Source organism: Salmo salar, chromosome ssa10 (assembly GCF_905237065.1).
Source record: "Salmo salar chromosome ssa10, Ssal_v3.1, whole genome shotgun sequence".
NCBI lineage: Eukaryota > Metazoa > Chordata > Actinopteri > Salmoniformes > Salmonidae > Salmo > Salmo salar.
The window spans coordinates 52,790,514-52,919,989 of NC_059451.1; the positions used below are offsets into that span (position 1 = coordinate 52,790,514).

At 43.2% G+C, this 129,476-nt stretch overlaps 4 protein-coding genes and 1 pseudogene across 10 annotated transcripts in view; 1 reads left to right on the plus strand and 4 right to left on the minus strand.

The window, feature by feature from the left end:
- lmx1a (LIM homeobox transcription factor 1, alpha) overlaps window positions 1–11,238 on the plus strand; it is a 28,357-nt gene extending 17,119 nt beyond the window's left edge. Inside the window, exons 3-8 of the mRNA XM_045688706.1 lie at window positions 2,207–2,424; window positions 2,642–2,841; window positions 5,218–5,295; window positions 7,993–8,065; window positions 8,365–8,562; window positions 10,863–11,238. Coding sequence (XP_045544662.1) covers window positions 2,207–2,424; window positions 2,642–2,841; window positions 5,218–5,295; window positions 7,993–8,065; window positions 8,365–8,562; window positions 10,863–11,002 — 907 coding nt within the window. The 3' untranslated portion in view covers window positions 11,003–11,238. The remainder of the gene's footprint in view (window positions 1–2,206; window positions 2,425–2,641; window positions 2,842–5,217; window positions 5,296–7,992; window positions 8,066–8,364; window positions 8,563–10,862) is intronic.
- A 9,539-nt stretch (window positions 11,239–20,777) lies between these two features.
- selp (selectin P) lies at window positions 20,778–45,818 on the minus strand. 4 transcript variants are annotated; one of them, XM_045687940.1, is made up of 19 exons: window positions 45,648–45,818; window positions 45,440–45,518; window positions 44,929–45,128; window positions 44,510–44,702; window positions 44,279–44,386; window positions 43,903–44,088; window positions 43,256–43,444; window positions 36,636–36,821; window positions 35,405–35,590; window positions 34,748–34,933; window positions 30,803–30,988; window positions 29,663–29,848; window positions 29,006–29,191; window positions 26,559–26,744; window positions 25,128–25,313; window positions 23,324–23,509; window positions 22,979–23,230; window positions 21,769–21,876; window positions 20,778–20,934 (listed from the first exon to the last, which is right to left on the minus strand). In XM_045687940.1, exons 2-19 carry the CDS (start codon window positions 45,516–45,518, stop codon window positions 20,870–20,872), a joined length of 3,054 nt encoding a protein of 1,017 aa, XP_045543896.1. In that variant the 5' UTR covers window positions 45,648–45,818; the 3' UTR covers window positions 20,778–20,869. The 4 variants fall into 4 exon arrangements, with proteins under 4 accessions (XP_045543896.1, XP_045543897.1, XP_045543898.1 ...); XM_045687941.1 differs by lacking the exon at window positions 36,636–36,821; XM_045687942.1 differs by lacking the exon at window positions 34,748–34,933.
- Window positions 45,819–46,305: 487 nt separating this feature from the next.
- Window positions 46,306–50,693, minus strand: LOC106560653 (L-selectin). Its single transcript, XM_014123739.2, has 7 exons — window positions 50,597–50,693; window positions 50,002–50,464; window positions 49,783–49,890; window positions 49,363–49,584; window positions 48,792–48,878; window positions 46,812–46,833; window positions 46,306–46,541 (listed from the first exon to the last, which is right to left on the minus strand). Exons 1-7 carry the CDS (start codon window positions 50,597–50,599, stop codon window positions 46,493–46,495), a joined length of 954 nt encoding a protein of 317 aa, XP_013979214.1. The 5' UTR covers window positions 50,600–50,693; the 3' UTR covers window positions 46,306–46,492.
- Window positions 50,694–55,683: 4,990 nt separating this feature from the next.
- Window positions 55,684–95,770, minus strand: LOC106598003 (uncharacterized; annotated as a pseudogene). Its single transcript, XR_006757133.1, has 21 exons — window positions 95,483–95,770; window positions 95,289–95,358; window positions 94,689–95,180; window positions 94,378–94,563; window positions 93,935–94,126; window positions 93,553–93,729; window positions 92,044–92,235; window positions 91,662–91,838; window positions 89,896–90,075; window positions 89,482–89,595; window positions 89,232–89,312; window positions 76,335–76,403; window positions 75,742–76,227; window positions 69,940–70,131; window positions 69,497–69,688; window positions 59,111–59,326; window positions 58,668–58,859; window positions 58,286–58,462; window positions 56,731–56,909; window positions 56,346–56,459; window positions 55,684–56,245 (listed from the first exon to the last, which is right to left on the minus strand). The product of XR_006757133.1 is annotated as an uncharacterized protein (transcript).
- Window positions 95,771–107,620: 11,850 nt separating this feature from the next.
- Window positions 107,621–114,749, minus strand: sele (selectin E). 3 transcript variants are annotated; one of them, XM_045687945.1, is made up of 11 exons: window positions 114,443–114,748; window positions 114,249–114,318; window positions 113,648–114,139; window positions 113,337–113,522; window positions 112,894–113,085; window positions 112,512–112,688; window positions 111,005–111,196; window positions 110,623–110,799; window positions 108,852–109,031; window positions 108,437–108,550; window positions 107,621–108,267 (listed from the first exon to the last, which is right to left on the minus strand). In XM_045687945.1, the coding sequence occupies exons 1-11, from the start codon at window positions 114,443–114,445 to the stop codon at window positions 108,185–108,187; spliced, it is 1,866 nt and encodes a 621-aa protein (XP_045543901.1). In that variant the 5' UTR covers window positions 114,446–114,748; the 3' UTR covers window positions 107,621–108,184. The 3 variants fall into 3 exon arrangements, with proteins under 3 accessions (XP_045543901.1, XP_045543903.1, XP_045543902.1); XM_045687947.1 differs by lacking the exons at window positions 112,512–112,688; window positions 112,894–113,085 and having other exon boundaries at window positions 114,443–114,749; XM_045687946.1 differs by lacking the exons at window positions 110,623–110,799; window positions 111,005–111,196.
- Window positions 114,750–129,476: the final 14,727 nt, after the last annotated feature.

Below are 129,476 nucleotides of genomic sequence, written 5' to 3' on the forward strand. Positions count from 1 at the left end.
TTCTGAGGCGGGTAACTTTAATGAACTTATACTCTGCAGCAGAGGTAATTCTGGGTCTTCCTTTCCTGTGGTGGTCCTCATGAGAGCCAGTTTCATCATAGCGCTTGATGGTTTTTGCAACTGCACTTGAAGAAACTTTCAAAGTTCTTGACATTTTCCAGATTGACTGACCTTCATGTCTTAAAGTAAGGATGGACTGTTGTTTCTCTTTGCTTATTTGAGCTGTTCTTGCCATAATACGGACTTGGTCTTTTACCAAATAGGGCTATCTTCAGTATACCACCCCTACCTTGTCACAACACAACTGATTGGTTCAAACGCATTAAGAAGGAAAGAAATTCCACCAATTAACTCTTAACAAGGCACACCTGTTAATTGAAATGCATTCCAGGTGACTACCTCATGAAGCTGGTTGAGAGAATGCCAAGAGTGTGCAAAGGTGTCATCAAGGCAAAGGGTGACTACTTTGAAGAATCTCAAATGTAAAATATATTTTGATTTGTTTAACACTTTTTTGGTTACTACATGATTCCATATGTGTTATTTCATAGTTTTTATGTCTTCACTATTATTCTACAATGTAGAAAATAGTCTAAATAAAGAAAAGCCCTGTAATGAGTAGGTGTGTCCAAACTTTTGACTGGTACTGTACTTGTTATTTTGGTCATAGTTTTTTTGGGGCCAAATTTCAACTGTATATACATTCACTTATGTCTACATGTCAATGAAGAAAGCGTTATATCACATTCAATATTGTGAAATCCACTTAAAATAAGAAAATGGAGCTAACTGAAGATATTCACATGCACTTGTTAGTTTGTTCATCTATTTCTGGTTCAGATTTGGTCCGTACGCCTTGTCCTTGATTTCAACATCCACAGATGTTGTTTTTTGGTCCGGTTCGGAATGGTCTTATTTATGGTACTGAATAGTCGGTAACATAACCCTATCATTATATAAATCTATGACAAAAGTATTGACCTTTCTTTAGGCCTAACATTGATTTTCAGATCATTCCTTTTTTATGAACGATGCATACATAGCATCCACTTCCCTAGCAAAGAGACAAAGACACAGCATCCACTTCCCTAGCAAAGAGACAAAAACACAGCATCCACTTCCCTAGCAAAGAGACAAAAACATAGCATCCACTGCCCTAGCAAAGAGACAAAAACATAGCATCCACTTCCCTAGCAAAGAGACAAAAACATAGCATCCACTTCCCTAGCAAAGAGACAAAAACACAGCATCCACTTCCCTAGCAAAGAGACAAAAACACAGCATCCACTTCCCTAGCAAAGAGACAAAAACATAGCATCCACTTCCCTAGCAAAGAGACAAAAACATAGCATCCACTTCCCTAGCAAAGAGACAAAAAACGAGTCATCCTCTCAAGTTTCCATGGAGACGCCACTGGTGTGACCCTTGGTTCTATCAAGTCAGAAAACAACCCCCAGATCCAAACTGATGACGCACCATCCTGGTTGACAGACCCAAACTGCTGTGGCTGCCAGAAAGCGGAATAATACGTCTGCTGATTCGGGTCTGGCTCTTCTTTAGTTCCTCTCAGGTTAAGCAGATTTAGGGATAATTCCGCAGATAATTCCCGGGACCGGCAGTCCCAGCCTCTCACTTCGGGATTCCTGATTCCCCCCCCCCGGCTGGAGCCATGGCATGTGGAGCGCCTTTCTACCGCTTCCCGGGAGCGCGGCCTCGGACACGGCAGCCAGAGCCGTAACAGTAACAGTCTCCGAGGCTGAGCCCCCAGTGCTGGTTGCCAGGCGCTAAGATGGACACTCGCCACTCTGGGGGTATTTGTCTGAGTGTCTGAGGGAGAGCAGAGGGAGAGGGGGAGAAGGAGGGGGTATGAAAGCTGGCAGTCTTGATTGACTGAACGACTCAGCAACATTCCAGTAACCTCTGAGAGCTCGTCTAGAGAAGTTGTGTCTGGGAAGCGTGGTGTGTTGAACTATTATTTGGGGTGGAGGAGCTGTCACTCAAGCAGTGCACCAGAGCAGTAGAGACGTAAAAAGTGCTCAATACAAAAGTCATTAGTAGCAATGCTCGTTGAAAGTCAAACCTAGATTATGTTTAAACCTAGAAACCTAGATTGTTTAAACTTGTTTAGGTTTAAACGCTCCTCTCTCTCTCTCTCTCTCTCTCTCTCTCTCTCTCTCTCTCTCTCTCTCTCTCTCTCTCTCCCCAGTCTGTTTGCAGTGAGGTGTGGTGGCTGTGCAGAGGCCATCTCCCCTGCAGAGCTGGTGATGCATGCTGGAGCTGCAGTGTTCCACCTGGCCTGTTTTAACTGCAGTCTCTGTTCCTGTCTTCTGCGGACTGGAGACTGCTGTGTCCTCAGGGAAGGACGGTTGCTCTGTGCTAGAGACTACAACCAGGAAGTGGACAGACCCACCTCATCAGACTCAGGTACACGTTCTGTGTGTGTTTGTGTTTGTGTGTGTATGTGTGTGTGTGTGTGTGTGTGTGTGTGTGTGTGTGTGTGTGTGTGTGTGTGTGTGTGTGTGTGTGTGTGTGTGTGTGTGTGTGTGTGTGTGTGTGTGTGTGTGTGTGTGTGTGTGTGTATGTGTCTATAAACCTCAGAATGGTTATATATGGATTTTTTCCCTTTGTCCTGTCTTGGCAGGTGAAAGTGATGATGAGGAGGAGGAGGAGGAGGAGGAGGAGAAAGGGGATGAGGGCAGTGTGAAGGCTTCAGGCAGACGTGGCGGCGGAGCAGACGACCCTGAACACAAACGACCCAAACGTCCACGCACCATTCTGACCACCCACCAGAGACGGGCCTTCAAAGCATCCTTCGAAGTCTCCTCCAAGCCCTGCCGGAAGGTAGGGCCTAGGTGTACACCACACCATGAAGGGCTCCTAAAAAGAATGTAGAAAAGCTGGGGTTGTAGTTTGCACTTTGAAGGGTCCTCACTCAGAATACTCTCCAACAGCGGATTATTGTCTTCATCACAAGGGTCTGAGGTTTGATAGCTATAGTTAATACGCTGTACTGATATGAGTCATCATGGAAGTGTCCTTATATTAGGGTATGTAGATTACAAGGGTCATATCACGTTTACTTCCTCTCTCTCCTTCCTTCTGTCCTTCCCTTTCTCTGTCCCTCCCCTCTTCTCTCCCTCTGTCCCTCTCCTCTTCTTTCCCTATGTCCCTCTTCTCTCCCTCTGTCCCTCTCCTCTTCTCTCCCTCTGTCCCTCTTCTCTCCCTCTGTCCCTCTCCTCTTCTCTCCCTCTGTCCCTCTTCTCTCCCTCTGTCCCTCTCCTCTTCTTTCCCTATGTCCCTCTTCTCTCCCTCTGTCCCTCTCCTCTTCTCTCCCTCTGTCCCTCTTCTCTCCCTCTGTCCCTCTCCTCTTCTCTCCCTCTGTCCCTCTTCTCTCCCTCTGTCCCTCTCCTCTTCTCTCCCTCTGTCCCTCTTCTCTCCCTCTGTCCCTCTCCTCTTCTCTCCCTCTGTCCCTCTTCTCTCCCTCTGTCCCTCTTCTCTCCCTCTGTCCCTCTTCTCTCCCTCTGTCCCTCTTCTCTCCCTCTGTCCCTCTCCTCTTCTCTCCCTCTGTCCCTCTTCTCTCCCTCTGTCCCTCTCCTCTCCCTCTGTCCCTCTTCTCTCCCTCTGTCCCTCTCCTCTTCTCTCCCTCTGTCCCTCTCCTCTCCCTCTGTCCCTCTTCTCTCCCTCTGTCCCTCTCCTCTTCTCTCCCTCTGTCCCTCTCCTCTTCTCTCCCTCTGTCCCTCTTCTCTCCCTCTGTCCCTCTCCTCTTCTCTCCCTCTGTCCCTCTTCTCTCCCTCTGTCCCTCTTCTCTCCCTCTGTCCCTCTTCTCTCCCTCTGTCCCTCTCCTCTTCTCTCCCTCTGTCCCTCTTCTCTCCCTCTGTCCCTCTCCTCTCCCTCTGTCCCTCTTCTCTCCCTCTGTCCCTCTCCTCTTCTCTCCCTCTGTCCCTCTCCTCTCCCTCTGTCCCTCTTCTCTCCCTCTGTCCCTCTCCTCTTCTCTCCCTCTGTCCCTCTCCTCTTCTCTCCCTCTGTCCCTCTTCTCTCCCTCTGTCCCTCTCCTCTCCTCTCCCTCTGTCCCTCTTCTCTCCCTCTGTCCCTCTCCTCTTCTCTCCCTCTGTCCCTCTTCTCTCCCTCTGTCCCTCTCCTCTTCTCTCCCTCTGTCCCTCTCCTCTTCTCTCCCTCTGTCCCGCTCCTCTTCTCTCCCTCTGTCCCTCTCCTCTTCTCTCCCTCTGTCACCCCCCTCTTCTCTCCCTCTGTCCCTCTCCTCTTCTCTCCTTCTCTCCTTCTCTCCCTCTGTCCCTCTCCTCTTCTCTCCTTCTCTCCTTCTCTCCCTCTGTCCCTATCCTCTTCTCTCGCTCTGTCTCTCCCTTCTTCTCTCTGTCCCTATTCTCTCCCTCTGTCCCTCTCCTCTTCTCTCCCTCTGTCCCTCTCCTCTTCTCTCACTCTGTCCCTCTCCTCTTCTATCCCTCTGTCCCTCTCCTCTTCTCTCACTCTGTCCCTCTCCTCTTCTATCCTTCTGTCCCTCTCCTCTTCTCTCACTCTGCCCCCCCCTCTTCTCTCCCTCTGTCCCCCCTCTTCACCTCTTCTTCTCTCGCACTGTCCCTCCCTTCTTTTCTCTGTCCCTCGCCTCTCCCTCTGTCCCTCTTCTCTCTCTCTGTCCCTCTCCTCTCATCTCCCTCTGTCCCTCTTCTCTCATCTCCCTCTGTCCTTCTCCTCTTCTCTCCTTCTGTCCCTCTTCTCTCCCTCTGTCCCTCTCATCTTCTCTCCCTCTGTCCCTCTCATCTTCTCTCCCTCTGTCCCTCTTCTCTCCCTCTGTCCCTCTTCTCTCTCTCTGCCCCTCTACTCTTCTCTCCCTCTGTCCCTCTCATCTTCTCTCCCTCTGTCCCTCTCATCTTCTCTCCCTCTGTCCCTCTTCTCTCCCTCTGTCCCTCTTCTCTCCCTCTGTCCCTCTTCTCTCCCTCTGTCCCTCTTCTCTCCCTCTGTCCCTCTTCTCTCTCTCTGCCCCTCTACTCTTCTCTCCCTCTGTCCCTCTCATCTTCTCTCCCTCTGTCCCTCTTCTCTCCCTCTTCTCTCTCTCTGCCCCTCTACTCTTCTCTCCCTCTGTCCCTCTCATCTTCTCTCCCTCTGTCCCTCTGTCCCTCTCTTCTCTCCCTCTGTCCCTCTCATATTCTCTCTCTCTGTCCCTACCCCTCCCTTCCCTCTGTCCTTCCCTTCCTCTCCAAGGTAAGAGAGACCTTGGCAGCGGAGACCGGTCTGAGCGTGAGAGTCGTGCAGGTCTGGTTCCAAAACCAAAGAGCCAAGGTACAGTAATGTGATGCTGCCTGCACCCCCACCCCTCAACACTCTTTCTACCTCCCAGATACTTTCATGTGTACCATTAATAACGGAACTCTTTCGGCAGTGTGCTGTGCTGCCAACCTGGAAATCACTCCTGTTATCTCTCTATTCAGGAAACTGATGACATCTCACTCATAGATCCTTCCAGATAAGGGCTGTATTTCCTTCCAGCGGGCAGCGTGTGTGGTTTTCTCTCCATGAAATATGCTATTTTCTTTCCCTCCACTATTAATACGTTTCAACTGAGTGAACATGTTCCTATGAAGACCAGGTTTGAGAGAGAGGCTGTGGAGTGAGATGTAACTGTAGATGTAATGAAATGATATCTGTTTATATTGTAGATGTAACTGTAGTTGTAATTAAATTATATCTGTTTATATTGTAGATGTAACTGTAGATGTAATGAAATGATATCTGTTTATATTGTAGATGTAACTGTAGTTGTAATTAAATTATATCTGTTTATATTGTAGATGTAACTGTAGATGTAATGAAATGATATCTGTTTATATTGTAAATGTAACTGTATATGTAATTAAATTATATTTCTGTTTATATTGTAGATGTAACTGTATATGTAATTAAATTATATTTCTGTTGATATTGTAAATGTAACTGTAGATGTAATGAAATTATATCTGTTTATATTGTAGATGTAACTGTATATGTAATTAAATTATATTTCTGTTGATATTGTAAATGTAACTGTATATGTAATTAAATTATATTTCTGTTTATATTGTAGATGTAACCGTAGATGTAATGAAATTATATATCTGTTTATATTGTAAATGTAACTGTAGATGTAATGAAATTATATCTGTTTATATTGTAAATGTAACTGTATATGTAATTAAATTATATTTCTGTTGATATTGTAAATGTAACTGTATATGTAATTAAATTATATCTGTTTATATTGTAGATTTAACTGTAAATATGTAATTAAATTATATTTATGTTTATATTGTGGATTTAACTGTAAATATGTAATTAAATTATATTTATGTTTATATTGTGGATTTAACTGTAAATATGTAATTAAATTATATTTATGTTTATATTGTAGATTTAACTGTAAATATGTAATTAAATTATATTTATGTTTATATTGTAAATATAACTGTATATGTAATTAAATTATATATCTGTTTATATTGTAAATGTAACTGTATATGTAATTAAATTATATTTCTGTTGATATTGTAGATGGAACTGTATATGTAATGAAATTATATTTATGTTTATATTGTAGATTTAACTGTAAATATGTAATGAAATTATATTTATGTTTATATTGTGGATTTAACTGTAAATATGTAATTAAATTATATCGATGTTTATATTGTGGATTTAACTGTAAATATGTAATTAAATTATATTTATGTTTATATTGTGGATTTAACTGTAAATATGTAATTAAATTATATTTCTGTTTATATTGTGGATTTAACTGTAAATATGTAATTAAATTATATTTCTGTTTATATTGTAGATGTAACTGTAAATATGTAATTAAATTATATTTCTGTTGATATTGTAGATGTAACTGTATATGTAATTAAATTATATTTATGTTTATATTGTGGATTTAACTGTAAATATGTAATTAAATTATATATCTGTTTATATTGTAGATGTAACTGTATATGTAATTAAATTATATTTCTGTTGATATTGTAAATGTAACTGTATATGTAATTAAATTATATTTATGTTTATATTGTAGATGTAACTGTATATGTAATTAAATTATATATCTGTTTATATTGTAGATGTAACTGTATATGTAATTACATTTTATTTTTGTTTATATTGTAGATGTAACTGTATATGTAATTAAATTATATTTCTGTTTATATTGTAACTGTATATGTAATTAAATTATATATCTGTTTATATTGTAGATGTAACTGTATATGTAATTCAATTATATTTCTGTTGATTTTGTAGATGTAACTGAATATGTAATTAAATTATATTTATGTTTATATTGTAGATGTAACTGTATATGTAATTCAATTATATTTCTGTTTATATTGTAACTGTATATGTAATTAAATTATATATCTGTTGATATTGTAGATGTAACTGTATATGTAATTAAATTATATCTGTTTATATTGTAGAAGTAACTGTATATGTAATTAAATTATATTTCTGTTTATATTGTAACTGTATATGTAATTCAATTATATATCTGTTGATATTGTAGATGTAACTGTAGATGTAATTAAATTATATCTGTTTATATTGTAGAAGTAACTGTATATGTAATTAAATTATATTTCTGTTTATATTGTGGATTTAACTGTATATGTAATTAAATTATATTTCTGTTTATATTGTAGATGTAACTGTATATGTAATTAAATTATATCTGTTTATATTGTAGAAGTAACTGTATATGTAATTAAATTATATTTCTGTTTATATTGTGGATTTAACTGTATATGTAATTAAATTATATCTGTTTATATTGTAGATGTAACTGTATATGTAATTAAATTATATCTGTTTATATTGTAGATGTAACTGTATATGTAATTAAATTATATCTGTTTATATTGTAGATGTAACTGTATATGTAATTAAATTCTATCTGTTTATATTGTAGATGTAACTGTATATGTAATTAAATTCTATCTGTTTATATTGTAGATGAAGAAACTGGCAAGAAGGCAGCAACAGCAGCAGCAACAAGAGCAGCATGAACAGCCAGCACATCACACTGGTAGGCTACTGTACTGTACCACCCACTAGGCACAGACCTCAATTCAACTTCTGTTCCACGTTGGTTCCACGTAATAGGGTCATGTTACACACACACACACACACACACACACACACACACACACACACACACACACACACACACACACACACACACACACACACACACACACACACACACACACACACCAACACACACAGGGTAAGCTTATCTAGTATGCGTAATTGTTATATTGTTGATTTGTTGAGATTGACCTATCCTGTGATTCCTGTGATTCCTGTGATTCATGTGCTCCACAGCGCCCTCCTGTGGTAGTCTGACCTCTGACCTGAACCCTCTGAGTTTGTACCACCACCCCCAGCACCACCACCCCAGCCTCCAGCAGATGCAGGCCCTGGCCCAGGCCACCTCCTTGGGGGTGCAGGAATATGACATGGAACCCTTTAGACAGGGACTCACCCCTCCACAGATGCCCGGGGACCACATGCACCCCTACGGTAAATACAAGCAATACTCCTCTACTATAGTACAGTGAAAACTGTAGAACTTACATGTCAAAACAACACACACTATGATGGCCCCTCCATTCTCTCTATACTCTCTCTCTCTCTCTCTCTCTCTCTCTCTCTCTCTCTCTCTCTCTCTCTCTCTCTCTCTATATATATATATATATATATATATATATATATACCCCTCTCTCTCTCTCTCTCTCTCTCTCTATACCCCTCCTCTCTCTCTCTCTCTCAATAAAAATTAACAGTAAACATTACACTCACAAAAATTCCAAAATAATAAAGACATTTCAAATGTCATATTATGTGCAAATAGTTAAAGTACAAAAGGGCAGATAAATAAACATAAACATGGGTTGTATTTACAATGGTGTTTGTTCTTCACTGGTTGCCCTTTTCTTGTGTCAGCAGGGCACAAATCTTGCTGCTGTGATGGCACACTGTGGTATTTCACCAAATAGATAAGGGAGTTGATCAAAATGTGGTTTGTTTTTAATTATTTGTGGTTGTGTGTAATCTGAGGGAAATATGTCTCTAATATGGTCATACATTTGGCAGGAGGTTAGGAAGTGCAGTTCAGCTTCTACCTCATTATGTGGGCAGTGTGCACATAGCCTGTCTTCTCTTGAGAGCCAGGTCTGCCTACGGCGGCCTTTCTCAATAGCAAGGCTATGCTCACTGAGTCTGTACATAGTCAAAGCTTTCCTTAAGTTTGGGTCAGTCAGTGTACTCTCTGTTTAGAGCCAAATAGCATTCTAGTTTGCTCTGTTTTTTGGGAGTTTATTCTTTCCAATGTGTCAAGTAATTATCTTTTTGTTTTCTCATGATTTGGTTGGGTCTAATTGTGTTGCTGTCCTGGGGCTCTGTGGGGTCTGTTTGTGTTTGTGATCTGAGACCCCCAGGACCAGCTTGTTTAGGGGACTCTTCTCCAGGTTCATCTCTCTGTAGGTGATGACTCTGTGGGGTGTGTTTGTGATCTGAGCCCTAGGACCAGCTTGTTTAGGGGACTCTTCTCCAGGTTCATCTCTCAAGGGAATCGCTTCCTTTTAGGTGGTTGTTGAATGTAACGGCTCTTTTCTGTATTTTGATAATTAGCGGGTTTCGGCCTGATTCTGCTCTGCATGCATTATTTGGTGTTTTACGTTGTACACAGAGGATATTTTTGCAGAATACTGCCTGCAGTCTCAATTTGGTGTTTGTCCAGTTTTGTGAATTCTTGGTTGGTGAGTGGACCCCAGACCTCACAAACATAAAGGGCAATGGGTTCTATAACTGATTCAAGTATTTTTTGCCAGATCCTTATTGGTATGTCGAATTTCTCTCTCTCTCTATACCCCTGTTCTCTCTCTCTCTCAATTCAATTCAATTCAAGGGCTTTATTGGCATGGGAAACATATGTTAACATTGCCAAAGCAAGTGAAGTAGATAATTAACAAAAGTATCTTTCTCCCCCCTCTCTCTCTCCCCCCTCTCTCCCGCTCTCTATACCCCCTCTCTCTATCGCTATACCCGCTATCTCTTTCTCCTCCCCCCTCTCTCTCACCCTCTCTCTCTCACCCTCTCTCTCCCACTCTCTCCCCTCTCTCTCTCAATCTTTCTATACCCCCCTCTCTATATCGCTGTACCCTCTCTCTCTCTCTCTCTCTCTCTCTCTCTCTCTCTCTCTCTCTCTCCCCCTTTCTCTCAATCTCTCTCTCTCTATATCCTCTCTCTCAATCTCTCTCACTATCCCCTCTCTATACCCCTCTCTCTCTTTCTATACCCCCTCTCTCCCCTCTCTCTCCCCCTTCTCTCTCTATACCCCCTCTCCCCTGTCTCTCTCTCTCCCCTCTATACCTCTCTCTCTTTCTCTATCGTCCTCTCTCTATACCCACCCTCTCTCTTTCTCTCTCTCGCTCTTGCTCTCTCTCTCTATACCCCTTCTCTCCCTCTCTCTCTCGCTCTCCCCATTCTGTATACCCCCTCTCTCTCTTCCTTCTCTCTCTCTCTCTCTCCCCCCTTTCTTGCTTCCTCTCTCTCTCCCCCTTCTCTCTCTATCCCCCTCTCTCTCTTTCCCCCACTCTCTCTCCCCTTTCCCCAATCTTTCCCTCTCTCTCTCCCCTTACTGTCTCTCTCTCTCTCTCTCTCTCTCTGTCTCTTCCCCTTCACTCTATCTCCCCTCTATCCCCTTTTTCTCTGTCTCATCCCCTTCACTCTATCTCCCCTCTCTATCCACTTTTCTTTCTCCCTCTCCCCCCCTCTCTCTCCCACCCCCTTCTCCACTCTCCCCTACTCCTCCCCCCCAGGCTGCAAGGACCTTTATGTGGAGATGGATGGGAACCCTCTCTGTAACCTAGGTGACGGAGACTGCCTGTCTTTGTGTGACTCATCCCTGGCCACGCCTATCGACCACCTTTACTCCATGCAAGATTCCTACTTCACCTGAGTCTGGAGGCTCAGATCCAGGAGAAGGGGGCTTCTCCCTCACACCCTCCGTCCAGACTCTCCCCTCCACGGGCACAGCGACCCCACACTGTACCACTGAGGACGGACTCAATTCCAAGTGGACCCTCTGTACAAGTGTGTGTTTTACGTGAAGTTCAGAAAATAATGTATTGTATAACTGTAAATAACTATCTTGGCTATTATTTGTATTTATTACATTTTGTGTGTGTGATCTACAGTATTTGTGCCCAAAACGAATAACCTTGGAATAAATGGATACAGTAATAACGTTTATTTCTCAGTTGTCATATAGGCCTACTATGACTGTATGAATACGCTGCTAACTGATCTATGGTGAAGAGAAGGTATAACAGACTGAGATATATAGCAGACTGAGTTATAGCAGACTGAGTTATAGCAGACTGAAGAATAGCAGACTGAGATATATAGCAGACTGAGTTATAGCAGACTGAGTTATAGCAGACTGAGGTATATAGCAGACTGAGGTATATAGCAGACTGAGTTATAGCAGACAGAGTTATAGCAGACTGAAGAATAGCAGACGGAGGTATATAGCAGACTGAGTTATAGCAGACTGAAGAATAGCAGACTGAGGTATATAGCAGACTGAGTTATAGCAGACTGAGTTATAGCAGACTGAGGTATATAGCAGACTGAGGTATATAGCAGACTGAGTTATAGCAGACTGAGTTATAGCAGACTGAAGTATATAGCGGACTGAGGTACATAGCAGACTGAGGTATATAGCAGACTGAGTTATAGCAGACTGAAGTATAGCAGACTGAATAATAGCAGACGGAGATATATAGCAGACTGAGTTATAGCAGACTGAGTTATAGCAGACTGAAGAATAGCAGACTGAGGTATATAGCATACAGGTAGGGCAGACTGAGTTATAGCAGACTTAGGTATAGCAGACTGAGGTATAACAGACTGAGTTATAGCAGACTGAGGTATAGCAGACTGAGGTATAGCAGACTGAGATATAGCAGACTGAGTTTTGGCAGACTGAGTTATAACAGACAGAGGTATAGCAGACTGAGTTATAACAGACAGAGGTATAGCAGACTGAGGTATAGCAGACTGAGGAATGGCAGACTGAAGTATAGCAGACTGAGGTATAGCAGACCGAGTTATAGCAGACTGAGTTATAGCAGACTGAGGTATAGCAGACTGAGGTATAGCAGACTGAGTTATAGCAGGCTGAGTTATAGCAAGCTGAGGTATAGCAGACTGAGTTATAGCAGACTGAGTTATAGCAGACTGAGTTATAGCAGACTGAGGTATATAGCAGACTGAGTTATAGCAGGCTGGGTTATAGCAGACTGGGGTATAGCAGACTGAAGTATAGCAGGTTGAGTTATAGCAGACTGAGGGATAGCAGACTGAGTTATAGCAGACTGAGTTATAGCAGACTGATTTATAGCAGACTGAGGGATAACAGACTGAGGTATAGCAGATTGAGGTATAGCAGACTGAAGTATAGCAGACTGAAGTATAGCAGACTGAGTTATAGCAGACTGAGGTATAGCTGACTGAGTTATAGCAGACTGAGTTATAGCAGACTGAGTTATAGCAGGCTGAGTTATAGCAGACTGAGTTATTGCAGGCTGAGTTATAGCAGACTGAGGTATAGCAGGCTGGGTTATAGCAGACTGAGGTATAGCAGGCTGAGGTATAGCAGACTGAAGTATAGCAGGTTGAGTTATAGCAGACTGAGGGATAGCAGACTGAGTTATAGCAGACTGAGTTATAGCAGACTGATTTATAGCAGACTGAGGGATAACAGACTGAGGTATAGCAGATTGAGGTATAGCAGACTGAAGTATAGCAGACTGAAGTATAGCAGACTGAGTTATAGCAGACTGAGGTATAGCTGACTGAGGTATAGCAGACTGAGTTATAGCAGGCTGAGTTATAGCAGACTGAGTTATTGTAGGCTGAGTTATTGCAGACTGAGTTATAGCAGACTGAGGTATAGCAGACTGAGATATAGCAAACGAAGGGTGAGTCCTGGGCCAGTCTGTCCACAGTGCTCATCTGTCCCATCTCTGTGAGCAGGCCACTGAGGCCATCTCCCTTCCTCTTTCTCCCACTGTCCCTCCTTCTGTCTCCCCCTGTCTACCTCTGTCTACCCATGTCTACCCCTATCTACCCATGTCTACCCCTGTCTACCCCAGTCTCCCCTATCTATCTCTGTCTACCCATGTCTACCCCTATCTACCTCTGTCTCCCCCTATCTACCCCTGTCTACCTCTGTCTACCTCTGTCTACCCATGTCTACCCCTATCTACCCCTGTCTACCTCTGTCTACCTCTGTCTACCCATGTCTACCCCAGTCTCCCCCTATCTACCTCTGTCTCCCCCTATCTACCCATGTCTACCTCTGTCTCCCCCTATCTATCCATGTCTACCCATGTCTATCCCTGTCTACCCCAGTCTCCCCCTATCTACCCATGTCTACCTCTGTCTCCCCCTATCTATCCCTGTCTACCCATGTCTACCCCTGTCTACCCATGTCTCCCCCTGTCTACCCCAGTCTCCCCCTATCTACCCATGTCTACCCCAGTCTCCCCCTATCTACCTCTGTCTACCCATGTCTACCCCTATCTATCCCTGTCTACCCATGTCTATCCCTGTCTACCCATGTTTACCCCTGTCTACCCATGTCTCCCCCTGTCTACCCATGTCTACCCCTGTCTACCCATGTCTCCCCCTGTCTACCCATGTCTATCCCTGTCTACCCATGTTTACCCCTGTCTACCCCAGTCTCCCCCTATCTACCTCTGTCTACCTCTGTCTACTCATGTCTACCTCTGTCTACCCATGTCTCCCCCTGTCTACCCGTCTCCCGTCTCCCATCTCCCTCCCTCTATCTGCCATCTCCCTCTCTCCGTCTCCCTCTGTCTCCCTCTGTCTACCTGTCTCTCTCTGTCTCCCGTCTCCCTTCCATCTCCCTCCCTCTATCTGCCATCTCCCTCTGTCTCCCTCTGTCTCCCCTGTCTACCTCTGTCTCCCATCTCCCTCCCTCTATCTGCCATCTCCCTCTGTCTCCCTCTGTCTCCCCTGTCTACCTCTGTCTCCCGTCTCCCTCCCTCTATCTGCCATCTCCCTCTGTCTCCACGTCTCCATCTGTCTCCCTCTGTCTACCTGTCTCTCTCTGTCTCCCGTCTCCCTTCCAACTCCCTCCCTCTATCTGCCATCTCCCTCTGTCTCCCTCTGTCTCCCCTGTCTACCTCTGTCTCCCATCTCCCTCCCTCTATCTGCCATCTCCCTCTGTCTCCCTCTGTCTCCCTCTGTCTCCCCTGTCTACCTCTGTCTCCCGTCTCCCTCCCTCTATCTGCCATCTCCCTCTGTCTCCCTCTGTCTCCCCTGTCTACCTCTGTCTCCCATCTCCCTCCCTCTATCTGCCATCTCCCTCTGTCTCCCTCTGTCTCCCTCTGTCTCCCCTGTCTACCTCTGTCTCCCATCTCCCTCCCTCTATCTGCCATCTCCCTCTGTCTCCCTCTGTCTCCCCTGTCTACCTCTGTCTCCCGTCTCCCTCCCTCTATCTGCCATCTCCCTCTGTCTCCCCGTCTCCATCTGTCTCCCTCTGTCTACCTGTCTCTCTCTGTCTCCCGTCTCCCTTCCAACTCCCTCCCTCTATCTGCCATCTCCCTCTGTCTCCCTCTGTCTCCCCTGTCTACCTCTGTCTCCCGTCTCCCTCCCTCTATCTGCCATCTCCCTCTGTCTCCCCGTCTCCCTCTGTCTCCCTCTGTCTACCTGTCTCTCTCTGTCTCCCGTCTCCCTCCCATCTCCCTCCCTCTATCTGCCATCTCCCTCTCTCTGTCTCCCTCCCTCTCCCCATCTCCCTCTGTCTCCCCAGTCTACCTCCCATCTCCCTCCATCTGTCTCCCATCTCCCTCTCTCTGTCTCCCTCTGTCTCCCCCGTCTACCTCTGTCTCCCATCTCCCTCTGTCTACCTGTCTCTCTCTGTCTCCCGTCTCTCTCCCTCTTTCTACCTCGGTCTCCCATCTCTCTCCCTCTGTTTCCCTGTCAGGTGGAAGATGAAGGGGGATGGATAATCAGACTGGGTTATGACAGCAGAATGAGTCAGATGCAGGTAAAGAATCACATCCTCCACCGCCTGTCTCACATTGGGCTCCCCTCTGTCAAATGGCCCTACCTGCATTTTTCTGCCTTCCTTCCTCCAGCAGGCCTAAAGGGAGACCACCCAGGTTCTGTGCCCAGCTGGAATGCACCGTTCCTGGGTAGGGGAGGCTATGTACCAGGGAGACGACAGAGGGGTTGAAAGCTGTGTCAGGGGAGAATGTGTGGTGTGCCACACAGATATGATGCATATTGTGTCTCCTTTACCCCGCCGTGAACCCTCTCTACACACCGTCCAGTCTCATGTTCTCCTGAAATCAGACCTCAGGCAGCAGAGAGTGCAAGTCAGGGCCGGTTCCAGGCATAAGCGGTCGCTAGGGGGCCCCGACCCCCCCCCATTGAGGGCCTGTCCTCCAGAGGGCCCTCAATGATTTTGTTAGTCACTCTCACTCAGATATCATTAATATGGCATAAGTCATGGCAAAATGTGTAAAATTGCAGGAAATGAGCTTTAAAACTGCAAAGAAAAGCAATCTGTGCTCCATGGCAACATAAGTAGAATTGCATCAAATTTGTTATAAAATTCTACCAAAAAAATGGCAAAATGTGAACTGTAGAAAACTTGCTTTAAAACTGCAACATTTTCTCTACGTCCCATGACAAAATGTGTAGAATTGCAGGAAATTAACTTTAAAATGTACATCCACAAAAAAAAAGTGTGGTTTGGGCCTCAAAAAGTCGAGCAGGCCCTGGTGCAAGTCAATGGTCAGGAACAATCTAACGGTCTGTCACCAGTGGTATTCAACTGCCAACCAGTCCAGACCATACAGTAGAACAGGAGTGAGAACCTCCTGGTAGCTCTTCAGGAAATGGGGTTGGAGAACCCTGGAGTAGAACATGTGATCGAATGTGTGTGTGCGTTCGTGCTGCGCACTGGCTCGGTTGCCAGCAACATCCCGTGAGATGAGGAAAAATAATCAAATGGATATCATACGGTCACAGCGGGTAGCAATAACCTCATTATTATTCTGACGGTAGCCAAACGGCTTCCTGTCAGCGAATCGGTTATTTATTGCACCTCCCGTGCCAACCGTGGGGCACAAACCCTCTGTCTTTTAACCACTATAATTGGCTTCAAGCTGTTTCAGCGCGGAGACAGATGCGCTCGCTTTGTAGAAGAATCTCGAACTAACCATTTCTTAGTTCACCTTCAGCTAGAAGCAGACCATATGATATGGCCATTGTGGACCAAGTATACAATATGATGTCCAACAAAAGATGTATGTAGACACAACATTGGATCCAGTTTTGGGGAAGCTACTCTGAAAATATACTATACTTTACCGAGCACAGGAGGTTGGTGACACCTTAATTGGGGAGAACGGGCTTGTGGTAATAACTGAACCGGAATCAGTGGAATGGTATAAAACACATCAAACACATGGTTTATGGTAATAACTGAACCGGAATCAGTGGAATGGTATAAAACACATCAAACACATGGTTTATGGTAATAACTGAACCGGAATCAGTGGAATGGTATAAAACACATCAAACACATGGTTTATGGTAATAACTGAACCGGAATCAGTGGAATGGTATAAAACACATCAAACACATGGTTTATGGTAATAACTGAACCGGAATCAGTGGAATGGTATGAAACACATCAAACACATGGTTTATGGTAATAACTGAACCGGAATCAGTGGAATGGTATAAAACACATCAAACACATGGTTTTCATTTGCTCCGTTCCAGCCGTTATCATGAGCCGTTCTCCGCTCAGCAGCCTCCACTGTTACCAAGCTACCAATTACTTCACATTGGAAGAATTTAAGCTACGCTAAAGCTACCATTATGGAAAATATAGTTTACTGAACGTTACTTACTTTGAAAAATGATGATAATTTCTAGATCTGAAATGTCAACCTGGTCTCAGAGCATTTCGTATAACTTGTTATATACACTCCATTTAGTATGATATGTTACGTTTTTGTATGGTATGTATTCATTTGGGGATGTCCATCACACATTTCGCATGATATGTTACGAATTACAATCCGTACTTTACATTACAAATGAGCAAAACGTACAATATATTATGAACATGCAAACGTATGATATGTTACGAATTCCAATTTGTCGTGGTTAATGTAAGCTAAGTGGCTAATGCTAACATCAGCTAGCTGGCTAATGTTAGCTTGGCTAGAGGTTAGGGTTAAGTTTAAGGTTAGGAGTTAGGTTAAAGATGTAATGTTAGGGTTAGCTACCATGCTAAGTATCTAAAAAATAGTTGAAAAGTTGCGAATTAGTTAAAGTTGTCCGTGATGAGATTCGAACACGCCTTTGGGTTGCCAGACATTTGCGTTATACACCCATCCATCCACCCCGACCAATCGCCTTTCTTTTGTTTTTACCTTAAGTAACCACCTGTCTCATGGAACCATACCAAACCTAACATATACTCATTTTGAGTGTCCCGGATTTACTTTACTTGTTACGTTTAATCTATGAGACCAGGCTGGGAATGTCATAGACTACAAATTGCAAGGATAGATCACTCTGGTGTCAGAATGTGTAATTTAGCCTATTAAACACAAAAGCTGTGTTTCAATTGAGAATTAGGCAGGTCTAATGCAAAAAAAAAGGAAATTATTGCCTACTTCACCCATATTTTATTTTTGTTGGGTGCCCAAATGTAGTGTGTAGTTCCAGCAGTTAGCTACACCACTACATGCCCAAAAAAATCATCAACAACTGAAAACACTACCAACGTTTAAATTTAGTTCAACTGCCAACAAGCTAATGTAGTTAAATTACTAGTTGAACTACATGTAGTTTACTGCCCCCCAACACTGATTAAAACTCATATTGTGATCAGGGGTGTCTCATGTCAAGGCTATCCAAAGGCCCAAACAATGCCATAGTCTCTATAAATACTACAGATAATGGCTGTATTGCTCCTAGCTTGCTAATATCCCCAAATCACCTAACACAGTCATAATTAAGGGTTATGTTGGCTTGTTCATGAGAGCACTCCGTTTCAGTCCACATTATGACATAGATGGAGTTGGAAGGGAGTTGACTCCAACCCTGACAATACTATCGATGTTTAGATGATGGATCACCTGTCAGACAGGCAGGACACTACATGCCAGGTTGACACTTTGTGGTCACCTGGCAACCCTCCAGCCTCCAGAGAGAGTGGGGTTAGAAAGGGGTGAGATGGGCAAGGGGGGGTACGGGGGGGTGAAGGGGTGGGGTGGGCATTGAGGTGGGGGGAGCGAAGGGGTGGGGTGGACATTGAGGTGGGGGAGTGAAGAGGTGGGGTGGGCATTGAGGTGGGGGAGTGAAGAGGTGGGGTGGGCATTGAGGTGGGGGAGTGAAGGGGTGGGGTGGGCATTGAGGTGGGGGAGCGAAGGGGTGGGGTGGGCATTGAGGTGGGGGAGCGAAGGGGTGGGGTGGGCATTGAGGTGGGGGAGTGAAGGGGTGGGGTGGGCATTGAGGTGGGGGAGCGAAGGGGTGGGGTGGGCATTAAGGTGGGGGAGTGAAGGGGTGGGGTGGGCATTGAGGTGGGGGAGTGAAGGGGTGGGGTGGGCATTGAGGTGGGGGGAGCGAAGGGGTGGGGTGGTCAGTGATGCAGAGGGTGAGAGGGGGCTGAGGTGGACAGGGAGGCAGGGTGAGAGGGGGTGAGGTGGACAGGGAGGCAGGGTGAGAGGGGGGTGAGGTGGACAGTGAGGCAGGGTGAGAGGGGGGTGAGGTGGACAGGGAGGCAGGGTGAGAGGGGGTGAGGTGGACAGGGAGGCAGGGGTGAGAGGGGGGTGAGGTGGACAGGGAGGCAGGGTGAGAGGGGGTGAGGTGGACAGCGAGGCAGGGTGAGAGGGGGTGAGGTGGACAGTGAGGCAGGGTGAGAGGGGGGTGAGGTGGTCAGCGAGGCAGGGTGAGAGGGGGGTGAGGTGGACAGGGAGGCAGGGTGAGAGGGGGTGAGGTGGACAGTGAGGCAGGGTGAGAGGGGGGTGAGGTGGACAGTGAGACAGGGTGAGAGGGGGGTGAGGTGGTCAGCGAGGCAATGTAAGAGGGGGTGAGGTGGGCATAAATGTCTCTACTTTTGCAAATTTTTTATACTGAATGTTATCAGATCTTCAACCAAAACCTAATATTAGATGAAGGGAACCTGAGTGAACAAATAACACAATAATTGCAAAATTCCTTCACATCGACGTGAGAGACTGTCACGTCCTGACCAGTAAAAGGGGTTATTTATCATTGTAGTTTGGTCAGGGCGTGGCAGGGGGTGTTTGTTTTGTGTGGTTCGGTGTTTTTGGTTTATGTTCTATATTTTCTATTTCTATGTGTATATCTAGTTTTCTATTTCTATGTTGGGTTTTGGCAATGACCTCCAATTAGAGGCAGCTGGTTGTCGTTGTCTCTAATTGGAGGCCATATTTAGTTGGGTTGGTTTTCACTTGTGTTTTGTGGGTAGTTGTTTCCAGTATAGTCTGTGCACCTTACTGGACTGTTTTTGTCATCAGTTTATTTTGTTTAAGTGTTTTCTTTAATAAAGAAAGAAGATGTCCAATCCTTACGACGCCCATGACAGAGACTGATCAACAACTACAGGAAGTGTTTGGTTGGAGTCATTGCAGCTAAAGGGGGCACAACCAGTTATTGAGTGTACAGGGGGAAATTACTTTTCACACAGGGGAATTGGGTGTGGCATAATTTTGTTAATTAAATAAATAAAATAAGTATATATATATTTTTGTTATTCGTAAACTCAGTTTCCCTTTCTCTAATATTAGATTTTGGTTGAAGAGCTGATAACATTTAATACAAAAGAAATGGGGAAAATACTTTTTTACAGCACTGCACATTCTATTGATCTCAGTATATTGAATTCAACATTTGTCCAAGTGAACATGATGAGAAACATAGAAAGCCATGAGTTTGACTGCAAGCTACATACAGATATGGGATCTTCATTTGATCAATATGTTGTCGCTGACAATTTTTCTGCGCTGCAGGATTTACATAAATTCACTGAAAACCACTAACACACGATTATATTAACATTATTGCACTGTAATGTAGCCCAATTTTGGCCAGCTAATAGCCTAACCACTGATCAAGCAACATTACATCATGAAAAAGTGTGAATGGACTAAATGTTGAAATCCTGTTGATGCAAGATTATTTTGCTGCGACAATACTGGTCAAATTAAAATCCTACATATCTAACATCCATTAAAGGTGAAATATGCAGAAATCACTCCGCCATTTCCTAGTTGCTAAAATTCGAATAGTTTTCTTAATTTACACAAAACACAAAAAAGTGTAGAGAATCATTGTACCATCTAAATCGCTGTGAAATATATTTTCAATAGCCCAAAAATATAGCATTTTCAGCTGTTTTAAGCTGGTGTACAAAAACCCGAAAGTAAAAGATGCAAAAACGAAACATAAGATTGGGAAACATAGAAATAGTATACATAGAACAGATCTACCGCTTCTTAGACTTATTTTCAATAATTACATATCTATAACTCACATTTCTATGTGAATCTGGTCGGGTCACCCAAAAGTTACACATTTTAACTTTAACAGCCCATACACAAAAATAAGTATAGAAAAAATTGTATAAAAGGAACAGTGATGGCTTTAAATACATTGAAAACAATTAACTTGTTTAATTCAATATCCAACTCGTTATGCAAAATGTTGTTTTACAGTACAATGTCATTAAGCACATTCTTTTTTAAGAAATTTCAAAAGCAGGGTTCTCTCTTTCCTCCCATAACGAGTTTGCAAAGTTGAAGTCACCTGTGACGGACCAGAAACAGGGATTATTATTATGGAACAGGCTTTATCTATACTATAAGTATACTTACATACTACTACAACAGTACTATACTTATATACTAATACTACTATAGTACTATAGTACCACTGCTTCTAACACAGTAAGACATTATAGATGAAAGAAAGATGGCCCGTTGTCACGAGAATTTTCAATCCCAATGATGATAACGATCACTATAGCTTTGACCAATTCTCCAGAGGTTGTAAGGCCCTGGTTAATAGAAGAATTAGACAAAGTCCCAGAATTCTGCAAAAAGGTTAGTTCTTTATTCAGAGAGCTCTGAAAATTATACAATGCACATAGCCTTTTATACCTCACATTTGGTCATATAAATGCCCCTCCTCTTCTCTAACACTGTCAATGCTGTTTACAAGTTTTCTCCAACACATACCTTGCTTATCATATCCTGCAACATGTTACATAATCTACTGCAAGCCTAACGGTTTCTCCCCTCCCTGGGTGGGGAGACCTCTTTCCTGTTATCAGTTTCACAGTGGTCACAAGTTGTCTGTTAACAGTTACTCTTTTCCTTAAATGTCTCACTTACATTGCTAAATAGTAAAGTCTTAACTTGTCCTATGCACACACATTAGAGAATTACAGTCGTATAATCACTCAGTTATACGTTTCAGGGTGGAATCTTTTAGTCATTACCATAAACATATAATTACCTTATCACCCGTTTGAAATAGTGTCGCAAACAAGACATTTCCTCCCCAAGCTCTGGTGCAATAGCCTGGTGACGAGGTTACACATACAGTATGAAATACATGTCTTTAATCCATTACTCTTACCTTTCTTGCTGAGCTTCTTTGCGACCACCATGCCCAGTCCCAGCAGTAGTAACAGCCCAGCAGCAGAGGCAGCTCCCACCACTGCATAGACCAGCATCCTAGAGGACTCTTTATAACACAACAACCACAGTCACTATCCTTGACTCTATAGATCAACCAGTCACTATCCCTGACTCTATAGATCAAACAGTCACTATCCCTGACTCTATAGATCAACCACAGTCACTATCTCTGACTCTGTAGAACAACCACAGTCACTATCTCTGACTCTGTAGAACAACCACAGTCACTATCTCTGACTCTGTAGAACAACCACAGTCACTATCTCTAACTCTGTAGAACAACCACAGTCACTATCTTTGACTATGTTGAACAACCACAGTCACTATCTCTGACTCTGTAGAACAACCAGTCACTATCCCTGACTCTATAGAAAAACCAGTCACTATCTCTGACTCTGTAGAACAACCACAGTCACTATCACTGACTCTGTAGAACAACCACAGTCACTATCTCTGACTCTGTAGAACAACCAGTCACTATCTCTGACTCTGTAGAACAACCACAGTCACTATCTCTGACTGTGTAGAACAACCACAGTCACTATCTCTGACTCTGTAGAACAACCAGTCACTATCTCTGACTCTGTAGAACAACCACAGTCACTATCTCTGACTCTGTAGAACAACCACAGTCACTATCTCTGACTCTGTAGAACAACCAGTCACTATCTCTGACTCTGTAGAACAACCACAGTCACTATCTCTGACTCTGTAGAACAACCACAGTCACTATCTCTGACTCTGTAGAACAACCAGTCACTATCTCTGACTCTGTAGAACAACCACAGTCACTATCTCTGACTCTGTAGAACAACCCCAGTCACTATCTCTGACTCTGTAGAACAACCACAGTCACTATCTCTGACTCTGTAGAACAACCACAGTCACTATCTCTGACTCTGTAGAACAACCACAGTCACTATCTCTGACTCTGTAGAACAACCACAGTCCCCACAGGGCCAGAACAGAGCACATAAACCAAGAGGTCACCCTGTAAGGATGAATGCTATGCTGTAGTCACATGAGATGAAAAAAATCAGGGGAAATTATGATTTGATTTAAATGTACTACTATTCAATTGAATTCAGTGTAGAAAATGTAAACGATATTGTATATCATATTTGATGTAAACAAATAGTCAGTACAACCTTGGACAGAGGTGATGTTTCTTTGGCAAGAGGGCACAAGGTCACTCCATTGTCCCTCTGAGGTGCAGGACAGCTCTTCTGTTCCATTCAGATAGTAACCTTTGCTGCAGGTGAAGAGGCACAGAGAGCTGAAGCTAAACTCCCCTAGGGAGTGTGAGCAGTTCATGGAGGGTCCCAGGGTTGGTGGTGGGGTTGAGGATGGAGTGGGTAGGGGAGATGGCAGTCTGTGCAATAGGTTCTCACACTGGACCACTGTAGGGGTTTAATCAATCAATCAATCAATAAATCAATCAATCAATAAATAAATAAATAAATAAATAATATTTTTATATATTCCTCAGTCACCTTGACAGGACGGCAAGTCTTGGCTCCAGACTCCCAATGCGTTGCAATGCATTGTGGGAGCTCCAGTTAGCAGGAATCCCTCATTGCATTGGAGGAGGCAGTGGGAGCTGTAACTGAAGGGTGAATGGGGGTGGGTGCAGTTCATCCAGCCTCTCCATGGCTCCACCAGCAGGGGGCAGTGACGTACTGAGGAGCAGAACAAAAACGACATCAGCGGAAGGCAACCGTGATACTGGTGTGCAGCGGGAACTTCCTGTTTATGTTTTAACTGACCTGGAAGACCAGGTGTGTTGAATTTAGGCAATCACTGAACTGATCGATTAGCTCTGTTGGTCTGGTGTGGTGCCGTGCGTAATTGGGAAAAGAATCCTGCAGAACCACTCCAGGAACAGGGATGCCCACCCCTACACTACATTCACATCCTTATCCATAGAAAGCTAAATGGGCAGAAATTGTGTAAGTCACGTACCTCTGTAACAATAGATATTTTGACTAAATGTGCATTATGAGAATAATCTGTTGAAAAACTAGATGATTAAAATATGTTTGACAAAAAATACATTAAAACACCTTTCTGTTTTCTCAATGACATTCAATTCAGCATTGAAAAAAGGCACAAGTTTAAGTTTGTTTGTTCTTCCTGAGCGAGTCTGACCACAAGTCAGAGACCTCTATGATGGCACACCAAATGATGACCACCAATCAGAGACCTCTATGATGACACACCAAATGATGACCACCAATCAGAGACCTCTATGATGACACACCAAATGATGACCACCAATCAGAGACCACTATGATGACACACCAAATGATGGACACCAATCAGAGACCTCTATGATGACACACCTAATAATAACCACCAATCAGAGACCTCTATGATGACACACCTAATAATAACCACCAATCAGAGACCTCTGTGATGACACACTAAATAATGACCACCAATCAGAGGCCTCTATGATGACACACCTAATGATAACCACCAATCAGAGACCTCTATGATGACACACCAAATGATGACCACCAATCAGAGGCCTCTATGATGACACACCAAATGATGACCACCAATCAGAGACCTCTATGATGGCACACCTAATGATAACCACCAATCAGAGACCTCTATGATGACACACCAAATGATGACCACCAATCAGAGGCCTCTATGATGACACACCAAATGATGATCGCCAATCAGAGGCCTCTATGATGACACACCAAATGATGACCACCAATCAGAGACCTCTATGATGACACACCAAATGATGATCGCCAATCAGAGGCCTCTATGATGACACACCAAATGATGACCACCAATCAGAGGCCTCTATGATGACACACCAAATGATGATCGCCAATCAGAGGCCTCTATGATGACACACCAAATGTGTTTGATGGATCCTTTTTCACCTCTTATAATGCCTCTTAAGGGGAAAGTCATCCAGAAGTAACCAAAATAAATCTGATTATGTTACTGAGGTTGGGTAATCAATACGTTACTGATTACAATTTTGTCCAGGTAACTAGTAACTAACAGATTACATTTACAAAGTAACCTACAAGACCCTGGTAGTAGGATACAGATAAGAGAAGATGCAGAGAAACACACTACATTCACATCCTGATCCATAGAAAGCTAAATGAATAGTAATGCTGTAAGTCACGCACCTCTGTAACAATAGATATTTTGACTAAATGTGCATTATGAGAATAATCTGTCCCTATTATTTATTTCAAAAGCTTAATTCTCGGCCCAGTAGATGGGGGTATGTATCCAGCATGGTTTGAAGATGTGGTGAGTTACCCAGACAGAGGGGGGCTCTCCTGCTCCATGTGCCCAGGGAGGTGCACTCTGTATCAGCCAACCCGTTCAGCAGGAACCCCTCCTCACAGGAGAACAGACACTGGGACCCGTAGTGGAACTGACCATGGAGGTCAGAGCAGTTCATGGAGCCATGCGGGGGAGAGGTTAAGAGGTCGCACTGCAGAGCTGGAGGGATATAAAGAGGATACAGGTTGTGACACACAGGCCCAAGATAATCCTATTATAATTACACATTTATATATATCTATTCCTATTAAAATTACACATTTATATTTATCTATTCCTATTATAATTACACATTTATATTTATCTATTCCTATTATAATTACACATTTATATTGATCTATTCCTATTTTAATTATACATTTATATTGATCTATTCCTATTATAATTACACATTTATATTTATCTATTCCTATTATAATTACACATTTATATTTATCTATTCCTATTATAATTACACATTTATATTTATCTATTCCTTTTTTAATTACACATTTATATTTATCTATTCGTATTATAATTACACATTTATATTTATCTATTCCTATTATAATTACACATTTATATTTATCTATTCCTTTTTTAATTACACATTTATATTTATCTATTCGTATTATAATTACACATTTATATTTATCTATTCCTATTATAATTACACATTTATATTTATCTATTCCTTTTTTAATTACACATTTATATTTATCTATTCCTATTATAATTACACATTTATATTTATCTATTCCTATTATACTCTGATATTTTATTTTATTTACCTTTATTTAACTAGGAAAGTCAGTTAAAAACAGTTTATTTTATTTACAATGATGGTCTACTCCGGCCAAAACCTAACCCGGACGATGCTGGGCCAATTGAGCGCCGCCCTATGGGACTCCCAATCACGGCCGGTTGTGATACAGCCTGGAATCAAACCAGGGTCTGTAGTGACACCTCTAGCACTGAGATGCAGTGCCTTAGACCGCTGCGCCACTCGGGAGCTCCCCCATGCCAGATATACTGTTCCTAATCCTTCAGCTTACCACAATAGTTTAGGTTCTCCGTTCTAACCCTTTGGATTTATTCAGTGAGGTGGAACAATTCAGAATGTTCCAGATAGAAGTGAAGTGAATAGATCTGACACAGTTCCAAATCATACATGACAATCACGTGTTCTACACCACACATTTCTACCTGAACACCCCTGGTCTTACCCTGACAGACAGGAAGGGCGTGGCTCCAGTAACCCAGTGAGGGGTAATGGGTGGAGTTTGTTCCTACCAGAACAAAACCCTTCTCACACTCCAGGGTACAGGTGGAGCCATAGCTGAACTCATTCATAATGTATTCTTTTTAATAAATAATGGTCCTTATCGCATTGAAACTCTCTCTAGTTGTCTTGGTATAGCTCACGTTCACATGCAGGTGTGTGGTTCGTCCATTGTCCAGTAGATAAACAGGTGAGGTTGGTGTCTCCTCTCAGCAGGTAGCCCTCCTCACAGGAGAACCCACAGGAGGAGGTGAAGGAGGAGGCCCCCAGGGGGTCCACACAGGACATGTTCCCCATGGCAGGAGGGGACAAGGGGCCACACCTCACCACTGTAGTAGGCAGGGTTGGGGAGTAAGAAATGACATGTAATCGGATTATAAAAAAACAAACGACTCAGTTACATTACCAGCAAAAATATTATAATCAGATTACAGACACTGTACTTTTGAAAAACTAGATGATTAAAATATGTTTGCCAAAAAATACATTAAAACACCTTTCTGTTTTCTCAAGGACATTCAATTCAGCATTGAAAAAAGGCACAAGTTTAAGTTTGTTTGTTCTTCCTGAGCGAGTCTGACCACAAGTCAGAGACCTCTATGATGGCACACCAAATGATGACCACCAATCAGAGACCTCTATGATGACACACCAAATGATGACCACCAATCAGAGACCTCTATGATGACACACCAAATGATAACCACTAATCACCTCTATGATGATACACCAAATGTGTTTGATGGATCCTTTTTGACCTCTTCTAATGCCTCTTAGCCTGTTTGGGATAGGGGGCAGTATTTTCACGTTCGGATGAAAAGCGTGCCCAGAGTAAACTGCCTGCTACTCAGGCCCAGAGTCAAATATTTGCATATTATTAGTAGATGTGGATAGGAAACACTCTGAAGTTTCTAAAACTGTTTGAATGATGTCTATGAGTATAACAGAACTCATATGGCAGGCAAAAACCTGAGAAAAATCCAATCAGTAAGTGGGAAATCTGAGGTTTGTAGTTTTTCAAGTGATTGCCTATCTAAACTACAGGGTCTGTGGGGTCATTTTGCACTTCCTAAGGCTTCCACTAGATGTCAACAGTCTTTAAAACCTTGTTTCGTGCTTCTACTGTTGCTGGGGAGAGAATAAGAGCTGACTCAACAAGTGGACTGCCTGAGACCAATGAGTTGTTTACTGCGCAGGCAGGCAGGAGCGCAGTTCCTTCTTTTTCCTCTGTAATGAATACGCTATTGTCCGGTTGGAATATTATCGAATATTTATGATAAAAGACCCTAAGGATTGATTGTAAACATTGTTTGACATGTTTCTATGAACGGTAATGGAACTTTTTGTTTTGCGCTCGCGCATTTTACCTTTGGATAGTGATCTGAACGCGCGAACAAAAGGAGGTATTTGGACATAAATATGGAGTTTATGGAACAAAACAAACATTTCTTGTGGAAGTGGGAGTCCTGGGAGTGCATTCCGATGAAGATCAGCAAAGGTAAGTGAAGATTTATAATACTATTTCTGAGTTTTGTTGACTCCAGAACTTGGCGGGTATCTGTATAGCTTGCTTTGATGGCTGAGCTCTGTACTCAGAATATTGAACAATGTGCTTTCACCGTAAAGCTATTTTGAAATCTGACACAGCGGTTGCACTAAGGAGAAGTGTATCTATAATTCTTTCAATAACTGTTGTAAATTTTATCAACGTTTATGATGAGTTTTTTTGTAAATTGATGTGCTCATTCACCGGCAGTTTTGGAGGCAATACATTTTCTGAACATCACGCCCCAATGTAAAATGGTGTTTCTGGATATAAATATGAACTTTATCGAACAAAACATACATGTATTGTGTAACATTGTGTCCTGGGAGTGTCATCTGATGAAGATCGTCAAAGGTTAGTGAATAATTTTAGCTGTATTTCTGGTTTTTGTGATGCCTCTCCTTGCTTGGAAAATGGCTGTGTGGTTTTTCTTGTCAAGGTGATGTCCTAACATAATCTAATGTTTTGCTTTCGCCGTAAAGCCTTTTTGAAATCGGACAATGTGGTTGGATTAACGAGAAGTTTATCTTTAAAATGGTGTAAAGTGGTTGATTGTTTGAGAAATTTGAATTATGAGATTTTTGTTATTTTGTATTTCGCGCCCTGCTATTCCATTGGCTGTTGGTGAGGGGTCCCGCTGGCGGAACGTCTGTCCTCAACAGGTTTTAAGGGGATTGTCATCCAAAAGTAACCAAAATAAATCTGATTATGTTACTGAGGTTGGGTAATCAATACGTTACTGATTACAATTTTGCCCAGGTAACTAGTAACTAACAGATTACATTTACAAAGTAACCTACAAGACCCTGGTAGTAGGATACAGATAAGAGAAGATGCAGAGAAACACACTACATTCACATCCTGATCCATAGAAAGCTAAATGAATAGTAATGCTGTAAGTCACGCACCTCTGTAACAATAGATATTTTGACTAAATGTGCATTATGAGAATAATCTGTCCCTATTATTTATTTCAAAAGCTTCATTCTCGACCCAATAGATGGGGGTATGTATCCAGCATGGTTTGAAGATGTGGTGAGTTACCCAGACAGAGGGGGGCTCTCCTGCTCCATGTGCCCAGGGAGGTGCACTCTGTATCAGCCAACCCGTTCAGCAGGAACCCCTCCTCACAGGAGAACAGACACTGGGACCCGTAGTGGAACTGACCATAGAGGTCAGAGCAGTTCATGGAGCCATGCGGGGGAGAGGTTAAGACGTCGCACTGCTGAGCTGGAGGGGCACAGAGAGAAGTCAGATATGAGTGACACCAGACACATTCTGTGAATCCTTTACTTAACCAATAGCACATTGACTAACCACAAGTCATTTTAGACTTCTACGTTGGAACCCTTGGGGTTCAGAGAGAAATGTAAATGAATATGTCTGATCTGACACAATTTCCGAAAATAGATGACAGACAGACTATGGTTCTACGTTGAAAATAACAAAGGTTTTCCTAAATGACAGAGAGACAATGGTTCTAGGTTGAAGATAAAAGGTTAAGACAAGGATTCTAATATCCCAGAACTCTTTGCATAAATGAGGAAGAATTCAAACTAAGGGATCAGCGATGCTGCTCAGCAACGGCGCTGGTCCCATGACTCTGTTTATTTTCTAAAGCTTCCACATGGAGTCATTACATTGGCCTAACCTGGGTATCTTCAACCTGGCTATGGTTTGAACTAAGATGTGGTGAGTTACCCAGACAGAGGGGGGCTCTCCTGCTCCATGTGCCCAGGGAGGTGCACTCTGTATCAGCCAACCCGTTCAGCAGGAACCCCTCCTCACAGGAGAACAGACACTGGGACCCGTAGTGGAACTGACCATGGAGGTCAGAGCAGTTCATGGAGCCATGCGGGGGAGAGGTTAAGACGTCGCACTGCAGAGCTGGAGGGATATAAAGAGGATACAGGTTGTGACACACAGGCCCAAGATAATCCTATTTAATTACACATTTATATTTATCTATTCCTATTATAATTACACATTTATATTTATCTATTCCTATTATAATTACACATTTATCTTTATCTATTCCTATTATAATTACACATTTATATTTATCTATTCCTATTATAATCACACATTTATATTTATCTATTCCTTTTTAATTACACATTTATATTTATCTATTTCTATTATAATTACACATTTATATTTATCTATTCCTATTATACTCTGATATTTTATTTTATTTACCTTTATTTAAATAGGAAAGTCAGTTAAAAACAGTTTTTTTTATTTACAATGACGGTCTACTCCGGCCAAAACCTAACCCGGACGATGCTGGGCCAATTGAGCGCCGCCCTATGGGACTCCCAATCACGGCCGGTTGTGATACAGCCTGGAATCAAACCAGGGTCTGTAGTGACACCTCTAGCACTGAGATGCAGTGCCTTAGACCGCTGCGCCACTCGGGAGCTCCCCCATGCCAGATATACTGTTCCTAATCCTTCAGCTAACCACAATAGTTTAGGTTCTCCGTTCTAACCCTTTGGATTTATTCAGTTCTAACCCTTTGGAACAATTCAGAATGTTCCAGATAGAAATGAAGTTAATAGATCTGACACAGTTCCAAATCATACATGACAATCACATGTGTTCTACACCACACATTTCTACCTGAACACCCCTGGTCTTACCCTGACAGACAGGAAGGGCGTGGCTCCAGTAACCCAGTGAGGGGTAATGGGTGGAGTTTGTTCCTACCAGAACAAAACCCTTCTCACACTCCAGGGTACAGGTGGAGCCATAGCTGAACTCATTCATAATGTATTCTTTTTAATAAATAATGGTCCTTATCGCATTGAAACTCTCTCTAGTTGTCTTGGTATAGCTCACGTTCACATGCAGGTGTGTGGTTCGTCCATTGTCCAGTAGATAAACAGGTGAGGTTGGTGTCTCCTCTCAGCAGGTAGCCCTCCTCACAGGAGAACCCACAGGAGGAGGTGAAGGAGGAGGCCCCCAGGGGGTCCACACAGGACATGTTCCCCATGGCAGGAGGGGACAAGGGGCCACACCTCACCACTGTAGTAGGCAGGGTTGGGGAGTAAGAAATGACATGTAATCGGATTATAAAAAAACAAACGACTCAGTTACATTACCAGCAAAAATATTATATTCAGATTACAGACACTGTACTTTTGAAAAACTAGATGATTAAAATATGTTTGCCAAAAAATACATTAAAACACCTTTCTGTTTTCTCAAGGACATTCAATTCAGCATTGAAAAAAGGCACAAGTTTAACCTGTTAGGGCTAGGGGGCAGTATTGACACGGCTGGATGAAAAAACGTACCCGATTTAATCTGGTTACTACTCCTGCCCAGTAACTAGAATATGCATATAATTATTGGCTTTGGATAGAAAACACCCTAAAGTTTCTAAAACTGTTTGAATGGTGTCTGTGAGTATAACAGAACTCCTATGGCAGGCCAAAACCTGAGAAGATTTCAAGCAGGAGCCTGTCTGAGAAGTAGTGTTTCATCTTGGCTCTTTTTATTGAAGACTCAGGATCTGTGCAATAACGTGACACTTCCTACGTCTTCCATAGGGTCTCAGAGCCCGGGAAAAAGTTGAACGATAGCGAGGCAGGCTCTGGCTGAAACACTTTATCGCTTTTGGCAAGTGGCCACTCAGAGTACTATGTGCTTAGGCGCGTGCCCGCTTCGACCGAATGCTTTCCTTTCCTTTGTCTGTTTATCTAAACGCAGATTCCCAGTCAGAATATTATCGCTTTTTTATGAGAAAAATGGCATAAAAATTGATTTTAAATAGCGGTTGACATGCTTCGAAGTACGGTAATGGAATATTTAGAATTCTTTTGTCACGAATTGCGACATGCTCGTCACCCTTATTTACCCTTTAGGATAGTGTCTAGAACGCACGAACAAAACGCCGCTGTTTGGATATAACGATGGATTATTTTGGACCAAACCAACATTTGTTATTGAAGTAGAAGTCCTGGGAGTGCATTCTGACGAAGACAACAAAGGTAATAACATTTTACTTATAGTAAATCTGACTTTGATGAGTGCTAAACCTGCTGGGTGTCTAAATAGCTAGCCCTGTGATGCCGGGCTATCTACTGAGAATATTGCAAAATGTGCTTTCACCGAAAAGCTATTTTAAAATCGGACATATCGAGTGCATAGAGGAGTTCTGTATCTATAATTCTTAAAATAATTGTTATGCTTTTTGTGAACGTTTATCATGAGTAATTTAGTAAATTCACCGGCAGTGTTCGGTGGGAATGCTAGTCACATGCTAGTCACATGCTAATGTAAAAAGCTGGTTTTTGATATAAATATGAACTTGATTGAACAAAACATGCATGTATTGTATAACATAATGTCCTAGGGTTGTCATCTGATGAAGATCATCAAAGGTTAGTGCTACATTTAGCTGTAGTTTGGGTTTATGTGACATTATATGCTAGCTTGAAAAATGGGTATCTGATTATTTCCGGCTCGGTACTCTGCTGACATAATCTAATGTTTTGCTTTCGTTGTAAAGCCTTTTTGAAATCGGACAGTGTGGTTAGATTAACGAGAGTCTTATCTTTAAAATGGTGTAAAATAGTCATATTTTTGAAAAATTGAAGTAATATCATATCTAAGGTATTTGAATAACGCGCCACAGGATTCAACTGGCTGTTGAGTAGGTGGGACGCAAGCGTCCCACCTAGCCCATAGAGGTTAAGTTTGTTTGTTCTTCCTGAGCGAGTCTGACCACAAGTCAGAGACCTCTATGATGGCACACCAAATGATGACCACCAATCAGAGACCTCTATGATGGCACACCAAATGATGACCACCAATCAGAGACCTCTATGATGACACACCAAATGATAACCACCAATCAGAGACCTCTATGATGACACACCAAATGATAACCACCAATCAGAGACCTCTATGATGACACACCAAATGTGTTTGATGGATCCTTTTTGACCTCTTCTAATGCCTCTTAGCCTGTTTGGGATAGGGGGCAGTACTTTCACGTTCGGATGAAAAGCGTGCCCAGAATAAACTGCCTGCTACTCAGGCCCAGAGTCAAATATTTGCATATTATTAGTAGATTTGGATAGAAAACACTCTGAAGTTTCTAAAACTGTTTGAATGATGTCTATGAGTATAACAGAACTCATATGGCAGGCAAAAACCTGAGAAAAATCCAATCAGTAAGTGGGAAATCTGAGGTTTGTAGTTTTTCAAGTGATTGCCTATCTAAACTACAGTGTCTGTGGGGTCATTTTGCACTTCCTAAGGCTTCCACTAGATGTCAACAGTCTTTAAAACCTTGTTTCATGCTTCTACTGTTACTGGGGAGAGAATAAGAGCTGACTCAACAAGTGGACTGCCTGAGACCAATGAGTTGTTTACTGCGCAGGCAGGCAGGAGCGCAGTTCCTTCTTTTTCCTCTGTAATGAATACGCTATTGTCCGGTTGGAATATTATCGAATATTTATGATAAAAGACCCTAAGGATTGATTGTAAACATTGTTTGACATGTTTCTACGAACGGTAATGGAACTTTTTGTTTTGCACTCACGCATTTTACCTTTGGATATTGATCTGAACGCGCGAACAAAAGGAGGTATTTGGACATAAATATGGAGTTTATCGAACAAAACAAACATTTCTTGTGGAAGTGGGAGTCCTGGGAGTGCATTCCGACAAAGATCAGCAAAGGTAAGTGAAGATTTATAATACTATTTCTGAGTTTTGTTGACTCCAGAACTTGGCGGGTAACTGTATAGCTTGCTTTGATGGCTGAGCTCTGTACTCAGAATATTGAACAATGTGCTTTCGCCGTAAAGCTATTTTGAAATCTGACACAGCGGTTGCACTAAGGAGAAGTGTATCTATAATTCTTTCAATAACTGTTGTAAATTTTATCAACGTTTATGATGAGTTTTTTTGTAAATTGATGTGCTCATTCACCGGCAGTTTTGGAGGCAATACATTTTCTGAACATCACGCCCCAATGTAAAATGGTGTTTCTGGATATAAATATGAACTTTATTGAACAAAATATACATGTATTGTGTAACATTGAGTCCTGGGAGTGTCATCTGATGAAGATCGTCAAAGGTTAGTGAATAATTTTAGCTGTATTTCTGGTTTTTGTGATGCCTCTCCTTGCTTGGAAAATGGCTGTGTGGTTTTTCTTGTCAAGGTGATGTCCTAACATAATCTAATATTTTGCTTTCGCCGTAAAGCTTTTTTGAAATCGGACAATGTGGTTGGATTAACGAGAAGTTTATCTTTAAAATGGTGTAAAGTGGTTGATTGTTTGAGAAATTTGAATTATGAGATTTTTGTTATTTTGTATTTTGCGCCCTGCTATTCCATTGGCTGTTGGTGAGGGGTCCCGCTGGCGGAACGTCTGTCCTCAACAGGTTTTAAGGGGATAGTCATCCAGAAGTAACCAAAATAAATCTGATTATGTTACTGAGGTTGGGTAATCAATACGTTACTGATTACAATTTTGTCCAGGTAACTAGTAACTAACAGATTACATTTACAAAGTAACCTACAAGACCCTAGTAGTAGGAAACAGATAAGAGAAGATGCAGAGAAACACACTACATTCACATCCTGATCCATAGAAAGCTAAATGAATAGTAATGCTGTAAGTCACGCACCTCTGTAACAATAGATATTTTGACTAAATGTGCATTATGAGAATAATCTGTCCCTATTATTTATTTCAAAAGCTTCATTCTCGACCCAATAGATGGGGGTATGTATCCAGCATGGTTTGAAGATGTGGTGAGTTACCCAGACAGAGGGGGGCTCTCCTGCTCCATGTGCCCAGGGAGGTGCACTCTGTATCAGCCAACCCGTTCAGCAGGAACCCCTCCTCACAGGAGAACAGACACTGCGACCCGTAGTGGAACTGACCATAGAGGTCAGAGCAGTTCATGGAGCCATGCGGGGGAGAGGTTAAGACGTCGCACTGCTGAGCTGGAGGGGCACAGAGAGAAGTCAGATATGAGTGACACCAGACACATTCTGTGAATCCTTTACTTAACCAATAGCACATTGACTAACCACAAGTCATTTTAGACTTCTACGTTGGAACCCTTGGGGTTCAGAGAGAAATGTAAATGAATATGTCTGATCTGACACAATTTCCGAAAATAGATGACAGACAGACTATGGTTCTACGTTGAAAATAACAAAGGTTTTCCTAAATGACAGAGAGACAATGGTTCTAGGTTGAAGATAAAAGGTTAAGACAAGGATTCTAATATCCCAGAACTCTTTGCATAAATGAGGAAGAATTCAAACTAAGGGATCAGCGATGCTGCTCAGCAACGGTGCTGGTCCCATGACTCTGTTTATTTTCTAAAGCTTCCACATGGAGTCATTACATTGGCCTAACCTGGGTATCTTCAACCTGGCTATGGTTTGAACTAAGATGTGGTGAGTTACCCAGACAGAGGGGGGCTCTCCTGCTCCATGTGCCCAGGGAGGTGCACTCTGTATCAGCCAACCCGTTCAGCAGGAACCCCTCCTCACAGGAGAACAGACACTGGGACCCGTAGTGGAACTGACCATGGAGGTCAGAGCAGTTCATGGAGCCATGCGGGGGAGAGGTTAAGACGTCGCACTGCAGAGCTGGAGGGATATAAAGAGGATACAGGTTGTGACACACAGGCCCAAGATAATCCTATTTAATTACACATTTATATTTATCTATTCCTATTAAAATTACACATTTATATTTATCTATTCCTATTATAATTACACATTTATCTTTATCTATTCCTAATATAATTACACATTTATATTTATCTATTCCTATTATAATTACACATTTATATTTATCTATTCCTTTTTAATTACACATTTATATTTATCTATTCCTATTATAATTACACATTTATATTTATCTATTCCTATTATAATTACACATTTATATTTATCTATTCCTTTTTTAATTACACATTTATATTTATCTATTCCTATTATAATTACACATTTATATTTATCTATTCCTATTATACTCTGATATTTTATTTTATTTACCTTTATTTAACTAGGAAAGTCAGTTAAAAACTGTTTATTTTATTTACAATGACGGTCTACTCCGGCCAAAACCTAACCCGGACGATGCTGGGCCAATTGAGCGCCGCCCTATGGGACTCCCAATCACGGCCGGTTGTGATACAGCCTGGAATCAAACCAGGGTCTGTAGTGACACCTCTAGCACTGAGATGCAGTGCCTTAGACCGCTGCGCCACTCGGGAGCTCCCCCATGCCAGATATACTGTTCCTAATCCTTCAGCTTACCACAATAGTTTAGGTTCTCCGTTCTAACCCTTTGGATTTATTCAGTGAGGTGGAACAATTCAGAATGTTCCAGATAGAAGTGAAGTGAATAGATCTGACACAGTTCCAAATCATACATGACAATCACGTGTTCTACACCACACATTTCTACCTGAACACCCCTGGTCTTACCCTGACAGACAGGAAGGGCGTGGCTCCAGTAACCCAGTGAGGGGTAATGGGTGGAGTTTGTTCCTACCAGAACAAAACCCTTCTCACACTCCAGGGTACAGGTGGAGCCATAGCTGAACTCATTCATAATGTATTCTTTTTAATAAATAATGGTCCTTATCGCATTGAAACTCTCTCTAGTTGTCTTGGTATAGCTCACGTTCACATGCAGGTGTGTGGTTCGTCCATTGTCCAGTAGATAAACAGGTGAGGTTGATGTCTCCTCTCAGCAGGTAGCCCTCCTCACAGGAGAACCCACAGGAGGAGGTGAAGGAGGAGGCCCCCAGGGGGTCCACACAGGACATGTTCCCCATGGCAGGAGGGGACAAGGGGCCACACCTCACCACTGTTGTAGGATACAGGTAGGATAATAAAATATTATGGTTGTGTTCCCCTATTCAGACGTTGTTGACGCCAGATCTTACAACGTAACAGCTAACCCAGTGTTTCCCAAACTTTTTCACTCATGTCCCCCTTTCATCATTGGGGAACATCACGCGCCGCGGGGTGGAGAGAAAGATTCCACATTTTAAAGTTAATTTCCTTCACTTCTACGTATTATGCCATGTCTTCTGTGTGCTCATCCGATATTTCAGTGACTCAAACGTTACAACAAAATAAACAGGATTAAAAAACCTAGCTAAAAGCCTTAAGCTGCCATGGGCTTGTTGATCAACGGGACATTTCTGACAAGTTATAAATAGGTACCACTTAGCTTATCACATATGTTATAGCGATCTGGTGCCTGACGGCACAGTCGATGACGTGGCACACAACCATTGGTTGATGCATGTCTGAGCAGGGGAACACGACCAAGGTAAGATAAGATTTATGGTCTGTTTCCACAGAACATTCACAGAAGGCACTGAGTTTATCAAGGCCAGTAGTCTTCCATAAGCTGATAATGTACCATAGGTTGATACAAGCATTGATCAAAGTATGTCATAAGTATTCATAACCATAGATATACAGTGCCTTCAGAAAGTATTCACACCCCTTGACTTTTCCACATTTTGTTACGTTACAGTCTTATTCTAAAATTAAATTGTTTTTTTTTTCATTCATCAATCTACACACAATACCCCATAATGACAAAGCAAAAACAGGTTTAGAAATTTTTGCTGATTTATAAAAAATTTAAAAACTGAAATATGACATTTACATAAGTATTCAGACCGTTTACTCAGTACTTTGTTGAAGCACCTTTGGCAGCGATTACAGCCTCGAGTCTTCTTGGGTATGACGCTACAAGCTTGGCACACATGTATTTGGGGAGTTTCTCTCATTCTTTGCAGATCCTCTCAAGCTCTGTCAGGTTGGATGGGGAGTGTTGCTGCACAGCTATTATCAGGTCTCTCCAGAGATGTTCGATCGGGCTCAAGTCCAGGCTCTGGCTGGGCCACTCAAGGACATTCAGAGACTTGTCCCGAAGCCACTCCTGTGTTGTATTGGCTGTGTGCTTAGGGTCGTTCTCCTGTTGGAAGGTAAACCTCTCCCCAGGCTGAGGTCCTGAGTGCTCTGGAGCACGTTTTCATCAAGGATCTCTCTGTACTTTGCTCCGTTAATCTTTCCCTCGATCCAGACTAGTCTCCAAGTCCCTGCCGCTGAAAAACATCCCCACAGCATGATCCTGCCACCACCATGCTTCACCATAAGGATGGTGCCAAGTTTCCTCCAGACGTGACGCTTGGCATTCAGGCCAAATAGTTCAATCTTGGTTTCGTCAGACCAGATAATGTTTTTCTATTGGTTTGAGAGTCTTTAGGTGCCTTTTGGCAAACTCCAAGTGGGCTGTCATGTGCCTTTTACTGAGGAGTGGCTTCCGTCTGGCCACTCAACCATGAAGGTCTGATTGGTGGAGTGCTGCAGAGATGGTTGTCCTTCTGGAAATTTACCACAGGTGGACTCCAATTTATTTTATTCTTTACCTTTATTTAACCTTTATTTAAGCAATCAAAGTTGTAGAACATCTCAAGGATGATCAATGGAAACAGGATGCACCTGAGCTCAATTTCGAGTCTCATAGCAAAGGGTCTAAATACTGATGTAAATAAGGTATTTCAGTTTTTTTATACATTTGCTTAAAATGAAGAAAGAAAACTGTTTTCGCTTTGTCATAATGAGGTACTGTGTCATAATGGGGTATTGTGTCATAATGCGGTACTAATGGGGTATTGTGACATAATGGGGTATTGTGTCATTATGGGGTATGGTGTCATAAAGAGGTATTGTGTCATAATGGGGTATTGTGTCACAATGGGGTACTGTGTCGCAATGGGGTATTTTGTCATAATGGGGTATAATGTCACAATGGGGTATTGTTTCACACTGGGGTATTGTGTCACACCGGGGTATTGTGTCATAATGGGGTATTGTGTCACACTGGGGTATTGTGTCACACCGGGGTATTGTGTCATTATGGGGTATTGTGTCATAATGGGGTATGGTGTCACACTGGGGTATTGTGTCACATTGGGGTATTGTGTCATTATGGGGTATTGTGTCATAATGGGGTATTGTGTCATAATGGGGTATTGTGTCATAATGCTGTATTGTGTGTAGATTGCTGAGGATTCTTTCTAATTTAATGTGTCAAGTTGGCTGGTAGTGGATCTCTACTCCGAATAGCTCGTTCCAGCTCATACCACAGATGCTCAATTGGGTTGAGATCTGGTGACTAGGCAGGCCACTGCAGTAAGCGGAAGTCACTGTCATGTTTGTGGAACCATTCTTGGACAACCCTAGCCTTGTGGAATGGGCCACTATCCTGCTGAAAAATCTATTTGCAGATAGATGCACTGCTGACATGAAGGGATGCCCCTGATTGGCAATGATGTTCAGCTATCGTATGGCATTCAAACGTTGCTCCACTTTTATCAAGAGGCCCAATGTGTAACGTGAAAACTCATCCCACACCATCACACCGGCCTGCAATGTTGACACACGGCATGATGGATGCATGTACTCGTGGTTTCCTCCATACCCTAGTCCTCCCATCAGCGTGAAACAGCAGGAACCAGGATTAATCAGACCAGACAATGTTTTTACATTCTACTGTGTCTAATGTTTTCACCCTTAGCCCACTGCAACCACAGTTTCTTGTTCTTTGCTGAAAGAAGTGGAACTCTGTAAGGTCATCAGCTGCCATACCCCCTTCGTGCCAAGATACAAGGAGTTGTGTATTATTTTATGGGTCTTTGGGTGCCAATGTTGTTCTGAACTGTCAGTTGACTAACTGTAGCCCATGACATACTGTAGACTCACAATTCGTGTCAGCCTCCTTTGTCCTCTTTCATCAATGACCTGCTTTCGACCACTGTCCTGCCATTGGCTGGAGGTCCTTTGGGTGGTGGACCATTCTTGATACACACGGGAAACTGTTGAGCGTGAAAAACCCAACAGCGTTGCAGTTCTTGACACAAACCTGTGCGCCTGGCACCTACTACCATACCCTGTTGAAAAGCACTTAAATATTTTGTCTTGCCCATTCACCCTCTGAATGGCACTCATACACAAGCCATGTCTCAATTGGCTTGTGTATGAGGCTTAACAATCCTTCTTGTTCCTAATGTTTTGTGCACTCAGTTTACAGTATGAGTTACACACTGTGGGAACTACTTTAGAGTTACTATGTACGCTGTGAATACAGTCTATTTATGTTCAAAAGGAGACTGATATCTAAAGCAATGTAATCTAATAAGGCAAGGAAAACCATAGACCCACAAGCCACTGCAGCCCCACCCCCATTAAAGTTGCCCATCCCTGCTCTATAGAGATGAGGCAATGATGATGATGATTGTAGAAGCTGTAGATGAGGGTTGGTTCCTGGAGTGCTGCTGGTACTGCAAGATTTGGTCCCAAAAACGCACCACAATGAGCTACTTAGTTAATTCGTCAGTTCAGCGATTGCTTACGTTCAACACACGTGATCTGCTTGCGTTTTGTACACCAACTTCAAACGGATTAAAAGGTAATAAATGTGGTTATAGAAAATATATTTCACAGCGGTTTAGATGGTACAATGATTATTTACACTATACTTGTTCTTTTTGTCACATAAACTGAAATTAGGCAAACTATTAGAATTTTAGCAACCAGGAAATGGCAGAGAGATTTCTACATAGCACACCTTTAAGTAAAACAAAAGTTATAGGAGAAAGACTATAGTGAAAAGAAGGCGACAAGGGGAATGTCCTCGTAGGACAAGTTTTAATATTGTAGTGGACAAAGATGAGCAGAACATTAGCATGGCCAACTGAACTGTGTGCAACTTGCTATGCAGGTTTGATGCAATTTTCTACCTTTCATTTAATTTATTTTCATATTTATGATCAATTATTGTAAATCATTATTATTGTTGGCCTATTTAATAATCTAAACCAGTTCTTTATATAGCCTATGCAAAAAGTGTAACATTTTGTTGAGCCATTTTAGTTGGCTAAAGTCTTTAATTTTGTGCTTATTTAGTTTAAGTGTTATTTGTTGGGTAAGACAATCACCTTTGTTGGTAAGAGCTGCAATATAGGCCTAGCTTGTTCAAAACGTTTTTAAAGGTGGAATTTAGTTGAGACATTTTCGTTGGTCAAATTCAATATAATAGAATCACCAGTAGGTCCTAATACACTACTCACACTCAAACCATGAAAATGAAAAACCAGTGAGGGCAAGATGCTAAACTTCATTTAATATCGCAATAATAGCAACTTGTTCGTATTTTCCCTATAAACAATGACTTTAGTTACTTTTGATATTACCCTAAAAAAGTTAATCAGCTTTTGTGAAGGTTTGGTGTGGTAGATAATTTTCCCCTCTAACTCTCTAGCGGTTGGAGGATTAAATCACCTCGAGTTGATTCATCTGTAAAACAAATTGTGAGACATTATTTGGTTACGATGCTGAAGAAGACGTTGGTGAAGAACCATTTTTAAGAGTCTACAGGAGGGCGCCCCGGGCTACGCAATGAAAAGTTGACAGGCAAGTCATTTTGTTTTTTTACTGGAAGGCTAGCCAACTAGTAAACACTTCGGATACGAGGTTGGTGTCTCTTTTTTGAACAAAATTAAACAGATATATATAGTAATTCAACAAAATAGTAAGGTGGCCAATAACTAGGTACCGTATGCCGATAATACGGGATGTATTATTTTGCTAAACCCCTTTTCAAAAAGCTGATATTAGTCGTATTTCCACTGAAATGTCAAACATGCTAATGCATTTTTTTTAATGACACCAATAATCACAAAACTTTGTTGGGTTTGATAACACTATTGAATGGTAATATATTTCTTAAACGCTGTTGAACATGCCGGTAATACGGGGTGCTACGAGTATGTTTATTATTAGCTTTAGCTACAGCAGGCCAGTGAAGGCAGTTGAACTTGAGGTGAGGAGGAATGTTTTAGGCCTACTACACTTATATTCTGATAGAAAATGTAAGGCTTAGCCTCCTTCTGTACGCCTATATCGGTAGAGCAGTAGTAGCCTATCTGACAAGTATAAAAGAAATCCATGTTGATGGTGTTAGCATGTCTCTATCTTTCTCCAGGTCTCTCTAGGGCTAGCACTACGCTCGTCTGCCATAATATATATGTTTTTATAGGAATATCATGTGGACGCGTCTAGATTTATACACATACAATGCCCTGATGCAATTTAGTGCTCAACTCTCTGACAGCTGAACCATGAGGTAGACAATAAAACAATAGAATATAAGGTTTTGCGTATGCTAGTCTACACATCGAAACACAACAAATAGCCTAGGTTTTTGTTGTTGTAATTTGCTGGTCCAGTGTGGCTCAGTTGGTAGAGCATGGTGTTTGCAACACCAGCGTTGTGGGTTCGATTCCCACGGGGGACCAGTACGGGGAAAAAAATGTATGAAATGTATGTATTCACTACTGTAAGTCACTCTGGATAAGAGTGTCTGCTAAAATGTCTATAGGCAATTTTTAAGGATACATAACTGTGGATAATTTCGCCAATATCGCTGGCAGCGCCCTGTTGGTTGTTTCGTTCTCTCTCTCTTTCTATTCTCGGATCTGAATGGGTCTCTCGGGTTTCCGAACCAGCATGGGTCTGTTTTCCACGGTTCTTTTTGGAACGGGTCTCTGTTTTTAATTGTTTTATTTATGCATATCTGGTCATACCATTTCGGAATGGGTCCAACTTTTTGGACACATGAAGACCTCTACTTCACAGTTTGTTGGCACTCTCCAAAGGCAAGAGGGTAAAGAGTGAGATTGGAGCGACAGCAAAAGACATTCAGACTCTAGGAGCCGCCAACCAACTCCCAACCCATCCAATGTAATGTAAAGAAGTAAAGAAGTTAGGGACTGTCTTTCGTTTAACAAAAAAAACGTTAGGGACTGTCATAAATAGCATGGGCTACATACTGCGTGGTTGACAACATGGCTGACAACATGGTTCAGATAAAGTGGGGCTCAATCAGAGAAAAGGATTTTGGACAGCACCGTAACAGCCAGGGTTCAGTGTTCAGTGTTCTGTGTTCAGTGTTCAGTGTTCTGTGGCAGAACAGGATGTTACAGAAAAAGTGACAGTTTGAAAGTATTTCATCAGGTCACATTTCCCAAAGAACACAACTATTTCACAACAGTTCAACATTTTAAATAGTGGAGATTAACAGTGGGTGCGGTCCAGTGAAGGACTGGGAGGAGACATAGTACTTTTGTTGCAATTCTTGACATTTCTTTTCTCTCACTTTGACCTGCCATTCAACAGGTGTACTAGTAGCTACTATCCCATGGTGACAGTGATAAATACCTGTGCAGGTGGAGACGTTGCCTGTCCACTGTCCTGTGTGGTTACACTGAATCCTGTCTGGTCCTATTAGGTCAAACCCCAAATCACAGCTGAATGCACAGGTGGAGTTATAACTGTGCAGGGCGATGGGGTTACTGCAGTTCATAGTCCCTCTATGAGGACCATTGTCCAGCGATGAACACTGTTTGACTGAAGGGGGCAATAAGATACATTTTGTTTAATCTCAATAGGGCAAAAAATCTGTCTCAAGCCTAAAATGCTGGTTTATGAGCAGCCTCAACACAACGTTAAGTGAATTTGGATTAGTCAGGTAGCCCTCTGTTTAAATAAGGATGCGGGCCCCGATAGTGTTAGCTTTAGGAATGTCTTTAGTAAGATTAAACTGTATATAGTTGCAGAGCATTATGGGTACTGTAGTATTTTGTCCTTTATTTAACTAGGCAAGTCAGTTAAGAACAAATTCTTATTTACAATGACAGCCTAGGAACAGTGGGTTAACTGCCTTGTTCAGGGGCAGAACAACACATTTTTACCTTGTCAGCTCAGGGATTTGATCTAGGAACATTCCAGTCACTGGCCTAACGCGTTAACCACTAGGCTACCTGCCGCCCCACTACATCGTGCTATACCCTCCTGCTCTCCCATACCTTGGCACTGAGCGGCAGGGTGGTCCCAGAACCCTGTGGCCTGGCAGAGCAGTTGTGATGCCCCCAGCAGCTGGTATCCCTGGGCACAGTGGAACTGGCAAGAGGAGTTGAAGGCAAACAGCCCATGTGGATGGTCACAGTTCACTGAACCCTGGTCTGGGTCCGACACAGTGTCACACGCTACGGCTGACAGAGAGAGGCAGAGAGACTAGATTATCAATGACAACAAACAAACATACTGAATACTAACATGTCATTGAAGTTGAACTCAGTTAACTGTTTTTGGTTCACCTCTATACAGAAAACCATGGAATTATTCCCGTAGATGAATAAGAATGGTTAAGACCTTATGAATGTATTGTACAGGTTAACTCACCTTCCTGGCACCGGGGGCCCTTGAAGCCAGGGTCACACTGGCAAGTGTAGTTCCCTATGTTCTCTAAACACTCTGCATGGGTGCTGCAGCAATGCTCTGAGCAAGACGCTACACACACAGGGGAGTAGACAAATAGAGGACTTAAGAAAATACACACACACACACACACACACACACACACACACACACACACACACACACACACACACACACACACACTCACTCTTCTACCTGTGTAGCAGAGGGCTCCCTTCTTTTTTGTGCATCTCTCATCGTTCCACTTGGCTTCATCCTTTCCTCTTTTGATGTAGATCTCCACACAGTCCTGTCCATCCCCTACGTTGTTGGGCTCCCCGGTGGCCCAGTTCTCAGCCTCTTTGGTCAGGGTCTTGTTAGTCCCCATCCAGGTCCACATCTCATTCACCTGATTGATTGACATAATTTATTCAATAATACAATATAAAAATAAAAGATATGCAGCCACAATATAAATGAAATAGCGATGCATTTAAAAAATAATAGAGATTAGTACATTAATAAATAAGCGACACATTTTCTGCTAGATGAACCTCTTGTGGTAAGACAGACAGACTAATCTGTCAGTCTACAGTACACTCCTGTTAATAAAGTAACAGAGGACGGAAACCAACCTTGCGGAGGCCGATCCAGTAGTATTGTGAGTTCCTAGGGAGCATGGTGTTGAGATAGACGATCTCCTCCTGGTTCTGGATGGCCACCATGTCTGTGTAGTGCTGCCTGCACCACTGGCGGGCCGAATCCCAGTCCAGATTCTGGTTGACGCTGTAGTTGTATGTCCAGGCCTGTACACCTCCTGTCTCACCTGTTAAGTCTGAGGGCCAATGAAAACAGAGGCAATACTTTCCATTTTGAAGGGGCAATATACAGTTGCTACATTTATTTTGGTACTTTTAAATTACTGATATATACTCATTGATTCCTGAAGAATATAATTTTATGAACACCTCATGAGCTTAGTTCACTGTTTACGTTGCTCTTCTACCTGCATAGCAATGCTGGAATTAGTAACATTGCACTTTAGTAATTCTTTGATTTGATTTTAATGGTTTTGGTTATTAAAGGTAAGAGAACATTTCTGTCTGATAGTCAGGCAGTTGTAAACATCAGGTTGCTCTGTCTTACCATGGTAGATTGTCATCAATAGAATCACCAGCAACCTATTATATAGGCTCTGTCTGAGATAGTTGGACCACGGAAGCATCTGGAAAACGTAACCAATATATCAACACTAAACAATAATCAAACTGGATTGTACAATTTGACTGAATGTTACGATACAGTAATGTGTAATAATTTGCAATTGTACAGGAATAATCATAAAATAACCTACCTTTTCCTCAAGATTTGGGGAGGCTAATAAAATGTGCGGTTTTCCATGTCATCACACCCATCGAAATGGACTGTGCAATAGATGCAATTTCCTTTCAGAATGAGTCAACACCAGACTTTGCAATATGCTGCATTTACTAATGTGATCATCAAACTGTCTACTGTGAAAAAGTGGTCTTATCACGGTTGAGATGTTGTAAACCCTTTCCTGCAGTCGAATGACCAAAGCGCCCTCTAGTGGCCTCATGGGTGGAACATTATTCATATATTCTTCATCATTTCATAATTAATAAACAAAACAAAAGTTTTTGTTATATTTCAGTCTTCTGTGATGTATATAAAGTGTAATATTGGGATGCAAACTCAAAATGGAATACATTTAAACATGGTACAGGTGTCTTGTTTTGTTTAAGTCCATAACATACCCGTGTGTGAGGCGTTTACTTCTGTTTCAAAGTAGATTTGTTTAAGACTACCCTGAAACACTCTGTGTGACCCTGATTTAGCCCACTGCAGTAAAAGGTTAAGAAAATATATTTTTTATTGTGACTTCCTTATAGGAATGCATATATACTAACGCCCAGTGCTTAAAGTGTGAAGGAAAAGGATGTTGTTCCCATGCACAATGATTTACCCCATATACACTCTGAAGCCCAAAATCAAGTGAGCTAAAAAAGTTTTATTTATTTTTCTTACACAAAGCTGTTGAACTTGTAGAATTCACATAACATACAGTAACATAATTCTAACGATTTACAACATCCTATGTTTGATGTGGACTAATCCACACAGTATGTTGACATAATAGGTAGATTATGACATAATTAATGAAGTCTCAGCGGTCCATCAGTTGTCCCCTGTCTTGTTGGATGACGTCACACCCTCATCTGGTTCCCTTCAGGATAGGAGTAAAAGTCAAGATATCAATCAAAAACAACAACATACAATTACTGCACTTAGCCAGCACATGGTCTGGGTGAGAAGCCAGCACATGGTCTGGGTGAGAAGCCAGCACATGGTCTGGGTGAGAAGCCAGCACATGGTCTGGGTGAGATGCCAGCACATAACCTGGGTGAGAAGCCAGCACCTGGCCTGGGTGAGAAGCCAGCACCTGGCCTGGGTGAGAAGCAGCACATGGCCTGGGTGAGAAGCCAGCATCTCTTACCTTAGTTGGGCATGCTTCTTTCCTAAAAAAAGATTAAAAGATTTTAAAAAAATAATAATAATAATTGAATTGCTTGAAATGCTATCCCTTGACTTTGGCACCATGTAAAAACAGTTTTTTAAATATACTTTTACCCCTTTTTCTATCCAATTGTTAATTACAGTCTTGTCCCATCGCTGCAACTCCCCTACAAACTCGGGAGAGGCAAAGGTCGAGAGCCATGCCTCTTCCGAAACACAACCAAACCAAGCCGCACTGCTTCTTGACACACTGCTCACTTAACCCAGAATCCAGCTGCACCAATGTGTCGGTGGAAACACAGTCCAGCTTGCGACCGAAGTCAGCTTGCAGGCGCCCGGCCCACCACAGGGAGTTGCTACAGCACGATGGGACAAGGAAACCCCAGCCGGCCAAACCCTCCCCTAACCAAGACGACGCTGCCCCAATTGTGTGCCGCCTCATGGGTCTCCCGGTCACGGCGATGCTGTGCCTTAAACCGCTGCGCCACTCGGGAGACCCTACATAAAAACACTTTAAAATGACAAAAAAACATGACAAATAATAGTTTTATTTAAAAGTCAAACGTGTAGCTAAATCCTTTATACCGCAGCTCATCTATGTGAATGCAATGTAAAAACTACAGGGGGATAGCAAATTGGCTTGTCCCTCTGGTGATGTGTAGAGGTGTAGTGACATGTTCTGGGGGTTTAGATCTATGTCTATCTAATATATTTCATAGATCAATAAAAACAAAGAAGGCTATTTAAATATTATATATATATTTGAACTATTATTATGTGTGTCCCTCTGTTTTATGTCATTGGTGTTTCCGCCTTGAAAAATCACTGATTTAAAAAAATATATACAAGGACCCTGAGCATGCTGCTGGTATGCCAGCATACCACCTTGCATCTCACTGCTGGCTTGTTTTTGAAGCTAAGCAGGGTTGGTCCTGGTCAGTCCCTGGATGGGAGACCAGATGCTGCTGGAAGTGGTGTTGGAGGGCAGTGCCCTGTTTAGGGTGCTGTTTTTCGGATGGGATGTTAAACGGGTGTCCTGACTCTCTGAGGTCATTAAAGATCCCATGCCACTTATCATAAGAGTAGGGGTGTTAACCCTGGTGTCCTGGCTAAATTCCCAATCTGTCCCTCATACCATCATGGCCACCTAATCATCCCCAGCTTACAATTGACTCATTCATCCCTCTCCCTTGTAACTATTCCCCAGGTCGTTGCTGTAAATGAGAATGTGTTCTCAGTCAACTTACCTGGTAAAATAAATTCTCTCCAGTGGCAAACTGTTATCAGGGGGAAGGGGGTCTATATTAAACAACATTATTAACTAATCACACCCTTTTAAGTATGTCATCAATTTGAAAATTCCATTGATTCCGTGTGACACAGTTGGTTAGAGTATGGTGCTTGAAACACCAGGGTTGTGGGTTTGATTCCCAAGGGGGACCAGTATGAAAATATATGCATTGCACTACTGTGAGTCACTCTGGATACGAGTGTCTGCTGAATGACCAAAAAATGTAAGATGACAATTTGGTGTGTCTAAATCAAAGGTGTTAGTCAATTTAGATGAAGGGAAATAACATTGTGAACAAAATGATTAATCACATCACTTTAGTAAAGGTTTGATGGCCATTTCAGAAAATCCTCAATTTATCTAAAATGTCTCATTGGTGTTACCATCATTGGTGATATCATCATTGGTGGTGTTACTACTCCTAAATATATATAGTAATTAAGCTACCATTTAAATTGATTTATAATGGGAAGATGTACCCAAACAGTTTAATAAAAGGTCAAATAAATAAAAGCACATTTCAATAAAAAAATATCTAGAAAAATAACGTTTTTTTTTTTCTCACAATGCCATGCTCAAATGTCCCCGTAATTGAAGAATGACCCATTTTATATATTCCAAAATAGTTTCTTATCTTTTTTTTATTTTTTATAAACAACTGGAACTTACTTTTTCTGTGATTGAAACAACAGCAGATGCAACAGGACATTGTGAGCATCCATCCAGCAGTTGCAACCATAAGGACAGGCTGATAACCTGAGGAAACACATAGTCAACCAGCAGCTACAGTCCAACATGCTACCGCATGTGGAAATGACCCAGACACAACCCCTGTAAAGACCAGAGTCAGTCTCCAGTCTCCCACCAGACAGGAACAAGCGTCTGTGCTGATAGCATGGAGCGTACCATTGTGTTGCAGTGTTGATAGGTGATCCCCCCCCCCCGCCCTTTGCTACAGTATATATGCAGTATATACAGTAATATCAAACTCTAAACAGCCTGCCTTGACTTGTATTATTGAGTTACTTTATTTGGACAGGGTCCAATGTACAGAAAAAAAGTCTCAGTGTTCTGAGAAGTGATGAGTTGCACAAGATTTAGCTCATTCCCATCAGCAGCTTCACTTCTCTGAGACACCAGGGGTGTAGCTAGCCTAGCCTAGCCTAGCCTAGCCTAGCACCATAACTTTGTTCTGTAACCCGTAGTACATGATGAGAGATGGTATCAGGGATTTAATTACTTGCACAAACTGGCCTTTGTCCGCTCCAGACCCAGATCCTGCTCCAGATGTCATCGCCCCAGACCCCAGTCCAGACCCTGTCCGTGCTACAGCTGACTTCTGGGGATCCCAGCAGGAGGCTCCCCTTCTCACAGCTCAACCGGCAGGTAGAGTTGACAGCAAAGTTGACAGCAGAGCAGTTCACAAACCCATCAGGTAGACATAAGGGGTCACATCCCTTAGCTTTCGGGGCAAAGAAAGGTTTCAGCACAACAGCGGGGTACAGTAGGGACCTGTCATAATGCCTGATGCGTAAATGAAGTACTACTCAGGAAATTGAGGAAGCAGATGTTGTAGCCATAGCGATCCTCATTAGAAAAGGTCATATGTTAAAGGAGAGGTGTGACACGGTGGGAACAGCAGCTTCCAGATTCCCCTCACCTGTTTGGCAACCGTGTCCCTCAAACCCAGGTTCATACACGCAGGTAAAGTTGTTGATGGTCTCCAAGCATCTCCCTTGTCCCTTGCATGATGTTTGGTTGCATTGGTCTGTGATATAAATATACATCATGTAATATATGTCACAATCTCAACACGGCTTTCATCAAATGATTTACTGGTGGCCTTTAAAAAAACTAAAAGAATGGTTGAGTCCCTCACCTCTGTAGCATAGCGAGTATTTGAGATTTGAGCACTTATCATCGTTCCACTTCCCGTTATTCTCGCTGTTCCCTTTGTTGACGTACATCTCAACACACTCCTCACCCAGTTTGTTATTGGGTTCGTTGGGTGCCCAGGAATAATTCCCAACCCACGTTCCGTTAGTTCCGACCCATGTCCAGGTTCCATTGATCTTCTTGATTCCGATCCAGTAATACGGAGACCCAGTTTTATCAGGCAAGACGTTGCGGAGGTAATTATTCTCTTCCTGGTTTTGGATGACTACCATGTCTGTGTGGTTGTTAATCCAACACCACTCTCTTGCCATGGTCCAGTTCATGGTCTCTGTGGAGAAATGATATGTCCAGCCCATGGCACGTCCTCCACACATACCTAGGACTATGATCAGCATCCACATCATTGTTACTACCTGTGGCTGTCTGAAGAAGGGTCCATCAACTGCCTGTGTTTGTCCATAAACAGTAAAATCACACACTGTGGTTATCTAGACATAATTCTATCTACAATACAACAGTGAATGGTAAGGATGGCCGATATAAGACAGAGCAAGAGAGAGCTCCCATCTCATACTTACCATGTGTCGGTCTCCTTCTCTGGCACTCAGGCTGTGGTGTTGGGCTAACCTGGGTTTGGAATGGAGCTCAGTTTGGCTTTCATAACAATTTGGCAAAGCCTCCTATATGGATTCCTATCTGCAGTCAATGTACCACATGGAGTCCTTTTACCATTGATTCCCAAATTAACATAGAATACCCGGATGCTTTATCATTCACTAAATGTTTATTTTGCATTACAATGAATGGGGTATGATTCATGATTGACTGAATGACTGTTAGTAACAGTAAAAAGTTCTGGGAAGTGCAAGGGATTCCAGGTAGAGTTTTGTTTTACTTGCCCCAGTTTCAGGAAATGAAAGATGAGATCTGTTTCTGTCCCCTCACGATGCTGACAGAGAGGTTAGCTAAAGATGAGATCTGTTTCTAAACAATACATTAATTGCACTATAATGGTGACAGACGGTGTCCACAAACTGTTAGGGCCTACATAAAGCTGTCCCAACGGCAGTCCAAACACCTTACCACTGCTACACCTGGCTATCAGCGGAGCCTTGTCTGGCAGCGAAACAGTTCATTCTGCCTCATTTACTGCCTTTTAAAGAAACATAGATTTATGACCGACTTGCTTAAACAAATGTGGTTTCTAATGACAATTGAGATGTACAAACTATGGCAATAGGGGATGACGACAAGCGGATAAGAGGCAATCTCTTTAAGACATTAATGAGCGAGCTAGGACGGAAGTAGTCAATATAACTATTTGTTTAGCACTTTCGAAATGTACAGCGACAGAATTCAGAATATGGGCCATTCTTACAGTGTTCTCCATGTACACCAAGTCAGAGCAGTAGGATAAATAAAGGGGCATATAAGCAGACAATGAAAGCTCATACAATATTCAATGATTACATTTCTCTAAAACAGGTTATAGGCTACATGGGCACCACCAAGTCAGAACAGCAAATAGAGGGGTGAATAGACCAAATTATTAGGGTGAGGTACATGGGCTACTAACATCTTGCAGTACTACACAACATACACTTAGTATTTCTTTCTTAGCTACCGTACACATATCTCTCTGGCATATTACATAATTTATGCAGCAGCATACAATACATTTTTGGACTCACCTTGTTGTGCTGTGCTCACTTCAACAGGAAGGTGACGCGGCGGTCCTTCCTGGGCAAATTTTGTCATCAAAGTCTGGCATTCTCTGGATTTATGTTGCTTTCAAAACAACTGGGAACTTGGAAAAAAACAAGGTTGAGATATGATGACGTCATTGATCTTCAAGTCGTAGCTCTATAAAGAGGCTGGATTTACAATTCCGAGTCGGAAGAAAGCTCAAAACTTATTTTCCCAGTTCGAGCTCGTTTATTCCCGACTTCCCAGTTGTCTTGAACTCACTGAAGTCAAAGTTTTCGCTGTTCCGAGTTAACAGTTGTTTTGAGCGCGGCTCAAATCATGCTTCATTGACAGCATGGCCAATGTTGAATGTTTATCATTTTAATCTTGGAAAAGAGCCTCTTTATCCCAGACTCCAATGAATAGGAGGCTACCTTCCAAACCACTTATTGTTGAATTTGCGATTTCCAACTTGTTGTGCAATATCCAATGGCTGTTGAGCACCGATACGTTTTATCTATAATTTCTCTTCATTATTTCTCTTCATAAGACAAAGATTAAAAAGTGTTTGCGAGTAGATTGTCAACTTGATTCATAACACCATGTTTGAATGCAGCTTTATTAACTCAATGATATATATATATTTTTTTTACATTGTTTGCAAACTGATATGTGACACCTATTAATGCCAAAATAACATGCAAACAGGCAAGCCCTGTTTTGTTTTTGCTAAAAATGTGGGGGATCAATACGGATTGCCACATGCTGACAGAGAGGTTAGCAAAAGTTCAGGGAGGAACACAATGGTCCTGGTCTGCAGTGAAGTGGGGTTTCACAGTGGGGGATATGACCCCATCAAATACCTGCTGTCTAAAGGGGTTAGATAAGTTGTATTTGGAGAGGGACAAAAGTGGTGAGGGTCATTTCATATTTTCTTCTACACAGTACATTATGTTTACATTATTTAAAATAGAAAGAAGACTGGATGAGAGAAGAAAATAAATAAATGTTGAAATAATGAGCTGAGAAATAGAGTTACATAACTATTTATAACAAGAATATACATCATAACAAGAATATACAGCTTATATATATATATACATAAGGGCCTGAGGTCATGAGGTCATGGTACCGCATGTGGGAATGACCCAGACACGACCCCTCTAAAGACCAGAGTCAGTCTCCAGTCTCCCACCAGACAGGAACAAGCGTCTGTGCTGACAGCATGGAGCGTACCATTGTGTTGCAGTGTTGATAGGTGACCCCCTCCCTCTCGTATCCACAAAGTATCTCAGAGCAGGAGTGCTGATCTAGTATCCGGTCCCACCGGTCCATCTTACTCTGAGATGCTTTGTGAATACATCCAGGCTGCATCACATCCGGCCGGGATTGGGAGTCCCATAGGGTGGTGCACAATTGGCCCAGCGTCGCCCGGGTTTGGCCCGGGGCAGGCCGTCATCGTAAATAAGAATTTGTTCATAGCTGACATGCCTGGTTAAATAAAACATTTCAAGAAATAAAAAAAGGCGAGCCCTTGACAACCTGAAGCCACTGAGGCATAATAAGGACTGGAGAATGCATCCAAGATGTCCAACTGTTATTTTCAAGGTAATCTACTCATGTTCACATATGGTGATTCATGGACAGTCTATATCCGGGTTGCATCCGAATTATATGGACCAGTATCACATGCGCACCTGCACTCAGAGCGCACAGGGAGCAGCGCAAGCAACGACATCATCCAAAAACATGGCAGACATTGGATGAATATAACATTTTAATATCTTTGGCTGTGAGTGATGAAAAACAAATCGGTCTCAGCGACAATTATTTGAATAATTCATTGGATGTTTTGTGCATAAAGGTGATGACTAGTGTCTTATTAGCAATTTTAAAATCTGACTTCTCTGTGTGGCCGTCTATGGAAATTCTTTCTGGGCCGAGCGTCAGTTAAACTGCAGTACCGAAGCAAAACTTTAGGAGCAGTCTAAACTGTGCTTCTAGACCGGAACCCTTAGCCTTGTACGAACCATCCAGACCTCGTGAGCTTACATTTGGTTGTAAGTTCGCGAGATCAGGATGGTTTGTACGAAGCTACAGAACGCTGGCCCCTTGCCTGAAACGTTGCGGGTGCTAATTGGCCCTTCGCTAAGCCCCTCCCAAGAATTTTGGGTAACCAATTGCAGCACTCTAATGGATAAGAAATGTCATTGAGTCCAACACCTCAGACAAGTTGAGCTCAAGTTTAAATCCCATGAAAGCCAGTTAGGGCTATTTTTATTTAAAAAATCATGTTTAAATGGCTAAATAACTGAACAGTGCAGCAGGAGTACTTGATACTGTGATTCCTGAAACGCAGAGCCTGTTGATGGAGTATTTTTTTCAAATCCTAAATTATACTTTTGTTAATGCTAGCTAGCCAATTAATATAATATAACTTGTTCTCAAAATGTATGTTAGCTAGCTAAGTTAGCAATGTTATGAATACAACTCCCATCTGCTGTCAACATCAGGGTATGATTTGAGAGCACAAGTTAGCTCCAAAAGTGGTTATAGCACAGAGTTTCTAAACCCAGAGGCGCAACATCGCGAGACTTCCAGGAACGCTTGCGAAACAGACTAAGCGGACCAGACCGGAGTTTGAAAAGTCAATGAGAGACTTAAAAATAAGTAGATGACGATGTTATTACTCCAACCTTGTGAAAGTTACAAACTGACATGTTTTCATTTTCATCAAAAACAACTTTATATTGAAGAAGCGCCTTTGATTTGATGGCCTACACATGCTCAGTTCGATGCGAGAAGCAGTCGTGTAAAGTACTTAAGCAAAAATACTTTCAAGTACTTAAGTAGTTTTTTGTGGTATCTGTACTTTACTTTACTATTTATATTTTTGACAACTTTGACTTTTACTCCACTACATTCCTAAAGAAAATGTTGTACTTATTACTCCATTCACTTTTCCTGACACCCAAAAGTACTCGTTACATTTTGAAAGCTTAGCAGGACAGAAAACTTATCAAGAGAACAACCCTGGTCATCCCTACTGCCTCTGATCTGGCAGACTCACTAAGCACATGCTTCCTTTGTAAAGGATGTCTGAGTGTTGGATTGAGCCCCTGTAAATAAGAAAATGTGTTTGTCTGCTTTGCTTAATATAAGGAATTTTAAATGATTTATACTTGTACTTTTACTTTGATACAGTGTATTTTAGAAATTACATGTACTTTTGATACTTAAGTATATTTAAAACCAAATACTGTTAGACATTTACAAGTATTTTACTCGGTGACTTTCACTTTTACTTGAGTCATTTTCTATTAAGGTATGTTAACTTTTACTCAAGTATGACAAATACTTTTTCCACCACTGGCGCGAAGACCGTTAGACCCGATGATGTGTTTCTACGTATGAGCTTAGCTAGCCAACATTGCCATGACATCGCCTATGAGTGTTATCAGGGATTTCTATAGGATAAGCAGTTTCTGCCTATCTTCATACTGTGCTCTGTGTGGTTACAGCTTTGACTGCATGCTGAAGGTGAATTCAGAGCCATTTATTGGCTAGCTACACTACAAACATCATTTTACCAGGTTTCTGTGAAGCAATTGTAATGACAGTCTGACACAACATACCCAAGAGTTTCCTGATTTGCAAAGGTTAGTCTGTGTTATTTTATTGTTTATTAGAAAGACAGTTTGAGATCATTCTGAGGGGATTTTTCCATTGGTTGAATGGGGATTTGGGTTTCCTGGGAAAATGTCAGAGGTTGCTAAAGTAACAAAGGGGGGCGCGGGGCTTAGCGAAGTCCTCTTGGTATCGTTTCGTGCCACTCTATCTATTCTTATTCTACTGGTGTATTTGAAGTAATTTTGCTCTCTGTTGGTACATTTGAACTCAGAAAGCCATGGACTATTTATTTGCAGCTATTATAAAAAGCATCGGACAGAAAATAATGGAAAAAATAAGAACATTATTGACAATGTTTGAAACGTTTATTATATTTAAAAAGACACTTTTTCAACATCAAATGTAATTCTGTAACACACAGACTGTGGTTTAAAAATAAATATAACTTAAATACTGAAAGGCATTGATTTCACAGTTTTGTAAAATCATAAAAATATATTTATGATAATACAAATAATTATACAGGGGAATAAAATATACAACTTTCTGTAGTTTGTATAAAGTAGCTGTCAAAATCAGTATCATAAGAAATGTGTCCGCTTGTGGTCATATACCAGCCAATGGTGAACAATCTGTTCAATACAAAACTCCCTTAGGGAGAAAAAAGACATTTTCTGTAGGACCATCATGAGAACAGATGATTCTGTATACTCAACGTAGCACCTCTCTCTCAGTCAGACGATTCAAGGCTATCTAACCTACTACATTACAATACTGAGGAACTGTGATCCAGGTGTGACCAGCAGATCTTCTTTGAAAACAGAGCCAGCCTGTTCCTGTAGTTGTTCCTGCAGTTGTTCCTGCTGTTATTGTTATTGGTCTTTATATGAGGCTGTCGATGCTGTTCAAATCTGTGGTATGAAACAGGGATATTTTTGAATTTCTTACAACTTTCTTATTCCTAGCAAATGACTGTGAGTGGAGAAGATAAGGGACTTCTTCTGTGTTTACCTTTCTGTCTTATTCGTTTGAGGAGCCATGTGGCCAGAGACAGGACAGATAATGACACAGCGCCCCCTGCTGCCAGGCCTAGGATAGTGGGGTTCAATGGAGGCTCAGGTGTGGCTGGAGGAAACAAGAAACAACAGAGGAAAACAGTCAAACAATCTGAATCAACTGATCGGTCACATCACTGACTACAACCCTCTCAAAAATGTTCGTATTTTGGTAGCCCCCTTATGTAGGATACGCATTCATGATGCATTCATAAAGCCTTTATAACCGCTACATAAGACATACTTTGTCCTGATGAGCAGCGAATATCCAGTTTGGTTGTCTCACAGAATATTCTGTTTGATTGTGTCTCACAGAGAGAGTAACAGAGGTTATAACATACCTGTGCAGGTAGGTGTGTCAGCGCTCCACTTCCCTGACCGTGAACACTGCATGTTTGGGGCCCCCTGGTGATCATAGCCCTCATCACAGCTGAAGTTGCAGACAGCCCCAAGGATGTGAGGGTGCCTCACAGCTGACCTGACCCCCCCAGAGGAACCACAGGAGAGGGGCACTGGACAGCTGAGAGAATGTCACACAGTGGTTAGTAAATAAAAATACCACAAAAGGTAACAAACAGTTGTGAATGAAATCATGAAAATGATTGTCGTTGGAGAGCTCATGTGTGTGGCGGACATCCATAAGGAGATAAGACCTATAGGTAAAATGGATACCCGCATGACTGCAACTCGCTTTGGATAAAAGCATCTGCTAAATGGTATATAAATATATATATATATATATACACATATTGAGTTACCCCCCCAGGAGTTTCCCTAGGAACAGCCTCAATTCGTCGGACATGGACTCTACAAGGTGTTGAAAGCATTCCACAGGGATGCTGGCTCATGTTGACTCCAATGCTTCCCACAGTTGTGTCAAGTTGGCTGGATGTCCTTTGGGTGGTGGACCATTCTTGATACACGGGAAACTGTTGAGCGTGAAAAACCCAGCAGCATTGCAGTTCTTGACACATTCAAACAGGTGCGCCTGGCACCCACTACCATACCCCATTCAAAGGCACTTAAATATTTTGTCTTGCCCATTCACCCTCTGAATGGCACACAGACAGAATCCAGTTGTCTTAAGCCTTAAAAATCCTTATTTAATCTGTCTCCTCCCCCTTCATCTACACTGATTGAAGTTGATTTAACAAGTGACATCAATAAGTGATCATAGCTTTCACCTGGATTCACCTGGTCAGTCTATGTCATGGAAAGAGCAGGTGTTCTTAATATTTTGTGCACTCGGGCTGAGTAAAACCTCTCACTTCACCTCTTTCCATTTAAACTCAGTCTATACTGTTTTAATATCGTGTGTAAATGTGTAAATTGACTGAGTTGAAACAGAGAAGAAGAGGCGAAGTGAGAGGTTTTGCTCAGCCCAAAATCTTTCCGTGAAAATAAGCCCCTGAAGTGAGGAATTTATGTATGAAGGTCAATGAGATGGTGTTGAATTTTGTCAACAAAAATAAATACATGTTGTTTTACGAATGCACTGATATAAGTGGACGCACGTGTCATTTCAGCAACTTTGAGAAAAATGACTAAATATTGGAGTTGTGCCTGTTGTTGTCATAGAGATAGATGGGGGACTCGTCATGCATATAGCCCTTTTAGCAGGGAGATTGCCATTGAAGGCCTCCACCAGTTTCAAGTAGTCACCTGGGTGGGATTCTATGAGTTGGGAACAATCAGCCAATGAAGAAGAAGAAAATGTAATACTTCAACATTCTCACCTCCTCCCGCCTGCCTTGCATCTTTGAGGACATGTTTTCCATTGTTAGAGTGGTCATATGTCTATCTTGTCAATAAAGACATTGGTTTAACAACTCTTGTCAATATAGACAATGGTTTAAAGCAGGTCTATTTTAAAGATGCGAAAAAGTTTGTCCTTACCGTCACAGTGTGGTATCTCCTCACTCCACTCAGCAGCTGATGTGCAGGTCACCGTGATCGCCCCCTTGAGGAGATAACCCTCAGAGCAGCTAAAGTTACAGCTGCTTCCATAGGTGAAGTCTTCTCCACAGGTGAAAGCGCCATCCTTTGGCTGCTGGAGGGTAGGGCAGCTTACAGCTACAAGACAGAGTGAATAGTGGTGCAGTGGTCAGACTGTGTCCAGAGACAATTCTGGACTGTCATACATTTACAAAACTCTATTTGCACTCCTAGATATTTCTGAATGGAAAATGTCCTGTGTCATTCATATATTTATAGCAACTACAGTTGATGTAAGATGTTATGGGGGCTACGTTTACAGATATCCAGAACCTGTACACACCAACACACTGCGGCTGTGAGTCGTTCCACTGTCCCGAGGCTCCACACTGCAGGGTAGCAGAGCTGGAGGCCAGCCTCTCATAGCCCTCCTCACAGGTAAAGGTACAGGTGGACAGGTAGCTGAAGGAGCCCAGGGGATGGGAGCAGGCCATGGAACCCTTCCCAGGTTCATACAGCTCACTGCATAAGACCACTGAGAAGGAGAGGGCAGATCGCAATACATGACTAAATGTGCCACGATGAAGACATTACTCAAGATACACAACAACTGAATTACAGGAGGTCTAAGCTGTCATACTGGTATGAAGACCAACAGCAAGACACTGAAGTAATTCAAAGAAAGTACAAATGAAAAGTTTACAACAAATGGTAGCTGTTATTTTATTATCTTATTAGTCTTTCCAGAACACCTTATTTATAAGGTTTATAAAAGGATATACTTACATTCACAGGTGGGAGGCTGTTCTGACCATGATTCTGAGGCTGTGCATCTCACAGGCCCGGGGCTGCTCAGCCGGTACCCCTCTTCACAGGAATACTGACACGTCGAGTCAAAGGAGAAATTCCCATTGGGGTGAGAGCAACTGACACTGGCTTTAGCAGGGACCTCCTCCATCTTACATTCAACAACTGTCGACAAAGGAAAACAGGTAAAGAGTTACAATTAAGAGAACTTTGAATGTGATAGCACAATACAGATGGTTTCATACTGCCTATATTAGATTATTGGACTATATCGTCCTGGGCTTGCTTACCGTGTTCACACTGCTCTCCGTAGAAGTTGGTTAAACCCTAACAATCCCCCTTTTCACACCTGATAGGTGTGAATACATAAGTTCTTAAAATTTCACCCCTAGGGTGTCACCCCTAGGGTGTCACTCAATACAATTTTAAATTCCCATTTTAATGATTAGATGATTAGTTAAAAAACCCTCAAGTCCTTCCGGCTACACCTCACTTGTACTAGGTTGACTACCAGCCACCCAGGAACTTCAAACCTTCACATAAGGAAAGACAAATAGTACACAGGATAAATTCAGAAGATATTATTTAAAACATATATAAAAAGAAGACCATTTTGCAACAGTGGCCACACCTAACATGTATGGGACAGACTTTTTGTCCCAGTACTTACAACCTTCACATCCACCTGCCACTACATGCAATACATATGAGAACATTTTGGATAAGCTTTATTCAACCACTTCCCCAACAGCAAACCAAGGATCGTCCTCAGACAGACCCATCTTTTGCCCAGAGCTGGATTCAGTGTCCTCCAAGGTCACTTCCCTCAAAGGCATCATTCCGGTTGCTCTGACAACATCTGTAAGATATTTTCTCAAACAAGGGATTATACAGGCAGCACAACACATCAATAATAGGAACATAAGCACTAGGGTCAGAAATCCAGTAACCACCATAGATGTGTACTTACCAAAAAAGGTATTCAGCTAATTCCCCTCGTATACCCCCGCTACACCCTTCATTTCAGCAGATAGCTTGTCAAGTCCCAGTAGGGCTTTGGTAATGCTACCATAGGGCTGGTGTTATTAGGGATAAAAGTACAGCATTGTTCATCAAACGTTTTATACACCCCCCATTATTAGCCAATATCATATCCAACTCCAATCTATTTTGTCTAGCGGTTCTAGTGGTAGCCTCTAGTTGCTCAGCCATACCTGTCAGTGCAGTGCGAGTATAGTTAACAAATCTCTGTTACACACACATCAGTAAAGAACTCAACCCAGCTTTAGGCGGCTGTATTTTTCCCACAGTACACATACATTCCTTAACAACCTTGCCACCTGTCTTCTAATCTCCTGCCCACTAGCCGTTCCCAGGCCGTTGTTACTCTCCCTAACTTAGGGAGGCTTCTTCTCCTATCCCTTCCCAAGGTCGTCTTATCAACTCTGCCCTGCTCATTCTGGTAACAGTGTCTTACTCACACGGTATTGGAATATAGTTTTTAACCCATTATTATAGCTGTATTTCGAATACATTTCAACAGGTTATAAGGTTTCTGAGTGAAATCTTTTAGTCAAACCTTTCATTACATCCACCTGATTGTCTAAATATTTCACATACATTATAACACATCTATTTTTATTGGATTCAGAAATTTCACACAAAATCAAACTAATTCAGGAAACTCTAAAGATGGTCTCATCTTATCATGGGCTCCTCATAACTGAATGAATCATCCACCAGGCTCAGCGGTAGGTATTTGTCGTCCCACTGATCTGAACATTGACTCGGTCCGTATCTCACCATCTGCTCCGTTATCGATCTCTCCAGAACCCTGGAAATGAGACCTCTCGCACACGGGACCAAACAACAACCACACAACCCAAACACACTCATACAGGTGAAAGCAGCCCATAATACAGTTCTTACAACACTTTTCCATTTTCCATTTCCCAAACATGAGCTGTGTTATCAGGAATGTACGTACAGCAATGAACCTAATCATTCTACCTACACCATCCTCTTTTGCCAGTAACATAACGAGAGTCAGTCTATTTTACCAGGTCATGAGGGAGTTGACGGATAATTGGTCAGAGAACCTCTTTACTGCATCCCCGGTTTCATTCATGAATCTCTGTTGATTATAAAAGATGTCATTAATTCAATCCACATTTTTATTTATTGTCAACCACCAAAATAATGTAGTGTTAAAGCCTTCACATATTTGATTCATAGCTTTGTATTCATCTGGAACTTCCCTGAGGATGCCAATAGCATCCATCGAGACAAAGCTACTCCCATCCTGGTCAAAACTCCTCCTGTGCCTACTTTAGCCTCCTATAACTGGCCTCTGATGACTAACTGGAACTGGTTGGACCTATAACCCCAGGACGCAAGTTAACCACCCTTCGTGGGAATTTCTGTCGTATGCGTCCTTTGCTGGTACTAGCCCACCCTTCATCAGTTATAGGTGCTGTGAGGTTAAACATTTTCTATTCATCTTTCAAACCAAATTCAGTCACATTCACGATTACTTTCAGCCATTAACCTGTTAGGGCTAGGGGGCAGTATTGACACGGCCGCATAAAAAAACGTACCCGATTTAATCTGGTTACTACTCCTGCCCAGTAACTAGAATATGCATATAATTATTGGCTTTGGATAGGAAACACCCTAAAGTTTCTAAAACTGTTTGAATGGTGTCTGTGAGTATAACAGAACTCATATGGCAGGCCAAAACCTGAGAAGATTCCATGCAGGAAGTGGCCTGTCTGACAAGTTGTTGTTTATCTTGGCTCTTTTTTTTTAAGTCTGAGGATCTTTGCTATAACGTGACACTTCCTACGGCTCCCATAGGCTCTCAGAGCCTGGGAAAAAGCTGAACGATATCGAGGCAGCCTCTGGCTGAAACACACTATCGCGTTTGGCAAGTGGCCGATCAGAGTACTATGGGCTTAGGCGCGTGCCCGAGTCGACCCCATGCTTTATTTTCTTTCGTCTGTTTACCTAAACGCAGATTCCCGGTCGGAATATTATTGCTTTTTTATGAGAAAAATGGCATAAAAATTGATTTTAAACAGCGGTTGACATGCTTCGAAGTACGGTAATGGAATATTTAGAATTTTTTTGTCACGAATTGCGCCATGCTCGTCACCCTTATTTACCCTTTCGGATAGTGTCTTGAACGCACGAACAAAACGCCGCTGTTTGGATATAACAATGGATTATTTTGAACCAAACCAACATTTGTTATTGAAGTAGAAGCCCTGGGAGTGCATTCTGACGAAGACAGCAAAGGTAATAACATTTTTCTTATAGTAAATCTGACTTTGGTGAGTGCTAAACTTGCTGGGTGTCTAAATAGCTAGCCCAGTGATGCCGGGCTATCTACTGAGAATATTGCAAAATGTGCTTTCACCGAAAAGCTATTTTAAAATCGGACATATCGTGTGCATAGAGGAGTTCTGTATCTATAATTCTTCAAATAATTGTTATGCTTTTTGTGAACGTTTATCGTGAGTAATTTAGTAAATTCACCGGCAGTGTTCGGTGGGAATGCTAGTCACATGCTAGTCACATGCTAATGTAAAAAGCTGGTTTTTGATATAAATATGAACTTGATTGAACAAAACATGCATGTATTGTATAACATAATGTCCTAGGGTTGTCATCTGATGAAGATCATCAAAGGTTAGTGCTGCATTTAGCTGTGGTTTGGGTTTATGTGACATTATATGCTAGCTTGAAAAATGGGTGTCTGATCATTTCTGTCTGGGTACTCTGCTGACATAATCTAATGTTTTGCTTTCGTTGTAAAGCCTTTTTGAAATCGGACAGTGTGGTTAGATTAACGAGAGTCTTGTCTTTAAAATGGTGTAAAATAGTCATATGTTTGAAAAATTGAAGTTTTTGCATTTTTGAGGTATTTGAATAACGCGCCACGGGATTACACTGGCTGTTGAGTAGGTGGGACGCAAGCGTCCCACCTAGCCCATAGAGGTTAAAGTCATCTAAGTTCTCGGTGCCATTCTTATATCTATAACACTGGTACTCATCAGGAGTTAAGGTGAACCGAGGTGGGTTGGCTGAGTCCTTCAATCTGGCCAACCCCAATTCCTGTACAGTTGTCTGCTTTCCCAGGAAATTGTTTAATGTTTACCTTAAATCCTACATCTTGATCTTCTTTGACTCCTTATTCTGTAAGTCACTCATCAGTGTATTATATAGTTTATCTTTTACTTCTTCTCAATGACAACGGTATCGTATGATTAGTACCAGAAGGTGGTGGATCTGAATGTATCAGAGAGATTAGACTACGATGCAGCTCAGAGTCTCTACTCTTCCCAAAAACCGCCAACCCTTTCCTGCCCTTAGTCTCTCTGCTAGGTACCACCCCATACTCACACCTCTAGGAGCACACACAGTGATGAACGGTCGGGATAGGAAATCTTCGTTAACCTGTTAGGGCTAGGGGGCAGTATTGACACGGCCGGATAAAAAACGTACCCGATTTAATCTGGTTACTACTCCTGCCCAGTAACTAGAATATGCATATAATTATTGGCTTTGGATAGAAAACACCCTAAAGTTTCTAAAACTGTTTGAATGGTGTCTGTGAGTATAACAGAACTCAAATGGCAGGCCAAAACCTGAGAAGATTCCATGCAGGAAGTGGCCTGTCTGACAAGTTGTGTTTCATCTTGGCTCTTTTTATTGAAGACTGAGGATCTTTGCTCTAACGTGACACTTCCTACGGCTCCCATAGGCTCTCAGAGCCCGGGAAAAAGCTGAACGATATCGAGGCAGCCTCTGGCTGAAACACATTATCGCTTTTGGCAAGTGGCCGATCAGAGTACTATGGGCTTAGGTGCGTGCCCGAGTCGACCCCATGCTTTATTTTCTTTCGTCTGTTTACCTAAACGCAGATTCCCGGTCGGAATATTATCGCTTTTCTATGAGAAAAATGGCATAAAAATTGATTTTAAACAGCGGTTGACATGCTTCGAAGTACGGTAATGGAATATTTAGAATTTTTTTGTCACGAATTGCGCCATGCTCGTCACCCTTATTTACCCTTTCGGATAGTGTCTTGAACGCACGAACAAAACGCCGCTGTTTGGATATAACTATGTATTATTTTGAACCAAACCAACATTTGTTATTGAAGTAGAAGTCCTGGGAGTGCATTCTGACGAAGACAGCAAAGGTAATAACATTTTTCTTATAGTAAATCTGACTTTGGTGAGTGCTAAACTTGCTGGGTGTCTAAATAGCTAGCCCTGTGATGCCGGGCTATCTACTGAGAATATTGCAAAATGTGCTTTCACCGAAAAGCTATTTTAAAATCGGACATATCGAGTGCATAGAGGCGTTCTGTATCTATAATTCTTAAAATAATTGTTATGCTTTTTGTGAACGTTTATCGTGAGTAATTTGGTAAATTCACCGGCAGTGTTCGGTCGGAATGCTAGTCACATGCTAGTCACATGCTAATGTAAAAAGCTGGTTTTTGATATAAATATGAACTTGATTGTACAAAACATGCATGTATTGTATAACATAATGTCCTAGGGTTGTCATCTGATGAAGATCATCAAAGGTTAGTGCTGCATTTAGCTGTGGTTTGGGTTTATGTGACATTATATGCTAGCTTGAAAAATGGGTGTCTGATTATTTCTGGCTGGGTACTCTGCTGACATAATCTAATGTTTTGTTTTCGTTGTGAAGCCTTTTTGAAATCGGACAGTGTGGTTAGATTAACGAGAGTCTTGTCTTTAAAATGGTGTAAAATAGTCATATGTTTGAATAACGCGCCACGGGATTACACTGGCTGTTGAGTAGGTGGGCAAGCGTCCCACCTAGCCCAGAGAGGTTAAACACCCCTTCTTCCCCTCAATTCGGAATAGTTCAATAAGTCAATTTCCAAATGTTGGAAAAGATATTCTACAAAAATTTTGTTAAGTAATTATCCTAACCTGTTCTATCGCCTGCCCTACCATACTCCCCCTATTTATACATGGCTCAAGCCATGTATCAATATTGCTGCATATCTAAACAAATCATTATAGGAGTTCAAATAACATAATCAGATCAAAAATGACTAATCTGAACTACTCCACAAAGAAAAATTATTGTACCCTTATCATCATTCAGTCTTCTCATTGGTTCAAATTATCAATTGCGTCTAAGAACTTTAACTCCATCATAATTATCAGTTCTACAAATTTCCTTAAAGTCAGTATCACAAATGACCTTAAATTCACCATCCAAATGGCTTTATTGCGGCTGATCAGACCACAAAAGGAAAAGTCACCAGAGGGGTCAAAAGTCATACCACCCTTTCAGAACCGTATTTCTTACTACATTAGAAAAATGAAGGCTAAGAACTTTATCTACATTTTGTATCCCAGGTTCCCAGAACATTCCCTATCAAAAGAATTTCATGTGTTTAATTAAAACTCAGAAAACAAAACTTCCAAAATGCCATGTGTGTATACCCCTTTAAGATATCCTGTCCCTAGGAATTTTTTCCCAAAGACAGCTAAGCGCTCAATAAAATAACCACTTGGTCAGCATTTCATCATACTACACCGATTCAGAAACCCAAACGTTAGCTACAAACAAAACCTAATAATAACGCCACTGTACTTCCTCAAATCATTAATAATTTGTTTTAAACTTCCTCAACGGTTCTGTGTACTTTAATTGAACATACACTACCCTTGGATAAAATATTTTACTTCCAATCTATGAAACCCCATATTTTAACGTACTATTTGACTAATTTGACCCAAGATTGCTTAACCTCTTGACGGTCGCCTAGGATAGGGGGCGCCAGAGCGCATTTTGAAAAAAATTCGTGCCCATTTTAAACGGCCTATTACTCAAACTCAGAAGCTAGGATATGCATATAATTAATACTTGTGGATAGAAAACACCCTAAAGTTTCTAAAACTGTTTGAATGGTGTCTGTGAGTATAACAGAACTCATATGGCAGTCAAAACCCCGAGACAGATCGAAACAGGAAGTGGAATTCTGAATTGCGGACTCAACTTCATCACGTTGCCTATTAATCACACCGTGAGCTATGGTTCATTGAGCACTTCCTATTGCTTCCACTAGATGTCCCCAGTCTTTACAAAGTGATTTGAGTCTCCTACTGTGAAAACTGACAGAATGACACGCTGTGGAACGTGGTCACACGGAGAGGGCCATCACCATTATGACGCCGGCGCCACTGGCTACCCTCCCCTTTCGAAACGTTTTGAAACACAATGCAATCGTCCTCCTTGAATCTTATTGGAGCTCTGGTTGAAAAAGGCCCTAAAGATTTATGTTATACAACGTTTGACATGTTTGAACGAACCTAAATAAGAAAAAAATGCATTTTGTTGAAAGAGTAGCCCCGCGCACGTCGGAACTTTTGGTGCAGCCTTCAGAACGCGCTAACAACAACAAGCTAATGGAACATAAAGGATGAACTTTTTCGAACGAAAATACATTTGTTGTGGACCTGGGATTCCTGGAAGTGCCTAAGGATGAAGATAATCAAAGGTAAGGGATTATTGACAATAGTATACAAGACTAGATTTGATATGCGATTGTTCCAAGATGGCGCTGACCTGTATTGCCAGCCTATTGTTCTGAGTATCGCATCCCCTTTTATCGCAAAGTGTGATTACCCAGTAAAGTTATTTTTAAATCTGGCATTACAGGTGCTTTCAAGAGATATTCATCTATAAATCTTAGAATGACAAAATTACATTTTAAAAATGTTTTCGAATAGTAATTTAGTAAATTGTAGCGCTGTTTCATCGGATGCATTTGAGGGAAAATAGTTAGTCAACGTTACGCACCGATGTAAAATGCTGTTTTTATATATAAATATGAACTTTATCGAACAAAAGAATGCATGTATTGTGTAACATGATGTCCTAGGTGTGTCATCTGATGAAGATTGTCAAAGGTTAGTGCTGCATTTAGCTGTTTTTTGGTTATTTGTGATGCATGTGGTTGGTTGGAAAATGGCTATGTGGCTACTTTTACGATATACTCCTCTAACATAATCTAATGTTTTGCTTTTGCTGTAAAGCCTTTTTGAAATCGGACAACGTGGTTCGATTCAGGAGAGGTGTATCTATAAAACGATATAATTTGAAAAACAATTTGAAAAAAAAAATAATAATAATAATGTTATGCTAATGAGGATAGGATTTTTCGCTGGATGTCCGTCCCAAGGCCGCACAGGGGTTAAAACCTTAAAACCCCTTCAGTTTGTCTACAAACAGGCCCATTCTGTTTGCTAGGAATACCCTGCCATTATACACAACTGTGTTTAATGTGCATCGTCCCTGTAAAATAAAATTAACTCCATGTATCGCTCATCTCCCGTAAATTCCTGCACCTCCTTTACGCGCTTCCCCCTCCTGCTTCCACTCGGAACAGGTTTTGTCTGTTTTTCGTTTTAGCTTTTCCAATATTCTACCGGGCTCCCCGTCGACTGGGAGTCCGTTGGGTGCATTAATACAACCTTCTCTTATCCATTCCCTGCATAATTTTTCCCCTCCTTTTCCACTCTTTTCCGTCTCTACCCCCATTAATCTCTAGTGTTGACTTCAGTGCTTTCAGCACCCTCTCGGTCTCCTGGTTGGTCATATTCAATTTCAGTCTATGGTAACCTAACTATCAATGTTAATTTACATCCCTTTCAATTTCAGTCTATGGTAACCTAACTATCAATGTCAATTTACGTCTCTAACGTACGTTCCTAACGTTATTTATTTCCCCAGCGCTAGATGATATAACTCAGGTCGACCGTCCCCGACCTCTTATTTACCCACAGGTCACTCAAACTCGGTATTAGTACGCCGACTTAATACCCAATGTACTTCAGTCATTCAGTGGTTTCCTCAGTATAACACCTTTATCCGTAGATCATTCACACTTGATACAGTATGCCGACTAGTATCTAATGTACTTCAGTCATACGATTAGGTTGGCCTCCCAATCTTCATTCAGTCTTGCTACCAGTCCCAGACTTGACAGCCACACTCAAACTTGGTACTTCAATACCTAGTACATTACAATCGCTGTTATACCTACATCCACCCACACTCATTCCGGTTAAGTACGGCGACTAACCACATACACACTTGGTACTTCAATACCTACTACATTACAATCGCTGTTATACCTAGATCCACCCACACTCATTCCGGTTAAGTACGCCGACTAACCACATACACACTTGGTACTTCAATACCTAGTACATTACAATCGCTGTTATACCTACATCCACCCACACTCATTCCGGTTAAGTACGCCGACTAACCACATACACACTTGGTACTTCAATACCTAGTACATTACATTCACTTGTTATATCATCAACGATCAATCGGTTTCAAGATTGCATTTATCACACCACAACTCTCAAAATCGTTTCAAAATCAAATTATTAATATAACAGGTGGACGTTCCACAATTTAATCACCTACATCAAACAGGTGCTTCACAAAATACATTTGGATAATGCCAATATGCAGAACTTTAGTTATTCACAATAGGTGTCTGCTTACCTTTTGTTTGACCGGTCAGGATTTGTGAAACACACCGTCCGACGACAGCGATGGCCAATCGGCCGGACAAGTTCCAGATAAGTCCTTCTAACAGAATCACATCGGGGTCACCATTTGTTAGGGCTGCGTCAATTCAATTCTGGTATCAGAACAAAATTTAACACTAGGCTACTGAATATATTTTCAGCTGTTTATTAATAGAATTAGTCAAGCAGAATAAATGGTAAATGCAATCTTTGTATATTACACCTCGCAGGGCAAAACAGAGAACTGAAATGACATAAGTTCTTCCTTAAATACTTCTTGACAGATGTAGATCCCTCTCCCTGAGGGCCTGTCATAGACTTACTCCAGCCTATCGTTGGCGTGCAGGCTGGTCCCAGCCTCTAGACGCATCTTTGTTGCCAAGCATGGTTGTCTTCTAGCTTATCTTCGTGTGTGTACCCGAGAGTCAGACACCCAAGGACAGTGCCTGTTCTTGTGCCACAGCCATTCTCCCCTCTATCAGTTCCTCACATACACCTGTCCTTAAGCGGCCCCACAACCAGGCATTGTGTGTGTGTGTGTCACGAGTCTACTCAGCCTACACTACTAGCCAGCAACCCTCCAGTTAGTCATGTCTATTATATGTCGCTCAATCTATGTTAATACAATATAAACCTCTTATGTTTGGCATTAGTAATCATAAGTTATGCACCACAACTCATTTTATTATATAGGTTTAAATAGTTGTATTATATTGGTTATGCAAACAAATAGTTGGTTAAACCCTAACACTGTACACACCAACACACTGCGGCTGTGAGTCGTTCCACTGTCCCGAGGCTCCACACTGCAGGGTAGCAGAGCTGGAGGCCAGCCTCTCATAGCCCTCCTCACAGGTAAAGGTACAGGTGGACAGGTAGCTGAAGGAGCCCAGGGGATGGGAGCAGGCCATGGAACCCTTCCCAGGTTCATACAGCTCACTGCATAAGGCCACTGAGAAGGAGAGGGCAGATCGCAATACATGACTAAATGTGCCACGATGAAGACATTACTCAAGATACACAACAACTGAAATACAGGAGGTCTAAGCTGTCATACTAGTATGAAGACCAACAGCAAGACACTGAAGTAATTCAAAGAAAGTACAAATCAAAAGTTTACAACAAATGGTAGCTGTTATTTTATTCTCTTATTAGTCTTTCCAGAACACCTTATTTATAAGGTTTATTAAAGGATATATTTACATTCACATGTGGGAGGCTGTTCCGACCATGATTCTGAGGCTGTGCATCTCACAGGCCCGGAGCTGCTCAGCCGGTACCCCTCTTCACAGGAATACTGACACGTCAAGTCAAAGGACAGATTCCAATTGGGGTGAGAGCAACTGACACTGGCTTTAGCAGGGACAGGGACCTCCTCCATCTTTCATTCAACAACTGCCGACAAAGGAAAACAGGCAAGGAGATAAGGGGCAGTATTTTCACGTCCGGATGAAAAACGTTCCCAAATTAAACTGCCTGCTACTCGGGCCCAGAAGGTAGGCTATGCATATTATTAGTAGATTTGGATGGAAAACACTCTGAAGTTTCTAAAACTGTTTGAATGATGTCTGTGAGTATAACAGAACTCATATGGCAGGTAACGATTTGACTGGTGTAGTGTTAGCTAGCTACATAGTTGTCTTTGTCATAGTTTGATAATTGTGTAGTTTAGAGTAATTATCGAGGTTAGCTAGCCAGCTATTTTCGTCCCCCGCGACGCCATCTTCCAAACCTAGCCAACTATTACCGCCGAGCAGCATTGTAGAAACTAAATACATTACAAAGGAACGTCTTGATTAGTGTTATGTTAGCTAGCTACATAGTTGCCTTTGTATCATGATAATGGTGTAGTACTGAAACTATCGAGGTTACCTAGCCAGCTACACTTTCAAACAAAGTCAACAACGCAGCCACTGCTAGCTAGCCTACTTCACCAGCCAGCAGTACTGTATCATTTTAGTCTCTTTAGTCAATAAGATTTTTGCAACGTAAGCTTAACTTTCTGAACATTCGAGACGTGTAGTCCACTTGTCATTCCAATCTCCTTTGCATTAGCGTAGCCTCTTCTGTAGCTTGTCAACTATGTGTCTGTCTATCCCTGTTCTCTCCCCTCTGCACAGGCCATACAAACGCTACACACCGCGTGGCCGCTGCCACTCTAACCTGGTGGTCCCAGCGCGCACGACCCACGTGGAGTTCCAGGTCTCCGGCAGCCTCTGGAACTGCCGGACTGCGGCCAACAAGGCAGAGTTCATCTCAGCCTATGCTACCCTCCAGTCCCTCGACTTCTTGGCGCTGACGGAAACATGGATTACCACAGATAACACTGCTACTCCTACTGCTCTCTCCTCGTCTGCCCACGTGTTCTCGCATACCCCGAGAGCATCTGGCCAGCGGGGTGGTGGCACTGGAATCCTCATCTCTCCCAAGTGGACTTTCTCTCTTTCTCCCCTGACCCATCTGTCTATCGCCTCCTTTGAATTCCATGCTGTCACAGTTACCAGCCCTTTCAAGCTTAACATCCTTATCATTTATCGCCCTCCAGGTTCCCTTGGAGAGTTCATCAATGAGCTTGACGCCTTGATAAGTTCATTTCCTGAGGATGGCTCACCTCTCACAGTTCTGGGTGACTTTAACCTCCCCACCTCTACCTTTGACTCATTCCTCTCTGCCTCCTTCTTTCCACTCCTCTCCTCTTTTGACCTCACCCTCTCCCCTTCCCCCCCTACTCACAAGGCAGGCAATACGCTTGACCTCATCTTTACTAGATGCTGTTCTTCCACTAATCTCATTGCAACTCCCCTCCAAGTCTCCGACCACTACCTTGTATCCTTTTCCCTCTCGCTCTCCTCCAACACTTCTCACTCTGCCCCTACTCGGATGGTATTGCGCCGTCGCAACCTTCGCTCTCTCTCTCCCGCTACTCTCTCCTCTTCCATCCTATCATCTCTTCCCTCTGCTCAAACCTTCTCCAACCTATCTCCTGATTCTGCCTCCTTAACCCTCCTCTCCTCCCTTTCTGCATCCTTTGACTCTCTATGTCCCCTATCCTCCAGGTCGGCTCGGTCCTCCCCTCCTGCTCCGTGGCTCGACGACTCATTGCGAGCTCACAGAACAGGGCTCCGGGCAGCCGAGCGGAAATGGAGGAAAACTCACTCCCTCCTCTCTACATTTTCCTCTTCTGTTTCTGCTGCTAAAGGCACTTTCTACCACTCTAAATTCCAAGCATCTGCCTCTAACCCTAGGAAGCTCTTTGCCACCTTCTCCTCCCACCTGAATCCTCCTCCCCCTCCCCCCTCCTCCCTCTCTGCGGATGACTTCGTCAACCATTTTGAAAAGAAGGTCGACGACATCCGATCCTCGTTTGTTAAGTCAAACGACACCGCTGGTCCTGCTCACACTGCCCTACCCTGTGCTTTGACCTCTTTCTCCCCCCTCTCTCCATATGAAATCTCGCGTCTTGTGACGGCCGGCCGCCCAACAACCTGCCCGCTTGACCCTATCCCCTCCTCTCTTCTCCAGACCATTTCCGGAGACCTTCTCCCTTACCTCACCTCGCTCATCAACTCATCCTTGACCGCTGGCTACGTCCCTTCCATCTTCAAGAGAGCTAGAGTTGCACCCCTTCTGAAAAAACCTACACTCAATCCCTCCGATGTCAACAACTATCCCTTCTTTCTTTCTTCTCCAAAACTCTTGAGCGTGCCGTCCTTGGCCAGCTCTCTTGCTATCTCTCTCAGAATTACCTTCCTGATCCAAATCAGTCAGGTTTCAAGACTGGTCATTCAACTGAGACTGCTCTTCTCTGTGTCACGGAGGCTCTCCGCACTGCTAAAGCTAATTCTCTCTCCTCTGCTCTCATCCTTCTAGACCTATCTGCTGCCTTTGATACTGTGAACCATCAGATCCTCCTCTCCACCCTCTCCGAGTTGGGCATCTCTGGCGCGGCTTACTCTTGGATTGCGTCCTACCTGACAGGTCGCTCCTACCAGGTGGCATGGCGAGAATCCGTCTCCACACCACGTGCTCTCACCACTGGTGTCCCCCAGGGCTCAGTTCTAGGCCCTCTCCTATTCTCGCTATACACCAAGTCACTTGGCTCTGTCATATCCTCACATGGTCTCTCCTATCATTGTTATGCAGACGACACACAATTAATCTTCTCCTTTCCCCCTTCTGATAACCAGGTGGCGAATCGCATCTCTGCATGTCTGGCAGACATATCAGTGTGGATGATGGATCACCACCTCAAGCTGAACCTCGGCAAGACGGAGCTGCTTTTCCTCCCGGGGAAGGACTGCCCGTTCCATGATCTCGCCATCACGGTTGACAACTCCCTTGTGTCCTCCTCCCAGAGTGCTAAGAACCTTGGCGTGACCCTGGACAACACCCTGTCGTTCTCCACTAACATCAAGGCGGTGACCCGATCCTGTAGGTTCATGCTCTACAACATTCGCAGAGTACGACCCTGCCTCACACAGGAAGCGGCGCAGGTCCTAATCCAGGCACTTGTCATCTCCCGTCTGGATTACTGCAACTCGCTGTTGGCTGGGCTCCCTGCCTGTGCCATTAAACCCCTACAACTCATCCAGAACGCCGCAGCCCGTCTGGTGTTCAACCTTCCCAAGTTCTCTCACCTCACCCCGCTCCTCCGCTCTCTCCACTGGCTTCCAGTTGAAGCTCGCATCCGCTACAAGACCATGGTGCTTGCCTACGGAGCCGTGAGGGGAATGGCACCTCCGTACCTTCAGGCTCTGATCAGTCCCTACACCCAAACGAGGGCACTGCGCTCATCCACCTCTGGCCTGCTGGCCCTCCTACCTCTGTGGAAGCACAGTTCCCGCTCAGCCCAGTCAAAACTGTTCACTGCTCTGGCACCCCTATGGTGGAACAAGCTCCCTCACGATGCCAGGATAGCGGAGTCAATCACCACCTTCCGGAGACACCTGAAACCCCACCTCTTTAAGGAATACCTGGGATAGGATAAAGTAATCCTTCTAACCCCCCCCTAAAAGATTTAGATGCACTATTGTAAAGTGGTTGTTCCACTGGATATCATAAGGTGAATGCACCAATTTGTAAGTCGCTCTGGATAAGAGCGTCTGCTAAATGACGTAAATGTAAATGAGGTAAAAACCTGAGAAATATTCAACCAGGAAGTGGGAAATCTGAGGCTTGTAGTTTTTCAAGTTAATTCCTTTCCAATTTGTAGTGTTACCGGGGTCATGTTGCACTTTCTAAGGCTTCCACTAGATGTCAACAGTCTTTAGAACGTTGTTTCAGGCTTTTACTGTGAGTAGTGACCCAACAAGAGCTATTCCAACCAGGTGTCCTAGGATAAGGCATGAGCTCAATCACGCGTGCAGGCTTGGGAGCGAGCTGAGTTCATCTTCATTCCTAAAGAGAACGGAATCGTCCGGTTGGAATTTTATTTTAAGATTTATGTTAAAAACATCCTAAAGATTGATTCTATACATCGTTTGACATGATTCTACAAACTGTAGTATAACTTTTTGACTTTTCATCTGGAGTTAGCAAGCGCGCCTGGAATAGTGAACCTAACACGTGAACAAAATGGAGGTATTTGGACATAAAGATTAACTTTATCGAACAAAACAAACATTTATTGTTGAACTGGGATTCCTGGAAGTGCATTCTGATGAAGATCAAAGGCAAGTGAATATTTATCATACTATTTCTGAGTTTTCTTGACTCCAAAATGGTGGGTTTCTGTTTGGCTTGTTGTTGTTGTCTGAGCGCCGTACTCAGATTATTGCAAAGTTTGCTTTCGCCTTGAAGCTTTTTTGAAATCTGACACAGCGGTTGCATTAAGGAGGAGTGTATCTATAATTCTGTGCATTTCACCTGTATATTTTGTCAAAGTTTATGATAAGTATTGTGGCAAAGAAGGGGGTCGAGTGATAAATGGCAGATATGTGAGGGCAGAACTAATAAACGGGCTCTGCCCGATCACTAAAATGGCCACCCCGATCAGAACTACAGATCACAAAATGGACGACTGCCAAAACTACAATTCCCAGAAGCAAGGGGAACCCTCAGAAGGTGGAGCCGACCCACAGATAAAGGGTCAAGAAAAACCAGGAAGAGAGAGAGAGGGCGGGAAGGATCTATGAACCATAGAGAAAGAGACAATCTACATTGGCTGGATTTACCGTGTACGAGCTGGACTGTTTTGGACTTACCTGTTGCCGTTTAGACCTGAACCTACCGAGAACCAGATTTGTGTACCGAACCCTGCTATCCTTGACCTTACCTGTGGCCTGGGTGGACCAGGACAGAGAAACAAACACACAGGTACTGTCATGTTCGAAAAAACTTTAATTCTGGGCTGACTTTGGTGACAGTTTACCACTTAATTTGTGACAAACGCTCCTAACTTTGAAGAGGTTTGCCACAGTATTTCTGTAAATTGATGTGGCTCTCTGCAAAATCACCGGGGGTTTGGAAGCAAATCATTACTGAACATTACGCGCCAATGTAAACTGAGATTTTTGGATATAAATATGAACTTTATTGAACAAACATGCATGTATTGTGTAACATGAAGTCCAATGAGTGCCATCTGATGAAGATCATCAAAGGTTAGTGATTAATTTTAGCTGTATTTCTGTTTTTTGTGACGCCTCTCCTTGCTTGGAAAATGGCTGTGTGGTTTTTCTTGTTAGGTGTTGTCCTAACATAATCTAATGCTATGCTTTCGCCGTAAAGCCTTTTTGAAAATCGGACACTGTGGTTGGATTAAGGAGAATCTTATATTTAAAATGGCGTATAATGGTTGTATGTGTGATACATTTGAATAATGAGATTTCTGTTTTGAATTTGGCGCTCTGCTATTTCACTGGTTGTTGTCAAATCGATCCCGCTAACGGGATTCGCGTGTTAAGGGGTCTCTAAGAGGTTTTAAGAGATCTTTGAATGTGATAGCAGTTGGTTTCATACTGCCTGTATTAGATTATTGGACTATATCATCCTGGGCTTGCTTACCGTGTTCACACTGCTCTCCGTAGGAGCCCTCAAAGCATTTACAGCGGTGGCTGTTGATGGTCTCCACACACACTCCATGGTAACATGAGTCGCTCTGACACGAGGCTGTGAAGCACAGAGCCATCTTCTTCTTCATACACGAACGTCGTTCCATTTCCCTCTGTCCTCTCTTGATGTACATCTCCACACAATCCTCGTTGTTCCCCCCGTTGTTGGGTTCCCCGTCTGCCCAGTTCTCTGCCTCTTTAGTCAGGGTCTTATTGGTCCCCACCCAGGTCCACATGTCGTCCACCTTACGGATCCCTATCCAGTAATAGTTGGTCTGCCTGGGCAGGATGCTGTTAAGGTGGGAGATCTCTCCACGGTTCTGGATGGCCACCATGTCAGTGTAGTGCTCCGTGCACCACTTTCTAGCAGTGTCCCAGTTCATAGTTTTGTTGGAGTGATGGTAGGACCAGCCGTCTACTCTAGTCCACATGGTGACAACTGAGGAATGACACATAAAAAAGGTCAATATTGACATACAGTACATGAATGAGTTTACATGAGTGGGATTTTAGAAATGCATAGATCTTCTGAAATGTGTTTCTTACTTGAGTACAGGAGGAAAAGGTTGATCCATGAGCTGGGGCTTCTGGCTTGCTGTGATGCAGAGCAGAAGCCTGTGGAGAGAACATCAAGCCATACTTTACAGACTGAGAAATGCATTGGCTGTCTGAAATGTATATAAACTAACTGGTGCATCATTATTTTAAGGCATAAACCAATTCTCTCAACAGTACTTACCATTGTAAGTTTAAAATGTGATGCTCTTTTGCAGGTAAATCTCCAAAGGATATGTTTCTAGTCTTATCCAGTGGATGAAATGATACTGCTCCCTGGTACTCTGTGCATATATATATACACCAACCCACACTACAACAACGGTCAAAGACCGGAATTCATCGTTATGACGCAGCCTGGGCATGAATAGGCTACTCTGAAATTTCCAACTTGGAAACTTTCTCCCTCTCTCTCCCTCCCTCTTTTAGATATCTGGACTCTATCCTATTGTGTCGGTCAGACAGATAAGGGTTTCTCTGAACAGGGGTCAGAGCCCAAAGCCCGGGCTGCAACAGGAAACAAGAATGAGGTAGCAGGAAGCTCTCATTAACTACAGCCTCTGCCCAGCCTCTGCCCTGACGTAAATGCAGAGACTCACAGATACTGAGCTGACGTTGAAATGTTTATTTCACTCCTTTGAAATGTCTGGCTATCACCACATCAAGCATTTGTTGTCATGAATAGTGGGGTGCATAATCTGTTAATTAGTCATAATATTGTAAGCTAACAGTTGACAAATGTACTATGTCAAGTCAACCTCTATTTCAAGTGCATTTCATTGAGTTGGGTTTTGTTATAACAGTGTGTAGAATTTGACTAACCCACTACTGTGTTTCTGTAATTTTATTAAAGGATATGCACAGCTTGAGAGGATACAGGGAGACAGACAGGTTGTCACGAAGATACAGGGAGACAGACAGGTTGTCATGATTATACAGGGAGACAGACAGGTTGTCATGACGATACAGGGAGACAGACAGGTTGTCATGAGGATACAGGGAGACAGACAGGTTGTCATGAGGATAGAGGGAGACAGACAGGTTGTCATGAGCATACAGAGAGACAGACAAGTTGTCATGAGGACACAGTGAGACAGACAGGTTGTCATGAGGATACAGGGAGACAGACAGGTTGTCATGAGGATACAGGGAGACAGACATGTTGTCATGAGGACACAGTGAGACAGACAAGTTGTCATGAAGATACAGGGAGACAGACAGGTTGTCATGAGGATACAGGGAGACAGACAGGTTGTCATGAGGATACAGTGAGACAGACAGGTTGTCATGAGGATACAGTGAGACAGACAGGTTGTCATGAGGATACTGGGAGGCAGACAGGTTGTCATGAGGATACAGTGAGACAAACAGGTTGTCATGAGGATACAGGGAGGCAGACAGGTTGTCTGTGTGATGGGAAACAACACTATAGACGCCTGTTTGCTGCCTGCACTGACTACCATGGCTCACATCCTTCCTGACTGGACTCACTTACACTCTGAACATCTACCACAGCAGACCTCTTTTGTTGAACCCTAGAAAGTCCCCCATTCCTGAGGCCCAATCATAAATACTGCCGGTGAGGAAACAGAGATTTCAACATGGCGTCTGATGAATTCTTGATAATGCCTAATGGATTCTAATTAGGATGACTCAGTTATGAGCAATGACAGATGGAGAAATAATCACTTTCCAACAGGTTATCATATGTTTGAGTATAACCACTTAATAACTTTGAATGAAATCATATGCAGTATTGCTTGGTACCTTTCAGTGACATTTTTAGTAGTCATAACGGTTATTGTAAAGGTTTGCGTATACTGTAAATGCAGAGGAAAAGGGAAGGATGTTGATATCTTCAAAGTTATTTAATTGACATTCTCTGTAGATGTTTTACCAGAAAATGGAGATGTGGAGGCATGGACTTTATCATACCAAAAAAACAACGTTAGGCTGCAAATATGGTTGTTATTATGAAAGAAGAAAGCCTTGAGGGTTAGCGCTCAGGCTAGTATGAAAGGCGGCTGGTGAAAGCCAGAATGAGGGTTAGCGCTCAGGCTAGTATGAAAGACAGCTGGTGAAAGCACATTTGAGGGTTTGCGCTCAGGCTAGTATGAAAGACGTCTGGAGAAATCCAGAATGAGGGTTAGCTCTCAGGCTAGAATGAAAGATGGCTGGTGAAAGACAGAATTAGGATTAGCGCTCAGGCTAGAATGAAAGGCGGCTGGTGAAAGCCAGAATGAGGGTTAGCGCTCAGGCTAGTATAAAGGCGGCTGGTGAAAGCCAGAATGAGGGTTAGCTCTCAGGCTAGTATGAGAAATGGCTAGTGAAAGCCAAAATGAGGGTTAGCGCTCAGGCTAGTATGAAAGGCGGCTGGTGAAAGCCAGAATGAGGGTTAGCGCTCAGGCTAGAATGAAAGGCAGCTGGTGAAAGCCAGAATGAGGGTTAGCTCTCAGGCTAGTATTAAAGACGGCTGGTGAAAGCCAGACTGAGGCTTAGCGCTCAGGCTAGAATGAAAGGGTTAGGGTTAGGGTAAGTAATCAAGGTAGTAATGAAGTCCAAGTGTGACTGAGGAGGTGACAGATACTGTATCATCTACATTAAAGATAAATATAAACACAACTAGCAACAATTTCAAAGATTTTACTGTTCATACAAGGAAATCAGTCAATTGAGGCCTTAATCTATGGACTGGGAATACAGACATGCATCTGTTGGTCACAGATACCTTAAAAAAAATGTAGGGCAATATAAAAATGATATATATCATTGAGTTAATAAAGCCGCATACAAACATGGGCTCTTTTATGTTTTCTTGAGTAAGGCAGCTCCAAAATGCAGGTGTTTCAGCCTAGCTCAGTGCTTTCTGTGGTGGTGGGGCAAGCCAGCAGAAAATATGGAGCATTGCGCCGTGATTGGCTAAGTGTTCTGTCACTCATAGGGACACTACGTCACCGCAAAGTCTAAGAGGAGACCTCGAAATTTCTAGACCTTTGGGTGCTGCCATAGAGTTACATTAGAAGTGCCCATCCAAGAAGGCTCAAGATCATTCGCCACAGATAAAATGACATCAAATCACGTTATATCTTCTGTAGCTTTGATTGGACTGATCATGTCAACATCATACTTTCAACATCTTAGCTAGCAGTCATCATGAATCAAGTTGACAATCTACTGACAAACCCTTTGTAATCCTTGTCAAGAGAAATAATGAAGAGAGATGATAGATTAAATGTATCGGTGCTCATCGGCCATTGGACATAAACATTACACAACAAGTTGGAAATTGCAAATTCAACGAGTGGTTTGGAAGGAATCATTGACAGTGGCTGTGTGGTTCCCAAATCTGGCATTAAAGGGCTCTTTTCCAAGTTTAAAATGATAAACATTCAACGTTGGCCATGCTGTCAATGAAGCATGATTTGTGCCTCGCTCAAAATAACTGTTAAATCGGAACTGCAAAAACTTTGACTTCAGTGAGTTCAAGACAACTGGGAAGTCGGGAATAAACGAGCTCCAACTTGGAAAATACATTTTGAACGGTCATCCAACTTGGGATTGCAAGTCCGGCCTCCAGTTGTTTTGAAAGCACCATAAATCCAGAGAATGCCAGACTTTGATGACAAAATTTGCCCACGAAGGACCGCTGCGCCACCTTCCTGTTCAAGTGAGCACAGCACAACAAGGTGAGTCCAAAAATGTATTGCATGCTGCTGCATAAATGATGAGCTGCATGCATTCTCTTTAATTTATTTACAAAGCAATTTGACAGAAACTCCCTCTATATGTAACATCATTAATAAAGTTAAGAATCATAAGTTATCAAACCCGTTCACAGGAATGGATAAACCATCCACAGGAATGGATAAAACACAGATTTGGGAACATCTGTGTTTTGTTTTTTTGCCCCTAATTTGTGGAACAATCTGCAGAGTTCACTGCAGTTAGATGTTCTGATGTCACTCAGGCAGTTTAATTATTGTTTGAGGACCTCTACGTAGTTGCAGTTGATTGCTTTTATTAAATGTTTATTTTTTTATTGTGCTGAATTATATTATTTTATACACATGTGTATGTTGTTTTAATATTCTGTTTTTATTGTGTACAGGGCTCTATTGTAAAATAGATTTTAATCTCAATGTGACTTCCTGTGACTCACTCTAATAATGTCACGCCCTGACCTTAGAGAGCCGTGTTTTTTCTCTATTTGGTTAGGTCAGGGTGTGGGGTGGGCATTCTATGCATTCTATTTCTTTGTTTTGGCCGAGTATGGCTTCCAATCAGAGGCAGCTGTCTATCGTTGTCTCTGATTGGGAATCATACTTAGGCAGCCTTTTTCCCACCTGTGTTTGTGGGTAGTTGTTTTCTGTTTTGTTTTTGTACCTGGAAATGGCATCCTGGTCTTATGAGGAGATTAGGAGGAGTATATCCGGGGCTTGGGATGAAATAGTGGCAGGAGAAAAGAGCCTGCCAGGGAAGCAGGCGGAAGCTGCGAAGGAGGGACAGCTACGAAGTCAGGTAGGAAGGCCACAGAAACCCCAATAATTTTTTTTGTGGGGGGGGACACATGGAGCAGTCGGCGGAGCCGAGGAGTGAACCAGAGCCAATCCGGTAGAAGAGGGAGAATTTGGAGAAGAGAGAAATGGGAGAGTTGTTGAGTTGGTGGATGATGCACACATTTTTCCCAAAGGAACGTGTTGTCAGTTTGGTGCCACCTGAGTCAGCTCCCCGTACTCGTCCTGAGAAGTGTGTTGAAGTTCCGGAACAATTGATACCGGCTATACGCACCAGGTCTCCAGTACGTCTCAACAGCCCGGTACGTCCTGTGCCTGCTCCTCGCATTCGCCCTGAAATGCGTGTCACCAGTCTGGTGCCACCTGTCCCAGCTCCACGCACTAGGCCTTCAATGCGCCTGCCCAGTCCAGTGTGTCCTGTTCCTGCTCTCCGTACTCGCCCTGAGGTGCGTGTTACCAGTCTGGTGCCACCTGTGCCAGCCCCACGCATCAGGCCTCCAGTGCGCCTTCCCAGTCCAGAGCTTCCGCGACAGGCCCCAGTCCAGAGCTTCCGGCGACAGTTCCCAGTCCAGAGCTTCCGGCGACAGTTCCCAGTCCAGAGCTTACGGCGATGTTTCACAGTCCGGAACCTCCTGAGACGGCGCACAGTTCGGAACCTCCTGAGATGGCCCACAGTCCAGAACCTCCTGAGTAGCCCACAGTCCGGAGCCTCCAGCGGCGGTCCGCAGTCCGGAGTCTCCAGCGGCGGTCTGCAGTCCGCAGTCCGGAGTCTCCAGCATCGGTTCGCAGTCCGGAGTCTCCAGCGGCCGTCCGCAGTCCGGAGTCTCCAGCGAGGGTTCCCAGTTCGTAGCCTCCGGCGATGATCCACGGTCCGGTTCCTCCTCCGACGATCCACGGTCCGGTGATTCAAAAGCGGAGGGATCAGCTGGCGGAGCGGGGGCTACGCCCTGAACCGGAGCCGCCACCAAGATTAGATGCCCACCCGGACCCTCCCCTATAGGTTCAGGTTTGCGGCCGGGAGTCCGCACCTTTGGGGGGGTACTGTCACGTCCTGACCTTAGAGAGCCGTGTTTTTTCTCTATTTGGTTAGGTCAGGGTGTGGGGTGGGCATTCTATGCATTCTATTTCTTTGTTTTGGCCGAGTATGGCTTCCAATCAGAAGCAGCTGTTTATCGTTGTCTCTGATTGGGAATCATACTTAGGCAGCCTTTTTCCCACCTGTGTTTGTGGGTAGTTGTTTTCTGTTTTGTTTTTGTACGTGACGGAACTGTTGGCTTTTCGTTTTGTTATTTTTTGTTTGAGTGTTTCTTTGTTTAATAAATCATGAGCACTTACCACCCTGCGCTTTGGTCCACTCCTTCCGACGAACGACATGACAAATAATTTGGTCTATATACCCCTCTTAATTTCACCTGCTGTTCTGACTTGGTGTACAGGGAGAACACTATAAGAATGGCCCATGTTCTGAATTCTATCGCTGTACATTTCAAAAGAATGAAAAATATTGTTATATTGACTAACGTTATGTCCGTCCAAGCTAGCACATTAATATCCTAATCGAAATTACCCGGATTGCCTCATATCTGCTTGTTTTCGTCGTTTTTGCCATAGTTATTTACTGCCTTTTAACTTCTTTGGGATAGGGGGCAGTATTTTCACGGCCGGATAAAAACACGTACCCAATTTAATCTGGTTTCTACTCCTGCCCAGAAACTAGAATATGCATATAATTAGTAGATTTGGATAGAAAACACTCTAAACACTCTAACACTCTAAATGCAGCACTAACCTTTGATGATCTTCATCAGATGACACTCCTAGGCCGTTATGTTATACAATACATGCATGTTTTGTTCAATCAAGTTCATATTTATATCAAAAACCAGCGTTTTACATTAGCATGTGATGTTCAGAACTAGCATACCCACCGCAAACTTCCGGTGAATTTACTAAATTACTGACGATAAACGTTGACAAAATACATAACAATTATTTTAAGAATTATAGATACAGAACTCCTTTATGCAATCGCTATGTCCGATTTTAAAATAGCTTTTCGGCAAAAGCACATTTTGCAATATTCTGAGTACATAGCTCGGCCATCACGGCTAGCTAATTTGACACCCACCAAGTGTGGGACAACCTAATCTCAGAATTACTATTAGAAAAATTGGATTACCTTTGCTGTTCTTCGTCAGAATGCACTCCCAGGACTTCTACTTCAACAACAAATGTTGTTTTGGTTCCAAATAATCCATAGTTATATTCAAATACCTCCGTTTTGTTTGTGCGTTCAGGTCACTATCCGAAGGGTGACGCGCGAGCGCATTTCGTGACAAAAAATGTCAAAATATTCCATTACCGTACTTAGAAGCATGTCAAACGCTGTTTAACCTGTTAGGGCTAGGGGGCAGTATTTACACGGCCGGATAAAAAACGAACCCGATTTAATCTGGTTATTACTACTGCCCAGAAACTAGAATATGCATATAATTATTGGCTTTGGATAGAAAACACCCTAAAGTTTCTAAAATTGTTTGAATGGTGTCTGTGAGTATAACAGAACTCATATGGCAGGCAAAAACCAGAGAAGATTCCTTACAGGAAGTGGCCTGTCTAACAAGTTCTTGTTCTTCTTGACTCTCTTTATTGAAAACTGAGGATCTTTGCTGTAACGTGACACTTCCTACGGCTCCCATAGGCTCTCAGAACCCGGGAAAAAGCTGAATGATGTAATTCCAGCCCCTGGCTGAAAAACATTAGCGCCTTTGGTAAGTGGTCTATCAGAGGACAATGAGACTGAGGCGTGTGCACGAGGCGACCCCATGTTTTTATTTTCTCTCTCTTTGTACTAAAACACAGATTCCCGGTCGGAATATTATCGCTTTTTTACGAGAAAAATGGCATAAAAATTGATTTTAAACAGCAGTTGACATGCTTCGAAGTACGGTAATAGAATATTTAGAATTTTTTTGTCACGAAACGCGTCGGGCGTCACCCTTCTTTACCCTTACGGATAGTGTCTTGAACGCACAAACAAAACGCCGCTATTTGGATATAACTATGGATTATTTTGAACCAAACCAACATTTGTTATTGAAGTAGAAGTCCTGGTAGTGCAATCTGACGAAGAACAGCAAAGGTAATAACATTTTTCTTATAGTAAATCTGACTTTGGTGAGGGCTAAACTTGGTGGGTGTCTAAATAGCTAGCCCTGTGATGCCGGGCTATCTACTTAGAATATTGCAAAATGTGCTTTCACCGAAAAGCTATTTTAAAATCGGACATAGCGAGTGCATAGAGGAGTTCTGTATCTATAATTCTTAAAATAACTGTTATGTTTTTTGTGAACGTTTATCGTGAGTAATTTAGTAAATTCACCGGAAGTTTGCGGTGGGTATGCTAGTTCTGAAACGTCACATGCTAATGTAAAAAGCTGGTTTTTGATATAAATATGAACTTGATTGAACAAAACATGCATGTATTGTATAACATGATATCCTAAGATTGTCATCTGATGAAGATCATCAAAGGTTAGTGCTGCATTTAGCTGTGGTTTGGGTTTATGTGACATTATATGCTAGCTTGAAAAATGGGTGTCTGATTATTTCTGGCTGGGTACTCTGCTGACATAATCTAATGTTTTGCTTTCGTTGTAAAGCCTTTTTGAAATCGGACAGTGTGGTTAGATTAACGAGAGTCTTGTCTTTAAAATGGTGTAAAATAGTCATATGTTTGAGAAATTGAAGTAATAGCATTTCTAAGGTATTTGAATAACGCGCCACGGGATTCCACTGGCTGTTACGTAGGTAGGATGAAATCGTCCCACTGGCCCTAGAGAAGTTAAAATCAATTTTTATGCGATTTTTCTCGTAAAATAGCGACAATATTCCAACCGGGCAACGTTGTATTCATTCAAAGGCTGAAAGAAAAGAATTGAGTAGTCTTGTGAACGCGCATCTCAGTCTCACTGTCCCCAGGCTGACCACTTACAAATTCTGCTGCTGTTCTTTGCCCAGAGACAGCAGACACCCCAGTCCACTTTCTGGCGGCTTTAGAGAGCCAATGGAAGCCTTAGAAAATGTCCCGTTACAGCACAGATGCTGTATTTTCGATAGAGATGCAACAGAAGGACAACAAATTGTCAGACAGGGCACTTCCTGTATGGAATCTTCTCAGGTTTTGGCCTGCCATATGAGTTCTGTTATACTCAGACACCATTAAAATAGTTTTAGAAACTTTAGAGTCTTTTCTATCCAAATCTACTAATTATATGCATATTCTAGTTTCTGGGCAGGAGTAGTAACCAGATTAAATCGGGTACGTTTTTTATCCGGACGTGAAAATACTGCCCCTTATACCACAACAGGTTAAACAAATGAGGTTTATAATGACAATTGGTATGTACAGAGGCTGAATGAACTGTTTCGCTGCCAGACAAGGCTCCACTGATAGTCAGGTGGAGCAGTGGTAAGATGTTGGGACAGCTGTTGGGACAGCTTTATATAGGCCCTAACAGTTTGTTGTCACTGTTTGTCACCGTTACAGTGCAATTTATGTATTGTTTAGTGTTGTGTTGTGTAGTTGTCACGGTATCGTCGGTGAAGGAGGACCAAAATGCAGCAGGACTGTGTTAGTTCATTTTGAACATTTATTAAATCAAAACGAACACAAAAACAACAAACAAGAGAACGAACGATCCACTAACAGTCTGGCAAGGCACAAGGCTAAACACAGAACAATTTCCCACAAACACACAGACAAACACACCCAACTAATATAGGACTTCCAATCAAAGGCAACACCACACAGCTGCCTTCAATTGGAAGTCCACCCCAATTAACTCCACATAGAAACACACTTACTAGACTACACATAGAAGTACATAAACATAGACCATAAACCAAAAACCCGGAAATATTAAATCAAACACCCTTTTTCCAAAACACCACCCCGGACCACATAAAACAAATACCCTCTGCCACGTCCTGACCAAACTACAATAACAATTAACCCTTATACTGGCCAGGACGTGACAGTAGTGGCTTTACTGGCATGCATCCCACTTATTTTAGTTTTGTCCCACCAAGATTTACATGCTAAAATCGCCACTGGGTGTGACCACCATTTGCCTCATGCAGTGCGACATATCTCCTTTGCGTAGAGTTGATCAAGGCTGTTGATTGTGGCCTGTGGAATGTTGTCCCACGCCTCTTCAATGGCTGTGCGAATTTGTTGGATATTGGCAGGAACTGGAACATGCTGTCGTACACGTCGATCCAGCATCCCAAACATGCTCAACGGGTGACATGTCTGGTGAGTATGCAGGCCATGGAAGAACTGGGACCGTTTCTGCTTTCTCTGAATTGTGCACAGATCCTTGCGACATGGGGCCGTGGATTATCATGCTGAAACATGATGATCGCAGCGGATGAATTCCATGTCAATGGGTCTCAGGATCTCGTCACGGTATTGCTGTGCATTCAAATTTCCGTCCATAAAATGCAATTGTGTTTGTTTTCTGTAGCTTATGCCTGCCCATACCATAACTCCATCGCCACCATGATGCACTCATTCACAATGTTCCAATAGATAGGAAATGTCATTAAGTCCAACACCTCAAACAAGTTGAGCTCACCTTTAAATCCCATTAAAGCCAAAAAAACCATGTTTAAATGGCTAAATAACTGAACAGTGCAGCAGGAGTACTTGATACTGTGATTCCTGAAATGCAGAGCCTGTTGATGGAGTATTTTTTCAAATCCTAAATTAAACTTTGTAACATTATTTGGTAGATCAGCTGGTTTGCGAGCTCTCAGTCTCATTGACCACAAAACGTTGCTAATGCTAGCTAGCTAACCACTTAATATAATCTAACTGTCACGCCTGCTCCCGCTCCCCCTCTCTGGTGCTCGAGGACGCCAGGCTGCCTATAATTACGCACACCTGTCACCATCATTACGCGCATCAGCGCTCATTGGACTCACCTGGAGTCCTTCACTTTGTTGATTGCCCCCTATATCTGTCTGTTCCTCAGTTTGTTCCCCCTGTCAGCATTATTGTCGTTCTGTTTTCTCCTGTCCAGACAACGTCCTTATTTTTTTCATGTCGGTTATTTATGAAATACTCACTCCCTGTACTTGCTTCTCGACTCCCAGCGTCTGTCCTCACAGAATGCTGACACCCATATTTGAAGCATCAGGTAGTTTTTTGATTTTTGTTTTTGTTGGTGACGTCGGGTCCGGGTGCCTCTGCCGACGAAACCGGAGGTATATCACCTGGCTCGTCGGGCTTCCACGCCTTAGCTGGCTCGAGAAGTTTCCTTGTCTCGGTTGGCTCGGCAGGCTCCCATCCAACGTCATGCCTCAGCCGGCTCGTCGGGCTCCCACGCTTCAGCCGGCTCATCAGGCTCACATCCCACGTCATGCCTCAGCCGGCTCGTCGGGCTCCCACGCCTCAGCAGGATCGTCGGTCTCCCACGCCTCAGCCGGTTCGTCGGGCTCCCACTTCTCAGCAGGATCGTCGGGCTCCCACGCCTCAGCCGACTCGTCGTGCTCCGACACCTCAGCTGGCTCGTTGGGCTCCCACGCCTCAGCCGGCCCATCATTACGCACACCTGTCACCATCATTACGCGCATCAGTGCTCATTGGACTCACCTGGACTCCATCAGTTGTTGATTGCCCCTTTATGTCTGTCCTTCATGTCGTTTATTTATGAAATGTTCACTCCCTGTACTTGCTTCTCGTCTCCCAGCGTCTGTCTTCACAATAACTTGTTCTCAAAATGTATGTTAGCTAGCTAAGTTGGAAATGTTATGAATACATCTCCCATCTGCTGTCGATATGATTTGAGAGCACTAGTTAGCTCCAAAAGTAGATATAGCAGAGTTTCTATATTAAAAATAAGTAGTTGAGGATGTTATTACTCCAACCTCGTGAAAGTTACAAACTGACGTGTATTTTTTGGTCAAAAACAACTTTATATCAAAGGAGAGCCTTTGATTTGATGGCCTGCACATGTGCAGTTCAATGCGAGAAGACCGTTAGACCCGAGGATGTGTTTCTACGTATGAGCTTAGCTAGCCAACATTGCCAAGACATCACCTTTGAGTGTTATCAGGGATTTCTATAGGAGAAGCAGTTTCTGCCTATCTTCATACTGTGCTCTGTGTGGTTACAGCTTTGACTGCATGCTGAAGGTGAATTCAGAGCCAATTATTGGCTAGCTACACTACAAACATAATTTTACCAGGTTTCTGTGAAGCAATTGTAATGACAGTCTGACACAACATACCCAAGAGTTTCCTGATTTGCAAAGGTTAGTCTGTGTTATTTTATTGTTTATTAGAAACATAGTTTGAGATCATTCTGAGGGGATTTTTCCAGTGGTTGAATGGGGATTTGGGCTTCCTGGGAAAATGTCAGAGGTTGCTAAGTAACCAAGTGGAGCGGGGAGCTTACCAAAGTCTAACACAACATACCCAAGAGTTTCCTGATTTGCAAGGGGTAGTCTGTGTTTATTTTATTGCTTATTAGAAACACTGATTAAGATCATTCTGAGGGGATTTCGCCAGTGGTGGAATGGGGATTTGGGCTTCCTGGGAAAATGTCAGAGGTTGCTAAAGTAACAAAGGGGGGCGCGGGGCTTAGCGAAGCCCTCTTGGTATCATTTCGTGCCACTCTACCTATTCTTATTCTACTGGTGTATTTGAAGTAATTTTGCTCTCTGTTGGTACATTTGAACTCAGAAAGCCATGGACTATTTATTTGCAGCTATTATAAAAAGCATCGGACAGAAAATAATGGAAAAAATAAGAACATTATTGACAATGTTTGAAACGTTTATTATATTTAAAAAGACACTTTTTCCACATCAAATGTAATTCTGTAACACACAGACTGTGGTTTAAAAATAAATATAACTTAAATACTGAAAGGCATTGATTTCACAGTTTTGTAAAATCATAAAAATATATTTACGATAATACAAATAATTATACAGGGGAATACAATATACAACTTTCTGTAGTTTGTATAAAGTAGCTGTCAAAATCAGTATCATAAGAAATGTGTCCGCTTGTGGTCATATACCAGCCAGTGGTGAACAATCTGTTCAATACAAAACTCCCTTAGGGAGAAAAAAGACATTTTCTGTAGGACCATCATGAGAACAGATGATTCTGTATACTCAACGTAGCACCTCTCTCCCAGTCAGACGATTCAAGGCTATCTAACCTACTACATTACAATACTGAGGAACTGTGATCCAGGTGTGACCAGCAGATCTTCTTTGAAAACAGAGCCAGCCTGTTCCTGTAGTTATTCCTGCAGTTGTTCCTGCAGTTGTTCCTGCTGTTATTGTTGTCGGTCTCTATATGAGGCTGTCGATGCTGTTCCTGTAGGTCTGTAAAGGTTCCTCAATGTCTGAGGTGCTGTTCAGATCAAACTTGTTAGCTGGAAGGAGGCAATGAAGAGCACATTGATGAGTATTGTCAAGTAAGAAATAGCCGTTCTGAATCAAATCTGTGTTATGAAACAGGGATATTTTTGAATTTCTTACAACTTTCTTATTCCTAGCAAATGACTGTGAGTGGAGAAGATAAGGGACTTCTTCTGTGTTTACCTTTCTGTCTTATTCGTTTGAGGAGCCATGCGGCCAGAGACAGGACAGATAATGACACAGCGCCCCCTGCTGCCAGGCCTAGGATAGTGGGGTTCAATGGAGGCTCAGGTGTGGCTGGAGGAAACAAGAAACAACAGAGGAAAACAGTCAAACAATCTGAATCAACTGATCGGTCACATCACTGACTGCAACCCTCTCAAAAATGTTCGTATTTTGGTAGCCCCCTTATGTAGGATACGCATTCATGATGCATTCATAAAGCCTTTATAACCGCTACATAAGACATACTTTGTCCCGATGACCAGCGAATATCCAGTTTGGTTGTCTCACAGAATATTCAGTTTGATTGTGTCTCACAGAATATTCAGTATGATTGTGTCTCACAGAGAGAGAGTAACAGAGGTTATAACATACCTGTGCAGGTAGGTGTGTCAGCGCTCCACTTCCCTGACCGTGAACACTGCATGTTTGGGGCCCCCTGGAGATCATAGCCCTCATCACAGCTGAAGTTGCAGACAGAGCCCCAAGGATGTGAGGGGGCCTCACAGCTGACCTGACCCCCCAGAGGAACCACAGGAGAGGGACACTGGACAGCTGAGAGAAGGACACACAGTGGTTAGTATTTAAAAATACCACAAAAGCTAACAAACAGTTGTGAATGAAATCATGAACATTATTGTCGTTGGAGAGATCATGTGTGTGGCGGACATCCATAAGGAGATAAGACCTATAGGTAAAATGGATACCCGCATGACTGCAGCTCGCTTTGAATTAAAGCATCTGCTAAATGGCATATAAATATATATATATTGAGTTACCCCCCCTGAGTTGCCCTCAGAACAGCCTCAATTCGTCAGACATGGACTCTACAAGGTGTCGAAAGCATTCCACAGGGATGCTGGCTCATGTTGACTCCAATGCTTCCCACAGTTGTGTCAAGTTGGCTGGATGTCCTTTGGGTGATGGACCATTCTTGATACATGGGAAACTGTTGAGCGTGAAAAACCCAGCAGCGTTGCAGTTCTTGACACAATCAAATCGTTGCACCTGGCACCTACTACCATACCCCATTCAAAGTCACTTAAATATTTTGTCTTGCCCATTCACCCTCTGAATGGCACACAGACACAATCCAATTGTTTTAAGCCTTAAAAATCCTTATTTAATCTGTCTCCTCCCCTTCATCTACACTGATTGAAGTTGATTTAACAAGTGACATCAATAAGTGATCATAGCTTTCACCTGGATTCACCTGGTCAGTCTTTGTCATGGAAAGAACAGGTGTTCTTAATATTTTGTGCACTCGGGCTGAGTAAAACCTCTCACTTCACCTCTTTCCATTATAACTCAGTCTATACTGTTTTAATATCGTGTGTAAATGTGTAAATTGACTGAGTTGAAACAGAGAAGAGGCGAAGTGAGAGGTTTTGCTCAGCCCAAAATCTTTCCGTGAAAATAAGCCCCTGAAGTGAGGAATTTTTGTATGTTGGTCAATGAGATGGTGTTGAATTTGGTCAACAAAAAAATGTCATTGCTTATTTGCTACGTCAGGCTTATTTGATCGAATAGAAGTTTCGTAATTGTTATGTTTATGGCCCTGGTAGTTCGGGGCTCCAGCGGTCTAAGGCACTGAATCTCAATGTAAGAGGCATCACTGCAGTCCCTGGGCGGCACACAACTGGAACAGTGTTGTCCGGTTGTAGGCCGTCATTGTAAATAAGAAATTGTTCTTAACTGACTTGCCTAGTAAAATAAATACATGTTGTTTTATGAATGCACTGATATAAGTGGACGCACGTGTCATTTCAGCAACTTTGAGAAAAATGACTAAATATTGGAGTTGTGCCTGTTGTTGTCATAGAGATAGATGGGGGACTCGTCATGCATATAGCCCTTTTAGCAGGGAGATTGCCATTGAAGGCCTCCACCAGTTTCAAGTAGTCACCTGGGTGGGATTCTATGAGTTGGGAACAATCAGCCAATGAAGAAGAAGAAAATGTAATACTTCAACATTCTCACCTCCTCCCGCCTGCCTTGCATCTTTGAGGACATGTATTTCCATTGTTAGAGTGGTCATATGTCTATCTTGTCAATAAAGACATTGGTTTAATAACTCTTGTCAATATAGACAATGGTTTAAATCAGGTCTATTTTAAAGATGCAAAAAAGTTTGTCCTTACCTTCACAGTGTGGTATCTTCTCAGTCCACTCAGCAGCTGATGTGCAGGTCACCGTGATCGCCCCCTTGAGGAGATAACCCTCAGAGCAGCTAAAGTTACAGCTGCTTCCATAAGTGAAGTCTTCTCCACAGGTGATAGCGCCATCCTTTGGCTGCTGGAGGGTAGGGCAGCTTACAGCTACAAGACAGAGTGAATAGTGGTGCAGTGGTCAGTCTGTGTCCAGAGACAATTCTAGACTGTCATACATTTACAAAACTCTATTTGTCCTCCTAGATATTTCTGAATGGAAAATGTCCTGTGTCATTCATATATTTATAGCAACTACAGTTGATGTAACATGTTATGGGGGCTACGTTTACAGATATCCAGAACCTGTACACACCAACACACTGCGGCTGTGAGTCGTTCCACTGTCCCGAGGCTCCACACTGCAGGGTAGCAGAGCTGGAGGCCAGCCTCTCATAGCCCTCCTCACAGGTAAAGGTACAGGTGGACAGGTAGCTGAAGGAGCCCAGGGGATGGGAGCAGGCCATGGAACCCTTCCCAGGTTCATACAGCTCACTGCATAAGGCCACTGAGAAGGAGAGGGCAGATCGCAATACATGACTAAATGTGTCAATGCTGTCACAAACTCTATAATGGCACAGATACAGAGATGAGTCCTGAATCTAGACTTGGTTTCCTCTATTGTAATCGCTCCTCCTTCACCCCAGCTGCCAAACTAACCCTGATTCTGATGACCATCCTACCCATGCTAAATTACGGAGATGTAATTTATAGATCGGTAGGTAAGGGTGTTCTCGAACGGCTAGATGTTCTTTAACATTCGGCCATCAGATTTGCCACCAATGCTCCTTATAGGACATTTCACTGCACTCTTCTGTAAACTTGTCATCTCTGTACTCCTGTTGCAAGACCCACTGGTTGATCCTTGTTTATGAAACCCTCTTAGGCCGCACTCCCCCCTATCTGAGATATCTACTGCAGCCCTCATCCTCCACAAACAATACCCGTTCTGCCAGTCACCTTCTGTTAAAGGTCCCCAAAGCATACACATCCCTGGGTCACTTGTCTTTTCAGTTCGCTGCAGCTAGCGACAGGAAGGAGCTGCAACAAACACTCAGAACTGTCCAGTTCTAATCTCAATCTCTTAATTCAAAGACTCAAATCATGGACACTCTTACTGACAGTTGTGGCTGCTTTGCGTGATGTATTGTTGTCTCTACCTTCTTGCCCTTTGTGCTGTTGTCTGTGCCCAATAATGTTTGTACCCTGTTTTGTACTGCTACCATGTTGTGCTGCTGCCATGTTGTGTTGCTTCCATGTTGTTTTATTGTGTTGCTACTGTACCATGCTTTGTTGTCATGTGTTGCTGCCATGCTATGTTGTTGTCTTAGGTCTCTCTTTATGTAGTGTTGTGTTGTCTCTCTTGTCGTGATGTGTGTTTTGTCCTATATTTTTATTGAATTGATTAGTTTTTTTTAATCCCAGCCCAGGTCCCCGCAGGAGGCCTTTTGCCTTTTGGTAGGTCGCCATTTTAAATAAGAATTTGTTCTTAACTGACTTGCCTAGTTAAATAACGGTTCAATAAAATAAAATAAAATACATATATTTCTATGGTCTGTTGTTCACACGCATCTCTGCCCTCTCACTGGCTAGAATGGTCCCACCTGTTCCCGCCATCTCCTGCCTGCCTTGCATCTTTGAGGACATATTTTTCCATTGTTAGAGTGGTCATATGTCTATCTTATCAAATAATACATTGGTTTAAATTGATTTAAAAATTCTTGTCAATATAGACATTGACTTAAATTGGTTTAATAACTCTTGTCAATATAGACAATGGTTTAAATCAGGTATATTTTAAAAATGCAAAAAGGTTTGTCCTTACCTTCACAGTGTGGTATCTCCTCACTCCACTCAGCAGCTGATGTGCAGGTCACCGTGATCGCCCCCTTGAGGAGATAACCCTCAGAGCAGCTAAAGTTACAGCTGCTTCCATAGGTGAAGTCTTCTCCACAGGTGATAGCGCCATCCTTTGGCTGCTGGAGGGTAGGGCAGCTTACAGCTACAAGACAGAGTGAATAGTGGTGCAGTGGTCAGTCTGTGTCCAGAGATAATTCTGGACTGTCATACATTTACAAAACGCTGTTTGGCCTCCTAGATATTTCTGAATGGAAAATGTCCTGTGTCATTCATATATTTATAGCAACTACAGTTGATGTAACATGTTATGGGGGCTACGTTTACAGATATCCAGAACCTGTACACACCAACACACTGCGGCTGTGAGTCGTTCCACTGTCCCGAGGCTCCACACTGCAGGGTAGCAGAGCTGGAGGCCAGCCTCTCATAGCCCTCCTCACAGGTAAAGGTACAGGTGGACAGGTAGCTGAAGGAGCCCAGGGGATGGGAGCAGGCCATGGAACCCTTCCCAGGTTCATACAGCTCACTGCATAAGACCACTGAGAAGGAGAGGGCAGATCGCAATACATGACTAAATGTGCCACGATGAAGACATTACTCAAGATACAGAACAACTGAATTACAGGAGGTCTAAGCTGTCATACTGGTATGAAGACCAACAGCAAGACACTGAAGTAATTCAAAGAAAGTACAAATGAAAAGTTTACAACAAATGGTAGCTGTTATTTTATTCTCTTATTAGTCTTTCCAGAACACCTTATTTATAAGGTTTATAAAAGGATATACTTACATTCACAGGTGGGAGGCTGTTCTGACCATGATTCTGAGGCTGTGCATCTCACAGGCCCGGGGCTGCTCAGCCGGTACCCCTCTTCACAGGAATACTGACACGTCGAGTCAAAGGAGAAATTCCCATTGGGGTGAGAGCAACTGACACTGGCTTTAGCAGGGACCTCCTCCATCTTACATTCAACAACTGTCGACAAAGGAAAACAGGTAAAGAGTTACAATTAAGAGAACTTTGAATGTGATAGCACAATACAGATGGTTTCATACTGCCTGTATTAGATTATTGTACTATATCATCCTGGGCTTGCTTACCGTGTTCACACTGTTCACCGTAGAAGCCCTCAAAGCATTTACAGCGGTGGCTGTTGATGGTCTCCACACACTCTCCATGGTAACATGAGTCGCTCTGACACGAGGCTGTGAAGCACAGAGCCGTCTTCTTCTTCATACACGACTCATCGTTCCACTTCCCTTTGTCCGCCTCTCTCTTGATGTACATCTCCACGCAATCCTCGTTGTTCCCCCCGTTGTTGGGTTCCCCGTCTGCCCAGTTCTCTGCCTCTTTAGTCAGGGTCTTATTGGTCCCCACCCAGGTCCACACGTCGTCCACCTTACGGATCCCTATCCAGTAATAGTTGTTCTGCCTGGGCAGGATGCTGTTAAGGTGGGAGATCTCTCCACGGTTCTGGATGGCCACCATGTCAGTGTAGTGCTCCGTGCACCACTTTCTAGCTGTGTCCCAGTTCATAGTTTTGTTGGAGTGATGGTAGGACCAGCCCTCTACTCTAGTGCACATGGTGACAACTGAGAAATGACAAATAGAAAAAGGTCAATATTGACGTACAGTACATGAATGAGTTTACATGAGTGGGATTTTAGAAATGCATAGATCTTCTGAAATGTGTTTCTTACTTGAGTACAGGAGGAAGAAGGTGATCCATGAGCTGGGGCTTCTGGCTTGTTGTGATGCAGAGCAGAAGTCCTGTGGAGAGAACATCAAGCCATACTTTACAGACTGAGAAATGCATTGGCTGTCTGAAATGTATATAAACTAACTGGTGCATCTTAATTTTAAGGCCTAAATCAATTCTCTCAACAGTACTTACCATTGTAAGTTTAAAATGTGATGCTCTTTTGCAGGTAAATCTCCAAAGGATATGTTTCTAGTCGTATCCAGTGGATGAAATGATACTGCTCTCTGGTACTCTGTGCATATATATATATACACCAACCCACACTACAACAACGGTCAAAGACCGGAATTCATCGTTATGACGCTGCCTGGGCATGAAAAGGCTACTCTGGAATTTCCAACTTGGAAACTTTCTCCCTCTCTCTCCCTCCCTCTTTTAGATATCTGGACTCTATCCTATTGTGTCGGTCAGACAGATAAGGGTTTCTCTGAACAGGGGTCAGAGCCCAAAGCCCGGGCTGCAACAGGAAACAAGAATGAGGTAGCAGGAAGCTCTCATTAACTACAGCCTCTGCCCAGCCTCTGCCCTGACGTAAATGCAGAGACTCACAGATACTGAGCTGACGTTGAAATGTTTATTTCACTCCTTTGAAATGTCTGGCTATCACCACATCAAGCATTTGTTGTCATGAATAGTGGGGTGCATAATCTGTTAATTAGTCATAATATTGTAAGCTAACAGTTGACAAATGTACTATGTCAAGTCAACCTCTATTTCAAGTGCATTTCATTGAGTTGGGTTTTGTTATAACAGTGTGTAGAATTTGACTAACCCACTACTGTGTTTCTGTAATTTTATTAAAGGATATGCACAGCTTGAGAGGATACAGGGAGACAGACAGGTTGTCACGAAGATACAGGGAGACAGACAGGTTGTCATGATTATACAGGGAGACAGACAGGTTGTCATGACGATACAGGGAGACAGACAGGTTGTCATGAGGATACAGGGAGACAGACAGGTTGTCATGAGGATAGAGGGAGACAGACAGGTTGTCATGAGCATACAGAGAGACAGACAAGTTGTCATGAGGACACAGTGAGACAGACAGGTTGTCATGAGGATACAGGGAGACAGACAGGTTGTCATGAGGATACAGGGAGACAGACATGTTGTCATGAGGACACAGTGAGACAGACAAGTTGTCATGAAGATACAGGGAGACAGACAGGTTGTCATGAGGATACAGGGAGACAGACAGGTTGTCATGAGGATACAGTGAGACAGACAGGTTGTCATGAGGATACAGTGAGACAGACAGGTTGTCATGAGGATACTGGGAGGCAGACAGGTTGTCATGAGGATACAGTGAGACAAACAGGTTGTCATGAGGATACAGGGAGGCAGACAGGTTGTCTGTGTGATGGGAAACAACACTATAGACGCCTGTTTGCTGCCTGCACTGACTACCATGGCTCACATCCTTCCTGACTGGACTCACTTACACTCTGAACATCTACCACAGCAGACCTCTTTTGTTGAACCCTAGAAAGTCCCCCATTCCTGAGGCCCAATCATAAATACTGCCGGTGAGGAAACAGAGATTTCAACATGGCGTCTGATGAATTCTTGATAATGCCTAATGGATTCTAATTAGGATGACTCAGTTATGAGCAATGACAGATGGAGAAATAATCACTTTCCAACAGGTTATCATATGTTTGAGTATAACCACTTAATAACTTTGAATGAAATCATATGCAGTATTGCTTGGTACCTTTCAGTGACATTTTTAGTAGTCATAACGGTTATTGTAAAGGTTTGCGTATACTGTAAATGCAGAGGAAAAGGGAAGGATGTTGATATCTTCAAAGTTATTTAATTGACATTCTCTGTAGATGTTTTACCAGAAAATGGAGATGTGGAGGCATGGACTTTATCATACCAAAAAAACAACGTTAGGCTGCAAATATGGTTGTTATTATGAAAGAAGAAAGCCTTGAGGGTTAGCGCTCAGGCTAGTATGAAAGGCGGCTGGTGAAAGCCAGAATGAGGGTTAGCGCTCAGGCTAGTATGAAAGACAGCTGGTGAAAGCACATTTGAGGGTTTGCGCTCAGGCTAGTATGAAAGACGTCTGGAGAAATCCAGAATGAGGGTTAGCTCTCAGGCTAGAATGAAAGATGGCTGGTGAAAGACAGAATTAGGATTAGCGCTCAGGCTAGAATGAAAGGCGGCTGGTGAAAGCCAGAATGAGGGTTAGCGCTCAGGCTAGTATAAAGGCGGCTGGTGAAAGCCAGAATGAGGGTTAGCTCTCAGGCTAGTATGAGAAATGGCTAGTGAAAGCCAAAATGAGGGTTAGCGCTCAGGCTAGTATGAAAGGCGGCTGGTGAAAGCCAGAATGAGGGTTAGCGCTCAGGCTAGAATGAAAGGCAGCTGGTGAAAGCCAGAATGAGGGTTAGCTCTCAGGCTAGTATTAAAGACGGCTGGTGAAAGCCAGACTGAGGCTTAGCGCTCAGGCTAGAATGAAAGGGTTAGGGTTAGGGTAAGTAATCAAGGTAGTAATGAAGTCCAAGTGTGACTGAGGAGGTGACAGATACTGTATCATCTACATTAAAGATAAATATAAACACAACTAGCAACAATTTCAAAGATTTTACTGTTCATACAAGGAAATCAGTCAATTGAGGCCTTAATCTATGGACTGGGAATACAGACATGCATCTGTTGGTCACAGATACCTTAAAAAAAAATGTAGGGCAATATAAAAATGATATATATCATTGAGTTAATAAAGCCGCATACAAACATGGGCTCTTTTATGTTTTCTTGAGTAAGGCAGCTCCAAAATGCAGGTGTTTCAGCCTAGCTCAGTGCTTTCTGTGGTGGTGGGGCAAGCCAGCAGAAAATATGGAGCATTGCGCCGTGATTGGCTAAGTGTTCTGTCACTCATAGGGACACTACGTCACCGCAAAGTCTAAGAGGAGACCTCGAAATTTCTAGACCTTTGGGTGCTGCCATAGAGTTACATTAGAAGTGCCCATCCAAGAAGGCTCAAGATCATTCGCCACAGATAAAATGACATCAAATCACGTTATATCTTCTGTAGCTTTGATTGGACTGATCATGTCAACATCATACTTTCAACATCTTAGCTAGCAGTCATCATGAATCAAGTTGACAATCTACTGACAAACCCTTTGTAATCCTTGTCAAGAGAAATAATGAAGAGAGATGATAGATTAAATGTATCGGTGCTCATCGGCCATTGGACATAAACATTACACAACAAGTTGGAAATTGCAAATTCAACGAGTGGTTTGGAAGGAATCATTGACAGTGGCTGTGTGGTTCCCAAATCTGGCATTAAAGGGCTCTTTTCCAAGTTTAAAATGATAAACATTCAACGTTGGCCATGCTGTCAATGAAGCATGATTTGTGCCTCGCTCAAAATAACTGTTAAATCGGAACTGCAAAAACTTTGACTTCAGTGAGTTCAAGACAACTGGGAAGTCGGGAATAAACGAGCTCCAACTTGGAAAATACATTTTGAACGGTCATCCAACTTGGGATTGCAAGTCCGGCCTCCAGTTGTTTTGAAAGCACCATAAATCCAGAGAATGCCAGACTTTGATGACAAAATTTGCCCACGAAGGACCGCTGCGCCACCTTCCTGTTCAAGTGAGCACAGCACAACAAGGTGAGTCCAAAAATGTATTGCATGCTGCTGCATAAATGATGAGCTGCATGCATTCTCTTTAATTTATTTACAAAGCAATTTGACAGAAACTCCCTCTATATGTAACATCATTAATAAAGTTAAGAATCATAAGTTATCAAACCCGTTCACAGGAATGGATAAACCATCCACAGGAATGGATAAAACACAGATTTGGGAACATCTGTGTTTTGTTTTTTGCCCCTAATTTGTGGAACAATCTGCAGAGTTCACTGCAGTTAGATGTTCTGATGTCACTCAGGCAGTTTAATTATTGTTTGAGGACCTCTACGTAGTTGCAGTTGATTGCTTTTATTAAATGTTTATTTTTTTATTGTGCTGAATTATATTATTTTATACACATGTGTATGTTGTTTTAATATTCTGTTTTTATTGTGTACAGGGCTCTATTGTAAAATAGATTTTAATCTCAATGTGACTTCCTGTGACTCACTCTAATAATGTCACGCCCTGACCTTAGAGAGCCGTGTTTTTTCTCTATTTGGTTAGGTCAGGGTGTGGGGTGGGCATTCTATGCATTCTATTTCTTTGTTTTGGCCGAGTATGGCTTCCAATCAGAGGCAGCTGTCTATCGTTGTCTCTGATTGGGAATCATACTTAGGCAGCCTTTTTCCCACCTGTGTTTGTGGGTAGTTGTTTTCTGTTTTGTTTTTGTACCTGGAAATGGCATCCTGGTCTTATGAGGAGATTAGGAGGAGTATATCCGGGGCTTGGGATGAAATAGTGGCAGGAGAAAAGAGCCTGCCAGGGAAGCAGGCGGAAGCTGCGAAGGAGGGACAGCTACGAAGTCAGGTAGGAAGGCCACAGAAACCCCAATAATTTTTTTTTGTGGGGGGGGGACACATGGAGCAGTCGGCGGAGCCGAGGAGTGAACCAGAGCCAATCCGGTAGAAGAGGGAGAATTTGGAGAAGAGAGAAATGGGAGAGTTGTTGAGTTGGTGGATGATGCACACATTTTTCCCAAAGGAACGTGTTGTCAGTTTGGTGCCACCTGAGTCAGCTCCCCGTACTCGTCCTGAGAAGTGTGTTGAAGTTCCGGAACAATTGATACCGGCTATACGCACCAGGTCTCCAGTACGTCTCAACAGCCCGGTACGTCCTGTGCCTGCTCCTCGCATTCGCCCTGAAATGCGTGTCACCAGTCTGGTGCCACCTGTCCCAGCTCCACGCACTAGGCCTTCAATGCGCCTGCCCAGTCCAGTGTGTCCTGTTCCTGCTCTCCGTACTCGCCCTGAGGTGCGTGTTACCAGTCTGGTGCCACCTGTGCCAGCCCCACGCATCAGGCCTCCAGTGCGCCTTCCCAGTCCAGAGCTTCCGGCGACAGGCCCCAGTCCAGAGCTTCCGGCGACAGTTCCCAGTCCAGAGCTTCCGGCGACAGTTCCCAGTCCAGAGCTTACGGCGATGTTTCACAGTCCGGAACCTCCTGAGACGGCGCACAGTTCGAACCTCCTGAGATGGCCCACAGTCCAGAACCTCCTGAGTAGCCCACAGTCCGGAGCCTCCAGCGGCGGTCCGCAGTCCGGAGTCTCCAGCGGCGGTCTGCAGTCCGCAGTCCGGAGTCTCCAGCATCGGTTCGCAGTCCGGAGTCTCCAGCGGCCGTCCGCAGTCCGGAGTCTCCAGCGAGGGTTCCCAGTTCGTAGCCTCCGGCGATGATCCACGGTCCGGTTCCTCCTCCGACGATCCACGGTCCGGTGATTCAAAAGCGGAGGGATCAGCTGGCGGAGCGGGGGCTACGCCCTGAACCGGAGCCGCCACCAAGATTAGATGCCCACCGGACCCTCCCCTATAGGTTCAGGTTTGCGGCCGGGAGTCCGCACCTTTGGGGGGTACTGTCACGTCCTGACCTTAGAGAGCCGTGTTTTTCTCTATTTGGTTAGGTCAGGGTGTGGGGTGGGCATTCTATGCATTCTATTTCTTTGTTTTGGCCGAGTATGGCTTCCAATCAGAAGCAGCTGTTTATCGTTGTCTCTGATTGGGAATCATACTTAGGCAGCCTTTTCCCACCTGTGTTTGTGGGTAGTTGTTTTCTGTTTTGTTTTTGTACGTGACGGAACTGTTGGCTTTTCGTTTTGTTATTTTTTGTTTGAGTGTTTCTTTGTTTAATAAATCATGAGCACTTACCACCCTGCGCTTTGGTCCACTCCTTCCGACGAACGACATGACAAATAATTTGGTCTATATACCCCTCTTAATTTCACCTGCTGTTCTGACTTGGTGTACAGGGAGAACACTATAAGAATGGCCCATGTTCTGAATTCTATCGCTGTACATTTCAAAAGAATGAAAAATATTGTTATATTGACTAACGTTATGTCCGTCCAAGCTAGCACATTAATATCCTAATCGAAATTACCCGGATTGCCTCATATCTGCTTGTTTTCGTCGTTTTTGCCATAGTTATTTACTGCCTTTTAACTTCTTTGGGATAGGGGGCAGTATTTTCACGGCCGGATAAAAACACGTACCCAATTTAATCTGGTTTCTACTCCTGCCCAGAAACTAGAATATGCATATAATTAGTAGATTTGGATAGAAAACACTCTAAACACTCTAACACTCTAAATGCAGCACTAACCTTTGATGATCTTCATCAGATGACACTCCTAGGCCGTTATGTTATACAATACATGCATGTTTTGTTCAATCAAGTTCATATTTATATCAAAAACCAGCGTTTTACATTAGCATGTGATGTTCAGAACTAGCATACCCACCGCAAACTTCCGGTGAATTTACTAAATTACTGACGATAAACGTTGACAAAATACATAACAATTATTTTAAGAATTATAGATACAGAACTCCTTTATGCAATCGCTATGTCCGATTTTAAAATAGCTTTTCGGCAAAAGCACATTTTGCAATATTCTGAGTACATAGCTCGGCCATCACGGCTAGCTAATTTGACACCCACCAAGTGTGGGACAACCTAATCTCAGAATTACTATTAGAAAAATTGGATTACCTTTGCTGTTCTTCGTCAGAATGCACTCCCAGGACTTCTACTTCAACAACAAATGTTGTTTTGGTTCCAAATAATCCATAGTTATATTCAAATACCTCCGTTTTGTTTGTGCGTTCAGGTCACTATCCGAAGGGTGACGCGAGCGCATTTCGTGACAAAAAATGTCAAAATATTCCATTACCGTACTTAGAAGCATGTCAAACGCTGTTTAACCTGTTAGGGCTAGGGGCAGTATTTACACGGCCGGATAAAAAACGAACCCGATTTAATCTGGTTATTACTACTGCCCAGAAACTAGAATATGCATATAATTATTGGCTTTGGATAGAAAACACCCTAAAGTTTCTAAAATTGTTTGAATGGTGTCTGTGAGTATAACAGAACTCATATGGCAGGCAAAAACCAGAGAAGATTCCTTACAGGAAGTGGCCTGTCTAACAAGTTCTTGTTCTTCTTGACTCTCTTTATTGAAAACTGAGGATCTTTGCTGTAACGTGACACTTCCTACGGCTCCCATAGGCTCTCAGAACCCGGGAAAAAGCTGAATGATGTAATTCCAGCCCCTGGCTGAAAAACATTAGCGCCTTTGGTAAGTGGTCTATCAGAGGACAATGAGACTGAGGCGTGTGCACGAGGCGACCCCATGTTTTTATTTTCTCTCTCTTTGTACTAAAACACAGATTCCCGGTCGGAATATTATCGCTTTTTTACGAGAAAAATGGCATAAAAATTGATTTTAAACAGCAGTTGACATGCTTCGAAGTACGGTAATAGAATATTTAGAATTTTTTTGTCACGAAACGCGTCGGGCGTCACCCTTCTTTACCCTTACGGATAGTGTCTTGAACGCACAAACAAAACGCCGCTATTTGGATATAACTATGGATTATTTTGAACCAAACCAACATTTGTTATTGAAGTAGAAGTCCTGGTAGTGCAATCTGACGAAGAACAGCAAAGGTAATAACATTTTTCTTATAGTAAATCTGACTTTGGTGAGGGCTAAACTTGGTGGGTGTCTAAATAGCTAGCCCTGTGATGCCGGGCTATCTACTTAGAATATTGCAAAATGTGCTTTCACCGAAAAGCTATTTTAAAATCGGACATAGCGAGTGCATAGAGGAGTTCTGTATCTATAATTCTTAAAATAACTGTTATGTTTTTTGTGAACGTTTATCGTGAGTAATTTAGTAAATTCACCGGAAGTTTGCGGTGGGTATGCTAGTTCTGAACGTCACATGCTAATGTAAAAAGCTGGTTTTTGATATAAATATGAACTTGATTGAACAAAACATGCATGTATTGTATAACATGATATCCTAAGATTGTCATCTGATGAAGATCATCAAAGGTTAGTGCTGCATTTAGCTGTGGTTTGGGTTTATGTGACATTATATGCTAGCTTGAAAAATGGGTGTCTGATTATTTCTGGCTGGGTACTCTGCTGACATAATCTAATGTTTTGCTTTCGTTGTAAAGCCTTTTTGAAATCGGACAGTGTGGTTAGATTAACGAGAGTCTTGTCTTTAAAATGGTGTAAAATAGTCATATGTTTGAGAAATTGAAGTAATAGCATTTCTAAGGTATTTGAATAACGCGCCACGGGATTCCACTGGCTGTTACGTAGGTAGGATGAAATCGTCCCACTGGCCCTAGAGAAGTTAAAATCAATTTTTATGCGATTTTTCTCGTAAAATAGCGACAATATTCCAACCGGGCAACGTTGTATTCATTCAAAGGCTGAAAGAAAAGAATTGAGTAGTCTTGTGAACGCGCATCTCAGTCTCACTGTCCCCAGGCTGACCACTTACAAATTCTGCTGCTGTTCTTTGCCCAGAGACAGCAGACACCCCAGTCCACTTTCTGGCGGCTTTAGAGAGCCAATGGAAGCCTTAGAAAATGTCCCGTTACAGCACAGATGCTGTATTTTCGATAGAGATGCAACAGAAGGACAACAAATTGTCAGACAGGGCACTTCCTGTATGGAATCTTCTCAGGTTTTGGCCTGCCATATGAGTTCTGTTATACTCAGACACCATTAAAATAGTTTTAGAAACTTTAGAGTCTTTTCTATCCAAATCTACTAATTATATGCATATTCTAGTTTCTGGGCAGGAGTAGTAACCAGATTAAATCGGGTACGTTTTTTTATCCGGACGTGAAAATACTGCCCCTTATACCACAACAGGTTAAACAAATGAGGTTTATAATGACAATTGGTATGTACAGAGGCTGAATGAACTGTTTCGCTGCCAGACAAGGCTCCACTGATAGTCAGGTGGAGCAGTGGTAAGATGTTGGGACAGCTGTTGGGACAGCTTTATATAGGCCCTAACAGTTTGTTGTCACTGTTTGTCACCGTTACAGTGCAATTTATGTATTGTTTAGTGTTGTGTTGTGTAGTTGTCACGGTATCGTCGGTGAAGGAGGACCAAAATGCAGCAGGACTGTGTTAGTTCATTTTGAACATTTATTAAATCAAAACGAACACAAAAACAACAAACAAGAGAACGAACGATCCACTAACAGTCTGGCAAGGCACAAGGCTAAACACAGAACAATTTCCCACAAACACACAGACAAACACACCCAACTAATATAGGACTTCCAATCAAAGGCAACACCACACAGCTGCCTTCAATTGGAAGTCCACCCCAATTAACTCCACATAGAAACACACTTACTAGACTACACATAGAAGTACATAAACATAGACCATAAACCAAAAACCCGGAAATATTAAATCAAACACCCTTTTTCCAAAACACCACCCCGGACCACATAAAACAAATACCCTCTGCCACGTCCTGACCAAACTACAATAACAATTAACCCTTATACTGGCCAGGACGTGACAGTAGTGGCTTTACTGGCATGCATCCCACTTATTTTAGTTTTGTCCCACCAAGATTTACATGCTAAAATCGCCACTGGGTGTGACCACCATTTGCCTCATGCAGTGCGACATATCTCCTTTGCGTAGAGTTGATCAAGGCTGTTGATTGTGGCCTGTGGAATGTTGTCCCACGCCTCTTCAATGGCTGTGCGAATTTGTTGGATATTGGCAGGAACTGGAACATGCTGTCGTACACGTCGATCCAGCATCCCAAACATGCTCAACGGGTGACATGTCTGGTGAGTATGCAGGCCATGGAAGAACTGGGACCGTTTCTGCTTTCTCTGAATTGTGCACAGATCCTTGCGACATGGGGCCGTGGATTATCATGCTGAAACATGATGATCGCAGCGGATGAATTCCATGTCAATGGGTCTCAGGATCTCGTCACGGTATTGCTGTGCATTCAAATTTCCGTCCATAAAATGCAATTGTGTTTGTTTTCTGTAGCTTATGCCTGCCCATACCATAACTCCATCGCCACCATGATGCACTCATTCACAATGTTCCAATAGATAGGAAATGTCATTAAGTCCAACACCTCAAACAAGTTGAGCTCACCTTTAAATCCCATTAAAGCCAAAAAAAACCATGTTTAAATGGCTAAATAACTGAACAGTGCAGCAGGAGTACTTGATACTGTGATTCCTGAAATGCAGAGCCTGTTGATGGAGTATTTTTTTCAAATCCTAAATTAAACTTTGTAACATTATTTGGTAGATCAGCTGGTTTGCGAGCTCTCAGTCTCATTGACCACAAAACGTTGCTAATGCTAGCTAGCTAACCACTTAATATAATCTAACTGTCACGCCTGCTCCCGCTCCCCCTCTCTGGTGCTCGAGGACGCCAGGCTGCCTATAATTACGCACACCTGTCACCATCATTACGCGCATCAGCGCTCATTGGACTCACCTGGAGTCCTTCACTTTGTTGATTGCCCCCTATATCTGTCTGTTCCTCAGTTTGTTCCCCCTGTCAGCATTATTGTCGTTCTGTTTTCTCCTGTCCAGACAACGTCCTTATTTTTTTCATGTCGGTTATTTATGAAATACTCACTCCCTGTACTTGCTTCTCGACTCCCAGCGTCTGTCCTCACAGAATGCTGACACCCATATTTGAAGCATCAGGTAGTTTTTTGATTTTTGTTTTTGTTGGTGACGTCGGGTCCGGGTGCCTCTGCCGACGAAACCGGAGGTATATCACCTGGCTCGTCGGGCTTCCACGCCTTAGCTGGCTCGAGAAGTTTCCTTGTCTCGGTTGGCTCGGCAGGCTCCCATCCAACGTCATGCCTCAGCCGGCTCGTCGGGCTCCCACGCTTCAGCCGGCTCATCAGGCTCACATCCCACGTCATGCCTCAGCCGGCTCGTCGGGCTCCCACGCCTCAGCAGGATCGTCGGTCTCCCACGCCTCAGCCGGTTCGTCGGGCTCCCACTTCTCAGCAGGATCGTCGGGCTCCCACGCCTCAGCCGACTCGTCGTGCTCCGACACCTCAGCTGGCTCGTTGGGCTCCCACGCCTCAGCCGGCCCATCATTACGCACACCTGTCACCATCATTACGCGCATCAGTGCTCATTGGACTCACCTGGACTCCATCAGTTGTTGATTGCCCCTTTATGTCTGTCCTTCATGTCGTTTATTTATGAAATGTTCACTCCCTGTACTTGCTTCTCGTCTCCCAGCGTCTGTCTTCACAATAACTTGTTCTCAAAATGTATGTTAGCTAGCTAAGTTGGAAATGTTATGAATACATCTCCCATCTGCTGTCGATATGATTTGAGAGCACTAGTTAGCTCCAAAAGTAGATATAGCAGAGTTTCTATATTAAAAATAAGTAGTTGAGGATGTTATTACTCCAACCTCGTGAAAGTTACAAACTGACGTGTATTTTTTTGGTCAAAAACAACTTTATATCAAAGGAGAGCCTTTGATTTGATGGCCTGCACATGTGCAGTTCAATGCGAGAAGACCGTTAGACCCGAGGATGTGTTTCTACGTATGAGCTTAGCTAGCCAACATTGCCAAGACATCACCTTTGAGTGTTATCAGGGATTTCTATAGGAGAAGCAGTTTCTGCCTATCTTCATACTGTGCTCTGTGTGGTTACAGCTTTGACTGCATGCTGAAGGTGAATTCAGAGCCAATTATTGGCTAGCTACACTACAAACATAATTTTACCAGGTTTCTGTGAAGCAATTGTAATGACAGTCTGACACAACATACCCAAGAGTTTCCTGATTTGCAAAGGTTAGTCTGTGTTATTTTATTGTTTATTAGAAACATAGTTTGAGATCATTCTGAGGGGATTTTTCCAGTGGTTGAATGGGGATTTGGGCTTCCTGGGAAAATGTCAGAGGTTGCTAAGTAACCAAGTGGAGCGGGGAGCTTACCAAAGTCTAACACAACATACCCAAGAGTTTCCTGATTTGCAAGGGGTAGTCTGTGTTTATTTTATTGCTTATTAGAAACACTGATTAAGATCATTCTGAGGGGATTTCGCCAGTGGTGGAATGGGGATTTGGGCTTCCTGGGAAAATGTCAGAGGTTGCTAAAGTAACAAAGGGGGGCGCGGGGCTTAGCGAAGCCCTCTTGGTATCATTTCGTGCCACTCTACCTATTCTTATTCTACTGGTGTATTTGAAGTAATTTTGCTCTCTGTTGGTACATTTGAACTCAGAAAGCCATGGACTATTTATTTGCAGCTATTATAAAAAGCATCGGACAGAAAATAATGGAAAAAATAAGAACATTATTGACAATGTTTGAAACGTTTATTATATTTAAAAAGACACTTTTTCCACATCAAATGTAATTCTGTAACACACAGACTGTGGTTTAAAAATAAATATAACTTAAATACTGAAAGGCATTGATTTCACAGTTTTGTAAAATCATAAAAATATATTTACGATAATACAAATAATTATACAGGGGAATACAATATACAACTTTCTGTAGTTTGTATAAAGTAGCTGTCAAAATCAGTATCATAAGAAATGTGTCCGCTTGTGGTCATATACCAGCCAGTGGTGAACAATCTGTTCAATACAAAACTCCCTTAGGGAGAAAAAAGACATTTTCTGTAGGACCATCATGAGAACAGATGATTCTGTATACTCAACGTAGCACCTCTCTCCCAGTCAGACGATTCGAGGCTATCTAACCTACTACATTACAATACTGAGGAACTGTGATCCAGGTGTGACCAGCAGATCTTCTTTGAAAACAGAGCCAGCCTGTTCCTGTAGTTATTCCTGCAGTTGTTCCTGCAGTTGTTCCTGCTGTTATTGTTGTCGGTCTCTATATGAGGCTGTCGATGCTGTTCCTGTAGGTCTGTAAAGGTTCCTCAATGTCTGAGGTGCTGTTCAGATCAAACTTGTTAGCTGGAAGGAGGCAATGAAGAGCACATTGATGAGTATTGTCAAGTAAGAAATAGCCGTTCTGAATCAAATCTGTGTTATGAAACAGGGATATTTTTGAATTTCTTACAACTTTCTTATTCCTAGCAAATGACTGTGAGTGGAGAAGATAAGGGACTTCTTCTGTGTTTACCTTTCTGTCTTATTCGTTTGAGGAGCCATGCGGCCAGAGACAGGACAGATAATGACACAGCGCCCCCTGCTGCCAGGCCTAGGATAGTGGGGTTCAATGGAGGCTCAGGTGTGGCTGGAGGAAACAAGAAACAACAGAGGAAAACAGTCAAACAATCTGAATCAACTGATCGGTCACATCACTGACTGCAACCCTCTCAAAAATGTTCGTATTTTGGTAGCCCCCCTTATGTAGGATACGCATTCATGATGCATTCATAAAGCCTTTATAACCGCTACATAAGACATACTTTGTCCCGATGACCAGCGAATATCCAGTTTGGTTGTCTCACAGAATATTCAGTTTGATTGTGTCTCACAGAATATTCAGTATGATTGTGTCTCACAGAGAGAGAGTAACAGAGGTTATAACATACCTGTGCAGGTAGGTGTGTCAGCGCTCCACTTCCCTGACCGTGAACACTGCATGTTTGGGGCCCCCTGGAGATCATAGCCCTCATCACAGCTGAAGTTGCAGACAGAGCCCCAAGGATGTGAGGGGGCCTCACAGCTGACCTGACCCCCCAGAGGAACCACAGGAGAGGGACACTGGACAGCTGAGAGAAGGACACACAGTGGTTAGTATTTAAAAATACCACAAAAGCTAACAAACAGTTGTGAATGAAATCATGAACATTATTGTCGTTGGAGAGATCATGTGTGTGGCGGACATCCATAAGGAGATAAGACCTATAGGTAAAATGGATACCCGCATGACTGCAGCTCGCTTTGAATTAAAGCATCTGCTAAATGGCATATAAATATATATATATTGAGTTACCCCCCCCCCCCTGAGTTGCCCTCAGAACAGCCTCAATTCGTCAGACATGGACTCTACAAGGTGTCGAAAGCATTCCACAGGGATGCTGGCTCATGTTGACTCCAATGCTTCCCACAGTTGTGTCAAGTTGGCTGGATGTCCTTTGGGTGATGGACCATTCTTGATACATGGGAAACTGTTGAGCGTGAAAAACCCAGCAGCGTTGCAGTTCTTGACACAATCAAATCGTTGCACCTGGCACCTACTACCATACCCCATTCAAAGTCACTTAAATATTTTGTCTTGCCCATTCACCCTCTGAATGGCACACAGACACAATCCAATTGTTTTAAGCCTTAAAAATCCTTATTTAATCTGTCTCCTCCCCTTCATCTACACTGATTGAAGTTGATTTAACAAGTGACATCAATAAGTGATCATAGCTTTCACCTGGATTCACCTGGTCAGTCTTTGTCATGGAAAGAACAGGTGTTCTTAATATTTTAGGCACTCGGGCTGAGTAAAACCTCTCACTTCACCTCTTTCCATTATAACTCAGTCTATACTGTTTTAATATCGTGTGTAAATGTGTAAATTGACTGAGTTGAAACAGAGAAGAGGCGAAGTGAGAGGTTTTGCTCAGCCCAAAATCTTTCCGTGAAAATAAGCCCCTGAAGTGAGGAATTTTTGTATGTTGGTCAATGAGATGGTGTTGAATTTGGTCAACAAAAAAATGTCATTGCTTATTTGCTACGTCAGGCTTATTTGATCGAATAGAAGTTTCGTAATTGTTATGTTTATGGCCCTGGTAGTTCGGGGCTCCAGCGGTCTAAGGCACTGAATCTCAATGTAAGAGGCATCACTGCAGTCCCTGGGCGGCACACAACTGGAACAGTGTTGTCCGGTTGTAGGCCGTCATTGTAAATAAGAAATTGTTCTTAACTGACTTGCCTAGTAAAATAAATACATGTTGTTTTATGAATGCACTGATATAAGTGGACGCACGTGTCATTTCAGCAACTTTGAGAAAAATGACTAAATATTGGAGTTGTGCCTGTTGTTGTCATAGAGATAGATGGGGGACTCGTCATGCATATAGCCCTTTTAGCAGGGAGATTGCCATTGAAGGCCTCCACCAGTTTCAAGTAGTCACCTGGGTGGGATTCTATGAGTTGGGAACAATCAGCCAATGAAGAAGAAGAAAATGTAATACTTCAACATTCTCACCTCCTCCCGCCTGCCTTGCATCTTTGAGGACATGTATTTCCATTGTTAGAGTGGTCATATGTCTATCTTGTCAATAAAGACATTGGTTTAATAACTCTTGTCAATATAGACAATGGTTTAAATCAGGTCTATTTTAAAGATGCAAAAAAGTTTGTCCTTACCTTCACAGTGTGGTATCTTCTCAGTCCACTCAGCAGCTGATGTGCAGGTCACCGTGATCGCCCCCTTGAGGAGATAACCCTCAGAGCAGCTAAAGTTACAGCTGCTTCCATAAGTGAAGTCTTCTCCACAGGTGATAGCGCCATCCTTTGGCTGCTGGAGGGTAGGGCAGCTTACAGCTACAAGACAGAGTGAATAGTGGTGCAGTGGTCAGTCTGTGTCCAGAGACAATTCTAGACTGTCATACATTTACAAAACTCTATTTGTCCTCCTAGATATTTCTGAATGGAAAATGTCCTGTGTCATTCATATATTTATAGCAACTACAGTTGATGTAACATGTTATGGGGGCTACGTTTACAGATATCCAGAACCTGTACACACCAACACACTGCGGCTGTGAGTCGTTCCACTGTCCCGAGGCTCCACACTGCAGGGTAGCAGAGCTGGAGGCCAGCCTCTCATAGCCCTCCTCACAGGTAAAGGTACAGGTGGACAGGTAGCTGAAGGAGCCCAGGGGATGGGAGCAGGCCATGGAACCCTTCCCAGGTTCATACAGCTCACTGCATAAGGCCACTGAGAAGGAGAGGGCAGATCGCAATACATGACTAAATGTGTCAATGCTGTCACAAACTCTATAATGGCACAGATACAGAGATGAGTCCTGAATCTAGACTTGGTTTCCTCTATTGTAATCGCTCCTCCTTCACCCCAGCTGCCAAACTAACCCTGATTCTGATGACCATCCTACCCATGCTAAATTACGGAGATGTAATTTATAGATCGGTAGGTAAGGGTGTTCTCGAACGGCTAGATGTTCTTTAACATTCGGCCATCAGATTTGCCACCAATGCTCCTTATAGGACATTTCACTGCACTCTTCTGTAAACTTGTCATCTCTGTACTCCTGTTGCAAGACCCACTGGTTGATCCTTGTTTATGAAACCCTCTTAGGCCGCACTCCCCCTATCTGAGATATCTACTGCAGCCCTCATCCTCCACAAACAATACCCGTTCTGCCAGTCACCTTCTGTTAAAGGTCCCCAAAGCATACACATCCCTGGGTCACTTGTCTTTTCAGTTCGCTGCAGCTAGCGACAGGAAGGAGCTGCAACAAACACTCAGAACTGTCCAGTTCTAATCTCAATCTCTTAATTCAAAGACTCAAATCATGGACACTCTTACTGACAGTTGTGGCTGCTTTGCGTGATGTATTGTTGTCTCTACCTTCTTGCCCTTTGTGCTGTTGTCTGTGCCCAATAATGTTTGTACCCTGTTTTGTACTGCTACCATGTTGTGCTGCTGCCATGTTGTGTTGCTTCCATGTTGTTTTATTGTGTTGCTACTGTACCATGCTTTGTTGTCATGTGTTGCTGCCATGCTATGTTGTTGTCTTAGGTCTCTCTTTATGTAGTGTTGTGTTGTCTCTCTTGTCGTGATGTGTGTTTTGTCCTATATTTTTATTGAATTGATTAGTTTTTTTAATCCCAGCCCAGGTCCCCGCAGGAGGCCTTTTGCCTTTTGGTAGGTCGCCATTTTAAATAAGAATTTGTTCTTAACTGACTTGCCTAGTTAAATAACGGTTCAATAAAATAAAATAAAATACATATATTTCTATGGTCTGTTGTTCACACGCATCTCTGCCCTCTCACTGGCTAGAATGGTCCCACCTGTTCCCGCCATCTCCTGCCTGCCTTGCATCTTTGAGGACATATTTTTCCATTGTTAGAGTGGTCATATGTCTATCTTATCAAATAATACATTGGTTTAAATTGATTTAAAAATTCTTGTCAATATAGACATTGACTTAAATTGGTTTAATAACTCTTGTCAATATAGACAATGGTTTAAATCAGGTATATTTTAAAAATGCAAAAAGGTTTGTCCTTACCTTCACAGTGTGGTATCTCCTCACTCCACTCAGCAGCTGATGTGCAGGTCACCGTGATCGCCCCCTTGAGGAGATAACCCTCAGAGCAGCTAAAGTTACAGCTGCTTCCATAGGTGAAGTCTTCTCCACAGGTGATAGCGCCATCCTTTGGCTGCTGGAGGGTAGGGCAGCTTACAGCTACAAGACAGAGTGAATAGTGGTGCAGTGGTCAGTCTGTGTCCAGAGATAATTCTGGACTGTCATACATTTACAAAACGCTGTTTGGCCTCCTAGATATTTCTGAATGGAAAATGTCCTGTGTCATTCATATATTTATAGCAACTACAGTTGATGTAACATGTTATGGGGGCTACGTTTACAGATATCCAGAACCTGTACACACCAACACACTGCGGCTGTGAGTCGTTCCACTGTCCCGAGGCTCCACACTGCAGGGTAGCAGAGCTGGAGGCCAGCCTCTCATAGCCCTCCTCACAGGTAAAGGTACAGGTGGACAGGTAGCTGAAGGAGCCCAGGGGATGGGAGCAGGCCATGGAACCCTTCCCAGGTTCATACAGCTCACTGCATAAGACCACTGAGAAGGAGAGGGCAGATCGCAATACATGACTAAATGTGCCACGATGAAGACATTACTCAAGATACACAACAACTGAATTACAGGAGGTCTAAGCTGTCATACTGGTATGAAGACCAACAGCAAGACACTGAAGTAATTCAAAGAAAGTACAAATGAAAAGTTTACAACAAATGGTAGCTGTTATTTTATTCTCTTATTAGTCTTTCCAGAACACCTTATTTATAAGGTTTATAAAAGGATATACTTACATTCACAGGTGGGAGGCTGTTCTGACCATGATTCTGAGGCTGTGCATCTCACAGGCCCGGGGCTGCTCAGCCGGTACCCCTCTTCACAGGAATACTGACACGTCGAGTCAAAGGAGAAATTCCCATTGGGGTGAGAGCAACTGACACTGGCTTTAGCAGGGACCTCCTCCATCTTACATTCAACAACTGTCGACAAAGGAAAACAGGTAAAGAGTTACAATTAAGAGAACTTTGAATGTGATAGCACAATACAGATGGTTTCATACTGCCTGTATTAGATTATTGTACTATATCATCCTGGGCTTGCTTACCGTGTTCACACTGTTCACCGTAGAAGCCCTCAAAGCATTTACAGCGGTGGCTGTTGATGGTCTCCACACACTCTCCATGGTAACATGAGTCGCTCTGACACGAGGCTGTGAAGCACAGAGCCGTCTTCTTCTTCATACACGACTCATCGTTCCACTTCCCTTTGTCCGCCTCTCTCTTGATGTACATCTCCACGCAATCCTCGTTGTTCCCCCCGTTGTTGGGTTCCCCGTCTGCCCAGTTCTCTGCCTCTTTAGTCAGGGTCTTATTGGTCCCCACCCAGGTCCACACGTCGTCCACCTTACGGATCCCTATCCAGTAATAGTTGTTCTGCCTGGGCAGGATGCTGTTAAGGTGGGAGATCTCTTCACGGTTCTGGATGGCCACCATGTCAGTGTAGTGCTCCGTGCACCACTTTCTAGCTGTGTCCCAGTTCATAGTTTTGTTGGAGTGATGGTAGGACCAGCCCTCTACTCTAGTGCACATGGTGACAACTGAGAAATGACAAATAGAAAAAAGGTCAATATTGACGTACAGTACATGAATGAGTTTACATGAGTGGGATTTTAGAAATGCATAGATCTTCTGAAATGTGTTTCTTACTTGAGTACAGGAGGAAGAAGGTGATCCATGAGCTGGGGCTTCTGGCTTGTTGTGATGCAGAGCAGAAGTCCTGTGGAGAGAACATCAAGCCATACTTTACAGACTGAGAAATGCATTGGCTGTCTGAAATGTATATAAACTAACTGGTGCATCTTAATTTTAAGGCCTAAATCAATTCTCTCAACAGTACTTACCATTGTAAGTTTAAAATGTGATGCTCTTTTGCAGGTAAATCTCCAAAGGATATGTTTCTAGTCGTATCCAGTGGATGAAATGATACTGCTCTCTGGTACTCTGTGCATATATATATATACACCAACCCACACTACAACAACGGTCAAAGACCGGAATTCATCGTTATGACGCTGCCTGGGCATGAAAAGGCTACTCTGGAATTTCCAACTTGGAAACTTTCTCCCTCTCTCTCCCTCCCTCTTTTAGATATCTGGACTCTATCCTATTGTGTCGGTCAGACAGATAAGGGTTTCTCTGAACAGGGGCCAGAGCCCAAAGCCCGGGCTGCAACAGGAAACAAGAATGAGGTAGCAGGAAGCTCTCATTAACTACAGCCTCTGCCCTGGGCAGAGACTCACAGATACTGAGCTGGTGTTGAAATGTTTCTTTCAGTCCTTTGAAATGTCTGGCTAACACCACATCAAGCATTTTTTGTCATGAATAGTGGGGTGCATAATCTATTAATTAGTCATAATATTGTAAGCTAACAGTTGACAAATGTACTATGTCAAGTCGACCTCTATTTCAAGTGCATTTCATTGAGTTGGGTTTTGTTATAACAGTGTGTAGAATTTGACTAAGCCACTACTGTGTTTATGTAATTGTATTAAAGGATATGCACAGCTTGAGAGGATACAGGGAGACAGACAGGTTGTCATGACGATACAGGGAGACAGACAGGTTGTCATGAGGATACAGGGAGACAGACAGGTTGTCATGAGGATACAGGGAGACAGACAGGTTGTCATGAGGATACAGGAAGACAGACAGGTTGTCATGAGGATACTGGGAGACAGACAGGTTGTCATGAGGATACAGGGAGACAGACAGGTTGTCATGAGGATACAGGGAGACAGACAGGTTGTCATGAGGATACAGGGAGACAGACAGGTTGTCATGAGGATACTGGGAGGCAGACAGGTTGTCTGTCTGTGTGACTGGAAACAACACTATAGACGCCTGTTGGCTGCTTGCACTGACTACCATGGCTCACATCCTTCCTGACTGGACTCACTTACACTCTGAACATCTACCACAGCAGACCTCTTTTGTTGACCCCTAGAAAGTCCCCCATTCCTGAGGCCCAGACATAAATACTGCTGGTGAGGAAACAGAGATTTCAACATGGCGTCTGATAGAGGCTTGATAATCCCTAATGGATTCTAATTAGGATGACTCAGTTATGAGCAATGACAGATGGAGAAATAATCACTTTCCAACAGGTTATCATATGTTTGATTATAACCACTTAATAACTTTGAATGAAATCATATACAGTTTTGCTTGGTACCTTTCAGTGCCATTTTTAGTAGTCATAACGGTTATTGTAAAGGTTGGCGTATACAGTAAATGCAGAGGAAAAGGCCAGGATGTTGATATCTTCAAAGCTATTTAATTGATATTCCCTGTAGATGTTATACCAGAAAATGGAGATGTGGAGGCATGGACTTTATCATACCAAAAAAAACAACGTTAGGCTGCAAATATGGTTGTTATTATGAAAGAAGAAAGCCTTGAGGGTTAGCTCTCAGGCTAGTATGAAAGGCCGCTGGTGAAAGCCAGAATGAGGGTTAGCTCTCAGGCTAGTATGAAAGACAGCTGGTGAAAGCCAGAATGAGGGTTAGCGCTCAGGCTAGTATGAAAGACGGCTGGAGAAATCTAGAATGAGGGTTAGCGCTCAGGTTAGAATGAAAGGTGGCTGGTGAAAGCCTGTATGAGGGTTAGCTCTCAGGCTAGAATGAAAGATGGCTGGTGAAAGACAGAATTAGGGTTAGCGCTCAGGCTAGAATGAAAGGCAGCTGGTGAAAGCCAGAATGAGGGTTAGCTCTCAGGCTAGTATGAAAGGCGGCTGGTGAAAGCCAGAATGAGGGTTAGCTCTCAGGCTAGTATGAAAGGCGGCTGGTGAAAGCCAGAATGAGGGTTAGCTCTCAGGCTAGTATGAAAGACGGCTGGTGAAAACCAGAATGAGGGTTTGCTCTCAGGCTAGTATGAAAGACGGCTGGTGAAATCCAGAATGAGGGTTAGCTCTCAGGCTAGTATGAAAGACGGCTGGTGAAAGCCAGAATTAGGGTTAGCTCTCAGGCTAGTATGAAAGACGGCTGGTGAAATCCAGAATGAGGGTTAGCTCTCAGGCTAGTATGAAAGACGGCTGGTGAAAGCCAGAATGAGGTTTAGCTCTCAGGCTAGTATGAAAGACGGCTGGTGAAATCCAGAATTAGGGTTAGCTCTCAGGCTAGTATGAAAGGCGGCCGGTGCGTGGGAGAGAAAACATCTGTAGAGTTCAAAAGGTCGCACTCAAAATCATGAAGAGGAATTACCTAAGGAGGCCGAGATGGAAAAATTCTATAATTAATTTAATCCATGCTTGAAAGAATACAAAAGTGAAAGTGCAAGGTGCTATATAAAAAATATATACACTACCAGTCAAAAGTTTTAGAACACCTACTAATTCAAGGGTTTTTCTTTATTTTTACTATCTTCTACATTGTAGAATAATAGGAAAGACATCAAAACTATGAAATAACACATATGGAATTATGTAGTAACCAAAAAAGTGTTAAACAAATCAAAATATATTTTATATTTGAGATTCTTCAAATAGCCACCCTTTGCCTTGATGATAGCTTTGCACACTCTTGGCATTCTCTCAACCAGCTTCATGAGGTAGTCATCTGGAATGCATTTCAATTAACAGGTGTCTTCTTAAAAGTTAATTTGTGGAATTTCTTTCCTTCTTAATGCGTTTGAGGCAATCAGTTGTGTTGTGACAAGGTAGGGGTGGTATACAGAAGATAGCTGTAATGGGTGCGCTGAGAGTCGGGAAGCAAGTTCAGGGAGTGAGTGTTTTAATAAATAAAATAAACAATGAACACGAAACACAAACAACGCACCGACATGAAAACAGAGTCAATAACACCTGAGGAAAGAACCAAGGGGAGTGACAGATATAGGGAAGATAATCAAGGAGGTGATGGAGTCCAGGTGAGTGTTATGAGGCACAGGTGCGCGAGATGATGGTGACAGGTGTGCGGGATAATCAGCAGCGTTGATGACCTAGAGGCCGGAGAGGGAGTATACGTGACAGTACCCCCTCTGACGCGCGGCTCCAGCCGCAGGACACCATCAAAGGGGACGAACCCGGGGGTCAGGAGTGGACAGGTCACCCTGCGGACTATAATTTGTTTTTCAACAGGATAATGACCCAACACATGTAAGAGCTATTTTACCAAGAAGGAGAGCGATGGAGTGCTGCATCAGATGACCTGGCCTCCACAATCCCCCGACCTCAACCAAATTGAGATGGTTTGAGATGAGTCGGACTGCAGAGTCAAGGAAAAGCAGCCAACAAGTGCTCAGCATATGTAGCAACTCCTTCAAGACTGTTGGAAAAGCATTCCAGGTGAAGCTGGTTGAGAGAATGCCAAGAGTGTGCAACACTGTCATCAAGGTTATTTGAAGAATCGCAAATCTAAAATATATTTTGATTTGTTTAACACACTTTTTTGGTTACTACATGATTCCATATGAGATATTTTATAGTTTTGATGTCTTCACTATTATTCTACAATGTAAAAAATAAAGAAAAACCCTTGAATGAGTAGGTGTTCTAAAACTTTTGACCGGTAGTGCATAAAAAGAAACTAAGCATACGTTTCAGCCTTATTGTCACGTCCTGACCATTGTAAGAGGTAATTTGCCATAGTGGAGTGGTCAGGGCGTGACAGGTGGTTGTTTTGGGTGGTTTTGGGTTTTCTGTTTCTAGGTGGGATCGTGCTAGAATTCTATTTCTATGTTTCGTTTTCCATGTTTTGGCCGGGTATGGTTTCCAATCAGAGACAGGTGTCTTTCGTTGTCTCTGATTGGAAGCCATACTTAGGCAGCCTGTTTTCCTTTGGGGTTTGTGGGTAGTTGTTTCCGTTTAGTCTAGTGTACCTGACGAGACTGTTGTTGGTCGTTTTGTTGTTTAAAGTGTATTCATTAAAGACAAAGAATGAGCACTATACACGCTGCGCCTTGGTCTCCATTCAACGACCCTTATGACACTTATGCCTTCATCAGTGCTGTACAAACAAATGAAGAAGACGTACTTAAGAAGACTCACTGTGACTAACAGGCGCAACAGGTGCAAGCAGATAGTTGATTAGAGACTGGCGAATACGGAGTCAATGCATATTAACCAGGAATATATAGAAGAGTGTTAAAAATTTACAATTCAAACACCGTTACGGAAGCAGTGGCGGAAGTGGAATTATTGTGCTATTCTCTTGGCGTGAGTACAGTTGGGGATGATGATGGCGAAGAAGAGTGGAGTAAAGAGTTTCTGTATCACAAGCCTCTCTTCAAAGAGCCAGTGTGGTTGCTTGAGGCGTGAAGGAAGTGGCTTTTATCCATCGGTTTGACAGAGGGTAGTGTGAAATGAATTATCAAAAATATCACACTTGTCTAGAAAATGTATCTTGGCACAGTCACATTCCAAATGGAAGTTAAGATAATCAACTAAGCCAGGTATTCCCATCAAGGGTAGGCCGAATAAAAATGTGATTCACATTTTTTTAAAGGAGGTGTTTTTCTGTACATTTTTTTGTACATTTTTTTCCCCCTTCACATTTTCAAACAGTTAATTTATATTTTCCAATGGGGCTATACATTACGCCAAGTTTTTTTTCCTCGCCTGAGAAGCTTCGTTTCACTGCAAAAAATGTAATTAAACCATCTAGTGTTCAGCTAAATAACAACACAATGTCAAATACAGGTAGCCTAGTCAAATAATGAACATCCAATCACATTAACCGTTACTCTCTCGCGGGAATTCCACTAATGGTCAGTATGTAGCCAAACGTAGCTGCTGATCATGTTGGTATCTGTACTGATGGCGCAAAAGCCATGACAGGTAGACAAAGTGGAGGGGTAACGCGCATGCAAGCAGTTGCTCCCGACGCCACTTGGGTACACTGCAGCATCCACCAAGAGGCTCTTACTGCCAAGGGAATGCCTGACAGCTTGAAAGACATTTTGGACACTACAGTGAAAATGGTTAACTTTGTTAAAGCAAGGTCCCCGAACTCTCGTGTATTTTCTGCACTATGCAACGATATGGGCAGCGACCATGTCATGTTTTTACAACATACAGAAGTGCGCTGGTTATCAAGGGGCAAAGTATTGACGCGTTTTTTTAAATTGAGAGACGAGCTTAAAGTTCTCTTTACTGACCATCGTTTTCACTTGTCTGACCGCTTGCATGATGACAAGTTTCTCATACGACTGGCCTATCTGGGTGATGTTTTCTCTCACCTGAATGATCTGAATCTAGGATTACAGGGACTCTCCGCAACTATATTCAATATGCGGGACAAAATTGAGGCGATGATTAAGAAGTTGGAGCTTTTCTCTGTCTGCATTAACATGGACAACACACAGGTCTTTCCATCATTGTATGATTTTTTGTGTGCAAATTAACTCAAGCTTAAGGACAATGTCAAATGTGATATAGCGAAGCACCAGAGTGAGTTGGGTGCGCAATTACGCAGGTACTTTCCCTAAACGGATGACACAAACAACTGGATTCATTATCCCTTTCATGCCCTGCTTCCAGTCCACTTCGAAATTGCAACAAGCGGTTCTGTGAAAATGTAATTTAATCAGAAGCCACTGCCAGAATTCTGGATTGGGCTGCGCTTAGAGTATCCCGCCTTGGCAAATCGCGCTGTTAAGACCCTGATGCCCTTTGCAACCACGTACCTATGTGAGAGTGAATTCTCGGCCCTCATAAGCATGAAAACTAAATACAGGCACAGACTGTGTGTGGAAGATTATTTCAAACTGAGACTCTCTCCAATACAACCCAACATTGCAGAGTTATGTGCATCCATTCAAGCACACCCTTCTCATTAACCTGTGGTGAGTTATTCACAATTTTCAATTAACAAATAAGGTTTTATATGCAAGATGGTTAAATAAAGAGCAAAATTATTGACTATTATTATTATTATTATTATTATTATTTGTGCCCTGGTCCTATAAGAGCTCTTTGTCACTTCCCACGAGCCGGGTTGTGACAAAAACTCACACTCATTCTTATGTTTAATAAATGTATTGTATAGTGTGTGTGTGGCAGGCTTACAATGACGGCAAAAAACAGCAGTTGAGAGTGCGCTGACCCTGGTGCTAGAGGGGGTACGCAGCTGGAGGTTGAACGTTTGAAGGGGTACGGGACTATAACAAGTTTGGGAACCACTGAACTAAGCCATTGGCATACTGATGGAACGAGTCCAGTTCCGTTTTGGTGCCTTTCCATATCATAAAAGCATCATCAATATTGCGTTTGTAGAACACAGTATTATCAGAAAAAGTATTATTATAATGGAGATATTTACCCTCAATGAGGCCCACACAAAGGTTGGCATAATCAGGGGCGAAGCTAGCGCCTGTCGAAGTACATCAAGATTGTAAATAATATTCCTCTCCAAACAAAAAAATTGTTCTTAGTCAATACCAGCTCAGCCATTTCAACCAGACACTGGGTGTGAGGAGTAGGGTCAGTTCTGGAGTCTAAAAAAATAACGTAAATCTTCCAGTCCAATGTTGTGGGGAATGTTGTTGTACACCCTAGTTATGTCTATAGTTACAAGAAAAGTAGGCCTATCATCCTCGTTCAGCTTTAGTTCAGATAACTGATTGATGAAATCGCCTGTGTCTCTTAGGTAGGAAAGTAGCTCAGTAACAAGAGGTCTGGTGTGGAAATCAATGAAATTAGACAAAGGCTTGGTTAGAGTCATTACTGGACACAATCGGATGTCCGGGGGAAACTCCTGACATGTGTTCCAATACCCAAACCAACATACTGTATACTACATAATGAGTATATTCTACATACTATTAGTTCATTTTAGTATACTGTAAACGAACAGTATCATTTCAGTTGAGTGTACTAGGCTTTGCCTGTCTACCAGAAATTGATGCCGTTACTATGCACCCTCTTGCTAGCTTGTTAGCATAACAAATTACTAGCTAGACATTTTAATACTTCAGGTTTGTTATTAAATTCAATCTGGAGTAACAGAGTGTACTCGTAAATTCAGAGCGTGTTGTCAGATTGTCCTTATTAAATGCAGAGCATTCAGAGCGCACAACTGACACTCTGGCCGAGGAGTAGGGTTGATCCGAGCATTCTGATCTCTACAACGGAAGTGAAGCACCCAAGCTAACTGGCTAACTACTTCCACACACAAATGAGAGAACACATTTACATTTACGTCATTTAGCAGACGCTCTTATCCAGAGCGACTTACAAATTGGTGCATTCACCTTATGATATCCAGTGGAACAACCACTTTACAATAGTACATCTATATATTTTTGGGGGGGAGGGTGGGGGGGGGGGGTTAGAAGGATTACTTAATCCTATCCCAGGTATTCCTTAAAGAGGTGGGGTTTCAGGTGTCTCCGGAAGGTGGTGATTGACTCCGCTGTCCTGGCGTCGTGAGGGCGCTTGTTCCACCATTGGGGTGCCAGAGCAGCGAACAGTTTTGACTGGGCTGAGCGGGAACTGTGCTTCTGCAGAGGTAGGGAGGCGAGCAGGCCAGAGGTGGATGAACGCAGTGCCCTTCTTTGGGTGTAGGGACTGATCAGAGCCTGAAGGTACGGAGGTGTTGTTCCCCTCACAGCTCCGTAGGCAAGCACCATGGTCTTGTAGCAGATGCGAGCTTCAACTGGAAGCCAGTGGAGTGTGCGGAGGAGCGGGGTGACGTCAGAGAACTTGGGAAGGTTGAACACCAGACGGGCTGCGGCGTTCTGGATGAGTTGTAGGGGTTTGATGGCACAGGCAGGGAGCCCCGCCAACAGCGAGTTGCAGTAATCCAGACGGGAGATGACAAGTGCCTGGATTAGGACCTGCACCGCTTCCTGTGTGAGGCAGGGTCGTACTCTATGAATGTTGTAGAGCATGAACCTACAGGATCGGGTCACCGCCTTGATGTTAGCGGAGAACGACAGGGTGTTGTCCAGGGTCACGCCAAGGCTCATAGCACTCTGGGAGGAGGACACAATGGAGTTGTCAACCGTGATGGCGAGATCATGGAACGGGCAGTCCTTCCCCGGGAGGAAGAGCAGCTCCGTCTTGCCGAGGTTCAGCTTGAGGTGGTGATCCGTCATCCACACTGATATGTCTGCCAGACATGCAGAGATGCGATTTTCCACCTGGTTATCAGAAGGGGGAAAGGAGAAGATTAATTGTGTGTCGTCTGTGTAGCAATGATAGGAGAGACCATGTGAGGATATGACAGAGCCAAGTGACTTGGTGTATAGCGAGAATAGGAGAGGGCCTAGAACTGAGCCCTGGGGGACACCAGTGGTGAGAGCACGTGGTGCGGAGACGGATTCTCGCCATGCCACCTGGTAGGAGCGACCTGTCAGGTAGGACGCAATCCAAGAGTGAGCCGCGCCAGAGATGCCCAACTCGGAGAGGGTGGAGAGGAGGATCTGATGGTTCACAGTATCAAAGGCAGCAGATAGGTCTAGAAGGATGAGAGCAGAGGAAAGAGAGTTAGCTTTAGCAGTGCGGAGAGCCTCCGTGACACAGAGAAGAGCAGTCTCAGTTGAATGACCAGTCTTGAAACCTGACTGATTTGGATCAGGAAGGTCTTTCTGAGAGAGATAGCAAGAGAGCTGGCCAAGGACGGCACGCTCAAGAGTTTTGGATAGGAAAGAAAGAAGGGATAGTTGTTGACATCGGAGGGATTGAGTGTAGGTTTTTTGAGAAGGGGTGCAACTCTCGCTCTCTTGAAGACGGAAGGGACGTAGCCAGCGGTCAAGGATGAGTTGATGAGCGAGGTGAGGTAAGGGAGAAGGTCTCCGGAAATGGTCTGGAGAAGAGAGGAGGGGATAGGGTCAAGCGGGCAGGTTGTTGGGCGGCCGGCCGTCACAAGTCGCAATTTCATCTGGAGAGAGAGGGGAGAAAGAGATCAAAGCATAGGGTAGGGCAATGTGAGCAGGACCAGTGGTCTCGTTTGACTTAACAAACAAGGATCGATGTCGTCAACCTTCTTTTCAAAATGGTTGACAAAGTCGTACGCAGAGAGGGAGGAGGGGGGGAGGAGGATTCAGGAGAGAGGAGAAGGTGGCAAAGAGCTTCCTAGGGTTAGAGGCAGATGCTTGGAATTTAGAGTGGTAGAAAGTGGCTTTAGCAGCAGAAACAGAGGAAGAAAATGTGGAGAGGAGGGAGTGAAAAGATGCCAGGTCAGCAGGGAGGCTAGTTTTCCTCCATTTCCGCTCGGCTGCCCGGAGCCCTGTTCTGTGAGCTTGCAATGAGTCGTCAAGCCACGGAGCAGGAGGGGAGGACCGAGCCGGCCGTAAGAATAGGGGACATAGAGAGTCAAAGGATGCAGAAAGGGAGGAGAGGAGGGTTAAGGAGGCAGAATCAGGAGATTGATTGGAGAAGGCTTGAGCAGAGGGAAGAGATGATAGGATGGAAGAGGAGAGAGTAGCAGGAGAGAGAGAGCGAAGGTTGCGACGGCGCAATACCATCTGAGTAGGGGCAGAGTGAGTAGTGTTGGAGGAGAGCGAGAGGGAAAAGGATACAAGGTAGTGGTTGGAGACTTGGAGGGGAGTTGCAGCGAGATTGGTAGAAGAACACCTCACTCTAACCATTTTAATCGCCCTTGTAGAACTGGTTTGGGGATGATCAGTGAGATATCCCTGCTGGAACGTGTGCTACGGGTGGGTGTTGTTATCGTGACCAGTGAACTGAGATAAGGCGGAGCTTTACCTAGCATAGACATAGATGACCTGGAGCCAGTGGGTCTGTGATATGATGGCACTGTGATAGACTGCATCCAGTTTGCTGAGTAGAGTAATGGAAGCTATTTTGTAGATGACATCGCAGAAGTCGAGGATCGTCAGTTTTACTAGGGTAAGTTTGGCGGCGTGAGTGAATGAGGCTTTGTTGCGAAATAGAAAGCTGATTCAAGATTTGATTTTGGATTGGAGATGTTTAATATGAGTCTGGAAGGAGAGTTTACAGTCTAACCAGACACCTAGGTATTTATAGTTGTCCACATATTCTAGGTCGGAACCGTCCAGGGTGGTGATGCTAGACGGGCGGGCAGGTGTGGGCAGCAAACGGTTGAAAAGCATGCATTTGGTTTTACTAGCATTTAAGAGCAGTTGGAGACCACGGAAGGAGTGTTGTATGGCATTGAAGCTCGTTTGGAGGTTTGTTAGTACATTGTCCAAGGAAGGAACAGAAGTATACAGAATGGTGTCGTGTGCGTAGAGGTGGATCAGGGAATCGCCCGCAGCAAGATTGACATCATTGATATAAACAGAGAAGAGTCGGCCCGAGAATTGGTCGATGAAGACGGCTGCACAGTACTGTCTTTTATCGATGGCGGTTATGATATCGTTTCGTACCTTGAGCGTGGCTGAGGTGCACCTGTGACCTGCTCGGAAACTCTAAAAGTAAGATAGCATATAGTTAATACACTGGCAAGTTCGATGTATTAGTAGCCAACTAAATTAGATAGCTAGCTAACATACCGGTATACTGTTGAAATGATAGCGTAGCTAACAAATTGTCAGCCAACATAACGTGGAATGTAACTTATTTGAAAAGTCATTACTTTAGTACATTGCTCAACATTTTCTTAACATTTGTCATAATTAGTTAAAGCAATGAATTTGTGTCCCCTCTCGTTGGACTTCGGCTACATATTTTCCACCATTTTCTTCAAATCTGAAAACGTTGTAAAGCCACGCCTATTTTTTTAATTAAAGATTTTCATTATGGGCCCTAAAAGCACGGAAATAGTGTCCACTGCTTGTATACTTCGTATATTGGCGAATGTAGTACGAAATCCGGGAACTTTTGGACATACTAACTATATCCACGCTATGACCAATAAGCATACTATACACTCATGTTACGTCACAAATAGTACGGTTAGTACGAGTATTCGAACACAGCTTTGGTAATCCTTCAGTGTTTTTGGTAAAATGTACACATCGGCCATGGTAGGCCGCTAGTTGATGAAGTAGCCCCATCCCTTGTCAATCAGACAGCCTGCCTCATGGGCTCTGTTGGAAGAAAAAAAGATTCCATTTTGGTTTTATACACACAGGTAGGGTCACCTTGGAGTTTGCAGTAAGAGTCGGTGTCAGACAATTGTCTATGGATTTCTCCATCATTATCAAATCCATTCATGCATGCCTTCATCACATTTCTTGAAGATAAGGTTGGGATTTTTTTTTTTGAGATGGAATGAAGCATGTCTCTTTGTATCTTGCTGCAGTTGGAAGCATATTTTTTTGTCATTAGCAACAAATATTGTATCAACATCTCTCTCCACTAGTTTGCAAAACGTGTTAATAGCTGAGTTAATTACAGGTGGGCAGACTGTGCTATTGTTATTATGAAAACAAACATTCATGGAATGCAGGCCACATAGCACATACGTGTGTGACGATCGTCGTAAAGGGTAGACCAAGGTGCAGCGTGTTGGGTTCATCATATTTTATTAAACGGTGAACCAGCAAAAAACAAAACAATAAACAACACAACGAACTAAAAGTCTTGCAGGCTACTGACAGCGATACAAAAACAAGATCCCACAACTGAAGGAGGGAAAAAGGGCTGCCTAAGTATGATTCCCAATCAGAGACAACGATAGACAGCTGCCTGATTGGAAACCATACTAGGCCAAACAAAGAAAAAGACAACATAGAAATATACCACATAGGTCAGGGTGTGGGGTGGGCAGTCTAACAAAATAGAGAAATAAAACGTCTCTCTCAGGTCAGGGCGTGACAGTACTCCCCCCCCAAAGGTGCGGACTCCCGGCTGCAAACTTGAACCTTTAGGGGAGGGTCTGGGTGGGCATCTACCCATAGTGGCGGCTCCAGTTCGGGGCGTAGCCCCCGCTCCCCTCTGCTTTTGTGCCACCGGACCATGGATCGTCGTCAGAGAAACTGGACCGTAGATCATCGTCGGAGGCTCTGTACTGCGGGCCGCCGCTGGAGGATCTGGGCTGCGGGCCGCCGCTGGATGATCTGGGCTGCGGGCCGCCGCTGGAGGATCTAGGCTGCGGGCCGCCGCTGGAGGCTCTGGGGTGCGGGCCGCCGCTGGAGGCTCTGGGGTGCGGGCCGCCGCTGGAGGCTCTGGGCTGCGGGCCGCCGCTGGAGGCTCTGGGCTGCGGGCCGCCGCTGGAGGCTCTGGGCTGCGGGCCGCCGCTGGAGGCTCTGGACTGCGGACTGCCGCTGGAGACTCTGGACCGCCGCTGGAGACTCTGGACTGCGGACCGCCGCTGGAGACTCTGGACTGCGGACCGCCGCTGGAGACTCCGGACAGGGGAACGTCGCTGGAGGTTCCGGACCGTGGGCCGTCTCAGGAGGTTCCGGACCGCGGGCCGTCTCAGGAGGTTCCGGACCGCGGGCCGTCTCAGGAGGTTCCGGACTGCGGGCCGTCTCAGGAGGTTCCGGACTGCGGGCCGTCTCAGGAGGTTCCGGACTGGGGACCGTCGCTGCAGGCTCCAAGCCATGGATCATCACTGCAGGCTCCGCGCCATGGATCACCACTGGAGGCTTTGTGCCATGGATCATCACTGGAGGCTCCAGGTCATGGATTATCACTGGAGGCTTCGTGCCATGGATCATCCCTACAGGCTTCTTGCCATGGATTATCACTGGAGGTTCCGGGCCATGGATTATCACTGGAGGCTTCGTGCCATGGATCATCACTGGAGGCTCCGGGCCATGGATCATCACTGGAGGCTTTGTGCCATGGATCATCACTGGAGGCTTCGGACCATGGATCATCACTGGAGGTTTCTTACGTGGAGCCGGAACAGGTCTCACCGGACTAGGGAACGTCGATGGAGGCTCCGGACTGGGGGACGTCGCCGGAAGCTCTGGACTGGGAAGGCGCACTGGAGGCCTGATGCGTGGGGCTGGCACAGGTGGCGCCAGACTGGTAACACGCACCACAGGGCGAGTGCGAGGAGCAGGAACTGGGCGTAACAGGCTGCATAGACTCACTGGAGGCCGGGTACGTGGAGCAGGCACAGGATATACTGGGCGGTGGAGGCGCACTGGAGGTCACGAGCATAGAGCTGGCGCAACCCGTCCTGGCTGGATGATTACTTACGCCCGGCAAATGCGGGGCTCTGGCACAGGACGCACTGGGCTGTGAATACGTACTGGTGACACAGTGCGCAGAGCCAGCGCAGGATATCCTGGACCGAGAAGGCGAACTGGAGACCAGGATCACTGAGCTGACACCACCCTTCCTGGCTGAATGCTCAACCTAGCTCGGCAAATGCGGGGCGCGGGCACAGATCGCACCGGGCTGTGAATGCGCACTGGCGACACAGTGCACATCACTGCATAACACGGTGCTTGCTTAGTCACTCGCTCCCCACGGTAAGCATGGGGAGTTGGCTCAGGTCTCCACCCTGACTCTGCCAATCTCCCCGTGTGCCCCCTCCAAAAACTTTTTGGGGCCGCCTCTCGCACTTGCCTCGTGGTTGGTATAGTGCCTCGTAATATCGCCGCTCCGCTTTCGCTGCCCCAATCTCCTCTTTAGGACGGCGATACTCCCCAGCCTGCCTCCACTGGTCCATTCCACGCTGCTTGGTCTTATTGTGGTGGGATGTTCTGTGACGATAGTTGTAAAGGGTAGACCAAGACGCAGCGTGTGTTGGGTTCATCATATTTTATTAAACGGTGAACCAGCAAAAAACAAAACAATAAACAACACAATGAACTAAAAGTCTTGCAGGCTACTGACAGCGATACAAAAACAAGATCCCACAACTGAAGGAGGGAAAAAGGGCTGCCTAAGTGTGATTCCTAATCAGAGACAACGATAGACAGCTGCCTGATTGGAAACCATACTAGGCCAAACAAAGAAAAAGACAACATAGAAATATACCACATAGACTGCCCACCCCACACCCTGACCTAACAAAATAGAGAAATAAAACGTCTCTCTCAGGTCAGGGCGTGACAACGTGTTGGAAATATTTACAATGGAACAGATTAATGACTGAACTGGGAATTTCCAAAGCTAACCAAATAAAATAGGATGTACTGAGAAAATGAAAGCTATTAGAACTGAAAGCTGGTATGTCAGATAAGCACTTTACTCCTAACAAACATATCTTTCCATTCTGCTGAAAGATACTGCAACAATTTCAAAGATTTTATTGGGTTACAGTTCATACAAGGAAATCAGTCAATTTGAAATAAATTCATTAGGCCTTAATCTATGGATTTCACATGACTGGGAATACAGATATGCATTTCTTGGTCACAGATACCCTAAAAAAAAAGGTAGGGTAGTGGATCAGAAAAACAGTCAGTATCTGGTGTGACCACCATTTGCCTCATGCAGCGCGACACATCTCCTTTGCATAGAGTTGATCATGCTGTTGATTGTGGCCTGTGGAATGTTGTCCCACTCCTCTTCAATGGAGGTGCGAAGTTACTGGATATTGGCAGGAACTGGAACACGCTGTCGTACACGTCGATCCAAAGCATCCCAAACATGCTAAATGGGTGACATGTCTGGTGAGTATGTGTAACTGGTGTGAAATGGCTAGTTAGTTAGCGGGGTGCGCGCTAACAGCGTTTCAATCGGTGATGTCACTCACTCTGAGACCTTAGTTGTTGTTCCCCTTGCTCTGCAAGGGCTGCAGCTTTTGTGGAGCGATGGGTAACGAGCCCAGGTAGGGGCGAGGAGAGGGACGGAAGCAAAACTGTTACATATGCAGGCCATGGAAGAACTGGGACAGTTTCTGCTTTCTCTGAATTGTGTACAGATCCTTGCGACATGGGGCCGTGCATTATCATGCTGAAACATGAGGTGATCGCAGCGGATGAATTGCATGAAAATGGGCCTGAGGATCTCGTCACGGTATCTCTGTACATTCACATTGCCATCCACAAAATGTAATTGTGTTCGTTGTGTTTATATTTTTGTTCAGTGTAGTTAATTAATGTGAG

Coding starts and splice junctions, on each gene's coding strand:
- selp (XM_045687940.1), bottom strand. CDS start 45,518: ATGCTTCCGTGGTCCAACTATCTCAGACAGAGCCTATATAATAGGTTG. Junction 30,989..34,747: donor GAGAGCCCCCCTCTGTCTGG/GTAACTCACCAC, acceptor TGCCTACTACAG/TGGTGAGGTGTGGCCCCTTG. Junction 23,510..25,127: donor GAGAGCCCCCCTCTGTCTGG/GTAACTCACCAC, acceptor TCTGCTCCTCAG/TACGTCACTGCCCCCTGCTG.
- LOC106560653 (XM_014123739.2), bottom strand. Junction 49,891..50,001: donor ATACTCGCTATGCTACAGAG/GTGAGGGACTCA, acceptor TTTATATCACAG/ACCAATGCAACCAAACATCA. Junction 46,834..48,791: donor TTGTTTCAATCACAGAAAAA/GTAAGTTCCAGT, acceptor ATCTTTTTTTAG/GAAAGAAGCATGCCCAACTA.
- sele (XM_045687945.1), bottom strand. Junction 114,140..114,248: donor CTTCTTCCTCCTGTACTCAA/GTAAGAAACACA, acceptor GTCATTTCTCAG/TTGTCACCATGTGCACTAGA. Junction 113,523..113,647: donor CGGTGAACAGTGTGAACACG/GTAAGCAAGCCC, acceptor CTTTGTCGACAG/TTGTTGAATGTAAGATGGAG.